The sequence below is a fragment of the Quercus robur genome, chromosome 5 (assembly GCF_932294415.1).
Source record: "Quercus robur chromosome 5, dhQueRobu3.1, whole genome shotgun sequence".
In the NCBI taxonomy this organism is placed as follows: domain Eukaryota; kingdom Viridiplantae; phylum Streptophyta; class Magnoliopsida; order Fagales; family Fagaceae; genus Quercus; species Quercus robur.
In genome coordinates, this window is record NC_065538.1 from 44039541 (window position 1) to 44183719 (window position 144179).

The 144179-nt window shown below is 34.3% G+C and overlaps 5 protein-coding genes across 13 annotated transcripts; 4 read left to right on the top strand and 1 right to left on the bottom strand.

The window, feature by feature from the left end:
• The first annotated feature begins 2023 nt into the window (after positions 1-2023).
• Positions 2024-76494, top strand: LOC126726042 (NAC domain-containing protein 73-like). Of its 2 annotated transcripts, XM_050431152.1 has the most exons (8): positions 2024-2191; positions 2312-2557; positions 2757-2946; positions 5037-5906; positions 6615-7354; positions 8878-9407; positions 9598-9708; positions 76176-76494. In XM_050431152.1, exons 2-4 carry the CDS (start codon positions 2399-2401, stop codon positions 5495-5497), a joined length of 810 nt encoding a protein of 269 aa, XP_050287109.1. In that variant the 5' UTR covers positions 2024-2191; positions 2312-2398; the 3' UTR covers positions 5498-5906; positions 6615-7354; positions 8878-9407; positions 9598-9708; positions 76176-76494. The 2 variants fall into 2 exon arrangements, with proteins under 2 accessions (XP_050287109.1, XP_050287108.1); XM_050431151.1 differs by lacking the exon at positions 76176-76494 and having other exon boundaries at positions 9598-10031.
• Positions 68662-108884, top strand: LOC126726039 (NAC domain-containing protein 73-like). 6 transcript variants are annotated; one of them, XM_050431142.1, is made up of 5 exons: positions 68662-68811; positions 104751-104777; positions 104901-105146; positions 105391-105580; positions 107844-108884. In XM_050431142.1, the coding sequence occupies exons 3-5, from the start codon at positions 104988-104990 to the stop codon at positions 108419-108421; spliced, it is 927 nt and encodes a 308-aa protein (XP_050287099.1). In that variant the 5' UTR covers positions 68662-68811; positions 104751-104777; positions 104901-104987; the 3' UTR covers positions 108422-108884. The 6 variants fall into 6 exon arrangements, with proteins under 6 accessions (XP_050287099.1, XP_050287101.1, XP_050287102.1 ...); XM_050431144.1 differs by having other exon boundaries at positions 104905-105146; XM_050431145.1 differs by lacking the exons at positions 68662-68811; positions 104751-104777 and adding an exon at positions 104558-104710.
• LOC126726041 (NAC domain-containing protein 73-like) lies at positions 68702-76407 on the top strand. 3 transcript variants are annotated; one of them, XM_050431147.1, is made up of 7 exons: positions 68702-68835; positions 68971-69216; positions 69390-69579; positions 71659-72504; positions 73226-73950; positions 74614-75874; positions 76065-76407. In XM_050431147.1, the coding sequence occupies exons 2-4, from the start codon at positions 69058-69060 to the stop codon at positions 72117-72119; spliced, it is 810 nt and encodes a 269-aa protein (XP_050287104.1). In that variant the 5' UTR covers positions 68702-68835; positions 68971-69057; the 3' UTR covers positions 72120-72504; positions 73226-73950; positions 74614-75874; positions 76065-76407. The 3 variants fall into 3 exon arrangements, with proteins under 3 accessions (XP_050287104.1, XP_050287106.1, XP_050287107.1); XM_050431149.1 differs by having other exon boundaries at positions 74721-75874; XM_050431150.1 differs by having other exon boundaries at positions 71659-71960.
• Positions 108885-113009: 4125 nt separating the features above from the next.
• Positions 113010-126451, bottom strand: LOC126726038 (uncharacterized). The gene is made up of 14 exons (XM_050431140.1): positions 126011-126451; positions 123789-123950; positions 123388-123453; positions 123045-123188; positions 122786-122899; positions 121152-121253; positions 120800-120985; positions 118608-118697; positions 118409-118543; positions 116870-116992; positions 115639-115724; positions 114917-115529; positions 114680-114757; positions 113010-114522 (listed from the first exon to the last, which is right to left on the bottom strand). Exons 1-14 carry the CDS (start codon positions 126266-126268, stop codon positions 113479-113481), a joined length of 3201 nt encoding a protein of 1066 aa, XP_050287097.1. The 5' UTR covers positions 126269-126451; the 3' UTR covers positions 113010-113478.
• A 1634-nt stretch (positions 126452-128085) lies between these two features.
• On the top strand, positions 128086-129521 carry LOC126728217 (uncharacterized). Its single transcript, XM_050434081.1, has 3 exons — positions 128086-128200; positions 128297-128370; positions 128457-129521. Exons 1-3 carry the CDS (start codon positions 128086-128088, stop codon positions 129519-129521), a joined length of 1254 nt encoding a protein of 417 aa, XP_050290038.1.
• Positions 129522-144179: the final 14658 nt, after the last annotated feature.

The window sequence follows — 144179 nt, forward strand, 5'->3', positions numbered from 1 at the left end:
ATTTTAAACACTTTATAAATGAATATTTATTTATTTATTTATTTTTATTTTTATTTTTTTGTAATCGAGTGATACATCAGTTTATAAGTTTTATGTAACAAAATTTATAATAGTATTCTAACATTATTCTAAGAATTGTTTTTACTACACACACTTTGTTTCACACAAAGTTACACATGTAAAATATTAATTGAAATTGTGACTTGAAAGTGACAAAGTTACACATGTAAAAATTTAACTGAAATCGTGACTTGAAAGTGAAAAACTTGATTTAAATTAATTGTCATGTGTAACAAAGAATGTGAAACATCTTTTTTCCCTCACTCTAGAAGTTTTTTATTCTTGTCGGGCCATGAGATAACATTTGGAAAGTGACGTCATGTGATTAGGGGCAGAGCCAGAAATTTTGGTTTAGGGGGGCCAAGTTGTGATACTAATATATTAGTTAAGACAAACCTCTACACACACATGTATATAAATTAATTTACTAAGAGAATTTATTATTTTCTAAATTTTAGTAAGTATATAAAAGTCATGTATTTCTTCTATTAGACATGTACAAAAATTTATCATTTTCTATATAGTTTAATTTGTTAAACCTCTTAAATTATATGATTTTAATATATATTTTTTTTCTTTTAAGAGCACCATTGAAATAACTCAAAATTTGGGGGGCCAACTTCAATTTTTACATGCTACATTTTTTTAAATGTAAATAATATACATACTATAAATTAATTTTTTAAAATTTTGGGGGGGCCTTGGCCCCCCACCTTTGTGTGTGGCTCCGCCACTGCATGTGATGAGGTTTCTTTACCAAGCATAAATGAAAAAAGAAATCTTGTAGTATGTTTAGGGGTGGCAATTCATGTTCACGTGTTAGGTTCGTGTCATGTCAACTCTTGAGTATTTGACTATATAGGTCAACACTAACCTAACATGTTTATTAAACGGATCAAGATTTCTCAGTCCTAACACAACCCATTTATTAAACGGATCAGTCGTGTCGACCTATTTATCATATTTTATCAAAATGAAAAAAAAAATTTATGAAAAAACAAACAAATAAATATTTTTAATATAAAATTCAAAACTAACAAGTAATTGCATTACAAATAATCGCTCAAAACTAAAATATATCTAAATATCACAAATAATCAATCACACTACGTTAAAGAAAATAAACCACAACAACTAATAGGTTTATGTACCTAGAGTTTGATGGATATATTAGTAAAATGTCATTTAATTAAATGGGTCAAACGGATTTCATATGTTGAACACTAACCCAACTCATTTAATAAACAGGCCAGTCATGTCAACCCAAATATGACACAAACTCATTAAGTCTGAACTCATAATCTGCTAATTTCGTTTTTTGTCGTGTCGGGTTGGGTTCGCGGGTCGTGTCCAATTTTGCCACCCCTAAGTATGTTGCACTGTAACAGCTGAGAAAGTTTTACTATAGACTCCCACCAGAAACACACACACAGTTAGAGAGAGAGAGAGAGAGAGAGAGGGATGTGATTCCTTGCTTGGCATGAGAAGCCTACGTGAAGAAAGGGATTAGTGAGAATATACAGGCTGGTGTAATATGCCTAGTTATTTTCATATTTGTTGGTTTGTACGTATATGTCTAAATTTACTAAAGCTTTGAGGGTACTCTAGGTTGACACTGCAGCTGATCTAAAATCGCTCTCTCTCTCTTTCCCTCTCTAAAGAGGTGAAATGTCCACAGAAGAATCACCTTGCCCCATCTCCACTCTAGCTTGTACCCTATTTTCACATTAGTTTTAACTTTCCTAATAAAGCTCTTATAAATAACCCAACCCTTCTTTTAGACACATAGGAAAAATAATAATAATAATAATAATAAAGTATAAAACAAAACTTACAAAGCGCAAGATGAATTTATTCTATTGCGTACAAGCGTATACACACAAGCATAGCCAAACTTACAGTCGAAGCAACCTTTACTATTTCTAGAACTCCCTTTCTTTCCCTTCTTTTATAGCCTTTGTTCTCTCGGTTTTCTTTCTCTCCTGTCTCTTTGTTTCTCTCTCTCACGCACTATTGGAATCAGCTCATGAGCTAAGAAGAAGAAAAAGAAAAAAAAAAAAGTGCGTAGGAGGAACTAAATTCCTTTCCTAATATCAAAAAGAAGGAGGTCAAGGAAAACGTGTTTTAAAAAGTGACAACCTAGTTCTACTACTTTTTTTCCTTTTTTTTTTTTTAATAAATTATTTTGCATTTTGTTTTTTGTTTTTTTTTTTCAAGTTTCTTTAATTTCTCTATGTCGGTGTGTTGGTAGCTAAAGTGATCTCTATACTCTGAAGAACTGGAAGAAACCAGAGGGAAAATCGAGTTTTGGGATGGGCATGAGAGCAAAAACAAAGAGATGACATGGTGCAATGATTCAGACGATGATAGGGCTCTTCAGATAATCACGGCAACTTCTAAAGAAAATACAAATGTTCTCGACCCACCCAAAACCGATTATATCAGGAATACCATAACATGCCCATCATGTGGCCAGGACATAGAGTTCCAAGATCAGGTTCATATTTTTATAATTTTTTACTTTTTTTTTTTTTTTTTGTGGTCAGCATATATATCTGTTTGTCCTCTTGTTGTTCCTTGATTTTTTTTTAAAAAAAATTTATTAGTATTTATTTTATTTAATTAGTATTATTGTTGTTTACGTTTCTTTCTTCTTCTTTTTTTTTTTTTTTGATAAATTTATGTGACTTATATAGGCCGGAATTCAAGATTTGCCGGGGCTACCAGCAGGGGTGAAGTTTGATCCGACAGACCATGAAATTCTTGAACATTTAGAGGCAAAGATTCTGTCTGATACGCGGAAGCTTCATCCTCTTATTGATGAATTCATCCCAACACTTGAGGGAGAGAATGGAATTTGCTATACTCATCCAGAAAAACTACCAGGTGATTCTTACCCTAATTAATTAGCATATATACGTTTCTTTCATCTCTTAAATTCTATGATTTTGGGACAATAAATATTTACTAGGCACGAGGTTACACTATTTATTGTTAATTCTAGTAATGACAATAAGGCTAATAGTGAAATGAGTTAAGGAGGAAAGACACCTACTTGAGAATGATTGACAACATTTTCTTTTACGAGATGGGCAAAATTTATAGGAAAAGATTTTAAATTTGGGTGCCGTGGAGCAAAATACTAGGCACACACACAATTCAAATCAATTTTCAGTACTGCCCTAAAAATTATATTTACGGATTTCTATCTCTATATCTGGAATATATGCGAATATGAAAACCTAATCTGTTGGAGGGTACGTCTCCATTCACAGATGTCATTTTTTGAAAGAAACGTAAAAACAAAATTCATGCACAAGGGTTTGCTGACCTCTCTTAACCAACTCATTTTAGTATTTTTTAAGTAAAAGCTCAAGTAAAACATCATGTTGCACTTCTACTCTATCTCTCTCTTTCTTTTTCTTTATTTCTTTATTTATTTTTATTTTGATTGGCACTTCTACTCTCTTTAAGATGCCCACTTATATCATAAAATCTCAAATAGCACCACTTATACAATGGTTTTCGAGAGGTAAGAATCTTCTCTATTTAAATGTGGAGAGTCTAGTTCAAAGTTCAAATTTTATTTCTTACATCTAACTGTGCGTATGTTATTATCTTTTTAAGAATTTCAATGACTTGAAATTAAATATGTTTTTAAAATTTATAATATTTAGTCCGAATCTTGAAAGAAATTCATTTGAAATGAAGAAATTCTAATGTAACCTAGCTCAATCATTAATTTCTTCCCAATCTACTAGTTGTCATATTTGAAAAGTAACTAATTTCATTATTGTGCATTTTTAAGAATAGCTTCATGTCTTATCGAAAAAGAAAAAACGAGAATAGCTTCATGAATGACAAAAAAATTAAAATTAAAAAAGCTACCTTGCAATGGCACCAAAGAAATCTTTCACGAAAAGGCACAATTTTAGTATCTTAGGGCACAAATTTACATTTTGACTGCAAGACAAAGAAGAAGAAGAAGCAAAAGAAGAAAGCCTAGTGCTTTATAGAGTAAGCAAGAGATAAAAGCATTTGTTCACTTGATTTCAAACAAGTTACCTCTTTGAAGTAGGAACGCGCGTGTGCACACAAGTGTGTTTTTTCATTTAACATGTATTTAAGTTATTAATACATATATTTTTATTTTTATTTTACATTTTATTAACATCCCCAAACTCTCTCTCATGGTTGTATCTCTCTTTTATTTCATTTCTATCACATTAATGTCAAAACCACTTCATTAGGAATGGAAAAATAGCTTCAACCAGCCTTGCACCTGGCCTACCCCGCTCCCACCATGCACATGCAAGTTTTACCAAACACATCAAAGTGGGGATGAGGGCTTTGACCCAACCCTGCCTTGCCCCATTGACCTCCCTAACCAAGCCTTAGTCCCAAATTGTTTTAGGTCAGCAATGAATTCTCAACATATTAGTTAAAATTCAATAAAACGTTTTTTTTTTTTTTTTGTTATGGTCGGGTACAAGTCACTATTAGAAAAAACATACTCTTCTTAGAGAAATAGAATTACAACCCTTTGATTTGTAAGTTTCTAGACTTAAATATTATCAACCTTTTTCTAGTAAAGAGACACCTTCAGAATATGCTTAATTTCATATATTTTATTTATAGTGAATTCCAAACTTAAAAAAAATAAAGAGGTTTATGGTAGGAGATACGCCTTATCCAATGGACTAGATCAAAGCTTGACCCTGTAGTAGGTTCATGGTATAGCATAAAGTTTAGTTTAAATTGATGCCTTGAGTTTTCTTTTTAATTTTAATTCTGGATTTGGTCAACTTAAATAGTAACTTGACTATCTTTACGATGTATGGCATCTTCTTTTTTGTAATTACAAGTAATTCTAAATGCTGATTGCCCAAGTACTCTCTTATGATCTTATCAATTAATCAATGTAACTTTAATCACAATTGTACAACCCGTTTTGTATGCATATTTTGGTCATGCAGGAGTAAGCAAAGACGGCCAAATCCGGCACTTCTTCCATCGACCTTCAAAGGCATACACGACTGGGACTAGGAAACGAAGGAAGGTCCACACTGATGAAGATGAGAGCGAGACGAGATGGCACAAAACTGGCAAGACAAGGCCAGTCTTTGTTGGTGGGGCAGTGAAGGGGTACAAAAAGATCTTGGTTCTCTACACCAACTATGGCAGGCAAAGAAAGCCTGAGAAAAGAAACTGGGTGATGCACCAATACCATCTTGGAAACAATGAAGAAGAGAAAGATGGAGAATTAGTGGTTTCAAAGGTTTTCTACCAGACACAACCTAGACAATGTGGTTCAAGTATTAAGGATTCATTGAATAACCAAAGCGTGCATGATAATAGTCCTAATGAGATTCCTATACCTAAAAACCCTACAGCTCTTTTGGAGCATTACAACACTTCTTTTATTAACTATGACTAGGGGTAGGGATGGCCATACTCATTGGGTAATGGATATCCAACCCTACCCGATTCAAATATTCTGAGTAATACTCGGTTCTTCATGAGTAGAGCTTAACCGGGTGAGGTATGGGTATTACCCGAATTGTTCGGGTAGGGTATGGATATTATCCAAACCCGACCCATATTAAAAAAAAAAAAAAAAAAAAAAAAAAAAAAAAAAACACCAACCAACCCTAAACCTCTCTCATCGTCACTCACACTCTCTCTGCCTCTCTGCCTTTCCTCATCGTCTCTCCTCACCACTTCGTGTTGTGGGAAAGTTCTGTCTCTCAGATATACACACATTTATTTGTTTTGGCATTGATTTTGCGCTTAATTATTGTTCCTCGTTCATCGTCTCTGGTCTTTCTACCACTTTCTTTCCTCAGGTAAATGACTTCTTTTTCCCTCTTTTGCTAGTTTGGTTTTTTGTTCTTTGCTTGTTGTTTACTTGTGTTGTCTTGTTGAATTTATCGTCTGGGTGTGTGTTAGATTTTGGTTTTAGAGTTTGAATTCAGCTGGTCATGTGTCGAATTTGGTTTTTGATTGAATTTTATCAATTGGGTATGTGTTAGATTTGGTTTTTGATTGCATTAAGGTGTTTGGTTCTATATGGGGATATGTCTATTTATAGAGAGGAGTGAATCTGTCTAAGTTTTTTCACAAATAGAGCATGTAAGACTTGGTAATTCTTCAAGCATTCTCAATTTCTTGTTTAATGGTTGAGCCTTTCTTTAAAAACTAATAGTTTGTACTCTGTACACATTTGAAATGCAGTACAACTCTGATGTTGAGTGCTGACAAATTTATTTAACAATTGTGAATAGGTTTCTGATATTGACAAATTTTTGTAAAATCTGTACTAGGCATTTCACAAGGCAGCACTAACTTAATTTGCTTAATCTCATTTGGAACATAATTGAATATTTATATGTAGAAGGTTTCAATCCATTTTGTGAATATAATGTTGATTTGTCTTCACTAAATGGAGAATATTTTATTCTAGAGCTCAATACGATTTAACAATTTAATGAAACAATTTTTTGTACTCAATCTTATTGACCTCATCTTATCTATCCTGCATTCTCTCTTTGTAGTTGCCTACATGTCTACCAAATCCTCTGCCTCAACCCCAGCCCCAAGGCCTCCAACTCGCATGACATTAGAATCACAATCGTTGTTTGGAGAGGAAGTTAAGTTCGTTCCGGTTGAGAATCCACAACAACAAGGCACTAAAAGAAGAACAATTTTAGACGTATGGAATCATTTTAAGAAAAAGAATATTGATGGGAAAGTTAAGGCCCAATGCAACTACTATGGAAGACTTATGGCTAGAGCAAGTACATCAGGGACAACTCATTTAAAATTGCACATAGCAAAAAGTTGTCCAAGTGCTCCGAGGGAAGCAAGTCCTCCAAGGGAAGGAGCAGATATTAGGAAGCAAGTTCTTGTCAAACAACACAATAGGACAAGAAGTAAAGGGATCTCAAGCCCTAGTGTTTTTAATGAAGAGGATCGGGAGGCTTCGAGGAGGGACCTTGCTTGAATGGTCTTTTGCATGAGTACCCTCTTGCAATTGTTGATCATGTTGGGTTTTGGGATTTTATTGGTGGTCTTCAGCCAAATTTAAAATAGTAGGAAGAAACACATTGAAGCGAGATATCAAAAAAATTTATAATGAAAAGAAACAGAAGACTATGGTAGAAATTGACAAGAATGCAAGTAAAGGTGCAATCACAAGGGACTTGTGGACTGCAAACAATAGTAAGAGGTTATTCATGGTAATCACAGCGCATTACATAAGTGACTCTTGGACTTTGGAAAGCCGAGTTATAAGGTATTTTTTAAGTTTGTTGGTTGTCTTCAATGGTAATCCAAGTAGTGGGCTTTTAAGTTTGAACCTAAGTATTGTACTATGTGTGTGATGGTCACTGGACCCCCACACCCAACCTGCATAAATCTAAAGAAACTGATTTTAATTGGATTGGTACTTATCTTTGTAGTGATTTTCTATTACGTGTGTTGCCAAACATGTATGTCCATAGAACTTACTTAGATAAAAACCGTTGGATTAAGCTAACTAGAATAGAAGAATGGGATTTGGATTCAAGGCATTTTAAATCAATTGTTTTCATTGCTATGCTTTCAATAAAATTGTATGATCTCAGATTATGATTTGACCACCTCAAGATTTTCTTTAATCTTCTTCTATATATGCAACCATGACCAATTTAAGAAGTGGATAATAGTGGTGCTATCAAATTTAGTCTTGTTACTATTATCGTAAAAATAAGTTTGATTATTTTTAAGTATGGTTCCAGTTTCTTTTTAGTTTGCTGATTGATCAATTTAGGTGTTGTAGCTTTTAGCTACTGGTTTTTTGTTGTTTGTATAGTTTGCTTATATCTTACAAGTTTGATTAAAGGAAATGTACCTCTACTTTTAGTTTGCAGCTTTTTGCTTTCTTTAGTTAACCATATTTATGTTTAATTTTTTTAGGTTTATTCATATGCCATCTCCACATGATAAGTATTCTCTTTCTAAAATCCTTTTGGAGTGTCTTTCTGATTGGAAGATTGATTTGAAGTTATCTGCCATAACTATAGATAATACTAGCAACAATGATGGCATGATGAAACTTATTTAAGATAAGCTTCAAACTAGTTCACTTATTTTAGGTGGAAAATTGTTGCATGTGCGTTGTGCAGCACATATTCTGAATTTGGTTGTTCAAGAGGGTTTGAATGTAATTGGTGATGGTATTGAGAAGGTTCGAAGTAGTGTCTATTTTTGGACACAATCGCCAAAAAGAACATAAATTTTTGAAAAAATATCTCGCCAATCACATATTGCAAGTACTAAGGAACTGGTACTTGATTGTAGGACTCGTTGGAACTCTACATATTTGATGCTTTCAACTACCTTGATTTATAAAGATGTCTTTCCCCGTTTACTGTGCTGTGAGCCTCAGTATCAGTTTGCTCTAACTAATAGAGATTGGGAGGTAGCACAAATTGTTTGTGAGAAGTTGGGTTACTTTCATAAAGTTATTGAGTTGCTTTTTGGTACTGCCTACCTTACAACAAATCATTATTTTCTTTCGGTCTTTTGGTTGAAGATGGAATTAAATCAGTGGCTTTCAAGTGAAGATGAGTTGGTTAAAAAAATGGCAGCAAAGATGTTAGCTAAGTTTGATAAATATTGGAGTGACGTTCATGACATCATAAGTTTGGCTATTGTTTTAGATCCAAGATATATATTGATGTTATTGACATTTTATTTTAATAAAATGTATGGTAGTAAGGCTAACGAAGAAATTGACAAGGTTAAGAACCTTTTTTTTTTTTGAGTTATTTGCAGAGTATGTCATAGAAAACATTGATAGAGGAGTCATTTATTCTCAAGCTTTATCTTCTACATCTACATCAAGTGCTACACATAAACATGATGATACAATGAGGGACTATGATTTGTTTGTTAGTAATGCGACTACTAACATAGGCCAAAGGGGTAAGGATATTATATCGGAGTTTGAACTTTATACTAGTGAGAAAGTGGCACCTAGAACTGAACAATTTGATGTTTTGGGTTGGTGGAAGCATAATGGTAGTAAGTATCCTACCTTGCAACACATTGCAAGGGATATTTTGGCTATTCCTATGACAATAGTTGCCTTAGAGTCGGCTTTTAGCACTAATGGGAGATTGTTGAGTCCACATCGTAGCCGTCTTCATCATGATACCTTAGAAGCATGATGTGTGGGCAAAATTGGTTATGGAGTGAACTTAAAGGTGTACCAAAAGATGCTACCATTCAAAATGTTCTTGATGATTATGAAGAAAATGAAGTGGAGGAAAGTCATGCCATGGAGCTTTCAGACTAATGGACAGGTATTATTATCCTTGATTGTCCTTGATTTTGGTCTATGTTTTTGGGTCAGATTTTAACTAGTAGGAATTAAAAGGGACACAAAAGCAGTTTTCCATTTCTATTTTCCCTTTACATTGGAACTCATCTCTTGCTTACAATAAATTGATTAATTTATGTGACATTGATGATTATTTATGTTTGTTTTGACAGGTCCTACGTTGTTAGTTGATGTTCCAAGGGATAAGAACATTACTGGTATGTTCTCTCTTCTTTAATTGAGACTAATTTTACCCTGCTATGTGCAGACAACTGGTATGCCGTGTTTGTTAGTTGGCTGATGTGTTTGTGTATGTGAATATAAAACAATATATGGGTATTGTGAACTTTCTGTGTATGTGTTTATTGTGTTGTATCATTGTGTGTGTGTACGTGAAGTTTACTCTCAATGAATGTTGCTTGTCTTGAGCCAAAAATAGGAAAATCTTTAGAAGTTCAAAACTGGAACGTTGTATATTGGATTTTACACTACGAATTGAGTTGGTGGCCACTTTTGAATGGTTTTGAGATGTGGTAAAGTGTGTACTGGGCCTTAAGCCAAAATTAGGTATGTATTAAAGAATTGGCATTATCTAGTTGATCCCAAATTTTTTTTTTTATTTTTTATTTTATAACATGGTTGATCCCAATTGTGAGGTATATGATTGCTGTTGTGTAACTCAACATTAAGATTAAAAAACAAAAAAGAAGAAGAAAGAAACAAAAACTAAAAGGTCAAGTGTTATTATCTTTGTAAAATATTCTACCAAAAAAGAACAACAGATTGAGACTTGTTAAAAATAAATTCTGTGTTATTGAGTTTGAGGCCTCCTAAAGCTGTGTTGAAGTCAAGTTTATCATTTATATTAAGACAAAAGGTTAACGTGATGATTAAAAAAGAACCCATTTTGAAATGAGATTCAATGTCTAAACAATTGAGACTATGATAGAAGAATAAAAGAATAATAAGTAGATAATGTTGTCATTAGCTAGAGGCTTTTTAATGATTCTTGCAGTAGCACTTCACAACTCTAAACAATATGAAACTTGTTGTTTATGATTGACGTCTCATGAATGTTGTTTTGAAATTTTAAAGAATTTGATAGTTCTGAAAATTTGATTGATTGACGAGACTGTGAGAGAGAAAGAGAAGAAGGAGCTTGAGAAAGAGAGAGAAACGAGCTTTGTGTTTAGGCAAAAAAGAAGAAGAGAGGGTATTTGAAATATTTGTTAGTTTTCTATGTGTTATTTGAGAGGGAGAATGTGTGTGCAACAAGCACATGCCTTGATTTCTTTTTCTTTTTTTCGTTTAATATTTTTATTTCCTTAGCTCCGTTCCTATTAATACCATACAGTGGCCTTATTTTAAGTGATTGTAAAAATCATGCCATAAAGGAAAATCATAATCTTCGAGTATTGCAGAGGACCTAAAAAGTTAATATTAAGGCATACTTGTTTCGCAAAACATTGCGTCCCCTCGGGAAACATTGCATCCCTTCTTAAGGTGTATTCAATTGCATGCATTCAATTACATGAATTAATTCTAATTTGAGCTAACTCAAAACAACATGTTTTCAAGGGTTAAGTACACCCTCAAGTGTTGATTGGCACGCATCGAATGTCGGCTACTTAACTTTAATTTTCAATCAACAGTTGTGTTAGAGCCTCAAATATTTGCTTCTTGGCTTCATTAATGTTGAGTCAGCTTGAGCTTTAATAAGTTAGAATATTAATCTTACCACTTTTTTTTTTTTTTTTTTAAAAATACAAAAGAGAGTTTATCATATTTCAGCACCAAACAAGCTTTGCTCCAAACCCATTAAACTAAAAAAATAAATAAATAAATAAATAAAAACCCTTCAAATTACTCATATACCTTATAAAACAAACCTAATCCCAACCGTTACCATCACCACCACTGCCATCTCCATCATCACCGCCACTACCACTGCCATCTCTACCCTCACTGCCATTGCCACTGCTACTGCCATCTTTATCATCACCGCCGTTGCCACTGCCATCTCCACCCCCGCTGCCATTAGCACTGCTAGAGCTTGGTGGTGGAAATTTGGGAGGACGAATGACAGCTTTCACCCCCCTTGGGTCGTTTTTTACCTCCATCAATTCCTTTCTGGCCTTGTCTAATTCTTCCTTTAGTCCCATCACCTTAGCATGTGTACTTTTGGTTTGAAGGTAAATTGCTTTTGCCGTTAATATTAATTTCACCGCATCCATTTCTGTCACGGAATCCCATACTTCTTTGGCAGCTTCCTCCAAAGTCTTGTCATGAATACTTATGGCTTGGCCGACTCCTTTCATCGCCATGTCGAGCACAGTTTGACCCACGGTAATGGCTAATAGGCTGCTTAGTAATGCCGCTCCTTGAGCACCTAGCAAATTTAACACACACAAAAAGCAAGTTAATGAACATTGAAACACATATAAACAGTATTGAACATTACAATTAGTTCTACTGTGCACAATATAGGCAAACACAAACACTGTTTATAAACTATTTAAAAATTCTGCATAATAGATAATGAAAAAAGAAAGAAAGAAAAATACCTTCCCGTGTCAGATTTTCTTTCTTCTTGGCACCATTTTCTTTTTGTGGTGAGCTCTAGGGTTGAGTTTCTTGCTTCTTCGCACCATCTACTTTTTGTGGTGAGCTCTGTGGCTGAGATCCCTCAACTTAAAATAATAATAATAATAATAAAATAAATAAATAAATAAGAGTATGAGAAAGAGAACTATAAAAAAAGAAAAAGAAAAAGAGATTATATAGTTTTATTTAGGGTTTAGAAAATTTATTGATCTCCTTAGTCAGCTTTTCTTCATTTAAAAACTTTTTCCCATACAAGAACAACTTAACATTCTTACCCATCCTTTCAGCTAAGCACTCTTAAACCCTCAATATATATATATATATATATATATATATATATATAAACACAAAAAGAGTTCTTAACCAAAAATAAGAAGAAGAACCTAAGGTTTAATATTCCATAGGTCTTCTACTTATCTCCATACAAAACCTTCTTAAGGTTCAATCTCCATCCATCTAAAATGAGAAAAACAAAAGAGTAGAGTAAAGATGTAGATAGAAAAGTATTGAAATGAGAGTGAGAGAGAAAGAGAGACAGAATAGGCAAGTTTATAAAGAAGAGAAAATGAATAGGTTTAGAAATAACATATGTTCAAGATGTACAGAGCAGTAGCTAATTTTGGTCCCGAGTGGGTCATCTTCTGAAATGACTGAGAGAGAAGAGAGTTTGATTGATTGACGAGATTGTGAGAAAGAAAGAGAAGAAGGAGCTTGAGAAATAGAGAGAAATGAGCTTTGTGTTTAGGCAAAAAAGAAGAAGAGAAGGTATTTGTAATGTTTGTCAGTTTTCTATTCATTATTTGAGAAGGAGAATGCGTGTGCAACAAGCACATACCTTGATTTTTTTTTTCTTTTTCTTTTTTTTTTTTCGTTTTATATTTTTTTTTCCTTAGCTTCGTTCCTATTAATACCATATAGTGGCCTTATTTTAAGTGATTGTCAAAATCATGCCATAAAGGAAAATCATAATCTTCGAGTATTGTAGAGAACCTAAAAAGTTAATAATAAGGCGTACTTGTTTGGACGTGTACATGTTAAGTTCTTATGGCCAAATTTCAATAAACATTGCGTCCCTTCATGAAACATTGCGTCACCTCGGGAAACATTGCATCCCTTCTTAAGGCATACTCAATTGCATGCATTCAATTACATGAATTAATTCTAATTTGAGCTAACACAAAACATGTTTTCAAACGCTAAAAGACCCTTTTAAGTACACCCTCAAGTGTTGATCGGCACACATCAAATGTCGACTACTTAACTTTAATTTTCTATCAACAATTGCGTCAAAGCCTCAAATATTTGTTTTTTGGCTTCATTAATGTTGAGTTAGCTTGAGCTTTAATAAGTTAGGATATTAATCTTACCACTTTTTAAAAAAAAAATACAAAAGAGAGTTTATCATATTTTAGCACCAAACAAGTTTTGCTCCAAACCCATTAAACTAAAAAAAATAAATAAATTAAAAAATTAAAAAAAAAACCAACCCTTTAAATTACTCCTATACCTTATAAAACAAACCTAATCCCAATCGTTATAATCATCACCACTACCATCTCCATCATCACCGCCACTACCACTACCATCTCCACCCTTACCGCCACTGCCACCGCCAAAGCTTGGTGGTGGAAATTTGGGAGGACGAACGATAGCTTTCACCTCCTTCAGGTCGTTTTTCACCTCCATCAATTCCTTTTTGGCTTTGTCTAATGCTTCCTTCAGTCCCATCACCTCAGCATGTGTACTTCTGGTTTGAAGGGAAATTGCATTTGTCGTTAATATTAATTTCACCACGTCCATTCTTGCCATGGAATCCCATACTTCTTTGGCAGCTTCCTCCAAATTCTTGTCATGAATACTTATGGCTTGGCCGACTCCTTTCATCGCCATGTCAAGCACAGTTTAACCCATGGCAATGGCTGATAGGCTACTTAGTAGTGTCCCTCCTTGAGCACCTAGCAAATTTAACACACACAAAAAGCAAGTTAATGACATATAAATCAGTTATACCCCAATGAAACACTTATAAACAGTATTGAACATTACAATCAGTTCTACTGTGCACAATACAGGCAAACACAAACACTCTTTACAAATTAATTAAAAATTTTGCATAATAGATAATATCTTTAATTTGTTAGTATAGTATCGAGATATAGTTTTTGAATTGCAAAACAGGTTAATGAAAAAATTATTATTTAAAAAAAAATGATTTATTTATTTTTAAAAATTTTAAAAAAATGTAATAAACAAATAACCTATTGCAACAAGATTTTAAAAGTAAATCGTTGCAATATATGGAATTTATTGCAACGAAAATCTAGTGTTGCATAATGTTAAAACATATATGATTCACTTGTTAGGAACATATGTCACTATTTTATGTAATTTGCTAATCTTTTGACAAAACGCACTTTACTTGTATTTGGGTAGATCTAGGATGTGTTTAATACTTCAAGAAACTTTGTTTCAAAATCAAGCGTTGAAGCCATGCAAGTCTGTCCAAGATTTAAACTGAAAAGTGCAAGTTTATTAAAACTTGACAGCTAGCTCAACAGCTAGCATCTATCGAGCTTGAAGAGCTGTTCCAGCCCCGTGGCTCGACAACTGCTCGAAAGATGGCTATCTGTTGAGGTTTATGAAAAACAAATTTTTAGTTCTGTTTTGACTCTAATCCGTGATTATGTGTTTGGGCTTTCTTTTCTCACAACCCTAGACATATAAAAGGATTATTTTTAGGGCCGTCAAAGGGTACATAAGTTGCACAAGTGTTGAGCAAAGTTTGTTTAAGAAAATTGTGACCGGAGACAGAATTTTCCCTAATTCATCATTCTTGTGTAGAAATTGCTGTTTTTATGTACCGTAAGGTTTTGTGACCAAGCATCTTCTGGATCTTCATCGTGGATGAACTGAAGAACTTTGCAACCAACAAATTTCTCTAGTTGGTGATTGAAGTTGCATATTGGGATCCGCGCAATTAGTTAATCACGTACTAGGAGTTGTGCATTACAAGGAGAGATTGTCACTACAGAACAAGTCCAATTGGGTATTGGGGTAATGGTCAAACTATAGATTGGTATAAGGTACTAGAATTCCTTTACTTGTAACCGCTAGTTGTGATAATAGTAGATTCTCGGGAGTAATGACCTTAAAATCATCCGGTAGGGTTTTTGTCGTATTGGTTTTCCCCATTCGTAAATAAATCACCGTGTCAATTTATTTTCTGCTGCACTTGGTTTAATTAGTGATTTGTTTGTGCTACCACACGTTTGCATGTTAATTTGATTAATTAATAAACTTGGTTAATTAATCAATTAATTCATCACAAAGGATCAATTTTTTTTTGGCCTATCAAGTGGTATCAGAGCAGGCACACTCTGATTAGGATTTAATCTTTACTGTGTGATCCATTGAGCCCTATTTGTCATGGATATAGGACAATATCTCATTATACCTCATTTATTTGATGGTACTAACTATGCATACTGGAAAGTACACATGAGAGCTTTCTTATAGTCTTTAGATGAGAAGGTGTGGCAAGTTGTAGAGATTAGCTAGACCAAGCTAAAGGAAGCATCGTCCGATTGGGATGAAGCCAAAATCAAGGCGGCAAACTTCAAAAGCAGGGCATTGAATGCTTTGTTTAGTGTAGTCACTAATGAGGAATTCAAGAAGATATCCTCCACTGAAACTGTAAAGGAAGTATGGACCATCCTCCAGACAATCTATGAAGGAACTAAGGCTGTCAAGGATTCGAAGTTTCAGAGGCTCACTACAAGCTTAAAAGAGATTAAGATGGAGGAGGATGAGTCATTCGATGAGTTCTATGCCAAGCTCAGGGACATAGTGAACTCAGCTTTCAATCTTAGGGAAACCATTCCTGAACCCAAGATTGTGAGAAAGGTGCTCAGATCTCTACCCGAGAGATTCCATGCCAAGATTATGGAAATCGAGGAATCAAAGGATATTGACAAGATTCATTTGATAGAACTGGTTGGTAATTTGCAGACCTGTGAGCTAGGGTTAACAAGAATTGGCAAGTCGGGTAAGGGCAAGAGGATGGCATTGAAGGCCAAGAGCAGTGATATTGATGAGTCTTTAAACGATGAAGATTCTAAGATGAAGTCCTACATTACCAGGAAATTCAATAAGTTTATGAAGAATGCAAATGGAAAGGGCTTCGACAAGGACCGTAAGCAATCTAGTTCTTTTCAGTTCAAGAGTCAAGACAAAGGGAAAAAGGATGCTAGGGATGGCGGTCAGTACACTGTTCCCGTGAAACCTAAGTACTTTAGGTGTCAAGACTTTGGTCACATGAAACAGGAGTGCCCTACATATCTTAAGAGCATTGGGATAAGCAAGGCACTTACTGCTACTTTGAGCAACACCGAGCTTGAGGATAATTCCGATAATGAGGATGACGGAATCCTGAATGCCTTCACTGCCATTGTCTATCCTACTGAAAGGATTGTTGAAGATGTGGATGAAGAAGAGGAATTGGTGGAGTCCAAGTTTGAGAAGATGGATGATCAAAATGATATCCATATAGCCTATGAGAAACTATACAAGCTTTCTGAGAAACATAAGAAACTTTATAGGCTGGCCACCAAAAAGCTTATAGATGTGGAACTTGATCATTAAGAGCTTTCCACAAAGTTTGATGAAGCTAATTAGACTATTGAAGCACTGAGGTTTGAAAATAATTTCTTGACTGAGAAGACCAAGAAGCTTAAAGTAGAGCTGTTCCAAGTCAAAGTTCAATTGGAGAGGACTTCAAGTGCAAAGTTTGATGAGATGCTCAGTCTTCAGAAATTTGCTTCTGATCGAACAAGTTTAGGGTATGGTTTCTCTTCTTCTAATGTTGCTTCTACTAGTACTACTGTTTTGGTTCCCCCTAGTAATAATATTGAAATTGAGAATAATGATGTTAAAACTGATTTAGCTAATGAGAACATAGACAATGGTAGATCTATCTTAGGAGCACCCCCCAAGCAAGATAAGAAGGAAGCTAAAAACCCTAGGGCTAAGAAGGCTAACTCTTAAAAGCCTAAACAAAAGAAGCAGAATCTCTATCATCATTGTGGAGCTGCCGGTTATACTCGACCAAATTGCTATAAGTGGTTAGCCAGTCAACAGAGTAACGTTATGATAGCATCTGGAAGCTAGAATCAACTTTAATTCTCTCTTGTTCCCCTTGGAGATCTTCTCAAAGCTCTCATATTCCCTTCGAACTTGAACGGTTTCAATTCTTCCCCTTCACCGTCAAATCAAGGGTTTAATCAAAGGAAAGGTTCTTCCAAGGTGTGGAAGGAAAATGGCTCCAAGTGATTCTATCACTTTCTTCTCTCTCTTTGTGTTTTTCTTTTTTCATAACTTGTGTGTTTTGCTTTTATTTTGAGTTAATCTAGTTTTTATGCTTTGCTTTGATTAACATGTTTTTGTTTGTTTTCAGTTTTGTTTATTTTGTTTTTCATATAAAAATTAAAAAAATTGAAAAATTAGAAAAATACAAAAACAGTGTGTGTTTTGTATACATTGGTACTTGTGTACTTTGGATGGCCATTAAAACAAAATTTTCTAAACTTTGTATCTTTTGTAGCTTAGATGAGCATCTCTATGCACAACTAAGTAAGTGAGCCTTGTGGCTCTTGTTTGTGATGAGTAAGATTAAGTAATTTCTTGTACTTAACACTCATATCACTCTTTTTGACGGGAATGATTAGAAAATCCTAAGAGAAATGCATAAATAACCATCTCACCACTATTGCCCACCAATCATGAAATGACATCTGTATGCTTCGGCATAGCAAAAGTGTAATGTCAATGACATTTGTGTGCTTCGGCATAGCAAAATTGGAATGTCAAATGCTTAACATCATTGGATATTTCTTTTCTCTCTCTTATATGCCCATGCATGATTTGCTTAAAATGAAAAATATGCAAATAAAAATAAAAAGCAAAAAGATCAAAATGTTTTAAATATGATTGCAAGCGTGTATTCTAAGAGATGTGAGAGTTATAGGATGTACCTTGAAGGTGATAGTCTCCATCAAACAATTATGATTATGTGTGTGTGTGTGTGTGTGTGTGTGGGATCTATGTGCTTAAAATTGTTGTTGAGAGATGATTTTGAGAACTTAAAATGTTGATTGGATCCTTAGTTGAGTTGTATGCTTGATTACATTCATATCTATATATTTCCCTTCTTGAAAAACTGTTTTTAAGCAATCTCAACAGCTTCTTGACACCTCCTCGACATCTAGCTATCTATCGAGCTTTTCAACTTCCTCTTATCGCAATCTCGATAGTTTCTCAATAGCTAGGTGGATCGATCGAGATTTCTTCTGGATGCTCGATAGCTTCTTGACAACTGGTGGATCGATTAAGCTTGTTTTTAGCCTTTTTTTGAATTGTCTCTCGACAGATCCTTAACAGATTCATCTGTCGACACCTTTTTGCTCGACACCTGGCTTGACACTTATCTCGACACCTCTATCTGTTGAGATTTACTAGGCTCCTATTTAAGCATGAATCGCGATTTCCCTCTCATTTTTCTCGATCTCTCTCTCGACAGACTTGTCTTATCACCTCTCAAAACTCTCTCACTCATTCCAAATTTCACTCTTAAGCGATTTTCAAGCTTTCTCAAGTTTTGTTCTTCACTTGGTGAGTTTCTAATCTCTCATTTACATGCATTTCATGTTTTGAAACCTAGATTTTGGGGTTTTTGAAAAATTTTGAGGTTTTTCAAAATTGATAAGTTTTTGTTGAAATTTTGGGATGGGTATTTGCTTAAATGAGTTTAATATCTCATACATTGCATCACATAAGTATTATAACAGTATTATCATGCATTTAGATATGTGTAAATTGATTGTGTGCTGGTAGGATTGGATTGGGCTGAGCCCATGATGCCTTTTATATTGCATGTCACATATTCATGCATTTCCCATGCATACATACTCTCTTTTCAATATACTTGTTATATTTGAAATATGTTGGGACTTTTCTGATTGTCTTTCTCTCTCTCTCACTCTCTTGTCGTTTACGTTAGTTGTGTCTATGGCACCTAAACGTAAGTCTGCTCCGTCTTGGAACCCTCTTTGTTTTGGGGCATCCACTTCCTCTGATCCTACTCCATCACATATTTGGTTCTGTGATGAGGATGCTCGTAAGGCCTTCTCAGAGAACTTTTCTCGATAAAGCATTCATTTGGAACGCCGAGTCATTTTGGCGGACTTCGCCAACACTGACCTACTCAATATCATTCACAATCAGGGTTGGGAGTTACTGTGTAACGTCCTGGTCACATGTCTATCTGTGCTGATCCAGGAGTTTTACTTCAACATGTATGGACCTGATTCTTCAGTACCTCTCTTTCATACTCGAGTTCGAGGTACGCGCATTGTTGTCACACTGAAGTTGGTCTCCGATGTGCTTCGTGTCCCGAGGGTAGAGTTTCCTAACTACCTTGGTTGTGAGCGTCTGAGGACTGTATCCAAAGATGAGCTCAAATATGCTTTCTGTGAACGCCCTTCTGTTTGGGGTGAGCGTCAGTTCACTTACTGTTTGGACTTTGGAAAAGGCCCTCGGTTTTTAACATGGTTATGACTTTTGTTTTTCACGCTCTTTCTCACTATAACTTTATCACAGAGCCTCGTGCTCAATTTTTGTTGTTCCTTCTTAAGCACCTTATCATAGATTTTCCTTCTCACTTTATTCTGTCTATCTTAGATGTTTATAAGGATTCGGCATCCCATGATAAACTCATCTTTCCTTCGGCTATCACGAGGATCTTACACCATTTTTCTATTTCCTTTCCGGCGTCTGACCATTTTTCTTATATGAGTGCCATAGACTACGCTACCGTTAAACATAGCGAGGTGTAGTTTAGGTCGAGGTAGTCTGGGTCAACAGCTCCTCTCTCCCATTCGACTCCATCTTGATCTACTCCATCCACATCCGTTCCCTCCTCTTCTACGGGCGATGTGACTTTAGGAGACATCATGGTGTAGCTTCAGCGTATGGATGCTCGCCTTGATACACTCTCTACAGAGCTGTATCAAGTGAACGTTCGTGTCGGTCGTATTGCACGGCAGCAGGTGGTCATGGGTGGCTTCACTCCTGAGGCTTCTCCTCCACCTCCTCCAGTGACTTCTAACTCTGAGGCCGAGGATAATGATGATGGTGATGACGATGATACTTCCGATAATGATGGAGATGCTAACTCTACTGATGAGATGTCTACTTGACACTCTTACCTTTTGTCACTTGTGACAAAAAAAGGGAAATAGTTTTGGATATGAAAGTAGTCATTCTTAGGGGGAGAGTTAGTATAGAACCATTTTTTAGGGGGAGTGTTAATATTTGAGGGATGTAGTGAGGATTATTTGTATCTTTTTCTTTTCTCTACTTTAGATACATTTATTCTTGTACATAGGTCTTGTGACCATTATTAACATACATTGTACTTATCTTCTTTATATGTTGATGTATGTTTCTTTCACCTACCCTTACATGTGTTGTTTCATTTCTCTCTTTATGCACATGTTTCTTATTACGTGTATGAAATCTATTATTTCTGTTTCACATAAAGATGCCTTGATGAGTTTTGTTTAAAATGTTTCAAAAATACAGATTGTCAAAATCTACTTGCCATAAACTCTCTTCTTGCAAAATTTTTCAAGAATTTGTGTTAGGATAGATTTTATTGTATTTTGTATGTTTTTAGACCCCTTAAAACACAATTGGATTAACCTAGTTAATTAGCCAAGTGATTACTTAGTCCAAATTTCAGATCTAGGTTAACTCACAATTATATAATCATATCAAAGTAAAGTGTGGAATATAAAGAACACAAAGATATGATGACCCAAAAACCAAATCGGTAAAAACTTGGGGAGGATTTAACCTAGCTATTCTCAAGGTAAACCTGAATCCACTATGAAAGAATCGAAGATTTACAATAAGACTTAGACCACTAACATCCTATTGCTACCCACCAGTAGAAACTTACTAACACGACCATGTGCAAGCTCCGAGACCATGGACTCCTTCTTTCTTGAATTCTCCAGCAAATACAAGCATACCCGCTTGTGTTTCTTTTAGCTCTTTAATGCAGCAACTGAAATAATTACCAAGTTCTTGACATAGTCTTGAATCTTGGAAACCCTAAGTATGTGTAAAGGCAACCACCTTTTGATCTCACAAAAGATTCACACACACAGCATAATGGACAACCAAAAACGTGGTTAGGGTTTTCCATTTTATACTTAAGAAAAAACATAAAACCCTACACGTCATATGGGCTTGGGCTAAGTTGGAAAATTCTGCAAAAAAACATTCCGCCCGTGTTTTGATCGATCGAGCCTAATTTTCAATCAATCAAGCCAGACAAAATTACACAGTAAATTCTGCAGTAACCCGATTCCAACTTTACATAAAACGTATATACTTTAAGCGAGTCTAAACAAGACTAAAACCTATTTTGATTATGGTTTGCCAACAATACAAATTAGAGTTCTAATACATTAGTTCCTAATCCTTAGAACCTAACAAACTCCCCCTTTGGCAATCTGCAACAAAATACAAAACTAAACAAAATTGCTCAAAGTTTACATAAAAATAGCCCAAAATAAAAACATAACCCAACACAACAAATTCAACCTAAGTACTATCTATCAGCTGCAAGTGTAGACAGCAGCACGACTGAATCAACCTGTATATTTCCTGAAACACTCAACAAATGCATAAACGCATGTGGAAAATACAAGTAAAACAAAAATAACTTCTTGATTTCACATAACACACAATAAAGACATATATCATGAATAACTCATAAATATAAATCAATAAGCAATGTGAAATAAGAAACATATACCAATCAATGTATCTCCCCTTATCATGAAAAACCCAAAAATACATCATGAGAAAAAAAAAAATTTAAATACATAATGAAGCATCTGGATACAATCTAATAGCTTCACAAGCTCCACAAAAACAAAAATCTCCCCCTAACTACAAAAATCCTCTACAAGTGTACTCCCCCTTTTTGTGACGGAATGCCAAAGGGCAATCACACATTATCAAAAGGAGGTGGCGAAGGCAATCGTCTCAAATGCTCCAAATCCGCTCGCAAAGCACGAAACTCATCAAGCATGTCCACCAAAATCTGTCCATGAGCCACCTAAATGGTCATGACAGTCTCCAACATACGTCGAATGTCTGAATCATCTGAGGTAGGAGGTGGAGGAACAACAACAGCAACAGCATCATTAGCATGATCAACGGGCTCCTCAGCCGTAGCATCACCTGTAGAAGAGGGAGGAGGAGGTGCGACATCGGAAGGCTCTACCCTAGGTCGTTTAAAGCTAGCTAAAACCGGCACCTATGGGAGCAACAATGTGTATAGGCTTAGACGCAAGAAACTCAACTAAACTTAGATGCAAAAGAATCCGATGAATAAAGATGGGGAAGAACAAAGCATGAGCAGTAGAACTACTCCTATGCACCTCAATCAAGGAACGAATTAAAAGATGAGGAAAGCTAATAGGAGCATCAGTAACTAGGGCATACAAAAATGCACAATGCTCTAAAGGAATGGTGTGCAGATGAGAGATAGGCCAAAAAGAATGACAAGCAATCCTAAAGAAAAGATAATGAATCAGAGTGAGCTTAGCAATGGTGATCCGAGGATTAGAACCCGACTGGATAGAAAACCCAGTGATATAAGACATGATGTCATCCAAGAGAGGAGACTCATCACAAAGATAGACAGGATCACGGACCACTGGTACCCTAAAGGCATCAGCCACTACCGAAGGGGTAATGGAGTACCCTACACCCTGTACCCAACTCCTCACGAAAGTGTTGGCATCATAGGACTGGACAGAGAGGTTCGAATAAAACTCTCTAATCAAGGTACCCAGAGGTGGATGTGAAATATCCAACAAAGGTAACCAGCCCCTACGCTCAAAGTTACGCCTAATCTTAGGATATAGCTCATCTAAAAGTATCTTTCTCTCAGCCCAAATGTTTCTCCTAAGGTTAAGCTTCTCAAATGCTTCTTGGTTTTTCTCACTGAGGAACCTCTCACTATCAAAGGTGGGGGAAGGAGAAGAAGTGGAGGTCCTATTGGCTCTAGTTTTCCTAGGCATAATGCTAAGGAAAGGACAAGACACACAGAAAAGAACCAATAAAAAACAAAGAAAAACCAAAGGCAGACTACAAGTTAGCACAAAAAAAATATAGAAATAACAATCTATATGACGCATGAATAGATAAATGTCATGATGCATGCTCAAATGCAGTGATAACAAGTTCAATTCAATTTTAGAAACACAAAATTGGCTTGAGCATAGAGTTTATAACAAAAACCCCAAAAATTTGAAAAACCACTTGTTCAACCTTACAATCTCCCCCTTTGGCTATTCCGTGACAAAACCCTAAAACAGACTCTAGACTTAACATGTGAGTTGGGAACAGTTGATCAAAACTCACTCACACCTAATTCTAGAAGCTGTGAAGCACTTGAATCATATGAACATAAACTCCTGAAACACAACAATACACCATGATCATTGTAAGCAGAAAATTATAAATGCATATGAAACAGGCAATATGTGATCAAGCAAAGATGGAGTTAATAAACAAACCATGGCTTGATCAACCAAGTGAACACCACAAGGTAGTGATCACAGTGTTCATTCACACTTGGAATGAACACAAGGACATACAAGTTAACAAGCACAAGGCAAGACACTTGTATGCACAACACTCAACCAATGCATAGCACACAAGGCATATGCATCTAGGAACAATCCTACAAGGGCACAAGAGTGACAGTACAACAATCACAATGCAGAACATTTAGATTAAAGTACTTATTTCAACATAGCATAAAGGCTGCACTTAAGCATGGTACATACCACAAGGCCTACAAACTATGCATAAAACATAAACCCTAAAAGCTTACAAAAGCATATGGGTACAAACCAACAAATACCTGAATAACATCATCAAACATATATAAAAGTTTATCCAAGAGTATATGAAGAGAGTTAGAAACAGTTATACACCAAAACACAGTGTATCAAAACCAAAATAACCATAAGTTTAGAAGATAAGACGAAAAACAAAAGTATGTGTGTGTGTGTACTCCCCCTATCACTATGCACACTTCCCTTTGAACTTTTCTCCCCCTTACTGAATGCTCTCCCCCTTTTTGTCACGAATAGCTAAAGACTCTCGTCCAACTTTCGTTGAATCTCGTCTAGCTGATTCTCCATAGTCTCGAGGCGCATTTGGACATGGTTGTTTGTGGAGTAGAGAAGTGCCACAAGCTCATCAACGCGTTTCTGAATATGCTCAAGAACACTGCCAGCTCTGTCAGTATGAGACGCAGTTTGTGCTTGCGGAATACCAGCCAGTGAAGCTTCAGGAACATCACGAGATGCAGATGTGGTATGTGCAGGTGTCTCTGAGTCAGGAGCAAATGAAGGAACCGGAGAGATGTGAGCACTTCTTGGTGATTTGGAGGAGTGACTTCTGCTCGCTTGAAGAGTGAACAAGGAAATGGGACGTTGACGAGTCAACATTTTACCATCTGCAGGAGGAGTAATGCCTGCACTAAGGATGAGCTTCATGACGAGACTGCAAAATGGAATGATTCCTCGAGCTGTAGATCGACAAGCGGTCTTCCTCAAGTTGTAGTAGATGTGAGCACATATATCAATGGGGGCTCCGGTAATGAGATCACACAGAAATATAGCTCTCCCAAGATTGATGAATGTAGTGTTGGACAGTGGGTAGAGATTGGTGAACATGATCAACTTCAGTGTGGTCAACTCAGGTGCAAACTTTGCGGTGCTGATGGAAGTTCCTGCACTAGACACCTCATGATCGTGTCCTAGGATTTGTAGAATTTCCCCAACCTCTGGATTTCGTTCATCATAGGGAGTTAAATTCACATTCTGAGGTCTGGTGATGCTGAGAAGATCTGCGATGGAGTCTGGGGTAACACTAAACTCTATTCCTCTGACCTAGAAAACGAGGACAGGTCCAAGATCAGATGCATTGGAGAAGCATTCTTTGACCAGCTCATCCATTGGATCATCAAAGTTTCCAAAAAGTTTGCCCAGTCTCGTTTCTCAAAGATTCGAGGGATGAATGTAGTCCCTAAGGTGTTGAACTCTACTACCCGCTCCACTATAGTTGTTGACTTGTCAAACACATTTGAGTAGGCGTGTGAGTTCAGGGGAACTCTGAATCTATCCTCATTGGGATCTTGAGATGCTTGAGATGATAGACGAGTCCTTTTAGCAACTGGGGATGCTGATTCATCAGCAACAATGTCTTTACCCCTGGAAGATCGACGAGACATCTGCAAGAGAACAGACCAACAGAAAAGAACCAAGCAACAATACCCCACAAAAGATTGTCAACAAGATTCAGTAAAACCAATATTACAATATATAAACCCAGACAAAAAAAATGCAGACCCAACCAATCCTTCCAACAAAACACAGAGGCACAAACTAGTACGTGCATCAAACTTGGTAAAAGTGTACCAAGACAAAGAAAGACACCACAACTGTCATTGAGTCAGGTTAACATGACCATGATATGCAATAAGAAACAGCATTGGAACATTATGAGCAAATAACATAAGTCACTCCAACAGAGACATGAACATGGAAAAAAATTTCAATCATAGAGAAATCAAACATCCACACTGGAGCACGTGGTTGAGAGACATACATTATGATATCAAGATCACTCAGTGACCAAAAACAAACACCAACATCAATAATCAGGCAAGTGTAATGAGTAAGACAGATAAACACCAAACCCATTTCAGAAAAGATTCTCAGATTCAATAAGAGGCAAAAAACAGAACAATGAAATACACATTGTGACTGCTCAGCATGAAAACAGGTGAGAACAATATCAAAACAGGACACTCCATACCCAATACACATAGAGATAAGAATAACGAACACAATACCAGTCCAAACAGTAACAAAAATATGCAGGAAAAAGAAACTGAGATTGAGAAAACAAAACCATACCTTTTCTTGAAGATTTGGAGAAGAAACGAAACACCAAAAAGGGTTTGAAAAAAAAAATGGATTCACGAAGAGTTTTTGGGAGAAAAACAACAGTTTTAAGAGAAGATGAACAGTTACAAAAGTTCGAGGGAAAACTGAAAGATGTTTAAAAACTGCTCCTGTTTCTACAAAACACGCGATTTTCGCGACTGGTTCAAGTCGCCACACAGTCGCCAGCTCAAACCGCCAAAACACTCAAGAGGAAAATTTTGAAAAAATTTTCTAAGTGTTTTTCGCGACTGGAAGGTCTACCCGCGAGTGAGTCGCGAGCTGAGCTGCGAAAATCTCAGAGTGAATCTCGCGACTGGACCTTCCACTCGCGAACAAGTCGCCAAAACTGACCAGCGAAGATGCGACTGAAGCTCGCGACTTGACATACCCGCGACTGAGCCGCCAAAACAGGGCAAAACTGTATTTTTGAAATTTTCAGATTTTTCCAGCAAAACACTTTCCAAAAACACCTAAAACACTCAAAAATCTTTTTGTGCTTGAATTAACAAAGATTGAGCATGTGAAAACACATTTTATCAAGTACAATCACACAAATGAATATGACATTTATCGAACATAAACTTGTGTGTTGTGTGTGGATATCAACTATGAGATAGTCCTTTGTCTAATGTAAAGCTTCAATGATCAATTCAACCAAGGCATACACAATTAGCACTAGATCATGTGACCAATCTCAATTATAGAAATATGAATATATGACTTCCCACACAACTTGATAACATAACTTGGAGCCTTTCATTTGACTCCACTTTCAGCCATAACATTTGATCTTTTGAGGCAATCATCTCTCATTGTGAGAGGGATAGACAACACTTTTCTTTGAAGAATAGGCCTTTGGCCTTTTTGAAAGAAATTTCACTTTTGATATAAGGTCGCTTACCCTTTTTCCTAGTCAAATACTAGAATGTGCGACAGGCTTTTGCAGCTCAATATCTCTTTTCATTTGAAGATTTACATTTAGTGAGCTCTTTTTAGCAAAACAAAAAAATAAAAAGTGGGAAGAGATATAGACACATGTCTATGCATGTTTCAAGATCAACATAATCATTCACTAATCATTCATGACAAGTTTGAAGATCTATTTACAACAATCACATAGATTTCAAGATTTTTCCCATAGTGATATGAGTGCATGAAGACAAGTAATGCTCGAAAATGCACAAAGCCATTAGCACAAAGGTACAAGGCAAAACGAGTCTTAAGACAAAACTCAACAAAGTCGATCAAGCTTTTTGATTTTCAAATTTTTATGTAATTTTTGGATTTTTGACTCAAGAAACAAAAAGATTGATAAAACACAATTAAGAAATATTCACAAACAAACAACCAAAATCAAAAACAACAAGCATACCAAACAAACATAGTCACAAAGCATAGGAAGTATTAATGCATGGACATGTTGTAATGCTTATGCATGAGTACCCATTTTCACCCACACGTCACTTGCGTTTGGGGTGATTTCCTTAAAGGATTGGGTACGGGAGTTAGGGCTTTCAAACCTTCGTGAGAAGCTTTCCAAGCAGTTGGTGAATGCACCAATCATCTTCATCACGTCCATCATTCCGGGATCTCCATTTTGCTCTCTAGGTTGATCCCCTGCCCAAGTTCTCCTATCAATTCTTGGTCCTCCTGACCTTTGAGGAGTAGCACTGTTCTTTGCTCTCAGCTTTTGGCAATTTGGTCGAGTGTGCCCTTGAAGTCCGCAGTAATGGCACACATACATTCCTCTAGGACCTCTTTGTGGTCGAGGACGTGACTTGGCACGAGACTCAGACCTGCCCACATACTGATTACGATGATTCAGCATCCGTTGGTCCACCACATTCTTCTTCTCCTCCACCTCAAGCTTCACACCAATAGGGTCAGCTGCAACTGGATCTTTGGCTTTGACAAACTTCACTTCTTTGGTGACATTTCCAGTTGAACTACTTCCTCCGCTATATCCCAGTCCGGATTTGTCTGAGAAGCTCTTTTGAGAAGATATAACATCGTCAAGCTTCTTGGTGGTGACCCTCTCTATTTTTGCATTTGCTTGAACAACCTCACTTTCAAGAAATCTCACTTTAGTGTAAGCTTCGGAGAGCTCACCATTCAAAGTTTCAATCTCGCATTTGGCCTCCCTATACCGGATTAGGAGACTTTTGTAGTCCTCCTCAGCCTTCTTCATCTTTCTCACAGCAACCTTGGCCACCCTTGTGTATTCACCAGATTTCTCCAAAAGTGAGTTGTGATTTTCTTGAAGAGTAGCTGTGCTTTCTTCTTCTTCAGCTTCCGATTCTTCAACAATTCCTAGTGAGTCATCCTCACTATGTTCTCCAAGGTCTTGAACAAGCAAATTCAATTCATCCGAAGACTCAACATGAGCAATAGTCATGAAAGCTGAATAGTTCCCTTCTCCATCACAGCTCTCTTCAGATTCTGAGTTGGATGAGTCTGAATCACTCAAGGTCGTGGCATACACCTTGCCTTTTGATTTCAAATAATTAGGACATTCCTTCTTGAAGTGTCCATGCCCGTTGCATTCAAAACAAGTAACACCTTGTGTGGATTGGGATTCTTTTCCATCTTTCCTTTTGAAATCCCTCTTCTCCCTTCCAGAATTTTGGAAATTTCTCTTATCATCAAATTTCCCATTGTTTTTGAATTTCAAAAACTTCTTGAAATTTTTAAACAAGATAGGCTACATCCTTGTCCACCATATCTTCTCCCGACGAGCCTTGATCTTCCACCTTCTCATTAGTGGTCTTTAGAGCAAGGGATTTGCCCTTCCGTTGATTTGGCAGCGACATCTCATAGGTTTGTAGAGAACCAACCAGCTCCTGAACCTTGATGTTGTCAAGATCCTTGCTCTCTTCAATGGCTGTTACTTTGGCACTGAAGCTTTCCGGCAATGATCGAAGGATCTTCCTTACAATCTTAGAGTCCTCCATCTTCTCCCCCAAGTTAAACTTGCTGACAACCACTTCATTTAACTTCCCATAGAACGAGTCGAAAGACTCATCCTCACTCATCTTGAGCTCCTCAAACTGAGTGGTCAGCATTTGTAACTTGGTATCTTTCACCTTCTTCGTGCCTTCATAAGTTGTTTCCAGAATCTCCCATGCATCTTTGGCAATAATAATGTGAGAAATCCTGTGAAATTCATCTGGAGACACACCACAGAAAATAGCATTTAGTACTTTACTGTTAGCATTAGATGCAGTAAGTGCTGCCTTATCCCATGTGGATTTGGCTGCTTCAGGTTTGGTCCAACCCATCTCAACAGCATCCCACACGGATTCATCAATAGAGCATAAAAAGGCTCTCATACGAACCTTCCAAAATGCATAATTACTTCCATCAAAATATGGAGGTGCATTAAGGGATTGAGACCTATCCATCTCAAAAAGAAAGGGAGTCAAGGATCACACAATGGTAATAAAACCAAACAGATGTGTACCCGCTCTGATACCAAGTGAAAGTTCAAAAACGTGTACAAAAACACTTTTGAACGTTTAGACCCTCAAAAAATCAATTTAATCAACACAAGCAATATGTTAAACAACTAGTGTGCGGAAACTTAACATATGCTATAACATGGAATTGATTAAACAACTATCTAAACCACAACAAAATAAACCACAGCAGATAATGTAAAGGCAGAGATAGAGAGGAAGGAAGATGCAAACACAGCGATAATACCAGATATGTTATCGAAGAGGAAACCGAAGACCTCGGCGAAAAACCTCTCCGCCGCCCTCCAAGCGGTAATCAATCCACTAGAAAATACAGTTGGGATACAAGGACAGCAATAGACCCTCCAAGCCTAATCTACCCAATGCACCTAAGCCCTCCAAGCTTCTTGCTCCAACGAGGTTGCGCCGAACCTTTTTCTTTTCTAGCTTTCCGGATTCCGCTACTACACCGTAGCATCAACCAATGAATATTGGCTCCTTCCTAACTGCTTCCCAGAACTCCAAACATCTGTCTCACAGAGATGATAATGGTGAGAACCAGGTTTGGTATAATGGCCTCTCAAGGATTTGACAATGGAGAGGAAGAGAGTGAGGGAATTTGATGAGACTCTAAGGTAGAGATTGTGGGTGAAACAATCTGGTTTTTCTTTAGGGTTTCTCTCTCAAAATTCTCTCTGGAAGCCCTCTTTCAATCGTGGGTTAAAAGGGTATTTATACTGAAGTGAAGAGGAATGCGAAACGTCAGGTTTTTCCAAAACAGGGGTGGCTCGCGGCTTGACCTCGCGACTTGACTAAGTCGCGAGTTCCAGTCGCGAGTTAACCGTATGGCCAGTTGTCCTGTTTTGTCCTGTAGTGCTCCAGCTAGCATGACTGTTCATCTTCCAGCATGCTTGGCACGTGTGCATCTTCTGGCGGGTTGAAGCCGCGAGTCCAGCCGCGACACTCTGTTTTCTTGCACACTCTTGAGCGATCTTCACACTATCTCACTCACTACCCTTACAACAATCCCACCTAAATACAGGGTTACTAAAAGCTGAATTACAAGCAAATTTGGCACGGAATAAAGCCAATTAGATGGTTGAATAAATTCAACCTTACAGCAAATCCTTTGACAAAACACAATTTACTTGTATTTGGATAGATCTAGGATGTATTTAATACTTCAAGAAATTTTGTTTCAAGATCAAGTGCTGAATCCATGCAAGGCTGTCCAAGATTCAAGCTGAAAAATGCAAGTTCATTAAAGCTCAACAACTAGCATCTATTGAGCTTGAAGAGTTGTTCCAGCCCCTTGGCTCAATAGTTGCTCAACAGTTACTCGACATATGGCTATCTATCAAGGTTTATGCAAACAGATTTTCAGTTCTGTTTTGACTCTAATCCATGATTATGTGTTTGGGCTTTCTTTTCTCACAACCCTAGACATATAAAAAGATTATTTTTAGAGCCTTCAAAGGGTACACAAGTTGCACAAGTGTTGAGCAAAGTTTGTTCAAGCAAATTGTGACCGGAGACATAATTTGTCCTAGTTCATCATTCTTGTGTAGAAGTTGCTGTGTTTGTGCACCGTAGGGTTTTGTGACCAAGCTTTTTCTGGATCTTCATCATGGATGAACTGAAGAACTTTACAGCCAACAACTTTCTCTAGTTGGTGATTGAAGTCGAGTACTGGGATCCACGCAATTGGGTAGTCACGTACTGGGAGTCGTGCATTACAAGGAGAGATTGTCATTACAGAACAAGTCCAATTAGGTATTGGGGTAAGGGTTCAACTATAAGTTGGTATAAGATATTGAGATTTCTTTACTTGTAACCGCTTGTTATGATAATAGTGGATTTTTAGGAGTGGTGTCCTTAAAATCACCCAGTAGGGTTTTTGCCGTGTTGGTTTTCCCCATTCGCAAACAAATCATCGTGTCAATTTATTTTCCACTACACTTAGTTTAATTGGTGATTTTTTTGTGCTACAACACGTTTACATGTTAATTTGATTAATTAATAAACTTGCCTAATTAATCAATTAATTCATCACAAGAGATCAAAACGTTTTTGGCCTATCACATAAACCTATTTCTTTTTTTTTTAATTAAAAAAATAATCTATTGCAACGAGATTTTCAAAGTAAATTGTTGCAATATATGGAATTTATTGAAATGAAAATCTAGTATTGCATAAACCTATTGCTTTTTTTTTTTTAATAAAAAAAAAACTTATTGCAATGAGATTTTCAAAGTAAATCATTGTAATATATGGAATTTATTGCAACGAAAATCTAGTGTTGTATAAACCTATTGCCTCAGAGTTTATTACAACGGTTTGCATTGACTTTTTTGTCGTTGCAATAACACCTTTTACAACAACATTAATTGTTATTGCAACAACTTTTTTCGTTGTATTAAGTCTTTTTTCTTGTAGTGGCCTCCTTTACAATCTTACATGGGATGTGCTTATGTTAAGCATAAATAACATGCATTGCCATGACCTTCTAACCCAACACATGTCTGATCTACTATGAGATTCGTTCCCCTACCTATAAATTGAAAATTTATTATCTCATTTGATAAGGTGGACTAAAGTAGAACAAGATATCGCAAAGTAGGATCAAGACTCACTCACCTTTCTAATATGTCGCTTGAGACATGGGCTCCAAATATCTTGGATTTACTTCTCTTGGATTTATTTAATGATATATAAGTATTAAAAGTATGAATCGAACTAGCTAGCTAAGCCATCTTGGCTTATATTGTGTATCAATCAAATTTTAACCACTAATATCATTGTTAATGTAGTTTTTTTGAATTAATTTGCAGAACTGTGTTGTCATTTTTTCTACTCAAATTAATATACCCAAAAAAATATGAAAATTTTCGGTATGTGACTTCACATGAAAAAAAGAAGTCATTGGAACATTCGTATTAAGGAAAAGCCATATAAGAAAATATATGCCACAAAATGAAGTTTTCAACATAATATCTATGCCATCATTTCATCCAGCAAAAGTAAGGTCCCAATACTAACAGTTGTGAGAAATCCTTCGCGTAAATTTTCAAACCTAACCCACCTCACACTCTCTGCTTCTAAGTCATACCATAGAAGTTTTGTTTTCAAACCAATGCTCTCTTCCAATAAGAGTTGCCTGCCATCTTCAGAAACCAATAGGGGTCTATATATTGTCAATGGTTGTGGATTAATCTTGGCAAAATTCAATCCATAAATTTTATGCCAAGAGTTGCTTTTCCCATACTCCATCAAACCCCATATATCAACACTATGCCCGGAATTCAAACTGAAGCACAACTTCCCATTTAGGACTTGCAAATAAGTCCCCCTCCTTTGTTCTTTTCTTGGCTGAACTGGGATATCAAATAGCATCAACTTTTCACTAAAAAGATTAAAATTTAGAATTGAAACCTTGTTCGGCAACCAAGTCAACCAATGAAATGCCCCATTCGTATTGATTGCCACCGAATCATAACTGAAACTTATCAATGCTCTTTCTTCCATTGGAAAATCAATTTCCTTCCAAGAATCAAATTTTAGGCTATACCTCATGACTTCCAATCGAGAATTCATTTTCAAAACTACATATTCATCTTCAAGAGGATAATACCAAAAAGCCAACCTGGTTGCCCGTTCTGATAAAATTGTTTTAAATTTTCTAATGTGAGGATTCAATATCACAACCTTATTCGGACTATCATCGAAGTGCACAATAATGCACAATAATCCATGGCAACAACCTCTAATATGCAGCAAGTAGCCCTGAAAATTCAGTACGTGGTCTTTAGAGGAAAATGGGAGAGCAATCTGCTTTGATAAGTACATGTCTTGAGTCACAGAGAATCCAACCAAATAAACTTTGCCATCGAGGTCTGGCCAACTTCAGTTGTTGTTTGATAAAAGGAGTGCTGCTTATCATCTTATAGCAATCTTTTGAAAATATACGGAAGCGAATGAGAGAGGTCACAGGTAGTCGCAAGAAAATTTGCATCAATATATCTTCTGGAATATTCTTCCAAATTGCGGAGCCAGAGAGCTTGGCCAGAATTTGGTACATCCTTGAAAGATCAGTGGGTTTCCTAGGATTTAGGCACTGAATAACCTCATAAGGAATGAGATCTAGTATAGATTTCCAGAAATCTTTGTCTACGTCTCTATTAGATTGCTCTTGATTAGCTAAGAATAACTACACCAGAACCAACAAGCAACAATTAAGAGTGGATCCTAAATTTCTCATAAAAACCAATAAAAGAAGAAAGCATTGATATATACATTTATACACTTAGACATAAATTAAGAGTGGATAGTATCAAGTATCAACTCACATAGACATGACATAGGATCAATCACCATCAGAAGTCGATGCACTTATTACCTATGAAGCACTGGTGTAGATTTGGGTTTGCGTGAGGGTGTGGATGTGGGTGTGGGACTCGGCAATTTTTGAAAAAGTAGGGTGCGAGTGTGGCAGGATATGTTTACTAATAAATTATTAAATATATTTTTATTTACAAATTATGAAATATATTTTCATATAATGGTAAATATATACCAATTTAAGATCAATAATAACTACAAATAATTCAGTAATTTCAATTTAAGTTGTTTAACGTACAAATAATTTGACAAATATATAACAAGTTAATAACTAAATAAGAAATCAACTCAAGTTTTTATTTTATTTTATTTTATTTTTTTAACATGTATTTTGGCCATAATCAGTGCAACTTGGCCTAAATCGACATTGAACTGGCGCGAATCGGCCCAAACCAGTGCGACTCAGCTTGAATTGGTGTGAATCGGCCCGAATTGGTGCAAATCAGGAAACAAAAAAAAAATGCAAATCAATGTGTCGAGTGCATATTTTAAAATCAATTAAAAAATATATAGAATATTGTGAAAATAATATATTATGAAGTCAGGCAAAAATCAAATTATTTCAATTTTATATATATATAAGATGAATGTTTGAAACTTTGAATTGTTTTTTTCTTAATGATTAATGACATGTCAATTTGTAAGGTTTACATAGTAAAATTTGTAATATCCTTAGTTTCACTCTATTGATAATATATCAAATTTTTAACTTTCGTGGTTCACACTATTTCTTTTCTAGAATGGTTGTACTTTTAATTATTCTTTTAGTCTCTCTTGCAATTATGAAGCAGACATTTCAGTCATAAATATTGTCAAAAATAGATTTTATAATAAAATAAAAGATAACTTCCTAGTAGATTCTTTGATAATTTTCACAAAATTTCACAAAATCAATCATCGATGATTTTTACGAATTAAAAAAATGTTGAGTTTCACGTGTTCACGACAAATCATTACTCTATCTTGCCTCCCTCCGTGATGAGCATTGGAGAGATGCATAAAATCTCAAGTAGGAGGACAACAACATCGGCAATATAATGAAAGTTGGTATGCCTTTGTTGGTCAAATCTGGTTATTCGCATGTTCAACGCATAAACCCGTTAAGCACCTCACTAGATCGGATCAAATCGATTAGATTCGTAGGTTGGTTTGTTGTTAAAATTAGATTTCACAACAAATAGAAGATTTTTTAAACAAATTTTTTATTTAAAATTAATGGGCTTTTCTCTCTGTCTGGGCTAATGTTGGGCCAATATGGTGTTGGTTGATGTCAAACCCTCAGGACTCAAAGCAGAAGCTAAAATCCAATGGACCGCAGCCCAATTAATTGGGTGCTTCTTGGTTTGTTTTTTCAACGTGCTCAGCCCGCAAGTACTCTTTTGGAATTGAGACAACGAGACTTGTTCAAGAAGTCCGGAAGTGCAAGAAAATTTCCAACAGCAACAGTAAAAGTAAAAGGGGGAAATTTTAACCAAATAGCTTTGTATTTTTACCTTTAATTTTGGGTTAGGTAGGAATTTGATTGACTAGAATTTTTGAAATTTTAGCGTCTTATGACCTTTTGTACCGCTCAGGTTTATTATTGCTTATCTTATCTAGTACAATTAATTTCAATTGAAAATGTATTAAGGTCACACAAAGATAGAGGCATGCTTGTTTCAAAGACAACAAATACCTACTCCCTCCGTCCCACTTTGTTTGTCCTGTTTGAAAAGTCAAACTTTTTAAGGGAATATCATTTATTGTTTTGTCTACCTTTTAAAAATGTATAAGTTTCCAAAACTATCCTTAAATAAATTTATCAAAAAATTGAATTAGTAAATTAATAGGGGTATAATAGGAATATTAGTAAATTAATAACTTTTATTTTTAGAAACATGACAATATTTTGAGACATCCCAAAATGGAATAGAGGACAAACAAAGTGGGATTGAGGGAGTATATCTTTTTAAAATGTGGCAAGCAGAATCACATTTCTCCTACAAAAGTTGTTTGCAATTTAAGTTATAATGTGACCACTATGCAACTTTGGGCAGTGGTCACTCTACAAGTATAAGTGCTTATGGGGTGTGAGAGGCAAAGGTTGGAATTCAAATCTCTAGAAAAGAGTTACACACACATATACATTTAGATTAGGATAGAGTAGAATTTCTATCTTGTATAAAAAACAAAAGTTATAATGTGGCAAGTAGATTCACATTTCTCCTTTAAAAGTTGTTTGCTATTTAAGTGATAAAGTTGTAAAATATCTAATTTATATTCAATGTGATAGTTTTTAGACCCCTTAAACAATTTATTAAACCTAGGTAATTAGTCAAGTTGTTACTTAGTCCAATTAAATAAGTCTAGGTTATCACAATATAAAAGATCAAATCATACAAAGCAGCGGAAAATAAATAAGACAATGATATGATCACCCAAGAAACCAAACTGGTAAAAACCTGGAGAGGATTTGACCTAGCTATCCTTAAGGTAAACTTGAATCCACTATCTTGAAAGAATCAAAGTTCATACAATAAGACTTACAAGCCCCTACGCTCAACTTCTTATTGCTACCAACCAGTAGAACTTACTGACACGACCACGTGCAAGCTCCGAATCCACGGACTCATTTTTTCTTGGATTCACCACCAGTTACAAGCACACCCGCTTGTGTTTTCTTTAAGCTTCAATGGCAGCAACTGAATTGATTATCAAGGCATAGATAAATCTTCTCCTTGAAAACCCTAAGTTTGTGTAAAGGAAAGCTCCTTTAAATCTCACAAGAGATTTATACAAACCGCAAATATGAGCAATACTAAAACGTAGCTAGGGTTTGCCTTTTATACTTAGGACAAATAAGAATCCCTAAAAACGTTTTAAAACAACTAGGGCTGAGTTGGACGAATTTGCAAAAAAGCATTCTACCCGAGCTTCGATCGATCGAACCTGTCTTTCGATCGATCGAGCCAGGCCAAAAGGCACAATGCTTCCTGCTTTAACTCGATTCCAACTTTACATTGACACACAACTTTGAGCTAGCTTTAAACACTTCTAAACACATTGTTTTGATCATGGTTTGCCAACAATACACATTAAAGTTCTAAATACATAAAATCCTAAACTTTAGAACCTAACACAATGCACCACACGTGCTCATTAAAGTTGCCTTGCACGATTTTTTGATTCCCTTCCATTTATTTTCACTAAATAATTGGGTAGATTTGATGTTTCAATCACTGTTGGAACCGCGTACAACACAGGTTGTTAAGATCTACATCCTTGTGAAATGAAGGGAGTATACTCTAAGAGTACATAATAATTTTTTCTCAAAACACATGCACACACCAAGAACCAAATGTTGATGAAAACAGTGTAATTAAGAAAAGAAATTAAATAATATTTGTGTGACAATATATTTTTTTATCTTGATTCTCTTCTTAATACTATAATGGATACATATGGTGAGATAGGCAATGGGATAGTGTTTTACCTTGGAGCCCATACTTGCCTTAATTTAAAAATTAAAACTGATAAATATCTTACCATTTGATCAAGATTCAAGATAGGAAAAATTCAAAAGAGGTTATCTATCTTTAGAGGCAACTCGATATATTTTGAGGTTTAAAACAATAAATTTTAAATACTTTTTTATTAATTAAATATCTTATAAAAAATATATGAATTAAATATTATTTATTTAATTTCCTATATTTTTTCTAGGTTTAAAAAACTGTCATTCTTGATTTTTGAGATGCAAAATTGCTAGTTAAGTTTTTGTATTTAGGTTTATTAACATCTCTTTTACAAGTTGTTGGGAAAAAAATTGAATGTCATTGCACTCATAACAATTGTTTTTTTATAATTTAAAAAAAAAAAAAAAAAAAAAAAAAAAAAAAAAATTTTAGGGTTTCAATTAGTTTAGATTTCTACTTACTCAATATTTTGAGGGTTGGTTTTCTTGAAGGTGAGGAAAAAAAAGCAAAACCCACTCATATATTCTTCTTAAAAAAAATCAATTATCATTCTACAATTCAACAAAATAGTTTGTTTGAGTGCACTCACATGTTAGAAAATACAAAGCTGAGAAATTAATATAACAACGTTATACCAAACCTTTAAACTTATAAAAATAATAATAAATCAATTATCATTTTACAATTCAACCAAATAGTTTGTTATTTGAGTGCACCCACATGTAAGAAAATAAAAAGTTGAGAAATTAATATAACATCGTTAAACCAAACCTTTAAACTTAAACTTTAGGGTTAAGTTGCATTCTCAACCCAAAAAAAATTACATTAAAGCCTCATTATTTGGATTCTCTCCAAAGTCCAAACTATAATCTTTCGTCAAAATATGTAATGGGATATTATGGTACGTCATTCCTACTCTTGAATGAGACACTTGTGTTGGATTTAAGCAAGTGACAAGATATCAGTATCTCATATTTAGAGAGTTAGAGGGATTGAGGCAACTGGTGAGATATTAGCATTTCACATTTATCTTTGTGACATGAGTTGTTTTGTTTAACTTATATAGGTAATGATTAGGTGAACAATTGGGTTAGACCAAGGTGATTGGTGAGATGTTAGCACTTAGTAGCTCACATTTAGATTGTTGCTTGGAGGGAATCATGCAATTAGCGAGATGTCAGCACCTCACATTTATCTCTGTTACATGACTTATTGTGTTAGGCTGATCTTAGGCAGGGATCAATGTGTCTAAAGGCTCATTTTTACAATAGGGAATGTTATTAGGCATTGGTCACATTGTGAAAGTGACTATCAACCTTATATGTGTAGATGTTTAAGCAAAAGCTACCATGTGATCTTTGGATTTTGTGACATATTTCACAAGAATTAACTATAAGATAACTCACATACTTTCAATTTTGCCTTTAAATAAGGTATTTATTCCCCTTTTGGGCTAGGTAGAACCATGTAGCAAAAGGTGTGACCTAAGAGAATCAATCATAACTTCCAATATGTCACTCACATTTCAAGTTCCAAATATTTTGGTCTATGTTATTTGCCTCATTTCTCTTAATTAATTTGGACAAATAATAGTAGAAATATCTTTAATTTATTCAAATAACTTAGTTTGGATTAGTACTAGTTACATTAGTTTGGATTAGGATGAATTATGATTAATTTTATTGATAGATGAAGTTAGAATTCATTTTAACTATATAGAAGTTTCTCTTGTATATATTCATATGTTGACAATGAATAAAAAACAATCATGAATTTATGAATTAAAAATTGTTAGCTAGTCTAACGTGGAGGTCTAATCTCCCTCGAAATAGTCCATATATCAAATTAGGTAGCCTTGGTTCTCTTGAAGCAACTAGTACAAAAATTGGGTCCATAACAATTGAAATTAAAATCGGTTATGGAGGACCTTCACATGGAAAGATTGGAAGCTATTGTTAAGGTTTAGACCCCAATTGTCTCAGATTTAATCAAGTTCTAGCCAAATAATTAATTAGATTAATTATGCAATATCTAAATCAAATAAACATCAAACAATCATAAATCACATGAACACCAAGAATGATGAGCCAGGAAAACTTTTGAAACTGTGGTTTCAAAACAAAAAACCTGAGGAGGATTTAACTTAAACGATCATCAAGGCAACATATACACTAAATAGAATTGAACTTTGTACAATAAACTTAACCCTAAATCTACTGCTACCTTATGTAGTATTTACTGGCGTGACCACAAGTAGCTTCGAATCCACGGATTTTTCTATTTTGCATTGCTGCTCACAAACTCTCATGTTTGTGACTCAAAAATCTCTACTCAAAGATTTAGATCAATAACACAAACTCTCCAATTTGTGACTCTAAGATCTCTACTCAAAGATGTACGTTTTTAAACCCCTTAAACACAAACAGATTAATCTAGTTATTTAGCCAAGTGATTAACTTAGGTAAATTATGCAGATCTAGGTTAACACAGATAAATCATATCATTGAAATAGTGCGAAAAATAAATAACACAACGATATGATAACCCAGGAAAAACAAACTGGTAAAAAACTTGGTAAAAAACCAAACTGGAAAAAAACCAAACTGATAACACAACAAATGAAAGAATAGAAGCTTACACAATAGCAACTTAAACCACTAATATCCTATTACTACCTCGAGTAAGAAACTTACTACTATGACCATGTGACAGCTCCTAGTCCATGGACTACTTCTTTCTTGGATTCACGACAACCACAAGTACTCCCACTTGTGTTTCTCTTTAAGCTCTTTGTGCAGCAACTGAAACTGTAAGGTTGAATTTATTCAACCATCTAATTGGCTTTATTCCGTGCCAAATTTGCTTGTAATTCAGCATTTAGTAACCCTGTATTTAGGTGGGTTTGTTGTAAGGGGAGTGAGTGAGATAGAGTGAACAGTCGCGGCTGGGACTCGCGGCTACAAGCCGCCAGAAGCTGCACACGTGCCAAGCATGCTGAAAGATGAACAGTCATACTAGCTGGAGCACTACAGGACAAAACAGGACAACTGGCCATACGGTTAACTCGCGACTGGATCTCGCGACTTGGTCAAGCCGCGAGCCACCCCTATTTTGTAAAACCTGACGTTTCACATTCCTCTCCCACTCCAGTATAAATACCCCTTTAACCCACGATTGAAGGAGAGCTTCCAGAAAGAATTTTGAGAGAGAAACCCTAAAGAAAAACCAGATTGCTTCACCCACAATCTATACCTTAGAGTCTCTTCAAATTCCCTTACTCTCTTCCTCTCCATTGTCAAATCCTTGAGAGGCATTATACCAAACCTGGTTCTCACCATTATCATCTCTGTGAGACAGTTGTTTGGAGTTCTGGGAAGCAGTTAGGAAGGAGTCAATCTTCATTGGTTGATGCTACGGTCTAGTAGCGGAATCCGGGAAGCTAGAAAAGAAAAAGGTTCGGCGCAACCTCGTTGGAGCAAGAAGCTTGGAGGGCTTAGGTGCACTGGGTAGATTAGGCTTGGAGGGTCTATTGCTGTCCTTGTATCCCAACTGTATTTTCTAGTGGATTGATTACCGCTTGGAGGGCGGCGGAGAGGTTTTTCGCCGAGGACTTCGGTTTCCTCTTCGATAACACATCGCGTGTTGTCTTTGTGTTTGCATCTTCCTTCCTCTCTATCTTTGCCTTTATTTTATCTGTTGTGGTTTTAATTTTGTTATGGCTTAGATAGTTGTTTAACCAATTTCATATTATAGCATGTGTTAAGTTTCCGCACACTTGTTGTTTGACATATTGCTTGATTTGGTTAAGTTGTATTTTGGGGGTCTAAACGTTCAAAGGTGTTTTGTACACGTTTTTGAACTTTCAGAAACGATCACCAAGCTCTCAACATCAATCTTGAGATTGGAAACCCTAAGTATGTATGAAGACAAACACCTCTAATCTCACAAGAGATTCATACATACAACATAAACAACAAAACTATAAAACGTGGTTAGGGTTTTTCCTTTTATACTTAAGGCAAAACATAAAACCCTACATGTCAAATGGGCTTGAGCTGAGTTGAAAAATCTACAGAAAAAATAATCTGTATGAGCTTCGATCGATTGAGCCTTGCAAAAATTTAATAGTAATTTTCTACAATTATTCGATTCCAACATTACATACAAATATTTTGAGCAAGTCTAAAACAAGACTAAACGTTTTGATCATGGTTTGCCAACATTACATAATGAAGTTTTAATATATTTAAACCTAAAGTTTTAGAACCTAACAAACTCCCCCTTTGGCAATTCATGACAAAACACAAAATAAACAAAATGCTCAAAGTTTACCAAAACAGCCCATTACAATAACATTGCCCAACAAAAACAAATTTAATCTAACTACCATCTATCAGTTGCAAGTGTAGATAGCAACACGACTAAATCAACCTGTATATTCCTATAACACTTAACAAACACATAAACGCATGTGTAGAAAATACAAGTAAAACAAAATAAATTCTTGATTTCACATAACATAAAATAAAAAATATATATCATGAATAAACTCATAATTATAAATCAATAATCAATGTAGCACAATGTGAAACAAGAAACAGAAATAAGAATATAATGTCTCCCCCTATCATATACAACTCATAAAAAATAAAGACATCAAATAATAAATACAATATGAGCCAAAAATAAGTATAAAGTGAAGCATCTCGATACAATCTAAAAGCTCCAAAGCTCCCAAAAAAAAAAAAAAAAAAAAAAAAAACTCCCCCTATCTCCATCCATATGTGAGTCTTTTTATGACGAATTGCCAAAGTGCAATCACTCATCATCAAAAGGAGGTGGTGGAGGTGACCGTCTAAAACTTGCCAACTCTGCATGCAATGTTTGTAGCTCGGTAAGCACATCCACCAAAAGCTAACCATAAGCTGCCTGAACGGTCATGACAGTGTCCAACATACGATGAATGCTCGAATCATCTAAAGTAGAAGGTGGAGGAGTAGCAGCAGTAATCGGATCAACAAACGCATCAATAGCCGGATCACCTGAAGAAGGAGGAGGAGGAGGAGGTGCACCAGAGGAAGACTCTACTTTAGGGCATTTAGAGCTAGCTCGCATCTGAACAGCCCTTTGCTTAAGAAAGGTGGCACCTATGGGAGCTATAATATGTACAGGCTCAGACCTAGAAAAATTCTCTAAACCTAAATGTAACAAAATTCAATGAATAAAAACCGGAAAGAAAAGAGCATGAGTAGAAGAACTACTTCTACGAACCTCAACCAAAGATCGAATAAAAAGATAAGGAAAACTCATATGAGCATCTGTGACAAGGACATACAAATATGCACATCTCTCTATGGGAATAGTATGCAAATGAGAGATGGGTCAAATTGAATGGCAAGAAATCCGGAAAAAGAGATAGTGAATCTCGATCAACTCGTGAGAAGTGATTCGAGGATCAAAACCCTACTGGATAGAAGTCCCAGTAAGATATGACATAATGTCATTAAGGGGAGGAGACTCATTGTAAGGATAAAAAGGATGCTGGACCTTAGGCACCCCAAGAACAGAGGCTACTACCGTACGAGTAATGGTGTACTCTTCACCTCATATCCAACTCTTCATATACTAAGTGTTAGAATCATTGGAGTGGATAGAAAGGTTCGAGTAAAACTCTCTGATCAAAGTAGTCGGAGAAGGATGGTCAATATCCATCAAAGGCAACTAGTCCCTACGCTCAAAATTTATCCTAATCTCCGGGTCATGCTCATCTAAAACTACTTTCCTCTCAACCCACACAGATCTTAGAAGGTTTAGCTTCTCATAAGTCCCTTGGTTTTTCTCACTTAGAAACTTCTCACATTCAAAGGATGGAGCAAAAGATGAAGAGGATGTCCTATAGACTCTAGTCTTCCTAACCATGATGCTAAGGTTGAAAAAAAAAAAAAACCCAAGGGTAGACTGCATCAGACACAGTTAGAGCAAAAACAATATAGGAAATAACAATCTATATGATGCATGAACAGTATTAACACATGATGCATGCTTTAATGTAGTGAGAATAGTCCGATTACACTTTAGAAACACAAAATTGGCTTGAACATAGAATTTATATCAAAACCCCCAAATTTTGAAAACCCACTTTCAAAAATCCCAAAAAATTGATCAATTGATCATTACACAAGTTAGATAACAGAATATAATGACCAAATTTATCAATCAAACAAGCCAATTTCATCAATATACGCTTAATTGAACAAATTCAAGCCCTAGAAATTTCAAGTTTTCCCAAATCAACAAATTGATCAAATTAAACCATAAAGATCATGTTTATATCATTCCACAACAAAAACCCAATGATCAATTATGAAGGAAATCAACAAAAACACCCAAAAATCCCAAAATTTCATAGGTTTGACATTCTCCCCTAAATGCATGAAAAATGAAAATAAACTAAAAAAGGAGGGGTAGAATAGTCTTACTGGTGCTAGAAGACAAAAAACCCTTGAGAAAAATTGAGGGAAAACGACAAAAAAAAAAAAAAAATGGATTGAATCTAGACTGGTCGAAGAGAGAGAGAAAGTGCCTTTTAAAAAGTTTTGAATAGTGAAGAACACGTGAAAAACTTAAGTTTTAAAAAAACTCCCTAAATGATTTTCGATTGATCGAAAAACAAGTTCGATTGATCGAAAAGTACATTTGATCGATCCAGCATCAATGGCGCATCGATTGAGCCAGGCAAATTCAAACCAAATTTTTAATCGCAATTTCGATCAGTCAAGAAACAGGTTCGATTGATCGAAAATCTGGAAAAAAACAAATTTTTGAAAAACAAAGCATTTTAATGCAAAAACTCCTCAAAGCAAAAAATTTTATGAATAAAATGCATGAGTATGAGATGAAAAGTTTTTCAAAAACCCTTGATTTTAACCCAGATCTTCCAAAAACAAAATTTTCAATCAATTTGACCTCAAATTTCAAACTTTAGACACATTTTGCATTAGAATCAAGAGACTTTTAATCTTGGATGGCCACAACAAGATCACACACAATATAATGTACCAAATTTAGCAAAGAGTAACTTGTGTAGTGTGTGCAACTAGCAAAAGCTTGAGATACATGTGAGGTGATATGTGAAAAGTAATCAATCACAATTTCTACAAAATTCATCACATAAGTTTGAAATTGACTATCACCTAAAGAGTTACATCATATAACTCTCACATCTCCTAAAATAAAAGCTTGCAATCATGTAAGTTTCTTGATTTTCCTTATAATGTACACACCAATTTTATTTGATTTGAAATTTATTCAAATAGCCAAGATAATGTACATACCAATTTTATTTTAATTTGAATTTTATCATAAGCTAAGGCTACACCTTATGTTCTTTTTATGCATGTGCTACACTTTCTCGAGCACAAAATTTTATGATATAAACTAAGGTGTTCATAATTGGCTAGTAAACAATAATGAGATAGTTATTTATGTCTTTCTCTTATGATTTTTTAGTCCTTACAATTACAATAAAAAGCATGTGACTTCAAGATCAAGATCATGTGATCAAAAACTATAAATAACTCCCACACTACAAAGCTCAAACTAGTAAAGTGCAATAAAATAGGCTCATCCAAGCTAAACAAGATACATAAACATGTTATGTAAAGATAATATGGCCAACCTTGATTTCAAATCTAAGAAAAATAATGTAAAACACATTTTTCTTCCTTTTTCCTTTTTTTTTTTTTTTATTGTTGTTTTTTTTTTAATGATTGAAAAGAACAACAAAAACAACCTAGTATGAGATGCATAAAAGTTATGCAATGCAGATCCTTAAAAAAAAAAAACAAAGAAAGCAAAACAACAAAGAGGAATGGTCACAAAAAATAGAATGATGAAGCACAAGGACCATGAAAGCCAAAGATGATCAAGGACACAAAATCACACTGATTACTTGACGAAATATCTCAAACTTACCTCTATCAAGAGGTTTGGTGAAGATGTCAGCATCCTGACGTTTAGTAGGGATATACTCAAGAGTCACAATCTTTCTTTCAACAAGATCCCTAATAAAGTGATATCTAATCTCTATGTGTTTAGTCTTAGAGTGTTGAACAGGGTTCTTAGAGATATCAATGGCACTAGAATTATCACAATAAACAACCATGGTGTCTTGTGTTATCCCATAATCACCCAAAAGCTTTTTCATCCAAAGAAGCTGTGAACAACTTCTAGCAGCAATATATTCTGCTTCTGCAATAGACAGAGAGACAAAATTTTGTTTTTTACTCATCCAAGCAACAAGATTGGCTCCTACATAAAAACACCCACCAGTGGTGCTTTTTCTATCATTGGCATTGCCTGCCTAATCTGAATTAGAAAAACCAGCAAGAGACAAGTTTGACTCTTTGCTATAGAACAATCCATAATCACAAGTTTCACTAACATATTTTATGATTATTTTAACAGCATTCAAATGTGAAACTTTAGGATTAGATTGAAATCTAGAGTATACACCAACACTAAAAGCAATATCAGGACGACTTGCAATTAAATACAATAAACAACCAATCATGCTTCTGTATAATGTAACATCAACAGACTCACCTGATGGATCATTGGTTAACTTTGCATTAGCAGCCATTGGTGTTCTAACATATGCAGTCTTGTCAAGTCCAAATCCCTTGACTAGATTTCTAGCACACTTAGCTTGGTTGATGTAGATTCTAGAATCCATTTCCTTCACCTGCAATCCCAAGAAATAAGTTAATTCACCAACCATACTCATTTCAAACATCGCCTTCATTTAATTTGTAAAAGATTGAATAAGAGAATCATTAGTAGCACCAAAAACAATATCATCAACATAAATTTGAGCTACTACAAAATAATCCTTATCCATTCGTATGAAGAGAGTAGTATCTACAAATTCTTTTTTGAATCCATGCTTAGTGAGATAAGCAATTAACCTATCATATCACGCCCTAGGAGCTTGTTTCAAACCATAGAGGGCTCTCTTCAACTTGTAGATATCATCCAATCTGTGAGGATCAATAAAACCCTTTGGTTTTTAACATATACATCTTCTTGCAACATTCCATTCAAGAAAGCACTCTTGACATCCATTTGATACAACTTGAAATTCAGATGACTTACTATGGCCAAAAGTATCCTAATGGATTCTTGCTACCAATGCAAAAGTCTCATCAAAATCAATCTCTTCCACTTGTGTGTAACCTTAAGCAACAGGTCTTGATTTATTTCTAATAACTGTACCATGTTTATCTTACTTGGTCTTAAAAATCCACTTAGTTCCAATCACATTTACTCCCTTTAGTCTAGGAACTAATTCCCACACATTATTCCGAACAAATTGATGAAGTTCTTCATGCATGGAATTAACCCAATCAGCATCTTGAAGTGCTTCATCCACCATTTTCGATTCAAATTGGGATAGATAGCATGAGTGAGTAATTATATTCAAGGATTTGGATCTTAATCTCATGTTATCATTCAGACTCCCCAATATATTTATGACAGGGTGATTAACTTTACTTTAGAAGATGGACCTTTGACTAGAGATGTGGAGGTACCTTTTTGTTTTGATGAAGGATTAGACTCTCCTTGTTCTTGTTGAGTTTCATGAACCGGTGTGGATGGTTCTGAACTTGATGGTACTGAAACAGTATCATTCAACAACAGTAGTTGTTCATCACTATGCTTCCCAACATAATCATCAGCAATAGAATCCTCAGCCTCCATAGTCTTTTCTTGAACCGGAAGAGTATTTTCTGAATGAGGTTCTGAGTATAGATCATCATTGATCACCACATTTGAAGAATCCAAGACTGTTTTAGTTCTCAGATTGTATACTCAGTATGCTCTACTAATGGATGCGTATCCCAGAAAGTATCCATTATCGCTCTTTACATCAAACTTTTCTAGGTTCTCTTTATCACGCAGAATATAACAGTCACTGCCAAATATTCGAAAGCATTTGACAACAGACTTCTTTCCTCTCCAGAGTTCACAGGGAGTTTTCTTGGAATTAAGTTTGAAATACACCCGATTGAGTGTATGGCAAGCAATGTTAACAACTTCTCCCCAGAAGGATTTGGGCAACTTTTTGTTGTGTAGCATGACACGAGCCATCTCTTGAACAACCCTATTCTTCTGTTCCACTATTCCATTTCGTTGTAGTGTCTTGGGTGAAAAGAACTCTTGATGTGTGCCTTGATCATTGCAGAAGGTAGCCAGATTTGTGTTTTTAAATTCTCTTCCATGATCACTTCTAATTCTTGCTATCATAGTACCTTTCTCAACTTGCAATTTCTTACACAAGTGTATCATCTTTTCAAGAGCCTCAGTTTTATCTCTCAAAAGCACAACCCAAGTATATCTAGTAAAATCATCCACAACAATAAGAATATACTTCTTTCCACCTAAACTCTAAACTGGTAGGACCTATGAGATCAATGTGCAACAACTCAAGAGGTCTGGAAGTTTGAACTTCAGTTACAGATGGATGCTAGGACTTCACTTGTTTATCCATCTAACATGGTCCACATATGCACTTTTCTATCTTCTCAAACTTGGGCAAACCAATAACTGCATCACACTTGGAAATCTTCTCTAATTTCTTGTGAGTTGCATGTCCCAACCGTTGATGTCATAAGTCTACTTGATTGATCTTTGCACTGAAACAATTGTTACTTATACTTGGTGTTATACCATAACAGTTGCTGTCCTCGCAACAATACACATACAATCACCTCCTCCATCAAGTATCTCACATTCGTACTTGGTGAAGAGAACATTTAGTCCAATGTTACAGATCTGACTGATGCTGAGTAAGTTAGCCTTTAACCCATCAACATACCAGACATCTTCAAAAACTAACAACCCTAAAATGTCCACAGTTCCAATGCCTCTAATCACAGATTTGCTTCCATCTTCAAACGTGACTGTCCCAATCTTTCCTTTAAAGAGTATCTTGAATAAAGCTTTATTTCCTATCATATGCTTGGAACAACCACTATCCAAATATCAAAGACAAGAATCACGTGCCTTTAAGGCGGTTAAAGCAATATAACACATATAATTATCATCACATGTAATTATACCAACATGCTCAAGGAAAGACTTAACAAAAGCAGCAAAAGACAAAAACCAAAAGTAGACAAGATGGAACATTAGCAATAAGAACTTCCAAGAATCCATGACAACAGGGGTCAAGGATCAACACTTAGATCAAAATATCTAAATGATAGAGCTAACCTACTCTGATACCACTTGTACATTTTTAGACCCCTTAAATACAAACAGATTAACCTAATTATTTAGCCAAGTGATTAACTTAGGTAAATTATGCAAATCTAGGTTAACACAGATAAATCATATCATTGAAACAGTGCAAAAAATAAATAATATAACGATATGATAACCCAGGAAAACCAAACCAGTAAAAAACCTAGGGGGGATTTAACCTAGCTGTCCTCAAGGTAAAACAGATCCACTATAAAATAATTGAAGTTTGCACAATAGCAACTTAGACCACTAACATCCTATTGCTACCTTGAGTAGGAAACTTACTACCATGAAGACGTGATAGCTCTGAGTCCATGGACTACTTCTTTCTTGGATTCACAGCAATCACAAGTACTCCCACTTGTATTTCTCTTTAAGCTCTTTATGTAGCAACTGAAACGATCACCAAGCTCTCGACATCAATCTTGAGATTGGAAACCCTAAGTATGTATGAAGGCAAACACCTCTAGATCTCACAAGAGATTCATACATACAGCATAAACAACAAAACCATGAAATGTGGCTAGGGTTTTTCCTTTTATACTTAAGGAAAAACATAAAACCCTACATGTCTAACGGGCTTGGGCTGAGTTGGAAAATCTGCAGAAAAAACAATCTGCATGAGCTTCAATCAATTGAGTCTAATTTTTGATTGATCGAGCCTTGCAGAAAGTCAATAGTAATTTTTTGCAATTACTTGATTCCAACTTTACATACAAATACTTTGAGCAAGTCTAAAACAAGACTAAACGTTTTGATCATAATTTGCCAACATTACATAATAAAGTTCTAATACATTTAAACCTGAAGTCTTAGAACCTAACAAAAGATTTAGATTAGTAATTGTGGTTAACTGATTTCTCTATGGTTTCATATAGATCTACACTATGGTAGCAATAACACCATGTTGATCTTTCTCTATGTGCTCTTAAACTCTCACGAGTTGAATAGATGGAGGCTCAGATCTACTTTGAAAGTTTCTAGTATAGTGAGATTGAGAGAAACTTGGTTATACAAATCCTAGCTGCATAAACGGTGATTTCTCTCTCTAAAAAGCCTCACTAGGGATAGCTTATGATGTCCTTTAAATAGCACAATAAACGGATCATGAATCGGGCTTGAAACGAGCAAGTTATGGGCTACATTCTCAATCGGTTAAGCCAAGTGTCAAGCTTGTAATCGAAAATCTCGATTGGTCGAGCCAGGTGTTGAGCTAGTGTCAAAGTGATAGAATCTTTGTTTTCTTGCTTTGAACTTGATTCTTTCTTGATCTAAACTTGGGTCTTTGTCTTAGAAAATAAATTACACCTTTAACACACTCAAGACTCACCAAAAACAATATAAATGGATTACATTTGATCACGATTTGCCAACCTAAAAATATGGACTCTACAACTATGGTCAGTAAATTGGCTTCAATGAATTCAAGATACCAGCCAGTGTTCAAAGAAATGCTACACATGCTCACTAATGCTTGCCCACTTTGATCAAATTGTGGGTTATCAAAATCACGATCAAGCAAATATCTCCCATAATTGAGTTAAAATGGCGAGATCCAACTAGGGACTAACAACCTCCAAGTTGTGTTAGCAAAACTCGAGTTTTCATCTCTCAAGCACAATGGAGGCTCACAAAGTATTATCACAATAGAATAAAAAAGTTTCAGCCTTTATATCTCTACGTCACTCATCGAGGAAAGCTCAATCCATGTCATTTCAATATAAAAGGCTTGAAGAATTCGAGAAAGGAAAGTATGTCAAATCCAAAAGATCGACATTTAAAAAAAAAAAAAAAAAAATCCCTAAGAGAAGTGCTTCTTGGGAGAGGAATAAGAAGAAAAAGAAAAAGAAGAAACACCATTTAGGACTACGTGTCAATCTCAAACTCTCGTCCACGATTATTTTGCACCACACCATTATTTAGCATTATTTAGTAATACTCTATTGTTGTGCGGGTTTTATGGGCTTGTCTTGTGCAAACCATACTTGTGAGAGCTCCAAGTACACACACCTCTACCTTGTGCATTCCATACTTACGAGCTTTAATATCATTTGTTAGGAGATAAACACCTAGGAAATATAACATATAGAGATATACTTAATCTGAAAGGCCTTAGTGTGTCTCAACTATGTTATGAGCTCAACTATGTTATAATAATTACTCATTTTTCTCATTATTATTCAATGTGGGACTTCATTCACACGTGTATACTCAATACAACACACAAAACTAAAATGATTTTTATGTAATTCTACCTCTTTCTTCTTGTTATCTATTGTAAGGACCAGATTTGAGTTCCCAGCCCACTATATGGATGGACTTAGGCCCAAAATGTCCAAAAACAATGAATTTGTAGAGTGTGGGTTGAAAAATTGGGCTTTAGTTAATCAAACGAACCCTAGGAGGGATTCAGATGATAAGAGAATGTAAAGAAAAAAGGGTTGTGTTGAAAATATCGTCGTCGGCAAAGTTAGAGGAAGTCTGTTCTTTTATATTACTCACAAGTCCGATTACAAGTTTTATTTTGGAATGCTATATTGTTTCTCTCTTTTTCTTCCCGTCCCTTTTTTTTTTTTTTTTGATCCCTTAATCTTGTTTCCTCCTTCTTCTTTTATACCCTCCCTCCTTTTCATCTCCACCTTCCACCTGTATGCTAGATGGTTAAGGCTGATACTTGTCCTATCAGCATTTCCCATAAGTCCTCATGTAGCAGCTGCAAGGCTGAAATATACTGTTCAGGTATTACTTCTACATTAATGCGGCCAAGGAGTTAGCTACAGTGCATTTAATGCGGAGGTAGCAGCTTTCTCCCCAGATATTTTGGGGCTCTTCCTTATCTTATATCTCTACAATGCTTGTCCGCCCTAAATGAATTTTCGAGGTTGTCATCCTTGCTATCAAACCATCTTCTAGGACCTCAGCCAAGTCTAGTCGAGGAAGTTTTCATCCTCGGCAGACTCTCTGGAGCTATTATGACCAAAACCCACCTTTTATTTATCAGTGCAATCTCCTCTGACAAAGACTTCTCCTCCTCATGTAGATCCTTGTTCTTGGCTTGGGCCACAGGCCCAATATATGGATAAATAATGAACTTCTGGGCCCAAGGGCCCTACATCTATCATTTTGGAAGTTGCAATCGAGCGCCACCCCAAGTTTGGATGGTTAATCAAGGTGTTGTTGGATGTCCTGTCGTCCTTCAATGTGACAATGACCAATCTTAAACATTACAAATAGTAAAGTAATAATCAAAATCATCATTTTATCATTTTTTTTAAAAATAATTCAATAATTATAATAAGAGATAGGAAGGATTTGAACCATAAATACCAAAAAGTGTAAATTAAAATACATGATTCTTGGCCTCTCTTTATCATATTGACTTTATTAAGGTTTGCTTTGATTTTCCTTACTTTCCATCCCCACCCAATAAAAGGGGCTTTTGTTATTATGACTTGGACCTCTAAGCGCTATTTAGAACTTTTGATTTGAATAATTAACCTCTAAAATTTAAGTTGATGAAAAATTAAACATTCTATTTTCATTTATTTTTCCAAATGTATTTAATTAGTGATATATACTTTTTTTTTTCTTTCTTCAATAATTTGATAGTTACAATAGAGGAGGAGATATTTAAACACTAAATGTCTTTGTTGGAAACACCAAGAAATGTCAAGTAGTTGAACTACAAGGCTCTTGGCATGTGATATGTACATATTAATAATAACATTTAAAAATTATCGACAATGTAATAGAAATTATATGTATATCAAATCATTTAATCCATTGGTATTTATTTTTCAGTTATGTGAGTATTACGTGATTCAGCTTGATGGCCTAAGTACACGGAGGAATTTTGTATTTTTATAATAAGAGTGAAGTACAAATTCTTGTTACAACGAATCCAACATGAATATATTATAGGCTAAACCCAAAATTAACCATAGACTAATCATGGTTGAGAAACTTGTAGAACAAGATTGCATTTGGTATAGCTTATACTAGGCAGCTTCTTTTATTATATAGCTTATTTTTCCTACTATTTATGAGTTTCATTATACTTTTTGGTACTATTCATGGGTCATATTATACTTTTTCCGTTAATTTTTAGCTTTATCTATAGTATTTTTAGTAAAAAGTTTTTAGTTTCAGTTAAATAAATTATTCATAAACGGACCTCAAGTATAAGACTTGATTTGCACACAAAGTAGAATTAATTAGAATAGAATTTATACTACATTGATTATATAGTTGTTCTCTACTCACAATTGCATTATTGTGGGGGGTTGCCGCAAGAAATTAAAGTTGGTACCAAGATAGATGAATGTAGTTCCCCGTTGCTGCCTTTGCTAATCCTTGGGTAACTATGCTCACCATTACATTTTACGCGTTAGGAGATGGCTCTGAAGACTGAATTGATCTTTTTACCACTTTTATTTTTAATAATATCTTTTTTACCTTTTTCATGTACAATGTTGGCAACATCATCAACCGACTTTTTAGGGACAATAATCACATGCATGATTGACCGACTTAGTAATTAGTATAGCTTTTGCCGTGGATCTTCAAACAAATTCTTCTTTTAATACAACAGGTGGTACAACAAAATTTCTCTGCTGGAGCAAACAAGTTCTTCATTTTAAAAGTGAAAATTTTTGTTTTAGACCCTCCAAACAATTTATACTGTGAAATTAATAAGCTTATTGCATGAGTTTATTATAAATTCCCCACAAATGTTATTAAAATAGTAAACATGCAACATAAAATTTTTTAGTGCATCAACTGGTGTAAAGAAAAAAAAAAAAACAATATATATGAACAATCCACCCTCGGACAAGCCCGAGGAAGAATTTATACTTAAATCATGTATCATTTCATCATATTAAGAGTCATCACTTCATTAATTTCACACTTGGATCCTACTTAGCATTATAGTTGACTTAGGAAGCCTATTCTCTTACAAATTATTTTAATTTGTATTTGGCCAGAATTATTGAGTACCACTATTCTATATATTATATCACACAAATGGAATTTTTTTTTTAATTAAAGAAAAAAAAAAAGGGCTTCCGAGTAGATCAACTCCTTACTCTTATCAATTTTATCTCAAAGGGTTAATTCTTCATTTTATACCAATACACTATTAGAACTATCTGAAAGAGTCTATAAAATAAAAGAAAGAGAAAAAGATTAAAAATATGAAATGCACCATTCTCTTTATCACCAAAAAAAAAAAAAAGAAAAAAAAAAAAGAAGAAGATGAAGAAGAAGATGAAGAAGAAGAAGAAAAGAAAAGGTAATCACCGTTGTTCAAACGTCCAGAAAAAAAAGGTAATCACAGCTGTTCAAACATCTAGAAAAAAGGTAATCACCGTTATTCAAACGTCCAATTTCACAAGGGATTCTTGAATATATTTTTAAGTCTAAAATAAACTCTAGATTTAAGTTTCAAGAATTTAGAAATAGCATGTTCTAGAGTTTTTTTTTTTTTTGGTTAGTGTCATAATTTTTCATTCATTTTAATTTGAGATTAATTTGCATGTTTGTCTAATAATATTATGCATTTGCGAACTACTGATATAATTAGGAGTGTCATGAGGCTAACTTCAATAAATGAACACAGAAATTTTGAAGTTGGGGTTAGTGTCATAATTTTTTATTCATTTCAATTTGCAATTAATTTACATGTTTGTCTAATAAAATTATGCATTTACAAACTATTGATACAACTAGGATCGGAGTGCCATGAGGCTAACTTCAATAAACGAACATGGAAATAACATTGAAATCATATGTTCATGTGCGGATGTGTTCATTTTTTGAAGCTAGCCTCATAACATTCCTAGATATATCAATAGTTTGTAAATGCATAATATTTTTGGACAAACATGTGAACCTCAAATTGTGATGATGGAAAAATTATGACATCAAACTAAAATAAAAAATAAAAGCCTTAATGCATGCATGTAGCACATGCAATGAGGCTAGTATATCTTTAAATTCTAGAAACTTAAATCTAAAATTTATTTCAAACTTAAAAATATAGGTAAGAATCCTTTATGAAGGTTAAATATTCTTTCACTTTTTTTTACATCCATTAGGACATGTTTAGTAGATAAATTAAATAATCATTATAATATAATAGTTATTCCTATTGTAGGGTCACAATTTGCAGCCCAAGCCTAAAATGTATGGAGTCTTGGTCCAATGAGCCCAATACAATGAATTTGTAGAGAATGGGTCAAAGAACTAGGTTCTAATGAGTTGGATAACGACTAGTATTGAATTGTATGACAATCAAACACAAATAAAGGATGCTGATATCAATAGAGTTTCAGTCCGAGGAGGTTAAACCTATATATAATTATCACTCTTGGATATCAGAATGATTTAGATTGCTATAATATTTTTTTCTCTCTATTTTCAGATCAAACACAAGACTCCATAAATTTTGGGCTTGGGCTACAAATTGTGACCCTATACCTATAATTTAGTTATTCTGTAGTTTGATTATTATTATTTTTTTTTTTTATAGCAAAAAACACTCATAAAATTAGGGGTGTTTGAATTTTACACTCTATGTTTCAGAATTTGGATTTTACCAACTGAATTTTAGGTTATTGGATTTTATACCCTAAAATTTGGGGGTGTTTTGATTTTACACCTTGAAGTTTTATAATTTAAGGGTATAAAATCTAAACACTCCCAAACTTTAGGACTAAAATTCAAATTATGAAATGTCATTATGTAAAATTCAAACACTCTAAAATTTAAGAGGTAAAATTCAAATTCTAAAACTGTAAAATGTAATATCTAAATACTCTAAATTTTAGAAGTATAATTTATAATTTAGCAATGATTTTATTGAATAGAATATCATTACGTTTACCCTTGGGTGGCAAGATTTCCTTTTATCAACCGTCCCGGACCCCACCCATTACGTTTACGCGCTTTACACACCTATGCAAACATGTGAACCAATTATTAGTCAATTATAATTGACAATTACAATCCCAAAAAGTAAATCCGCACCAAAAGTCATTTGAGTCGCATTAAACTAAAGTGTCTTTTTGAAATTGGCTACCTCTGTATTGTAAGTTTGTAACTGATTTCCCTTCTGCTTTTTTGATATTGACATTGTCATCGAATGGATACGTATGAAAAATGATAATGACCATTCACTGCAGGTGTCAATCCCTTGCAACTTTGCACCATATATCACAATCCCTTAACTTTTGCCTTCTAAGCATGGTGAACTTCCTTGTCACTGATATAATCCTCTTTTTACTCGGCTAAATGTTAAGCCAGGGAGATCTGGGCTGATGTCAACTCCAGTATTTTATTATCGATCATAGAACCCAAGTTCGGTGTCTATGGTCTCTGTGCTCTCTATATACTGTGCATCACCAGGATGTATGATTGTCTAGCTCTCTAGATCCATTTCTGTTTTACAATAAAGTTCATCTACATTAGGGTTGTATAAAAACACCGCTTGGATAACATTTAAACTGACCAAAACCAACCGCAAAATGAGGCACTGCATTGCCGACCATAGTGGAGGTGCAAGTGCGGTGCTCTTTGTAGTTCTATTTTCTGAAAACTAAAAAAATTGCACTACACTGCATTTTTTTTTTTTTAATACTCAACATTGCCCTGCACCTAATAATATATAAATTTTAATTTTTTTTAAATTAATTATATATTAATTATATATTGTTTAATATATATTTGATATATATGAAAACCAACCAAATTGCACCACCTCGCACAATGACCAATCTATTAAGCTAAGGTGTAGTGAGGGTTTTGGGAAACTCGCACTACACGGTGCAATGCTAAATATAGCCCAATACCGTACCAAACTGCACCAATCAAGTACACCCTAATCATGGACAAAGCTAGCATTGGACTAGGGGAATGCCTCCCCCCACCTCCCCCCCCCCCCCCCCCCCCCACCCCAATTTTTTTTTAAAAATATTATTATATATATGGGTACTAATTTTAGCAATTTGTTTTATAAAATTACACTCTTGCCCCTTTAACAACATCATTAATTCTTTTAATAATATTGTTATAGTCACAAAAATTTTTACAACATTTTTATAAACGGTTAAGATAGCAAATTCGTATTCGTTCACATTTGAGCCCACCACTTATATCATTATTTTACTTACCAATAATTATTCATTATCTCAGCAATTTATAAAAAAATTTGTAATTCTAACATTTTTCTCATTTTAAAGACCATAAAAAATTATAGATAAAAAATCTAAAAGAAAATATACAAGCCCAAAAAAATTAGTCTAACAACAAAAATTATCAATAGTAATACTAATTAAAATTAAGCTTAGTCAACCAATTTTATTTAAAACAAACAACTCGATCCGTTAAAAATTCTTAAACAAAATAATTTTTTCTTACCCAATAGCGCACACATCAAAGATACCAAATAAAAAATTATAAAAAAAAATTTTAAAAAAAAAAAAAAAAAAAACCTCAATAGCAGTAGCAGCGTCAAAGGCCGAAGTCACTACACACAACCAACAATAAAGCCCCCTCCTAACTCTAAGTTCTGGTTCTGTCCTTGACCCTAATCCATATATGAGGTTATTTTTAATTTATGAAAATAACGATAAAAGATAATTGTTTATTATTTTTATCAATGTTACATACATCACACAAGTTAGCTTGAATTTCTCTCTTGGGTCTGTTATATATTATTGTTATTATTTTGTAATAAGTACAATAAAGAAGAGGAGGGTATACCAGTATAGAGCATAGACTCATAAACTTAAACGTAAAGTTCATCTGAAAAGAAATATAAGCTGGCATTGTTCATACAACTACAAAAACAAGTAATCTACGCCATAAAAAATTGAAATCATTTGGATGCTAAGCGTCAATTGCTTTGTTGCTCCCAAAAAGTAGCCCTGGGAGCAAAAGTCTTTGATTTAGATGCAGAGCGTATTTGGTAATACGTAAGGAATGCACTTAAAGAGCTTTAAGGCAATTATAGAATATACTGTTTTTATAGCCGCTTTTGACTTTGTTTAGCCCACTTTGAAATGAGCTTTCGGGGTTTTGCTAAATAGCTTTTTCATGACAGTTTGGAAAGAGAAACATCGGGTATGTTTAGTACACACTGATTCATTGAATTTAGATTGCATTATGAATAATAATTTTTATTTTCGGAATAAAAGCTATTGTAATGGAATAACTATTAGTATTCATAAATTTGGTTCTTACATATGGAAAGTTTGTAAATGATGATGTATAAGGAAACTCTATATTTTTGAAAATATATTGATTTTAAAATATATTATATGCACTAAAGAATAACTATTACATCAATTTTAAAGAAGAATAGTTATTCTTCAATTTAAAGAATAGTTATTCCAATATAATAATTTTTTTTTTTTTTAAGAAGGTAAGCGAATTTTTATTAAAAAAATTAAACTAAATCATATTGGAATACATCCTCTAAATCACTAGACAGTTCTTCTACCCATATATTAGTGTCAGCAAATAAAACTGCTCTTCTAGCTAGGCCATGAGCCAACCTATTCTCCTCTCGACGAACATGTTGAAACTGACAAAACCGCAGCGTGCATCCTAGCCGTTTAGTTTCCTCAACTGCATGTCCAAATAGAGTCTTGCACGAACCAGTTTTCTTCGAAGCCTGAACAATTCGAAGACAATCTCCTTCGAAAATAACATCAAACAAACTTAACTCTCTAGCAAAAACCATAGCCCTCCTTGCTACCAACGTTTCAGCCAATTCAACTGAAGATGTGTGATCAATCCGTTGGCTTAAAGCAGCAATGACATTCCCTGAAGAGTCCCTAAACACACACCAATTCCAACATATTCCAAACCATCAAAAAGGGCAGCATCAAAATTACATTTGAAGCATGTATCAAGTGGTGGAGACCAACGAACTGGTGTCTGTTGAACCGAAGTCCTTGCTTCCTGTTTGTGAAGCTCCCAAAACTCGTGAACCAGGGCCAAAGCTTGCTCACCAATCTCATGAAGATGCCAGGAAGGTTGGCACTCCCTCAACCTGTTACGTTGTTGCCATAAACACCAGGCCACTGTAGCGAACAAAAGCAACTCTAAATCCAGAGCCATTTTTGAGCACCTCCTCCAAAAGATCTTGCACAAACCAAACCTCCCTTCAAAATAAAAAACTAAACCCTAGGTTCAATCTCCAAACAGACTTGGCCTAATCACACAGCCATAAACAGTGCATTATCGACTCCACATGATCGCCACAGCCATCGCAAAAGTCATCCATTGGAACATGTCTTGTTTTAAAATTCTGTTTGGTAGGGAGAGAGTCCTTCACAGCATGCCAAACAAAATGCCTAATTTTATTTGGGACCCGTATCTTCCAAATGGCCTTCCAAAACGCCTGGGAAGGATTTGAGGAAGAAGAACTCGGCATAGAACCATTCTCTGCTGAAGCAAGCATACATATGTACTATGAACACTGTACTTACCATCTAAAGTTAACGGCCAAATTAAGATATCCTCATCCCAATCTTCACAGAGGGGAATCTGAGCCACCATCTCTGCTTCCCAAGGAAGGAAGCATGCCGCCAATCACCTAGGATCCCAAATCTAATTACCAAAATAGAAAAGATCGCAAACTCGAGTCATTGAAGAATTGGTCCTAGGAGAGATGATTTTGCTGCAAGCCAGGTTAGGCAGCCAATGGTGGTTCCAAATATCTATTAATTGACCACTCCCCACCCTCCAAATTGCCCCTTGATTAATAACATCCCAAGCTTGCAAAATACTCCTCCAAGCATAGGAACACTTCGGATGAATAGGAGCCTCAAGGATAGTACTGGTGGGAAAATATCTAGCAATGAAAACTTTAAAAAGAAGCGTATTTTTTTGATGAAGAAGGCGCCATACTTGTTTGGCTAGCAAAGCATTGTTGAACTTTTGGAAATCACGAAAACCCATACCTCCCACAGATTTAGATGAACATAATGAACTCCATTTAACCCAATGAATTTTCCTCGAATCACCATTGCCCCACCAAAATTTCCTAATCATTGCCTCAAGATCTTTACACAAACCAACCAAGAGTTTGAAAACACTCATAGAGTAGGTAGGAATAGATTGAACCACAACCTTGATCATGACCTCTTTTCCAACCTAAGATAGGAGCTTTTCCTTCCATCCTTGCATTCTTGCCCATATTCTTTCTTTGATCTAGGTGAAGCACGCTGTCTTGTTCCGTCCCACGAATGAAGGAAGACCCAAATATTTCTCATAATGTTGAATAGCTAGCACATTTAAAGGCACTTTGATAGCCTCCTCGGATTGCTCATCCATGTTCCTAATAAAGAATAAAGTAGTTTTCTCCTTATTAATCATTTGGCCTGAAGCTACTTCATAATAGGCAAGAAGTTCTTGAATTTTCTTACACTCCTCCAAGGTAGATCTGCAAAAAATCAGACAATCATCTGCACAAAAAAGAGGTGGGTCAATTTAGGTCCACTTCGACAAATAAAGAATCCTTAAATATCTCCTCTGGAGGCGGCATTACAAAACAGCGCATTTAACCCTTCCGCACAAAACAAGAACAAATAAGGAGAAAGAGGATCTCCTTGTCTTAGACCTCTTGATGGTCGAATTACACCTTTTGGTTCCCCATTCACAAGAATAGAATAAGACACTGTGAAAATACACTCCATAATTAAAGCCACCCAAGAATCTTGAAAACCCAGTTTCAGGAAAATTTTTCAAGAAAACTCCATTCCACCCTATCATAGACCTTCCTCATATCCAATTTCATCACCATGAACCCTTTCTTTCCTGTACAACAAGTCTTCATATGGTGCAAAGATTCAAATGCTATTAAGATATTATCAGTAATCAACCTATCAGCAACAAAAGCACTTTGAGACTCTGAAATAATATAATTAAGCATAGGCTTAAGACGATTAGCTATCACCTTGCTGGCAATTTTATATATTACATTACAAAGGCTAATAGGTCTAAAATCAGAAACTCTATTTGAATTATTTACTTTAGGGATCAAAGTAATGAAAGTATTGTTGATAGATTTAAGAATGGAGCTCAAATTTAAACAAGACAACACAGCTTGAGTAATATCCATACCTACATCAGTCCAATAAGTTTGAAAGAAAAGATGAGACATACCATCAGGCCCTGGGGCTTTAAGCAGAGCCATCTCCCTCATAGCAACTCCAACCTCCTCACTAGTGTAGGGCTTAGCAAGAGCATCCCTCATCTCTTCTGATACCACGAGTTGAAACCTTTCCACAATGTGCTCCAAATCATGTGGCGATGAGGTAATAAATAGTTGAGAGTAATACTTAATTAATAGGGCCAAAACTACCTCCTCATCCTCCTACCACATCCCATTCTCATCCCGTAACCCTTTAATAAAATTTCTTCTCTTCCTTTGGGTAGTCGAGCCATGAAAAAACTTAGTATTCTGATTACCCCCCTTCAGCCTCTAAATCCAAGACCGTTGTTGCCACATCTTCTCTTCCTTGTCATACAAACAATTTAACTCTTTCTTTACTTCCTCATGATTACCAAAGCTAGTCGAAGCTTCCTCTGCCCTCCAGAGCTTCTCTTTCACTAATTTAATTTGTCTCAAAACATTCCCAAAATGATCCCAACTCTATGCCTTCAGATGTTTCTTACACCGCTTCAATTTTGTAGTAGCTGCATACATGGGCATACCTTTAGGAGTACAATCCCACGCTCTAGTAACTATCTCTTTGCATCCTGGATCCTCAACCCACATTGCTTCAAAACGAAAAGGTTTCTGTCTCCACCCTTGGTGCTCCCCGTTCTCATCCAATGACAAGAGGATTGGCCTATGATCTGATGTAAAGTAGTTAAGATGTAATAATTAATCCATGTAATAAATATACAACCCAATAACTGAATTTTTATAACACATGAATAATTATTTCATTACAGGACCTATTACAACATACCAAACATACCCTTCGTTGATATAACTTTTGTGTCACAATTTTGATATGGTTGATTGAGTAGTAGAGTTAAAGTAGTAGATCCATATGAAAACTTTAAACAACTACTTGCAATTGGTCTTATCAGAGTTGTGGAAAAAATTGTAACACAAAAGTTATTGTCATAGAATAATTCTTTTAAAAAATTTGGTTTGTGGAACTTTTATCCATATATATATATATATATATATAGTTTCTAGAAAATTATGATTTTCTAGAAAAAAATACTCAATTAAAATTACCGATAGTTTATCAATAACAATATGGAAAACTACATTATTATTATTATTGTAGATGGTGGTGATGATGTTTTTATTAAATATACATTTGTCACTGGTTGAATTATTTGGATTCAAGTGATGAGAATATGGTCAAGATTAAGTTACACTTGATATAATTCTTTGTTAATGTTATATGACTTAACAACTTTGCAGAAATGAGGTGATGAGAATATGATGTTCATGGTTCAGCAGGAATGAGGTGAGACACAGCAAGGCAAGATCACAAGCTTCTGCTATTTTGCAGAAAGAACGATTCCTCTTGGATGTGTTTCAAACGGCTAACTTCAAAATAAGTAGATCTATGCTTGATAACAATATGCGGTGGACACCACCAATGATTCCGTGGTTCAAATTTAATGTTGATGGGGCAACTTTTGCTCACTTAGACAGTGGGTTTTGGGCTATCCTACGTGACCATGCCGGCAGAGTGGAGGCCGCCTTAAGCGTACACTTCGCTGCACCTCTGGGACCATTGGAAACCAATGCTAAGGCCATGGAGGAGGGAGTGCTCTTCGCTTGGGACGTAGGAATCCGAGACTTTGTTGTGGAGAGCGATTCGATGATTGTTATTGATGCTTTGATGGGCTCTAATGACCCATTGACTGTAAATTAAATCTTATTATCAATATTTACTCTACATAAAAATCTACTATACGAAATTCCAAAAAAAATTAAATTTTTATTTCAACTAAATTCTGCTAACAAAAGTTTCAAGTAATTTAAAATACATTAATATTTATTTTAATTATTTTGATTATACATTTTAATTTATTTTTTAATATAATAAATTTACGGACTACAAATCTTACTTTTCTGAAGTGGCTTAATAGATGTATTTGTTACATGTTATAAAATTAATGTGTTTTTGTAATGTCACTCACTCATTATTAATATAATTTGGATTTATTTGCTTATAATTTTTAATTAAGTCATGCATCACATATACATAATACTAATTTAATAAAAAAAATAATGAAGTATTGTAATTAATATGGACAAAAGTTGTGGGTTCCAGTTAGCTCAACTGGTAAAGTCTCTGATGGTTGTATAAGAGATCTGGGGTTCAATTCCCGCCTATACCAAAAACTGATTGGTGACTTGGTCTGATGATAAAGAGCTATCATCAGGAGCGGACGCCACAAGTTGAAACTCTCTAAAAAAAAATATGGACAAAAGTTACACAATGTATAATTTGAGCCTAATTATCATGAAAATAAGTATTTACAAAATATAACAACACTTTTATAATATCCTATTAAAATTATTTCTTACATCTAAAAACCTAAAACAGGTGTCGTAACAACTTCAAGACATTTTACATAGTAGTTTGACAAATGCTAACAAACCCCAAATAGGCCCACAATGATTTAAATGTAATGTTGTCTTTTGAAAAATGGCGAACTTTACCACTAATTTCTCTTCAGACTTCATCTAGTCTAGTAATTAACTTGGTCAATTTCTTTGCTAAGGACTTCTCTATGCAATGGGAATTTATTGTGCCATATTTTTTTAATATTGGATAGTTGGAGGAATGATGGATTTCAACTCTTGATGTCTCCTTTATAAACACCGAAATGTGTCAAGTAATTGAGTTATAAGATAGTTGATAATTCATTGTGCTATATTTGATATGTTATTCACGTGCCTTATAATTAGACAAGCTTATAATACACTTAGGTGCCATGGTGACTTTAAATATATGTTGATCAAGGGTGTTTAGATTACCAATATATATATATATATATATATAAACTAACATGCTTTGTCTACACCATCAAAAAATTATAAAACACCCAGACTTGAAAATCCCAAGAATTTTGGTTCAACAAAAATAATTTTACATAATCCTTAATTCCTTATATAAAAAAGAATAAGAGTCCAAATAACAAAAATAAAATTAGAAAAATTCTGTGGACATAACAAAAACTCACAACATTTTCACATAACCCTTATTTTTAATGTAGTGGGTCCTAGTATAATATTTTATTATTTTATTTTAGCATATGAGAGACTAACACCTTAGTTATCGTGATAATTTCTTGTGTCCCTATCACAACTCTCAAAATTAACCTAAATATCAATAAAAATAATCCAAATAACAACAAATGAACTAAATATTCAACAAAAGGCCATTCAAAAATAGAATATAAAAACCCATAATCATTCACATTTGTAACTCGTTTAAGCAATTTCATTAAAATAATCTCTAATTTCATTTTTCATAAAAAATAATATCAAGATAAATATATACTCTCTCCGTTCTACTTTGTTTGTCCTTTATTCTATTTTGGGATGTCCCAAAATATTGTCCTGTTTCTAAAAATAAAAATCATTAATTTACTAATGTTCCTATTATATCCCTATTTTATTAATAATTCAATTTTTTTATAAATTTATTTAAGGATAGTTTTGGAAACTTATACATTTTTAAAAGGTAGACAAGATAATAAATAATGTCCCCTTAAAAAGTTTGACCTTTCAAACAGGAAAAACAAAGTGGGACGGAGGGAGTACACTATAACACCTCCAACCCCCCGCCCCCTGGCGGCCCCCCCAAAAAAGACAAAAACACATTTTTCATCCTTATATTTTGGGTTATGTTCATTTTGGTCCTAATGTTTTAGAATTTTCAATTGTGTCCACAAGTTTTTAAACTTATTGTTATTTTTTGGTTACTACTGCCATCATTTCAATGATGAAAAAAAAAAAAAAAAAAAAACTTACGTGATTGACGGATTGTATAGTTGTCACATTTAAAGATAACGCGGTTAATAAAAAAAAATTAAAAAATTCCACATCAACATCTAAATGAATAGATAAAAATCATGTCAAAATATATATATATATATATATATATATATATATATGAGACTTGTCGATGAAATTCAGAGATGTTAATTCTTAGTTCACTTAATAAAAATAAATATGTTAAACTTGGAAGATAGCTTAAACACTTATAAATACATATCATTCTTCACTCATTAGCAATGCATTAGCATTTCCCATAAACTAACATAAACCAATATCAAAATTCACACCTACTTGTATAAGCAATCTCTTTCCTGTTTTCAGGACAAGAGTTTTGTAATAGTGATAAAGTCTGTTCTAGAAGTTAATAAATTATCTCCACTCATTTGCAGTTTTCACACACATATATGCGTGTATGACAGTTCTAGATTTTATTCTTAGACGTGTTGGAAGCCTGAGAAACGTACAGTCAGATTTTTTTTATATGGGAAACCAGTTAACAATAAAGTCCCAAGACCATAGACCATGCGTTTAAGTCTCAAATCCTGAAGCTTAATGCGTAAGTTTTAATGTTGCGTGGCTTCTTTGAGAAGCTCAATAACATGTCGGCTGGTACAAGAAATATGCATGGAAATGTTCCACTTTACATTCGTGGTATTTCCTGTCTGACTCAACAGATGCCTTTAAAGTAATAGTTAATAAATCATATTATAAAAGTTTTTAACACCATCATTTTCATGAAAAATATAAAAAATTGTCTAAAAAATTAATTATTTTTTTATTTTCTTATAAAATGTTTCTAAAAATAGTTTTTAAATCAAGTATTTGATAACATTTTCCATTTTCTTTTACTTGCAGTTGCCAACCTTCTACCAATAATTGGAATATGACGTGTCATAGATTTCTATCTACCCTTGAAACTATCCAATGCCAGCTCAGAATGACAAATAAATAAATCAATAACAAAATCACACTATTTCACTAATTACATATATCTATTTCAATCTCCTTTTCTTTTTCTTTTCATGAGCAGTGTTCTGACTTCTGACCCCTTACACAGATAGGGGTTTGTGTATATATATATATATATATTTCTTGTCGTATAATTCTTTTTTCTATTGTTTTAATATTCATTTGATTCTTGTTCAATACGACTTGTTCTAAAATTTGAACTTAAAAAAATAAAAATAAAGAAAACTTATTAATATCAATTTTTTTTTCTTTGAGGATATTGCTTACTAACTTAATAATTATCTTGCATTCGAAATATATATCATTTATAAATTATGGAACATGTTAGAGTTACAAATTAGTTTACAATAATTTTTGCAAATAATTGATGTGATAAGTTGTTATTGATAAATAAAAAAGTAATGTTAGTAGTGGACCAAATAAGAACGAGTAAAAAATGACCACAACATTATTCATAAGATATTTGAGTAATTATAAGTTTATATTGTACTATATATTAACATAAATCTTACATTATAGATTAAATAAATGTGCACAGTATTATTTGTTTAGTTTAAATATAAATGTTATGAATATTGTTAATACAATGTAAACTTAAAATAAATAAATAATCAAATACAATGTAAACTAAATTTTTTTTTCAAGATATATTTTTCCAACTAGCATCTTTAATTGGTCCCATATAGGGTCCTTGTTTTTCATTGATTCGACTCAGATTCAAACTTTGTGTTTTCATTGATTTGACTCAGATTCAAACGCAAATGATGATATGGCACACTGTGAATGGCAAACTAAAATAACATTATTGGATTCTGCAAACCATTATATTTAAGAAGTAGACAACACATTTATTGTTTGGATAATCCAGAAGTAGTCGTGCTGCTCAAGCTAATGGAATGTGAAAATAGTAAAATACCATTATGTATATATATATATATATATATATATATAAACATCACGTCAACATGTTGGAAAATATTAATATTTATTATCAACGTGGACCATTCGATGGATCTTATTAAAGACATTACAAAAATTTATGGACCGATCAATTTATTAATGCATTAATTATGTTGCGTGAATTCCTTGGATTGTTGTGTGAATTCAGAGGTCTTAAAGATCAATCATAGAATCGGTCTATAAAATTTTCAAAGTGTCTCATAAATAGGAAGTAGAATATCTAACCAAAGATTTAGACACACTTCTGTATATAAAATTATATATTTAAATGTATAAAATTATAATTTACAACTAATTAGTATCATATTGTATTCACCAAAAATTATCAAAGCAATAAAAAATATGAGTAAATGTTACATATATAACATTCTCCATAAAACTTTTCACAGTTTTAAATTAATAAGTTGTTATTCTTTATCATATAATCGCATTACTTTTTGATACAATATAGAAATTTTACTATAATTTAATCTAAATATATATATGTGTGAAGTTTTCTTTTGGAAACTTGAGTCTCAGCTCTTGTCCCTTATATCCTATAAGTACTTATACTTATAGAGTGCCCATCATACCAAGAGCGTGCGGTGGTATATGATCGCATTACTGATATCATTGGTACCACTTTATTGTCTTATATTAATAATTTATCATTTGTTGCAAAAAAATTGTTTAGAAAAAAATGCTTCTAGACTTATTGGAAATAATAATGCTAAAAATACAACAAATTCTAGAACATGTTGAGATGACATATTAATTTTAATTAATGCAATATCACTTTTACATGATCGATCAACGTTAATATCACTTTTATCATATATTAATTGTAACATATCACCCTAGTGATTATAAAAAATATTGTGAAATTGATTGTAATAAAATTATTGTATTGGAAAAGGTTCAATAAAAAATTGGAAAATTCTAAAGGTACTATAATATTTACTACGTAAACCTTAAAAACTAATATGATAATGAATATGATTGATAGATTTCAATCACTTTATAAATGAATATTTATATATATATATATATATATATATTTTTTTTTTTTTTTTTTGTAATCGAGTGATACATCAGTTTGTAAGTTTTATGTAATAAAATTTATAATAGTATCATAACATTATTCTAAGAATTGTGTTTACTCCATACACTTTATTTCACAAAGTTACACGTCAAAAATTAACTGAAATGGTGACTTAAAAGTGAAAAACTTGATTTAAATTAATTTTCATGTGTAATAAAGAATGTGATACATCTTTTTTCCCTCACTCTAAAAGTTTTTTATTCTTACGGGTGCATGGGATTACATGTGGAAAGTGACGTCATGTGATGGGGGGTTTCTTTGCCAAGCATAAATGGAAAAAAAAAATTCCTGTAGTATGTTGCATTGTAGCAGTTGATAAAGTTCTACCAGAAACACACACACAGATACTGAGAGAGGGAGAGAAATGTGATTCCTTGCTTGGCATGAGAAGTATACGTGAAGAAAGGGATTAGTGAGAATTGGTGTAATATGCCTAGTTATTTTCATATTTGTTGGTTTGTACGTATATGTCTAAATTTACCAAAGCTTTGAGAGTACTCTAGGTTGACACTGCAGCTGATCTAAAATCGCTCTCTCTCTCACTTTCTCTCTCTAAAGAGGTGAAATGTCCACAGAAGAATCACCTTGCCCCATCTCCACTCTAGCTTGTACCCTTTTTTCACATTAGTTTTAACTTTCCTAATAAAGCTCTTATAAATAACCCAACCCTTCTTTTAGACACATAGGAAAAATAATAATAATAATAATAAAGATATAAAAGTATAAAACAAAACGAACAAAGCGGAAGATGAATTTATTCTATTGCGTACAAGCGTATATACTAGTTACACAAGCATAACCAAACTTGCGGTCCAAGCAACCTTTACTATTTCTAGAACTCTCTTTCTTTCCCTTCTTTTATAGCCTTTGTTCTCTCAGTTTTCTCTCTCTCCTGTCTCTTTGTTTCTCTCTCTCACGCAGTATTGGAATCAGCTCATGAGCTAAGAAGAAGAAAAACAAAAAAAGTGCGTAGAAGAACTAAATTCCTTTCCTGATATCAAGAAGGAGGTCAAGGAAAACGTGTTTTAAAAAGTGACAACCTTATTTTACTACTACTACTTTTTTTCTTTTGTTCTTTAATAAATTATTTTGTTTCTTTTTTTGGGTTTTTTTTTTTTTTTTTTTTTTTCAAGTTTCTTTAATTTCTCTATGTCGGTGTGTTGGTAGCTAGAGTGATCTCTATACTCTAAAGAAGTGGAAGAAACCAGAGGGAAAATCGAGTTTTGGGATGGGCATGAGAGCAAAAACAAAGAGATGACATGGTGCAATGATTCAGACGATGATAGGGCTCTTCAGATAGTCACGGCAACTTCTAAAGAAAATACAAATGTTCTCGACCCACCCAAAACCGATGATATCAGATATACCATAACATGCCCATCATGTGGCCAGGACATAGAATTCCAAGATCAGGTTCATATTTTTATAATTTTGTACTTTTTTTTTTTTTTTTTGTGGTCAGCATATATATCTGTTTGTCCTCTTGTTGTTCCTTAGATTTTTTTAAATTTCATTAGTATTTGTTTATTTAATTAGTATTATTGTTGTTTACGTTTCTTTTTGATAAATTTATTTGACTTATATAGGCCGGAATTCATGATTTGCCGGGGCTACCAGCAGGGGTGAAGTTTGATCCGACAGACCATGAGATTCTTGAACATTTAGAGGCAAAGATTCTGTCTGATACGCGGAAGCTTCATCCTCTTATTGATGAATTCATCCCAACACTTGAGGGAGAGAATGGAATTTGCTATACTCATCCAGAAAAACTACCAGGTGATTCTTACCCTAATTAATTAGCATATATACGTTTCTTTCATCTCTTAAATTCTATGATTTTGGGACAATAAATATTTACTAGGCACGAGGTTACACTATTTATTGTTAATTCTAGTAATGACAATAAGGCTAATAGTGAAATGAGTTAAGGAGGAAAGACACCTACTTGAGAATGATTGACAACATCTTCTTTTACGAGATGGGCAAAATTTATAGGAAAAAATTTTAAATTTGGGTGCCGTGGAGCAAAATACTAGGCACTCACACAATTCAAATCAATTTTCACTACTGCCCTAAAAATTATATTTACGGATTTCTATCTCTATATTTGGAATATATGCGAATATGAAAACCTTATCTGTTGGAGGGTACGTCTCCATTCACAGACATCATTTTTTGAAAGAAACGTAAAAACTAAATTCATGCACAAGGGTTTGCTGACCTCTCTTAACCAACTCATTTTAGTATTTTTTAAGTAAAAGCTTAAGTAAAACATCATGTTGCACTTCTACTCTATCTCTCTCTTTTCTTTTTCTTTATTTATTTATTTATTTTTATTTTGATTGGCACTTCTACTCTCTTTAAGATGCCCACTTATATAATAAAATCTCAAATAGCGCCACTTATATAATGGTTTTCGAGCAGTAAGAATCTTCTCTATTTAAATGTGAAGAGTCTAGTTCATAGTTCAAATTTTATTTCTTACACCTAACTGTGTGTATGTTATTATTTTTTTAAGAATTTAAATGACTTGAAATTAAATAAGTTTTTAAAATTTATAATATTTAGTCTCTCCACTTCAATGTAACCTCAATCATTAATTTCTTTCCAATCTACTAGTTGTCATAATTGAAAAGTAACTAATTACATTATTGTGCATTTTTAAGAATAGCTTCATGTCTTATCGAAAAAGAAAAAAACAGAATAGCTTCATGAATGACAAAAAAATTAAAATAAAAAAGAGCTACCTTGCAATGGCACCAAAGAAATCTTTCACGAAAAGGCACAATTTTAGTATCTTAGGGCACAAATTTACATTTTAACTGCAAGACAAAGAAGAAGAAGCAGCAGAAGAAAGCCTAGTGCTTTATAGAGTAAGCAAGAGATAAAAGAATTAGTTCACTTGATTTCGAACAAGTTACCTCTTTGAAGAAGGAACGCACGTGCACACACAAGTGTGTGTTTTTTCATTTAACATGTATTTAAATTATTAATACATATATTTTTATTTTTATTTTACATTTTATTAACATCCCCAACCTCTCTCTCATGATTGTATCTCTCTTTTATTTCATTTCTATCACATTAATGTCAAAGCCACTTCATTAGGAATGGAAAAATAGCTTCAACCAGCCTTGCACCTAGCCTACCTTCCTCCCACCATGCACATGCAAGTTTTACCAAACACATCGAAGTGGGGACGACGGCTTTGACCCAACCTTGCTTTGCCCCATTGTCCTCCCTAACTAAGCCTTAGTCCCAAATTGTTTTAGGCCAACAATGAATTCTCAATATATTAGTTAAAATTCAATAAAATGTTTTTCTTTTTTTTTTTTGGTCATGCTCGGGTACAAGTCACTATTAGAAAAAACATACTCTTGTTAGAGAAATAGAATTACAACTCTTTGATTTGTAAGTTTCTAGACTTAAATATTATCAACCTTTTTCTAGTAAAGAGACACCTTTAGAATATGCTTAATTTCATATATTTTATTTATAGTGAATTCCAAACTATAAAAAATAAAAATAAAAATAAAAAAAGAGGTTTATGGTACGTGATACTCCTTATCCAACGCACTAGATCAAAGCTTGACCCGTAGTATGTTGATGGTATAGCATAAAATTTTGTTGCTTTAAATTGATGCCACGAGTTTTCTTTTTAATTTTATTTCTGGATTTGGTCAATTTAAATAGTAACTTGACTATCTTTACGATGTATGGCATCTTCTTTTTTGTAATTACAAGTAATTCTAAATGCTGATTGCCCAAGTACTCTCTTATGATCTTATCAATTAATCAATGTAACTTTAATCACAATTGTACAACCCGTTTTGTATGCATATTTTGGTCATGCAGGAGTAAGCAAAGACGGCCAAATCCGGCACTTCTTCCATCGACCTTCAAAGGCATACACGACTGGGACTAGGAAACGAAGGAAGGTCCACACTGATGAAGATGGAAGCGAGACGAGATGGCACAAAACAGGCAAGACAAGGCCAGTCTTTGTTGGTGGGGCAGTGAAGGGGTACAAAAAGATCTTGGTTCTCTACACCAACTATGGCAGGCAAAGAAAGCCTGAGAAAACAAACTGGGTGATGCACCAATACCATCTTGGAAACAATGAAGAAGAGAAAGATGGAGAATTAGTGGTTTCAAAGGTTTTCTACCAGACACAACCTAGACAATGTGGTTCAAGTATTAATGATTCATTGAATAACCAAAGCGTGCATGATAATAGTCCTAATGAGATTCCTATACCTAAAAACCCTACAGCTCTTTTGGAGTATTACAACACTCCTTTTATTAACTATGACTAGGGGTACGGATGGCCATACCCATTGGGTAATGGATATCCAACCCTACCCGATTCAAATATTCCGGGTAATACCCGATTCCTCATGGGTAGAGCTTAACTGGGTAGGGTATGGGTATTACCCGGAATATTTGAATCGGGTAGGGTATGGATATTATCCAAACCCGACCCATGTTAAAAAAAAAAAAAAAACCCTAAACCTCTCTCACCATCACTCACACTCTCTTTACCTCTCTGCCTCTCCTCATCGTCTCTTCTCACCGCTTCATGTTGTGGGAAGGCTCTGTCTCTTACATATACATACATTTATTTGTTTTGGCATCGATTTTACACTTGATTCTTGTTCCTCGTTCATCGTCTCTGGTTTTTCTACCACTTTCTTTCCTCAGGTAAATGACATTCTTTTTCCCTCTTTTGCTAGTTTGGTTTTTTGTTCTTTGCTTGTTGTTTATTTGTGTTGTCTTGTTGAATTTATCGTTTGGGTGTGTGTTAGATTTTGGTTTTAGAGTTTGAATTCAGCTGGGCATGTGTCGAATTTCATTTTTGATTGAATTTTATTAACTGGGTATGTGTTAGATTTGGTTTTTGATTACATTAAGGTGTTTGGTTCTATATGGGGATATGTCTATTTATAGAGAGGAGTGAATCTGTCTAAGTTTTTTCACAAACAAAACATGTAAGACTTGGTAATTCTTCAAGCATTCTCAATTTCTTGTTTAATGGTTGAGCCTTTCTTTAAAAACTAATAGTCTGTACTCTGTACAAATTTGAAATGCAGTACAACTCTGATGTTGAGTGTTGACAAATTTATTTAACAATTGTGAATAGGTTTCTGATATTGACAAATTTATGTAAAATCTGTACTAGGCATTTCACAAGGCAACACTAACTTAATTTGCTTAATCTCATTCGGAACATAATTGAATATTTATATGTAGAAGGTTTCAATCCATTTTGTGAATATAATGTTGATTTATCTTCACTAAATGGAGAATATTTTATTCTGGAGCTCGATATGATTTAACAATTTAATGAAAAAAAAATTTGTACTCAATCTTATTGACCTCATCTTATTTGTCTTGCATTCTCTCTTTCTCTCTCTCTTTGTAGTTGCCTACATGTCTACCACATATTCTGCCTCAACCCCAGCCCCAAGGCCTCCAACTAGCATGACATCAGAATCACAATCGTTGTTTGGGGAGGAAGTTAAGTCCATTCTAGTTGAGAATCCACAACAACAAGCCATGAAAAGAAGAACAACTTCAGACATATGGAATCATTTTAAGAAAGAGAATATTGATGGGAAAGTTAAGGTCCAACGCAACTACTGTGGAAGACTTATGGCTAGAGCAAGTACATCAGGGACGGCTCATTTAAAACTACACATAGCAAAAAGTTGTCCAAGTGCTCCGAGGGAAGGAACAGATATTAGGAAGCAAGTTCTTGTCAAACAATACAATAGGATAAGAAGTAAAGGGATCTCAAGCCCTAGTGTTTTTAATGAAGAGGATCAGAAGGCTTCGAGGAGGGACCTTGCTCGAATGGTCATTTTGCATGAGTATCGTCTTGCAATTGTTGATCATGTTGGGTTTTGGGATTTTGTTGGTGGTCTTCGGCCAAATTTTAAAACAATAGGAAGAAACACATTGAAGTGAGATATCAAAAAAATTTATAATGAAAAGAAGCAGAAGACTGTGGTAGAAATTGACAAGAATGCCAAGTAAAGTTGCAATCACAACGGACTTGTGGACTGCAAACAACAATAAGAGGTCATTCATGGTAATCACATCGCACTACATAAGTGACTCTTGGACTTTGGAAAGCCGAGTTATAAGGTATTTTTTAAGTTTGTTGGTTGTCTTCAATGGTAATCCAAGTAGTGGGCTTTTAAGTTTGAACCTAAGTATTATATTATGTGTGTGATGGTCACTAGACCCCCACGCCCAACCTGCATAAATCTAAAGAAACTGATTTTAATTGGATTGGTACTTATCTTTGTAGTGATTTTCTATTACGTGTGTTGCCAATCATGTGTGTCCATGGAACTTACTTAGATAAAAACCATTGGATTAAGCTTACTAGAACAGAAGAATGGGATTTGGATTCAAGGCATTTTAAATCAATTGTTTTCATTGCTATGCTTTCAATAAAATTGTATGATCTCAAATTATGATTTGACCACCTCAAGATTCTCTTTAATCTTCTTCTATATATGCAACCATGACCAATTTAAGAAGTGGTTAATAGTGGTGCTATCAAATTTAGTCTTGTTACTGTTATCGTAAAAATAAGTTTGATTATTTTTAAGTACGGTTCCAGTTTCTTTTTAGTTTGCTAATTGATCTATTTAGGTGTTGCAGCTTTTAGCTACTGGTATTTTGTTGTTTGTATAGTTTGCTTATATCTTACATGTTTGATTAAAGGAAATGTATCTCTACTTTTAGTTTGCAGCTTTTTGCTTTCTTTAGTTAACCATATTTATGTTTATTTTTTTTTAGGTTTATTCATATGCCATCTCCACATGATAAGTATTCTTTTTCTAAAATCCTTTTGGAGTGTCTTTCTGATTGGAAGATTGATTTGAATTTATCTACCATAACTGTAGATAATGCTAGCAACAATGATGGCATGATGAAACTTATTTCGGATAAGCTTCAAACTGGTTCACTTATTTTAGGTGGAAAATTGTTGCATGTGCGTTGTGCAGCACATATTCTGAATTTGGTTGTTCTAGAGGGTTTGAATGTAATTGGTGATGGTATTGAGAAGGTTCAAAGTAATGTATATTTTTGGACACAATAGCCAAAAAGAACAGAAATTTTTGAAAAAATATCTCGCCAATCACATATTGCAAGTACTAAGGAACTGGTACTTGATTGTAGGACTCGTTGGAACTCTACATATTTGATGCTTTCAACTGCCTTGATTTATAAAGATGTCTTTCCCTGTTTACTGTGTTGTGAGCATCAGCATCAATTTGCTCTAACTGATAGGGATTAGGAGATAGCACAAATTGTTTGTGAGAAGTTCGGTTACTTTCATAAAGTTACTGTGTTGCTTTCTGGTACTGCGTACCCTACGGCTAGTCATTATTTTCCTTCGGTCTTCTGGGTGAAGATGGAATTAAATCAGTGGCTTTCAAGTGAAGATGAGTTGGTTAAGAAAATGGCAGCAAGGCTAACGAAGAAATTGACAAGGTTAAGAACCTTCTTTTTGAGTTATTTGAGTAGTATGTCATAGAAAACATTGATAGAGGAGTCATTTATTCTCAAGCTTTATCTTCTACATCTACATCAAGTGTTGCACATGAACATGATGATACAATGAGGGACTATGATTTGTTTGTTAGTAATGTGACTACTAACATAGGTCAAAGGGGTAAGGATATTATATTGGAGTTTGAACTTTATACTAGTGAGAAAGTGGCACCTAGAACTAAACAATTTGATGTTTTGGGTTGGTGGAAGCATAATGGTAGTAAGTATCCTACCTTGCAACGCATTGCAAGGGATATTTTGGCTATTCCTATGACAACAATTGCCTCAAAGTCAGCTTTTAGCACTAGCGGGAGATTGTTAAGTTCACATCGTAGCCATCTTCATCATGATACCTTAGAAGCATTGATGTGTGGGCAAAATTGGTTATAGAGCAAACTTAAAGGTGTACCAAAAGATGCTACCATTCAAAATGTTCTTGATGATTATGAAGAAAATGAAGTGGAGGAAAGTCATGCCATGGAGCTTTCAGACTAATGGACAGGTATTATTATCCTTGATTGTCCTTGATTTTGGTCTATGTTTTTGGATCAGATTTTAACAAGTTGGAATTTAAAGGGACACAAAAGCATTTTTCCATTTCTATTTTCCCTTTACATTGGAACTCATCTCCTGCTTACAATAAATTGATTAATTTATGTGACATTGATGATTATTTATGTTTGTTTTGACAGGTCCTGCACTGTTAGTTGATGTTCCAAGGGATAAGAACATTACTGGTATGTTCTCTCTTCTTTAATTGAGACTGATTTTACTCTGCTATGTGCAGGCAACTGGTATGCCAGGCTTGTTAGTTGGCTAATGTGTTTGTGTATGTGAATATGAAACAATATATGGGTATTGTGAACTTTTTGTGTATGTGTTTATTGTGTTGTATCACTGTGTGTGTACGTGAAGTTTACTCTCAATGAATGTTGCTTGTCTTGAGCCAAAAATAGGAAAATCTTTAGAAGTTCAAAACTGGAATGTTGTATATTGGATTTTACATTGGGAATTGAGCTAGTGACCACTTTTGAACGGTTTGAGTTGTGGTAAAGTGTGTACTAGGCCTTGAGCCAAAAATAGGTATGTATTAAAGAATTGTCATTGTCTGGTTGATCCCAATTTTTTCTTTTTTTATAACATGGTTGATCCCAATTGAGAGGTATATGACTGCTGTTGTGTAACTCAACATTAAGATTAAAAAACAAAAAAAGAAGAAAGAAACAAAACTAAAAGGTCAAGTGTTATTAACTTTGTAAGATATTCTACCAAAAAAGAAAAACAGATTGAGACTTGTTAAAAATAAATTATGTGTTATTGAGTTTGTGGCCTCTTAAAGCTATGTTGAAGTCAAGTTTATCATTTATATTAAGACGAAAGGTAAACGTGATGATTAAAAAAGAACCCATTTTGAAATGAGATTAAATGTCTAAACAATTGAGACTATGATAGAAGAATAAAAGAATAATAAGTAGATAATGTTGTCATTAGCTAGAGGCTTTTAAACGATTCTTGCAGTAGCACTTCACAACTCTAAACAATATGAAACTTGTTGTTTATGATTGACGTCTCATGAATGTTGTTTTGAAATTTTAAAGAATTTGATAGTTCTGAAAGTTTGATTGATTGATGAGACTGTGAGAGAGAAAGAGAAGAAGGAGCTTGAGAGAGAGAGAAACGAGCTTTGTGTTTAGGCTAAAAAGAAGAAGAGAGGATATTTGAAATGTTTGTCAATTTTCTCTGCGTTATTTGAGAGGGAGAATGTGTGTGCAACAAGCACATGCCTTGATTTCTTTTTCTTTTTTTTCTTTTAATATTTTTATTTCCTTAGCTCCGTTCCTGTTAATACCATACAATGGCCTTATTTTAAGTGATTGTAAAAATCGTGTCATAAAGGAAAATCATAATCTTCGAGTATTGCAGAGAACCTGAAAAGTTAATATTAAGGCGTACTTGTTTCGCGAAACATTGCGTCTCCTCGAGAAACATTGTGTCCCTTCTTAAGGCGTACTCAATTGCATGCATTCAATTACATGAATTAATTCTAATTTAAGCTAACTCGAAACAACATGTTTTCAAGGGCTAATGGACCCTTTTAAGTAGACCCTCAAGTGTTGATCGGCACGCATCGAATGTTGACTACTTAACTTTAATTTTCTATCAACAGTTGTGTTAGAGCCTCAAATATTTGCTTCTTGGCTTCATTAATGTTGAGTCAGCTTAAGCTTTAATAAGTTAGAATATTAATCTTACCACTTTTTTTTTTTTTTTAATTACAAAAGAAAGTTTATCATATTTTAGCACCAAACAAGTTTTGCTCTAAACCCATTAAACTAAAAAAAAAAAATAATAATAATAATAACCCTTTCAATTACTCCTATACCTTATAAAACTAACCTAATCCCAACCGTTACCATCACCGCCATTGGCATCTCCATCATCACCGCCACTGCCACTACCATCTCCACCCTCACTGCCATTGGTACTACTGGAGCTTGGTGGTGAAAATTTGGGAGGAGGAATGACAACTTTCACCGCTTCCACTTCTGTCATGGAATCCCATACTTCTTTGGCAACTTCCTCCAAAGTCTTGTCATGAATACTTATGGCTTGGCCGACTCCTTTCATTGCCATGTCGAGCATAGTTTGACCCACGGTAATGGCTGATAGGCTGCTTAGTAGTGCCCCTCCTTGAGCACCTAGCAAATTTAACACACACAAAAAGCAAGTTAATGACATATAAATCAACTAAACCACATTGAAACACATATAAACAATATTGAACATTACAATCAGTTCTACTGTGCACAATATAGGCAAACACAAACACTGTTTACAAACTATTTAATAATTTTGCATAATAGATAATGAAAAAAAAAAAAAAAAAACCTTCCCTTGTCAGCTTTTCTTGCTTCTTGGCACCATTTTCTTTTTGTGGTGAGCTCTGAGGTTAAGTTTCTTGCTTCTTCACACCATCTACTTTTTGTGGTGAGCTTTGTGGCTGAGCTCCCTTAACTTAAAAAAAAAAAAAAAAAAAAAAAAAAAAAAAAATTATGAGAAAGAGAACTATTAAAAAAAAAAGAAAAAGAGATTATATAGTTTTATTTAGGGTTTAGAAAATTTATCGATCTCCTTAGTCAGCTTTTCTTCATTTAAAAACTTTTTCCCATACAAGAACAACTTAACATTCTTACCCATCCTTTCAACTAAGCACTCTTAAACCCAAAAATAAAATAAAATAAACACAAAAAAGAGTTCTTAACCAAAAATAAGAAGAAGAAGAACTTAAGGTTTAATATACCATAGGTCTTGTACTTTTCTCAAAACCTTCTTAAGGTTCAATCTCCATCCATCTAAAATGAGAAAAACAAAAGAGTAGAGTAAAGATGTAGATAGAAAAGTATTGAAATGAGAGTGAGAGAGAAAGAGAGACGGAATAGGTAGGTTTATAAAGAAGAGAAAATGAATAGATTTAGAAATAACATATTTTCAAGATGTACAGAGCAGCAGCTAATTTTGGTCCCGAGTGAGTCATCTTTTGAAATGACTGAGAGAGGAGAGAGTTTGATTGATTGACGAGACTTTGGAGAGAAAGAGAAGAAGGAGCTTGAGAAAGAGAGAGAAACGAGCTTTGTGTTTAGGCAAAAAAGAAGAAGAGAGGGCATTTGTAATGTTTGTCAGTTTTCTATGCATTATTTGGGAGGAAGAATGCGTGTGCAACAAGCACATGCCTTGATTTCTTTTTCTTTTTCATTTTTTCTTTTTTTATTTTTATTTCCTTAGCTTCGTTCCTGTTAATACCATACAATGGCCTTGTTTTAATTGATTGTCAAAATCGTGCAATAAAGGAAAATCATAATCTTCAAGTATTGCAGAGAACCTGAAAAGTTAATATTAAGGCATACTTGTTTGGACGTGTACATGTTAAGTTCTTATGGCCAAATTCCAATAAACATTGCGTCCCTTCGCGAAACATTGCATCCCCTCAGGAAACATTGCGTCCCTTCTTAAGGCGCACTCAATTGCATGCATTCAATTACATGAATTAATTCTAATTTGAGCTAACTCAAAACAACATGTTTTCAAGGGCTAAAGGACCCTTTTAAGTACACCCTCAAGTGTTGATCGGCACACATCAAATGTTGACTACTTAACATTAATTTTCTATCAACAGTTGCGTCAGAGCCTCAAATTTATTTTTTTTTTTTTTTTTTTTTTTGGCTTCATTAATGTTGAGTCAGCTTGAGCTTTAATAAGTTAGGATATTAATCTTACCACTTAAAAAAAAAAAAATTACAAAAGAGAGTTTATCATATTTCAGCACCAAACAAGTTTTGCTCCAAACCCATTAAACTAAAAAAATAAATAAATAAACCCTTTAAATTACTCCTATACCTTATAAAACAAACTTAATCCCAATCGTTACCATCACCACCACTGCCATCTCCATCATCACTGCCATTGCCACTGCCACTGCCATCTCCACCCTCACCGCCACTGTCACTATCACTGCCACTGCTATCTTCATCATCACTGTTGCTGCCACTGCCATCTTCACCAGCACCGCCACTGCCACCTCCACCGCCACCGCCACTACCACTGCCGAAGCTTGGTGGTGGAAATTTGGGAGGACGAACAATAGCTTTCACCTCCCTCAGGTCGTTTTTCACCTCCATCAACTCCTTTCTAACTTCATCTAATGCTTCCTTCAGTCCCATCACCTCAACATGTGTACTTCTGGTTTGAAGGGAAATTGCATTTGCCGTTAATATTAATTTCACCGCGTCCATTCCTATCACGGAATCCCATACTTCTTTGGCAGCTTCCTCCAAAGTCTTCTCATGAATACTTATGGCTTGGCCAACTCCTTTCATCGCCATGTCGAGCACAGTTTAACCCACGGTAATGGTTAATAGGCTGCTTAATAGTACCCCTCCTTGAGCACCTAGCAAATTTAACACACACAAAAAGCAAGTTAATGACATATAAATCAGCTAAACCCCATTGAAACACTTATAAACAATATTGAACATTATAATCAGTTCTACTGTGCACAGTACAGGCAAACACAAACACTCTTTACAAATTAATCAAAAATTTTGCATAATAGATAATATCTTTAATTTGTAGTGTATTACCTAGATATGGTTTTTGAATTGCAAAACAAGTTAATGAAAAAATTATTATTTAAAAAAATGATTTATTTATTTTTTAAATTAAAAAAATGTAATAAAAAAATAACATGTTGCAGCAAAAATTTAATGTTGAATAAACCTATTGCTTTTTTTTAATAAAAAAAATAATCTATTGCAACGAGATTTTCAAAGTAAATCGTTGTAATATATGAAATTTATTGTAATGAAAATCTAGTGTTGCATAAACTTATTGCTTTTTTTTTAATAAAAAATAACCTATTGCAATGAGATTTTAAAAGCAAATCGTTGCAATATATAAATCATTACAATATATGGAATTTATTGCAATGAAAATCTAGTGTTGCATAAACCTATTGCCTCGGAGTTTATTACAACGGTTTGCATCAACTTTTTTGTCATTGCAATAACACCTTTTACAACAACATTAGTTGTTATTGCAACGACTTTTTTCGTTGTATTAAGTCTTTTTTCTTGTAGTGGTCTCCTTTACAACCTTACATGGGATGTGCTTATGTTAAGCATAAATAACATGTATTGCCATGACTTTCTAAACCAACACATGTCTGATCTATTATGAGATTCGTTCCCCTACCTATAAATTGAAAATTTATCATCTCATTTGATAAGGTGGACTAAAGTAGAACAAGATATTGCAAAGTAGAATCAAGACTCACTCACCTTTCTAATATGTCACTTGAGACATGGGCTCCAAATATCTTGGATTTACTTCTCTTGGATTTATTTAATGATATATAAGCATTAAAAGTATGAATCGAACTAGCTAGCTAAGCCATCTTGGCTTATATCATGTATCAATCAAATTTTAACCACTAATATCTTTGTTAATGTTGTTTTTTTTTTAAATTAATTTGCAGAAATGTGTTGTCATTTTTTCTACTCAAATTAATATACCCAAAAAAAAATGAAAATTTTCGGTATGTGACTTCACATGAAAAAAAGAAGTCATTGGAACATTCGTATTAAGGAAAAGCCATATAAGAAAATATATGCCACAAAATGAAGTTTTCTACATAATATTTATGCCATCATTTCATCCAGCAAAAGTAAGGTCCCAATACTAACAGTTGTGATAAATCCTTCAGGTAAACTTTCAAACCTAACCCACCTTGCACTCTTTGTTTCTAAGTCATACCATAGAAGTTTTGTTTTCAAACCAATGCTCTTTTCCAATAAGAGTTGCCTGCCATCTTCAGAAACCAATAGGGGTCTATATATTGCCATTGGCTATGGATTAATCTTGGCAAAATTCAATCCATAAATTTTATGCCAATAGTTGCTTTTCCCATACTCCATCAAACCCATATATCAACACTATACCCGGAATTCAAACTGAAGCACAACTTCCCATTCAAGACTTGCAAATAAGTCCCCCTCCTTTGTTCGTTGCTTGGCTGAACTAGGATATCAAATAGCATCAACTTTTCACTAAAAAGATTAAAAATTAGAATCGAAACCTTGTTCGGCAACCAAGTCAACCAATGAAATGCCCCATTCGTATTGATTGCCACTGAATCATAACTAAAACTGATCAATGCTCTTTCTTCCATTGGAAAATCAATTTCCTTCCAAGAATAAGATTTCAGGCTATACCTCATGACTTCCAATCGAGAATTCATTTTCAAAACTACATATTCATCTTCAAGAAGATAATACCAGAATGCTAACCTAGTTGCCATGGAATATGGTGCCTATTCCGATGTGAGGATTCAATATCACAACCTTATTCGAACTAGCATCAAAAAGTGCACAATAATGCACAATAATCCATGGCAACCACCTCTAACATGCGACAAGTAGCCCTGAAAATTTAGTACATGGTCTTTAGAGGAAAATGGGAGAGCAATCTGCTTTGATAAGTACATGTCTTGAGTCACATAGAATCCAACTAAATAAACTTTGCCATCAAAGTCTTTCATGAACAGCTTAATATCCGCATTACTCTTGATGGCCAACTTCAGTTGTTGTTTGATAAAACGAGTGCTGCTTATCATCTTATAGCAATCTTTTGAAAATATACGGAAGCGAATGAGAGAGGTCACAAGTAGTCGCAAGAAAATTTGCATCAATATATCTTCTGGAATATTCTTCCAAATTGCAGAGCCAGAGAGCTTAACCAGAATTTGGTACATCCTTGAAAGATCAGTGGGTTTCCTAGGAATTAGGCACTGAATAACCTCATAAGGAATGAGATCTAGTATACATTTCCAAAAATCTTTGTCTGCGTCTCTATTAGCTTGCTCTTGATTAGCTAAGAATAACTACACCAGAACCAACAAGCAACAATTAAGAGTGGATCCAAAATTTCTCATAAAAACCAATAAAAGAAGAAAGCATTGATATATACATTTATACACTTAGACATAAATTAAGAGTGTATAGTATCAAGTATCAACTCACATAGACATGACATAGGATCAATCACCATCAGAAGTCGATGCACTTATTAACTATAAAGCACGGGTGCGGATTTAGGTTTGGGTGCGGGTGTGGATGAGGGTGCGGGACTCGGCAATTTTTGAAGAAGTAGGGTGCAAGTGCGGCGGGATACGTTTACTAATAAATTATTAAATATATTTTCATATAATGGTAAATATATACCAATTTAAGAGCAATAATAACTACAAATAATTCAGTAATTTCAATTTAAGTTGTTTAACATACAAATAATTTGACAAATATATAATAAGTTAATACCTAAATAAGAAATCAACTCAAGTTTTTATTTTTTTTAACATGTATTTTGGCCGTAATCAGCGCGACTTGGCCTGAATTGGCGCAAATGAAAAAAAAAAAAAAAAAAAAAAACGAATCAATTTGTCGAGTGCATATTTTAAAATCAATTAAAAAATATATAGAATATTGTGAAAATAATATATTATGAAGTCAGCCAAAAATCAAATTATTTCAATTTTATATATATATATATATATAACATGAATGTTTGAAACTTTGAATTGTTTTTTTTTATTGATTAATGACACATCAATTTGTAAGGTTTTCATAGTAAAATTTGTAATATCATTCATAATATATCAAATTTTTAACTTTCGTGGTTCACACTATTTCTTTTCTAGAATGATTGTACTTTTAATTATTCTTTTAGTCTCTCTTGCAATTATGAAGCAGACATTTCAGTCCTAAATATTGTCAAAACTAGATTTTGTAATAAAATAAAAGATAACTTCCTAGTACATTCTTTGATAATTTTCACAAAATCAATCATGGATGATTTTTACGAATTAAAAAAATGTTGAGTTTCACGTGTTCACGACAAATCATTACTATATCTTGCCTCCCTCAGTGATGAGCATTGGAGAGATGCATAAAATCTCAAGTAGGAGGACAACAACATCGGCAATATATAATGAAAGTTGGTATGCCTTTGTTGGTCGAATCTGGTTATTTGCATGTTCAACACATAAACCCATTAAGCACCTCATTAGATCGGATCAAATCGATTAGATTCGTAGGTAGGTCTGTTGTTAAAATTAGATTTCCCAACAAATAGAAGACGATTTTTTAAACAAAATTTTTTATTTAAAATTAATGGGCAAGTTTCTCTTTTTCTTTTTCTTTTTCTTTTTCTTTTTTCTTTCTGTAAACACAATTAAACATCACATGACTAGCTGGAATAAAAGAAATTAAAATGAAACTTACCCAAAATTCTAAGATTTAAATAAAATCATCTTAAACTATAAAATGAAACGTTTATTTTATTTTATTTTTTAAAACTTTGAGGTTTAAGTAAATCATTTTTAACAAAGTAAGCTTTAAAAGAAATATACAGAACTCTCTAAAGTTTAAAATATATATACATATATTTAAAAAAAAAAATTGAACGAATGAGAAATTTTACTAGTGGAGTATCTACATTTATGGCCCTAGTCCTACTTTCTTTTTTCCTTTTTTATTATTTATTTTTTGAACGAATTAGGAGACCCTCCATTTTCTCTCTGTCTGGGCTAATGTTGGGTCAATATGGTGTTGGTTGATGTCAAACCCCCAGGACTCAAAGCAGAAGCTAAAATCCAATGGACCGCAGCCCAATTAATTGGGTGCTTATTGGTTTGTTTTTTCAACGTGCTCAGCCCGCAAGTACTCTTTTTGGAATTGAGACAACGAGACTTGTTCAAGAAGTTGTTTCTCAAAAAATAAAAAATAAAGACTTGTTCAAGAAGTTCGGAAGTGCAAGAAAATTTCCAACAGCAACAGTAAAAGTAAAAGGGGGAAATTTTAACCAGTAAAAGTAAAAGGGGGAAATTTTAACCAAATATTGCTTTGTATTTTTACCTTTAATTTTGGGGTAGGTAGGAATTTGATTGACTAGAATTTTTGAAATTTTAGCGTCTTATGACCTTTTGTATCGCTCAGGTTTTTTATTGCTTATCTTATCTAGTACAATTAATTTCAATTGAAAATGTATTAAAGTCACACAGAGACAGAGGCATGCTTGTTTCAAAGACAACAAATACCTATATCTTTCTAAAATGTGGCAAGCAGAATCACATTTCTCCTACAAAAGTTGTTTGCCATTTAAGTTATAATGTGACTACTATGCAATTTTGGTGTAATGGTCACTCCACAAGTATAAGTGCTTATAAAGTGTGGGGGGCAAGGATTGCCAACATTACACGACCACATGATAGCATCGAGTCCACAGACTACTTCTTTCTTGGATTCACAGCAACCACAAGTACTCCCACTTGTGTTTCTCTTTAAGCTCTTTGTGCAGCAACTGAAACGATCACCAAGCTCTCGAGATTCATACATACAGCATAAATAACAAAACCATAAAATATGGCTAGGGTTTTTCCTTTTATACTTAAGGCAAAATATAAAACCCTACATGTCAAACGGGCTTGGGCTAAGTAGGAAAATCTGCAGAAAAAAAAAAAAAAAAAAAAAATCTGCACAAGATTCGATCGATCAAGTCTAATTTTCGATCGATCGAGCCTTGCAGAAAGTCAATAATAATTTTCTGCAATTGCTCGATTCCAATTTTACGTACAAATACTTTGAGCAAGTCTAAAACAAGACTAAATGTTTTGATCATGGTTTGCCAACATTACATAATGAAGTTCTAATCCATTTAAATCTGAAGTCTTAGAACCTAACAAAAGATTTAGATTAGTAACTATGGCTAACTGATTTCTCTATGGTTTCATATAGATCTACACTATGGAAGCAATAACACCATGATGATCTTTCTCTATGTGCTCCTGAACTCTCATAGGTTGAATAGATGGAGGCTCAAATCTACTTTGAAAGTTTCCAGTATAGTGAGACTGAGAGAAACTTGGTTATACAAACCTAGCTGCATAAACGGTGATTTCTCTTTCTAAAAAGCCTCACTAGGGATAGCTTATGATGTCCTTTAAATAACACAATAAGCAGATCATAAATCGGGCTTGAAACGAGCAAGTTATGGGCTACATTCTCAATCAGTCGGTCAAGCTAGGTGTCAAGCTTGTAATCGAAAATCTCGATCGGTCGAGCTAGGCGTCAAGCTAGTGTCAAAGTGACAGAATCTTTGTTTTCTTGCTTTGAACTTGATTCTTTCTTGATCTGAACTTGGGTCTTTGTCTTGGAAAATAAATTACACCTTTAACACACTCAAGACTCACCAAAAACAATACAAATGGATTACATTTGATCACAATTTGCCAACCTAAAAATATGGACTCTACAACTATGGTCAGTAAATTGGCTTTAATGAATTCAAGATACCAACTAGTTTTCAAAGAAATGCTACACATGCTCGCTAATGCTTGCCCGCTTTGATCAAATTGTGGGTTATCAAAATCACGATCAAGCAAATATCTCCCACAATTGAGTTGAAATGGGGAGATCCAACTAGGGACTAACAACCTCCAAGTTGTGTTAGCAAAACTCGAGTTTTCATCTCTCAAGCGCAATGGAGGCTCACAAAATATGGAAAACTATTGAAAATCTGTAAAAATCAGTAAAGATGTCTCAAAGGGTGGACAAGTATTATCACAATAGAATAAAAAAGTTTCAGCCTTTATATCTCTACGTCACTCATCGAGGAAAGCTCAATCCATGTCATTTCAATATAAAAGGCTTGAAGAATTTGAGAAAGGAAAGTATGTCAAATCCAAAAGATCGACATTTAAAAAAAAAAAAAATCCTTAAGAGAAGTGCTTCTAGGGAGAGGAATAAGAAGAAAAAGAAAAAGAAGAAACACCATTGAGGACTACGTGTCAATCTCGAACTCTCGTCCACGATTATCTTGCACCACACTGTTATTTTAGCATTATTTAGTAATACTTTATTGTTGTGCAGGTTTTATGGGCTTGTCTTGTGCAATCCATACTTGTGAGAGCTCCAAGTACACACACCTCTACCTTGTGCATTCCATACTTACGAGCTTTAATATCATTTGTTAGGAGATAAACACCTAGGAAATATAACATATAGAGATATACTTAATCTAAAAGGCCTTAGTGTGTCTCAACTATGTTACGAGCTCAACTATGTTATATTAATTACTCATTTTTCTCATTATTATTCAATGTGGAACTTCATTCATACATGTATACCCAATACAACACACAAAACTAAAATAATATTTATGTAATTCCACCTCTTTCTTCTTGTTATCTATCATTGTGGAAGTTGCAATCGAGCGCCACCCCAAGTTTGGATGGTTAATCAAGGTGTTGTTGGATGTCCTGTTGTCCTTCAATGTGACAATGACCAATCTTAACCATTACTAATAGTAAAGTAATAATCAAAATCATCATTTTATAATTTTTTTTTTAAATAATTCGATAATTATAATAAGAGATAGAAAGGATTTGAACCATAAATACCAAAAAATGTAAATTAAAATACATGATTCTTGGGCTCTCTTTATCATATTGACTTTATTAAGGTTTGCTTCGATTTTCCTTACTTTCCATCCCCACCCAATAAAAGGGGCTTTTGTTATTATGACTTGGACCTCTAAGCGCTATTTAGAACTTTTGATTTGAATAATTAACCTCTAAAATTTAAGTTGATGAAAAATTAAACATTCTATTTTCATTTATTTTTCCAAATGTATTTAATTAGTGATATATACTTTTTTTTTTCTTTCTTCAATAATTCAATAGTTACAATAGGGGAGGAGAGATTTAAACACTAAATGTCTTTATTGGAAATACCAGGAAATGCCAAGTAGTTGAACTACAAGGCTCTTGACACGTGATATGTACATATTAATAATAACATTTAAAAATTATCGACAATGTAATAGAAATTATATGTATATCAAATGATTTAATCCACCGGTATTTATTTTTCAATGATGTGAGTGTTACGTGATTCAGCTTGATGGCCTAAGTACATGGAGGAATCCCTTAAGAGTTGTATTTTTATAATAAGAGTGAAGTAAAATTCTTGTTACAACAAATCCAACATGAATATATTATAGGCCAAACCCAAAATTAACCATAGACTAATCATGGTTGAGAAACTTGTAAAACAAGGTTGCATTTGGGATAGCTTATATTGGGCAACTTCTTTTACTATATAGCTTATTTTTCCTACTATTTATGAGTTTCATTATACTTTTTGATATTGTGCGAACCAAAGAAGAGACTATTGGGCTTTAACTCTCTTGAGCTCACAATTTATTTGTAGTGGGCTTCAAGATTTCCTACTTTGGGTCGTTCTCGGCAGAGAGACTCAAAGCAATACTCAATCTCTCTTTTTCCTTGACTGTTTTCTCTCTATTTTTCTGAACCCCCTCCTCTTCCTAAGCTTCTGCTATTTATAGCTAAGGTTAGTGGGGAGATTATGATTACAGCCACCGCTAATGCTATTGAAGGTCCAATATTATCTGCTTTAAGTGGGTGTTTAGGTGAGAGTAGGATGCAACAATTATGGCCTTGGAACTTGGTTCCAGCATAGTCGATTGTGCTCGGTAATGCAGTTTCCCGAGCATTTCATGATTTTTCCAAATACGGTTCATATGCTTGTTCGGGAAAGCTTATGCCGAACACTTCTCAGGATTCAAGGCCCAAAACTTGTTTTTACATGAAGGCAGTTTCAAGAAGGGCTTAGGGCAATGGGGCTGTTCCATTGGGCCTGGGCCCAGGGCCCATATGGGTCTTGGGATCTCGGTGCCGTACAGATACTATTCATGGATTCCACGATACTATTTCCGCTAATTTTTAGCTATATCTACAGTATTTTTAGTAAAAAGTTTTCAGTTTCAGTTAAATAAATTGTTTCTAAACGGACGTCAAGTATAAGACTTAATTTGCACACAAAGTAGAATTAATTAAGCTTAAACTTATACTACATTGATTATATAGTTGTTCTCTACTCACAATTGCATTATTGGGAGGGGTTGCCGCAAGAAATTAAAGTTGGTACCAAGATAGATGAATGTAGTTTCCCGTTGCTGCCTTTGCTAATCCTTGAGTGACTATGCTCACCATTACATTTTACGCGTTAGGAGATGGCTCTGAAGACTGAATTGATCTTTTTACCATTTTTTTGTTTGTTTGTTTATTTATTTATTTATTTTTTTAATAATATCTTTTTTACCTTTTTCATGTACAATGTTAGCAACATCATCAACCGACTTTTTAGGGACAATAATCACATGCATGATTGACCGACTTATAAAAAAGAATAGACTCCTTGACCGAAGTCTGTCCTTTAATATTCCTTAGTTACTTAGTAATTAGTATAGCTTTTGCTGTGGATCTTCAAACAAGTTCTTCTTTTAATACAACAGGTGGTACAACAAAATTTCTCTGCTGGAGCAAACAAGTTCTTCATTTTAAAAGTGAAAATTTTTGTTTTAGACCCTCCAAACAATTTATACTGTGAAATAAATAAGCTTATTGCATGAGTTTATTATAAATTCCCCACAAATGTTAGTAAAATAGTAAACATGCAACATAAAATTTTTGAGTGCATCAACTTGTGTAAACAAAGAAAAAAACAATATATATGAACAATCCACCCTTGGACAAGCCCGAGGAAGAATTTATACTTAACTCGTGTATAATTTCATCATATTAAAAGTCATCACTTCATTAATTTCATGCTTGGATCCTACTTAACATTATAGTTGACTTAGGAAGCCTATTCTCTTACAAATTATTTGTATTTGGCCAGAAATAGTGCCACTATTCTAAATGAGTTTAGGCCAATTTTTTGACCTCTTACAAATATCTATATATTATATCACACAAATGGAATTTAAAAAAAAAAAAAAAGGCTTCTGAGCAGATCAACTCCTTACTCTTATCAATTTTATCTCAAAGGGTTAATTCTTCATTTTATACCAATACACTATTAGAACTCTCTTAAAGAGTCTATAAAATAAAACAAAGAGAAAAAGATTAAAAATATGAAATGCACCATTCTCTTTATCACCAAAGAAAAAAAAAAGGGTAATCACTGTTGTTCAAACGTCTAGAAACAAAAGGTAATCACCGTTGTTCAAACGTCTAGAAGAAAGGTAATCACCGTTATTCAAACGTCCAATTTCACAAAGGATTCTTGAATATATTTTTAAGTCTAAAATAAACTCTAGATTTAAGTTTCAAGAATTTAGAAATAGCGTGTTCTAGAGTTTTTTTTTTTTTTGTTAGTGTCATAATTTTTCATTCATTTTAATTTGAGATTAGCTTGCAAGTTTGTCCAATAATATTATGCATTTGTAAACTACTGATACAGCTAGGAGTAGTGTCATGAGGCTAACTTCAATAAATGAACACAGAAATTTTGGAGTTGGGGTTAGTGTTATAATTTTTTATTCATTTCAAGTTGCAATTAATTTACAGGTTTGTCTAATAAAATTATGCATTTACGAACTATTGATACAACTAGGAGTGTCATGAGGCTAACTTCAATAAATGAACATGGAAATAACATTGAAATCATATGTTCATGTGCGGATGTGTTCATTTTTTGAAGCTAGCCTCATAACATTCCTAGATATATCAATAGTTTGTAAATGCATAATATTTTTGGACAAACATGTGAACCTCAAATTGTGATGATGGAAAAATTATGACATCAAACCAAAATAAAAAATAAAAGCCTTAGAGCATGCATGTAGCACATGCAATGAGGCTAGTATATCTTTAAATTCTAGAAACTTAAATCTAAAATTTATTTCAAACTTAAAAATATATGTAAGAATCCTTTATGAAGGTTAAATATTCTTTCACTTTTTTTTTACATCCATTAGGACATGTTTAGTAGATAAATTAAACAATCATTATAATATAATAGTTATTCCTATAATTTAGTTATTCTATAGTTTGATTATTTTTTTTTTTTTTTTTTTTTTTTTATAAATAGCAAAAAACACTCATAAAATTTGGAGTGTTTGAATTTTACACCCTATAGTTTCAAAATTTGGATTTTATCACCTGAATTTTAGATTATTGGATTTTATACCCTAAAGTCTGGAAGTGTTTGGATTTTACACCCTAAAGTTTTATAATTTGAGGGTATAAAATCCAAACACTCCCAAACTTTAGGGCTAAAATTCAAATTAAGAAATGTCATGATTTAAAATTCAAACACCCTAAAATTTAAGAGGTAAAATTTAAATTCTAAAACTGTAAAATATAATATCTAAATACTCTAAATTTTAGAGGTGTAATTTAGCAATGATTTTATTGAATAGAATATCATTACGTTTACCCTTGGGTGGCAAGATTTCCTTCTTTTCAACCGTCCCTGACCCCACCCATTACGTTTACGCGCTTTGCACACCTGTGCAAACATGTGAACCAATTATTAGTCAATTGTAATTGACAATTACAATCCCAAAAAGTAAATCCGCACAAAAAGTCATTTGAGTCGCATTAAACTAAAGTGTCTTTTTGAAATTGGCTACCTCTGTATTGTAAGTTTGTAACTGATTTCCCTTCTGCTTTTTGATATTGACATTGTCATCGAATAGATACGTATTAAAAATGATAATGACCATTCAGTGCAGGTGTCAATCCCTTGCAACTTTGCACCATATATCTCAATCCCTTAACGTTTGCCTTCTAAGCATGGTAATCTTCCTTGTCACTGATATAATCCTCTTTTTACTCGGCTAAATGTTAAGCCAGGGTGATCTGGGCTGATGTCAACTCCAGTATTTTATTATCGATCATAGAACCCAAGTTCGGTGTCTATGGTCTCTGTGCTCTCTATATCCTGCGCATCACCAGGATGTATGATTGTCTAGCTCTCTAGATCCATTTCTGTTTTACAATAAAGTTCATCTACATTAGGGTTGTATAAAAACACCGCTTGGATAGCATTTAAACTGACCAAAACCAACCGCAAAATGAGGCACTGCATTGCCGACCATAGTGGAGGTGCAAGTGCGTTGCTCTTTGTAGTTCTATTTTCTGAAAACTAAAAAAATTGCACTACACTGCATTTTTTTTTTTAATACTCAACATTGCCCTGCACCTAATAATATATAAATTTTAATTTTTTTTTAAATTAATTATATATAAATTATATATTGTTTAATATATATTTGATATATATGAAAACCAATCAAACTACACCACCTTGCACAATGACCAATCTATTAAGCTAAGGTGTAGTGAGGGTTTTGGAAAACTCGCACTACACAGTGCAATGCTAAATATAGCCCAAAACCGTACCAAACTGCACCAATCAAGTACACCCTAATCATGGATAGAGCTATCATTGGACTAGGGGAATGCCCCCCCCCCCCCCCCACCCCCCCTAATTTTTTTTTTTTAAATATTATTATATATATGGGTACTAATTTTAGCAATTTGTTTTATAAAATTACACTCTTGCCCCTTTAACAACATCATTAATTCTTTTAATAATATTGTTATAGTCACAAAAATTTTTACAATATTTTTATAAACGGTTAAGATAGCAAATTCTTATTGGTTCATATTTGGACTCACCACTTACATCATTATTTTACTTACCAATAACCTTTCATCACCTTACCAATTTATAAAAAAATTTGTAACTCTAACATTTTTCTCATTTTAAAGACCATAAAAAATTATAGATAAAAAATCTAAAAGAAAATATACAAGCCCAAAAAAATTAGTCTAACAACAAAAATTATCAATAGTAATAATAATTAAAATTAAGCTTAGTCAACCAATTTTATCTAAAACAAACAACTTGATCCTTTAAAAAATTTTAAACAAAATAATTTTTTCTTACCCAACAGGGCACACACACAAAAAAAAAAAAAAAAAAAAAAAAAAAAAAAAAAAACCTCAGTAGCAAAGTCGAAGGTCGAAGTCACTGCACACAACCAACAGCAAAGCCGCCTCCTAACTCTAAGTTCTGGCTCTGTCCTTGACCCTAATCCATATATGAGGGTTTTTTTTTAATTTATGAAAATAATGATAAAAGATAATTTTGTTTATTATTTTTATCAATGTTACATACATCACACAAGTTAGCTTAAATTTCTCTCTTGGGTCTGTTATATATTATTGTTATTATTTTGTAATAAGTACAATAAAGAAGAGGAGGGTATACCGGTATAGAGCATATACTCATAAACTTAAACGTAAAGTTCATCTGAAAAGAAATATAAGCTGGCATTGTTCATACAACTACAAAAACAAGTAATCTATGCCGTAAAAAATTGAAATCATTTGGATGCTAAGCGTCAATTTCTTTGTTGCTCCCAAAAAGTAACCCTGGGAGCAAAAGTCTTTGATTTAGATGCAGAGCGTATTTGGTAATAGGTAAGGAATGCACTTAAAGAACTTTATAGAATATACTGTTTTAATTTAGCCGCTTTTGACTTTGTTTAGCCGACTTTGAAATGAGCTTTCGGGGGTTTGCTAAATAGCTTTTTCATGACAGTTTGGAAAGAGAAACTTCGGGTACGTTTAGTACACTGATTCATTGAATGTAGGTTACATTAGGAATAATAATCTTTATTTTCGATCGGAATAAAAAATATTATAATGAAATAACTATTACTATTCATAAGTTTGGTTCTTACATATGAAAAGTTTGTAAACGATGATGTATAAGGAAACTTTATATTTTTGAAAATATATTAATTTTAAAACATATTATATGCACTAAGGAATAACTATTACATCAATTTCAAAGAAAAATAGTTATTCTTCAATTTAAAGAATAGTTAATCCAATGTAATAATTTTTTTTTTTTTTTTAAGAAGAAGGCAAGCAAATTTTTATTAAAAAATTTAAACTAAATCAGATTGGAATACATCCTCCAAATCACTAGGCAGTTCTTCTACCCATATATTAGTGTCAGCAGATAAAATTGTTCTTCTAGCTAGGCCATGAGCCAACCTATTCCCCCCTCAACGAACATGTTGAAACTGACAAAACCGCAGCGCGCATCCCAGTCGTTTAGTTTCCTCAACTACATGTCCAAACAGAGTCTTGCACGAACCAGTTTTCTTCAGAGCCTGAACAATCCGAAGGCAATCTCCTTCGAAAATAACATCAAACAAACTTGACTCTCTAGCAAAAACCATAGCCCTCCTTACTACCAACGCTTCAGCCAATTCAACCGAAGATGTGTGATCAATCCGTTGGCTTAAAGCAGCAATGACATTCCCTAAAGAGTCCCTAAACACAACACCAATTCTAGCATATTCCGAACCATCAAAAAGGGCAGCATCAAAATTACATTTGAAGCATGTATCAGGTGGTGGAGACCAGCGAACTGGTGTCCGTTGAACTGAAGTCCTTGCTTCCTGTTTGTGAACCTCCCACAACTCGTGAACCAGCGCCAAAGCTTGCTCACCAATCTCATGAAGATGCCAGGAAGGTTGGCACTCCCTCACCCTATTGCGTCGCTGCCATAAACACCAGGCCACTGTAGTGAACAAAGCAACTCTAAAGCCAAAGCCATTTTTGAGCACCTCCTCCAAAAGATCTTGCACAGACCGAACCTCCCTTCAAAATAAAAAACTAAACCCTAGGTTCGATCTCCAAACAGACTTGGCCTGATCACACAACCATAAACAGTGCATTATCGACTCCACATCATCACCACAACCATCGCAAAAGTCATCCATCGGAACATGTCTGGTTTTCAGATTCTGTTTGGTAGGGAGAGAGTCCTTCACAACATGCCAAACAAAATGCCTAATTTTATTTGGGACTCGTATCTTCCAAATGGCCTTCCAAAACGCCTGGGAAGGATTTGAGGGAGAAGAACTCGGCATAGAACTATTCTCTACTGAAGCAAGCATACATATGCACTACGAACACTGTACTTACCATCTAAAGTTAACGGCCAAATTAAGATATCCTCATCCCAATCTTCATAGAGGGGAATCTGAGCCACCATCTCTGCTTCCCAAGGAAGGAAGCATGCCGCCAATCGCCTAGGATCCCAAATCTGATTACCAAAATAGAAAAGATCACAAATCGAGTCATTGAAGAATTGGTCATAGGAGAGATGATTTTGCTGCAAGCCGGGTTAGGCAGCCAATGGTGGTTCTAAATATCTATTAATTGACCACTCCCCACCCTCCAAATTGCCCCTTGATTAATAACATCCCGAGCTTGCAAAATACTCCTCCAGGCATAGGAACACTTCGGATGAACAAGAACCTCAAGGATAGTACCAGTGGGAAAATATTTAGCAATGAAGACTTTAAAAAGAAGCGTATTTATTTGATGAAGAAGGCGCCATACTCGTTTGGCTAGCAAAGCATTGTTGAACTTTTGGAAATCACGAAAACCCATACCTCCCACAGATTTAGATGAACATAATGAACTCCATTTAACCCAATGAATTTTTCTCGAATCACCATTGCCCCACCAAAATTTCCTGATCATTGCCTCAAGATCTTTACACAAACCAACCGGGAGTTTGAAAACACTCATAGAGTAGGTAGGTATATATTGAACCACAACCTTGATCATGACCTCTTTTCTAGCCTAAGATAGGAGTTTTTCCTTCCATCCTTGCATTCTTGCCCATATTCTTTCTTTGATCTAGGTGAAGCACACCGTCTTGTTTCGTCCCACGAATGAAGGAAGACCCAAATATTTCTCATAATGCTGAATAGCTGGCACATTTAAAGCCACTTTGATAGCCTCCTGGGATTGCTCATCCATGTTCCTACTAAAGAATAAAGTAGTTTTCTCCTTATTAATCATTTGGCCTAAAGCTACTTCATAATAGGCAAGAAGTTCTTGAATTTTGTTACACTCCTCCAAGGTAGATCTGCAAAAAATCAAACAATCATCTGCACAAAAAAGAGGTGGGTCAATTTAGGTCCACTTCGACAAATAAAGAATCCTTGAATATCTCCTCTGGATGCGGCACTACAAAACAGCGCATTTAACCCTTCCGCACAAAACAAGAACAAATAAGGAAAAAGAGGATCTCCTTGTCTTAGACCTCTTGATGGTTGGATTATATCTTTTGGTTCCCCATTCACAAGAATAGAATAAGACACTGTGGAAATACACTCCATAATTAAAGCCACCTAAGAATCTTGAAAACCTAGTTTGAGGAGGATTTTTCCAAGAAAACTCCATTCCACCCTATCGTAGACCTTCCTTATATCCAATTTCATCGCCATGAACCCTTTCTTTCCTGTACAGCAAGTCTTCATATGGTGCAAACATTCAAATGCTATTAAGATATTATCAGTAATAAATCTATCAACAACAAAAGCACTTTAAGTCTCTGAAATAATATAATTAAGCATAGGCTTAAGACGATTAGCTATCACCTTACTGACAATTTTATATATTACATTACAAAGGCTAATAGGTCTAAAATCAAAAACTCTCTCTGGATTATTTACTTTAGGGATCAAAGTAACGAAAGTATTGTTGATAGATTTAAGAATGGATCGAGCTCGAATTTAAACAAGACAACATAGCCTGAGCAATACCCATACCTACATCAGTCCAATAAGTTTGAAAGAAAAGAGGAGGCATACCATCAAGACCTGGGGCTTTAAGCAAAGCCATCTCCCTCATAGCAACTCCAACCTCCTCACTAGTGTAGGGCTTAGCAAGAGCATCCCTTATCTCTTCTAATACCACGGGTTAAACCCTTTCCACAATGTGCTCCAAATCATGTGGCGTTGAGGAAGTAAATAGTTGAGAGTAATACTTAATTAATAGGGCCAAAACTACCTCCTCATCCTCCTGCCACATCCCATTCCCATCCTATAACCCTTTAATAAAATTTCTTCTCTTCCTCTAGGTAGCCGAGCCATGAAAAAACTTAGTATTCTGATCACCCCCCCTTCAGCCACTAAATCCAAGACTGCTGTTGCCACATCTTCTCTTCCTTGTCATACAAACAATTTAACTCTTTCTTCAAACAGACTACTTCCTCATGATTACCAAAACTAGTCGAAGCTTCCTTTGCCCTCCAGAGCTTCTCTTTCACTAATTGAATTTGTCTCAAAACATTCCCAAAATGATCCCGACTCCATGCCTTCAGATGTTTCTTACACCGCTTCAATTTTGTAGTAGCTGCATACATGGGCGTACCTTTAGAAGTACAATCCCACGCTCTAGTAATTATCTCTTTGCATCCTGGATCCTCAACCCACATAGCTTCAAAACGAAAAGGTTTCTGTCTCCACCCTTGGTGCTCCCCGTTCTCATCCAATGACAAGAGGATTGGCCTATGATCTGATGTAAAGTAGTTAAGATGTAATAATTAATCCATGTAATAAATATACAACCCAATAATCGAATTGTTATAACACATGAATAATTATTTTATTACAGGAGTTATTACAACATACCAAACATACCCTTTGTTGATATAATTTTTGTGTCACAATTTTGATATGGTTGATTGAGTAGTAGAGTTAAAGTAGTAGGTTCATTTGAAAACTTTAAACAACTACTTACAATTGGTCATATCAGAGTTGTAAAAAAAATTGTAACACAAAAGTTATTGTCTTAGAATAATTCTTTTAAAAAATTTGGTTTGTGGAACTTTTATCCATATATATAAATATATATATATATATATATACTTTTTTTTTTTTTGTTTCTAGAAAACTATGATTTTTCTAGAAAAAGATACTCAATTAAAATTACCGATAGTTTATCAATAACAATATGGAAAACTATGTTATTATTATTATTGTAGATGGTGGTGATGATGTTTTTATTAAATATACATTTGTCACTGGTTGAATTATTTGGATTCAAGTGATGAGAATATGATCAAGATTAAGTTACACTTGATATAATTCTTTGTTAATGTTATATATAATTCTTTGTTAATGTTATATGACTTAATAACTTTGCAGAAATGAGGTGATGAGAATATGATGTTCATGGTTCAGCAGGAATGGGGTGAGTGGTGAGACACAGCATGGCAAGATCACAAGCTTCTGCTATTTTGCAGAAAGAACGATTCCTCTTGGATGAGTTTCAAACGGCTAACTTCAAAATAAGTAGATCTGTGCATGATAACAATATGCGGTGGACACCACCAATGATTCCGTGGTTCAAACTTAATGTTGATGGGGCAACTTTTGCTCACTTAGACAGTGGGTTTTGGGCTATCATACGTGACCATGCCGGCAGAGTGGAGGCCGCCTTAAGCGTACACTTCGCTGCACCTCTGGGACCATTGGAAACCAATGCTAAGGCCATGGAGGAGGGAGTGCTCTTGGCTTGGGACTTAGGAATCCGAGACTTTGTTGTGGAGAGCGATTCGATGATTGTTATTGATGCTTTGATGGGCTCTAATAACCCATTGACTGTAAATTAAATCTTATTATCAATATTTACTCTACATAAAATCTACTATACGAAATTCCAAAAAATTTAAATTTTTATTTCAACTAAATTCTACTAACAAAAGTTTCAAGTAATTTAAAATACATTAATACTTATTTTAATTATTTTGATTATACATTTTAATTTATGTTTTAATATAATAAATTTACGGACTACAAATCTTACTTTTTTGAAGTGGCTTAATAGATGTATTTGTTCCATGTTATTAAATTAATGTGTTTTTGTAATGTCACTCACTCATTATTAATATAATTTCGATTTATTTGCTTATAATTTTTAATTAAGTCATGCATCACATATACATAATACTAATTTAATAAAAAAAATAAAGAAGTATTGTAATTAATATGGACAAAAGTTACACAATGTATAATTTTTTTTTTTTTTTGGAGAAACTACACAATGTATAATTTGAGCCTAATTATCATGAAAATAAGTATTTACAAAATATAACAACACTTTTATAATATCCTATTAAAATTATTTCTTACATCTAAAAACCTAAAACAGGTGTCGTAACAACTTCAAGACATTTTACATGGTAGTTTGACAAATGCTAACAAACCCCAAATATTAGGCCCACAATGATTTAAATGTAATGTTGTCTTTTGAAAAATGGCAAACTTTACCACTAATTTCTCTTCAGACTTCATCTAGTCTAGTAATTAACTTGGTCAATTTCTTTGCTAAGGACTTTTCTATGCAATGGGAATTTATTGTGCCATATTTTTTTAATATTGGATAGTTGGAGGAATGATGGATTTCAACCCTTGATGTCTCCTTTATAAACACCAAAATGTGTCAAGTAATTGAGTTATAAGATTGTTGATAATTCATTGTGCTATTTTTGATATGTTCTTCAAGTGCCTTATAATTAGACAAGCTTATAATACACTTAGGTGCAATGGTGACTTTAAATATATGTTGATCAGGGGTGTTTAGATTACCTCTATATATATATATATATATATATATACATATTTATATATATACTAACATGCTTTGTCTACACCATAAAAAATTATAAAACACCCTGACTTGAAAATCCCAAGAATTTTAGTTCAACAAAAATAATTTTACATAATCCTTAATTCCTTATATAGAAAAGAATACAAGTCCAAATAACAAGAATAAAATTAGAAAAATTCTATGGACATAACAAAAGCTCACAACATTTTCACAACACCCTTATTTTTAATGTAATGGGTCCAAGTATAATATTTTTTTATTTTATTTTAGCATATGAGAGACTGACAACTTAGTTGTTGTAATAATTTCTTGTGTCCCTAGCACAACTCTCAAAATTAGCCTCAATATCAATAAAAATAATCCAAATAACAACAAATGAACTAAATATTCAACAAAAGGCCATTCAAAAACAGAATATAAAAACCCATAATCATTCACATTTGTAACTCATTTAAGCAATTTCATAAAAAAAAAAATAATCTCTAATTTCATTTTTCATTTTTCATAAAAAAGAGTATCAAGATAAATATATACACTATAACACCTCCAACCACCCCCCCCTCCCCCCCCGCCTTCGCGGCCCCCCCCAAAAATGACAAAAACACATTTTTCATCCCTATATTTTGGGTTACGTTCATTTTGGTCCTAATGTTTTAGAACTTTCAATTTTGTCCACCGGTTTTTAAACTTATTGTTATTTTTTGGTTACTGCTGCCATAATTTCAATGATGAGAAAAAATAAACTTTTTACTCCAAAAAAAAAAAAAAAAAAAACTTACGTGATTGACGGATTGTATAGTTGTCACATTTAAAGATAACGCGGTTAATAAAAAATTTTTAAAAAAATCCACATCAACATCTAAATGAATAGATAAAAATCATGTCAAAAAAAAAAAATATATATATATATATATATATATGAGATTTGTCGATGAAATTCAGAGATGTTAATTCTTAGTTCACTTAATAAAAATAAATGTGTTAAACTTGGAAGATAGCTTAAACACTTATAAATACATATCATTCTTCACTCATTAGCAATGCATTAGCATTTCCCATAAACCAGTATCAAAATTCACACCTACTTGTGTAAACAATCTCTTTCCTGTTTTCAGGACAAGAGTTTTGTAATAGTGATAAAGTCTGTTCTAGAAGTTAATAAATTATCTCCACTCATTTGCAGTTTTCACACACATACATGCGTGTATGACAGTTCTAGATTTCATTCTTAGACGTGTTGGAAGCCTGAGAAACGTACAGTCAGATTTTTTATATGGGAAACCAGTTAACAATAAAGTCCCAAGACCATAGACCATGCGTTTAAGTCTCAAATCCTGAAGCTTAATGCGTAAGTTTTAATGTTGCGTGGCTTCTTTGAGAAGCTCAATAACATGTCGGCTGGTACAAGAAATATGCATGGCAATGTTCCACTTTACATTTGTCATCTTTCTCTCTGAGTCAGATTAATGGTTGTCTTTAAAGTAATTATTAATAAATCATATTATAAAAGTTTTTTAACACCATCATTTTCATGAAAAAATCATTTTCATGAAAAATATAAAAAATTGTCAAAAAGTTAATTATTTTATTATTTTCTCATGAAATATTTTTAAAAATAGTTTCTAAATCAATAACTTTAAGGTATTTAATAACATTTTCCATTTTCTTTTACTTGCAATTGCCAACCTTCTACCAATCATTGGAATATGACGTGTCATAGATTTCTATCTACCCTTGAAACTATCTAATGCCAGCTCAGAATGACAAATAAATAAATCAATAACAAAATCACACTATTTCACTAATTGCATATATCTATTTCAATCTCCTTTTCTTTTTATTTTCAAGAGCAGTGTTCTGACTTCTGACCCCTTACACAGATAGGGGTTTGTGTGTGTATATATATATATATATATATATTTCTTGTCATATAATTCTTTTTTCTATTGTTTTAATATTCATATGATTCTTGATCAATACGACTTGTTCTAAAATTTGAACTTAAAAAAATAAAAATAAAGAAAACTTATTAATATCACTTTTTTTTTCTTTGAGGATTGCTTACTAATTTAATAAATATCTTGCATTCGAAATATATATCATTTATAAATTATGGAACATGTTAGAGCTACAAATTAGTTTACAATATTTTTTACAAATAATTGATGTGATAAGTTGATAAGTAAAAAAGTAATGTTAGTGGTGCACCAAATAAAAACGAATAAGAAATGGCCACAACATTACTCATAAGATATTTGAGTAATTATAGGTTTATATTGTACTATATATTAATGTAAATCTTACATTATAGATTAAATAAATGTGCACAATATTATTTGTTTAGTTTAAATATAAATGCTACGAATATTCTTAATACAATATGAACTAAAAAAAAAAAAAAAATCAAATACAATGTAAACTAAAATTTTTTTTCAAGATATATTTTTCCAACTTGCATCTTTAATTGGTCCCATATAGGGTCCTTGTGTTTTCAATGATTTGACTCAGATTCAAACGCAAGTGATGATGTGGCGCACTGTGAATGGAAAACTAAAATAAGTAATAACATTATTGGATTCTGCAAACCATTATATTTAAGAACGCTTGTAGACTACATATATTGTTTGGATAATCCAGAAGTAGTCGTGCTGCTCAAGCTAATGGAATGTGAAAATACTATTACCCGGTATAGATTATATATATAATATTAAACACCACGTCAACATGTGGAAAAATATTAGTAATATTTATTATCAACATGGACATCTTATTAAAGACATTACAAAATGGTATGGAGCGATCAATATATTAATGCATTAATTATGTAATGATTTATTCCCTCCAACGCTCCATGGGCTTATTAGCGTGAATTTTATTTTTATTTTAAAGTTTTAATCTAGCGTTCATTCATGATGATAACTCTTTGTCATTAGATCAAAACACTAATTAAGTTTTGTTGTAGGCGGGGATTAATCTTAGATTTCTTATTTAACCATTTTTTAGACTTTACTAGTTAAAAACTAACTAGAACTAAAGTAATCAATACGGTACCGGTACTGGTCGTACCGGCCGGTATGTACCGTACTGGTACGTATATCAATATCGAAACGTCAGCGTTTCGTATTGGTTTAAATACCGGCCATGTACTAGCCATACTGGCTAATTTCGAGCAATGCTAGTCAGTACCGAGCATACCGACCGGTACAGAATTTTTTTTTTTTTTTTAAGTTTTGTAATTTTTGTTAAGGCAAAATGGTAACTTATTTGCATTAACTTATTATTATTATTTGTTTTCTTAGTATATATGCAATGAAATAAGCTTTCTATTTTTTATATTGTGTTTTTTTTTCTTTCAATTAATACTAAAGTCTAAAATCATGAATAATTTGTTCTGAATTAAGAAAATGTTTTATGGTAAACTTTTATATTTATTATAATATATATATACACAAACACACACACATACATACATACATACATACATACATACATATAAATATATATATATATATATATATATATATATTTATTTATTTATTTATTTATTTATAAATATAAAAAATAACAGTAAACCTGAAATGGTATACCGATATTGATTGGTATTAAAATATATCGTTCCACTGGTCAAACCGGTACAGCCTCCAGTACAAGATTGACTCCTTTGACTGGAACCCACTTAGCATGAATTCAGAGATGTTAAGTTCAATCCACCATAACATCGATGTATAGAATTTTCAAAGTGTCTCATAAATAGGAAGACCAAGACACACTTCCTTATATAAAATTATATTTTTAAATGTATAATAATTCTAATTTACAACTAATTATTATCATATTGTATTCACCAAAAATTTTATCAAAGCAATGAAAAATATGAATAAATTTACATATATAACATTTTCCACAAAACTTTTTACACTTTTAAATTAATAAGTTGTTATTCTTTTTCATATGTCCGCATTACTGATATCATTGGTATCACTTTATTGTTATATCATTAATAATTTATCATTTGATGCAAAAAAATTTTTTTTTTTTTAAAAATGTTTCCAGACTTACTGGAAATAATAATGCTAAAGATACAACAAGCTTTACAACATGTTGAGATGACAAATTAATTCTAATTAATGCAATATCACTTTTACATGCGCGATCAACATTAATATCACTTTTCTTATATATTAATCACATCATATTATCACAGTGATTATGAAAATATTGTGAAATTGATTGTAATAAAATTATTGTATCGGAAAATGTTCAATAAAAATTTGGAAAATCCTAAAAGTACTATAACATTTACTATGTAAACCATAATAAAAACTAATATGGTTATGAATGTAATTGGTAGACTTTTACCTTATAAATGAATGTTTAAACTGTTTTTTGGTAATAATGTGACACTTTGGTTTGTAGGCTCTATGTAATAAAGTTTATAATAGTATCCTAACATTACTTTAAGAAATGTGTTTAATACATACACCGTTTCACACAAAGTTACACATAAAAAATCAACTAAAATTATAACTTGAAATCACAATTTTAAAATGACAATCTTGATTTAAATTGACAATTTCAATTTTTTTAACGTGTAAGATTCTGGTAACATCTTTGTTTTCCCTCACCCTAAAAGTTTTTTATTCTTGCGGGTGCATGAGATAACATGTGGAAGTGACGTCATGTGATGAGGTTTCTTTGCCAAGCATAAATGAAAAAAAAAATTCCTGTAGTATGTTGCACTGTAACAGCTGAGAAAGTTTTACTGTAGACTCCCACCAGAAACACACACACAGATACAGAGAGCGAGAGAGAGAGAGAGAGATGTGATTCCTTGCTTGGCATGAGAAGTATACGTGAAGAAAGGGATTAGTAAGAATATACAGGTTGGTGTACTATGCCTTGTTATTTTCATTTTTGTTGGTTTGTACGTATATGTCTAAATTTACTAAAGCTTTGAGAGTACTCTAGGTTGACACTGCAGCTGATCTAATCGCTCTCTCATTCTCTCTTTCTCTCTCTAAAGAGGTGAAATGTCCACAGAAGAATCACCTTGCCCCATCTCCACTCTAGCTTGTACCCTTTTTTCACATTAGTTTTAACTTTCCTAATAAAGCTCTTACAAATAACCCAACCCTTCTTTTAGACACATAGAAAAAAATAATAATAATAAAGATATAAAAGTATAAAACAAAACGAACAAAGCGCAAGATGAATTTATTCTATTGTGTACATGCGTATATACTATATACACCAGCATAACCAAACTTGCGGTCCAAGCAACCTTTCTATTTCTAGAACTCTCTTTCTTTCCCTTCTTTTATAGCCTTTGTTCTCTCAGTTTTCTCTCTCTCCTGTCTCTTTGTTTCTCTCTCTCACGCAGTATTGGAATCAGCTCATGAGCTAAGAAGAAGAAAAACAAAAAAAGTGCGTAGAAGAACTAAATTCCTTTCCTGATATCAAGAAGGAGGTCAAGGAAAACGTGTTTTAAAAAGTGACAACCTTGTTTTACTACTTTTTTTTCCTTTTTTTTTTTTAATAAATTATTTTGTTTCTTTTTTGGGTTTTTTTTTTTTTTCCAAGTTTCTTTAATTTCTCTATGTCGGTGTGTTGGTAGCTAGAGTGATCTCTACACTCTGAAGAAGTGGAAGAAACCAGAGGGAAAATCGAGTTTTGGGATGGGAATGAGAGCAAAAACAAAGAGATGACATGGTGCAATGATTCAGACGATGATAGGGCTTTTCAGATAATCACGGCAACTTCTAAAGAAAATACAAATGTTCTCGACCCACCCAAAACCGATGATATCAGAAATACCATAACATGCCCATCATGTGGCCAGGAGATAGAGTTCCAAGATCAGGTTCATATTTTTATAATTTTGTTTTGTTTTGTTTTCTTTTTTTCTTTTTCTTTTTTTTTTTTTTCTTTGTGGTCAGCTTATATATCTGTTTGTTCTCTTGTTGTTCCTTAGATTTTTTTAAAAAATTTTATAAGTATTTTTTTTTTATTTAATTAGTATTATTGTTGTTTACGTTTCTTTTTCTTTTCTTTTCTTCTTTTTTTTTTTTTTTTTTTTTTTTTATAAATTTATGTGACTTATATAGGCCGGAATTCATGATTTGCCGGGGCTACCAGCAGGGGTGAAGTTTGATCCGACAGACCATGAGATTCTTGAACATTTAGAGGCAAAGATTCTGTCTGATACGCGGAAGCTTCATCCTCTTATTGATGAATTCATCCCAACACTTGAGGGAGAGAATGGAATTTGCTATACTCATCCAGAAAAACTACCAGGTGATTCTTACCCTAATTAATTAGCATATATACGTTTCTTTCATCTCTTAAATTCTATGATTTTGGGACAATAAATATTTACAAGGCACGAGGTTACACTATTTATTGTTAATTCTAGTAATGACAATAAGGCTAATAGTGAAATGAGTTAAGGAGGAAAGACACCTACTTGAGAATGATTGACAACATTTTCTTTTACGAGATGGGCAAAATTTATAGGAAAAGATTTTAAATTTGGGTGCCGTGGAGCAAAATACTAGGCACACACACAATTCAAATCAATTTTCAGTACTGCCTTACAAATTATATTTACGGATTTCTATCTCTATATTTGGAATATATACGAATATGAAAACCTTAGCTGTTGGAGGAGGGTACGTCTCTATTCATAGATGTCATTTTGAAAGAAACGTAAAAACTAAAATCATGCACAAGGGTTTGGCTGACCTCTCTTAACCAACTCATTTTAGTATGTTTTAAGTAAAAGCTTAAGAAAAACATCATGTTGCACTTCTACTCCATCTCTCTCTTTTCTTTTTCTTTATTTATTTATTTATTTTTATTTTGATTGGCACTTCTACTCTCTTTAAGACGCCCACTTATATCATAAAATCTCAAATAGCACCACTTATATAATGGTTTTCGAGAGGTAAGAATCTTCTCTATTTAAATGTGGAGAGTCTAGTTCTTAGTTCAAATTTTATTTCTTACATCTAACTGTGCGTATGTTATTATCTTTTTAAGAATTTAAATGACTTGAAATTAATTATGTTTTTAAAATTTATAATATTTAGTCCGAATCTTGAAAGAAATTCATTTGAAATGAAGAAATTCTAATTCTTTTTAACGATGTCTCTCCACTCAAATGTAACCTCAATCATTAATTTCTTTCCAATCTACTAGTTGTCATAATGGAAAAGTAACTAATTACATTATTGTGCACTTTTAAGAATAGCTCCATGTCTTATCGAACAAGAAAAAAACAGAATAGCTTCATGAATGACATAAAAATTAAAATTAAAAAGAGCTACCTTGCAATGGTACCAAAGAAATCTTTCACGAAAAGGCATAATTTTAATTAGTATCTTAGGGCACAAATTTGCATTTTAACTGCAAGACAAAGAAGAAGAAGCAAAAGAAGAAGAAGAAAGCCTAGTGCTTTATAGAGTAAGCAGGAGATAAAAGCATTCGTTCGCTTGATTTTGAACTAGTTACCTCTTTGAAGTAGGAACACGCGTTCACGCACAAGTGTGTTTTTTCATTTAACATGTATTTAAATTATTAATACATATATTTTTATTTTACATTTTATTAACATCCCAACCTCTCTCTCATGGTTGTATCTCTCTTTTATTTCATTTCTATCACATTAATGTCAAAGCCACTTCATTAGGAATGGAAAAATAGCTTCAACCAGCCTTGCACCTAGCCTACCCCACTCCCACCATGCACATGCGAGTTTTACCAAACACATTGAAGTGGGGATGAGGGCTTTGACCCAACCTTGCTTTGCCCCATTGCCCTCCCTAACCAAGCCTTAGTCTTATATTGTTTTAGGCAGACAATGAATTCTCAACATATTAGTTAAAATTCAATAAAATGTTTTTTTTTTTTTTTTGTCATGTTCAGGTACAAGTCACTATTAGAAAAAACATACTCTTGTTAGAGAAATAGAATTACAACCCTTTGATTTGTAAGTTTCTAGACTTAAATATTATCAACCTTTTTCTAGTAAAGAGACACTTTTAGAATATTTTTAATTTCATATATTTTATTTATAGTGAATTTCAAACTTAAAAAAAAAATAAAATAAAAAATAATAATAAAAGAGAGAGAGAGAGAGAGAGAGAGATTTATGGTAGGAGATACGCCTTATCCAATGCACTAGATCAAAGTTTGACCCATAATAGGTTGATGGTATAGCATAAAATTTAGTTGCTTTAAATTGATGCCACGAGTTTTCTTTTTAATTTTATTTCTGGATTTGGTCAATTTAAATAGTAACTTGACTATCTTTACGATGTATGGCATCTTCTTTTTTGTAATTACAAGTAAGTAATTCTAAATGTTGATTTTGTAACCGTGTTTGTAACTCTGCAGCCCCTGTGGCTGGTTTCTAGCTTTTGGATATATTCCATGTTTACCAAAAAAAAAATTCTAAATGCTGATTGCCCAAGTACTCTCTTATGATCTTATCAATTAATCAATGTAACTTTAATCACAATTGTACAACCCGTTTTTTATGCATATGTTGGTCATGCAGGAGTAAGCAAAGACGGCCAAATCCGGCACTTCTTCCATCGACCTTCAAAGGCATACACGACTGGGACTAGGAAACGAAGGAAGGTCCACACTGATGAAGATGGGAGCGAGACGAGATGGCACAAAACAGGCAAGACAAGGCCAGTCTTTGTTGGTGGGGCAGTGAAGGGGTACAAAAAGATCTTGGTTCTCTACACCAACTATGGCAGGCAGAGAAAGCCTGAGAAAACAAACTGGGTGATGCACCAATACCATCTTGGGAACAATGAAGAAGAGAAAGATGGAGAATTAGTGGCTTCAAAGGTTTTCTACCAGACACAACCTAGACAATGTGGTTCAAGTATTAAGGATTCATTGACTAACCAAAGCGTGCATGATAGTCCTAATGAGATTCCTATACCTAAAAACCCTACAGCTCTTTTGGAGTATTACAACACTCCTTTTATTAACTATGACCAGGGGGGCCATAATAGGGAAAGCCCACCACAACTAATTCCAAATTTGGTTGTCCAAGGTGATGCGTCTTCGTTTGTTCGATTAGCTGCAGATGCAAGCAAAGGAAAGTATGAGAGAAAATAGCGATGGAAGAACTTTTGGTAGGGCTACAAGATGACAACTACCCCTTTTTGGTTTGGTTGTCATGTTCTTGCTGTTGTGTAATAGTCAAGTAATTTAAGTTATTAGATTGAGATTTTAATGAGAGAAGAAAGAGCAAAGGGGAATAAGATATATGGTTTCCGAATCAGGTACAGAAGATTTGGCCATACTTAACACTTTATCTTGAAGTTTTTGTGCAGACAAAGAATATGTTGGGAGTGACGTCATCTTTTAGCACTGTACAGAGATGATTCCAACAGACATCCATATATGTTAGTGTGATAGGTTTTAGTTTCATCATTATATTCATCTATACTTTCCTCCTTTCAGAAACTTTTGACTGAATCTATGCCCCCTCTTATTCTACCCAGGGGAATGGGATTATACAAGTGTTTCATTTTTTATTTTTAAATGATTGACATTTTCCTTGCTGATTTTCTATGAATATTCCTAGAAATTGTCTTAAATTATTAATTTAAATTTGTGTTTCAGTGAAAGAAAGTGATTTTCCTTAGTACTATAGGAAAATATTCTCCTTAACAAAAAAAAAAAAAAAAACAAAAACAAAAACAAAAATGGTTATTCCTCATCCATTAAGGACTATATTGGATATTAATATAAAAAAAATAAAAGAATTGATATTTATTAATATACATGGTTGCAAAGGGTTTCATGACTTTCGTCTCAGGTGAGGCCTTTGTCCGAATTAGTATTCTTTTGCGAGTAGTAGTGTCGTAGTGTGTTTTTTTAGCTTGAAAGATACCTGTCCTTGTGAGTTAGGGAGTTTTTCGTGTGTGGGGAGGGGGGGTGAGTTATTGAGTGCATTGAGAATTTGAGATTGTGAGTTTATATGCATGTGAGGTTTATGACAAGTTTAATTTATGCTTGGCTTAACAAAATTTATGCACTATATTGTTTGTGAGAATCTATAAGTTTAATTCATGGTGTTTTGTTGATAGTATTTATAATCCATATCGCTGATATTAGATTTTGGTTGGCGTTACCCCTTATGTAGGTATGAAGTTGGCTGAGTTAATCTTTTTTTTTCACTTTTTTTTTTTGGGTTCCGTGGTATGAAAAAATAAATAAATAAAAAATTTTCCTAGTTAAAGAAGTAATTTGGTAGTCATTGTCCATCAAGGAAGATAATTGGAGCATTATAAATAGATATTATTGCAAAGGGCTTGCAAGTTTTAGTCCTTGATTGGGGGCTCTACCTAATGTAGTCCTCATGAGGATTGGTGTAGTAGTGTTTTTTGAGGATTGTGACTTTGTGTGTATAAGATTTATGGTTAGTTTGCGTTTGTGAGATATTTTGTTCATGTTTATGTGTGTGAATTAGTAAGTGTTGTTTATGAGAGTGAGATTTTGATTTGCGAGGTTTGATTGAGAGTAGTTGTAGTTTATAAGACATCTATCATTTATATATGATTTGATTTCTCATACAATACCCCTTCTTTCTAATGGGTATTGAATCTAAAATCATTTATTGGTACATAACCTGACTAAGGTAAATCCATAAATTCAACTCGGTTATTTTTCTGAATAATAAACCACCTAAACCTTGAATTGTCTTGTCTTATGACTCATCAATCAAATAGATTAATTTTCTAAAAGAAATGTTCAAGAAACGAGTAATTGGTGTTGCTAAGGAATGTATATATGGAGTTGACCAAGCCACATTTAATAATGTTGTTTTGTGTATATGTTTCTATTTCTTGTTTATGTGAGTGTGCTTCAATTAGCCTCAAATTACAACAATAATGATTTTTACAATTTTTTTTTTTTTTATTGAGTGATATTAGGGATATTAGAAATTTTTCTACATAAATCATTCAAACTTATGTATGAATTTTTTAACAAAAAAAATAATTAATAAATTTATTTATTGTATTATTTATGTGGTACGTCACATTAGTTTTAAGTATTTTATAGTTAAATTGCTATAATTTTATTGACCATTTTTATTTGTGTGTGTTAGGAATTCATAGGTAAAACTCACCCTTAAAAACCGGCCTGAAAGGGGAGGTGCTTGAGTGCTTATAACTGCATTGTTAAACTTACATTTAATTCATGTGAGACACTAGGATTATAACATACTACCACACTCCGTAGTCAGCCAACTCCCACGATGGCTAGCTCACTCTAGTGACACTAACCCAATGATAGCTTTTTCTCTTTTTTGGCTGCTCCACTCATCTATTAGTCATTTTAATCTAGCTTCTAGGTCACTCCTTCTAAGATCTGACCACAAAGCTGCAACTCATTAGATCTCATAGTCAATAAGCTACATCTGATTACTCAACATGGTAGTTGACTTTGATACCAAATGTTAGGAACCCATGAGTAGAACTCACCTTTAAAAACCAACTTGCAAGAGGAGGATACCCAAGAGCTTATAAACACATTATTAAACTTACACTTAATATATATGGAACACTAGGATCATAACAGTATGAAAGCTTTTGATTTCATCATTATGTACAATGATTCACTTTAGTCTAGAATCTCTTAGGACACAACCTAGAATGGTGTGAATTAAGAAAATATTGTAAATAATATAAATAAATAAAAAATAACTTAACTGAAAAATCCCAAACTAAAAATAAAAAAATAAAGAATCTTAAGTGGAAAGCCACTTTACCATAATATTAATTATGACATTTTCTCAAGTTTGTTTCTAAACTTGAGTTCACAACAAATAAACGAATCTTATTTATCTATGAATAAATAACTCTAACTACAAAAGCTAGAACCTAATGAAACTAACAACAAATACAAGAATATCATTTATCTATGAATATATAAATAAAAATCATGAATAAATAAATATCACTACAAAAATTTAGACCTTGTATCATCTTAGGAGGGTCGAAGTATAAACATAAAAATAATAATAAAATATGAAAATCTAAAATAAGCATTCATTTAGTTATAGCACTATGAATCAACAATGTGGGTAGGAGTGACAATTTTATTATGTTAAATTGGTGAAACATTTTTATTTTATTATGCAATTGTAATTGTCTCTATATTTGTTTCTTAACTCTTTATCTTTGTCTTAATAAAAATATTATAAACTAAAAGAGAAAACTCAACCAACTATATCAATTATTCAACCACACACCACAATCATCTAGGACCAAGCAATGCAGCATTGCCCTTCACCCACTGCTGTAGATCACTTTTAGCACTTTAAATAACTCACTGCTCATACTATCCATTAACAATCAAACGATGGCATTAACTTTACCATTATTATTTTTTCTTAAATAGCCAACTAGTTTAATGTTAGTTTTTTTAATATGAAAATGATAGAAGAATCATGCCTTACCCTAAGCCCTAATTTGCATCACCGTTTATGAGAGAGAGAGAGAGAGAGAGAGAGAGAGAAGGAAGATTTTATGTTATGGATCTAGTTGCGAATAGAACAAGCGAAGAATCTATCAGCTCAACTCGGTGAACGCCTAAACGTTGATGCAAATTAGGGCTTAGGGTGAGGTGGGGGTAGGCAATGATGGCATTGTGTACTCAGGGCAAGCTGCCGTTGCTTAATGGATTTTTTTTTTTTTTTTTTTTTTTTTTTCAGACTCGCCCTCTCTCCCTCTTCTGATCATTGATTGAGGTTTTTTTTTTTTTTCTAATTTTTTTTTTTTTGAAAATTAAAAAATAAGATCAAGACAAAAATAATTTTATGTTTTTTTTTTTTTTTTCAAGGCTAAAAACTGGGCTTTTGATTTTGTTAAATTTTTTATTGTGTTTGGTCAAATTTGTCATTGTTTGACATATCTTGTGCGGTTGTATGGGCTATATAGTGTTGTTCTTTAGGCCCATTTTTTTTGTTTAAGGATCTGCCAAGATTGAAAGAATACTCATGCAGAAATACTTTACCGTTTAAACCCCCTAGGAGTAATTGAAAGTGAACACTCATGACTCAACCCACTTCAAAAGAAGTATATTTTATTAGTGAACTTTTTTGAGAAGTATTTTTTATTAGTAAACTAAGCACGTATTTATAAGTCTAAAATCCACAACCGTATCCTCTACTTTGCTTGTACGATAGGCAAGAGAAATAAGTATTTTAACTACTAAGGAATACTTCACCTGCCTAGATATTTCTACAAAATATCAGACCGTAACCAATCATCTAACTTCTATTATTTTCGAGAAAGGTAACCCAATCATGTAACTTAATGATAAAAACAATGTACATAGTAATTTGATTACTACGTCTTGACCAATAATTTAGTAGGTTAACCCGTCTATTCTTGGCCACCTTTAACTGTTTAAAGTGGAATAAAAAGAATAGGTTATTTCTTACGCTTATTGCACACAAATGTTTGCGTGCAATAAAGTGTACTAATATTTACCCAAAAGAATAATCTAGTCATTCCATCTGGGCATCTTTACAGTTACGGATTGAGAGATTTAGGGCGAAAAGACCAACTACCACTAGACTGGAGAAAAAATGTTTGTGCAAGCCAATGGAAAGGGATGGTAGTTGAAGATTCAAGACCAACACAAATCAGAGAAAACAGTAAATCTAGTAAATTTGGCAAATAGACGCATAAGAGCATTAAGAAACAAAAAGTAATGGAAATCAGAGCAAGAGTCACACCCAACATTACATTATCCTATTTCCTCATTAATGGAAATTTAGTAAAATGATGTTGGCCCTACACTAGACCAACGAATGATACAAGAAGTACGCAAATCTTCTGTTTCGCACACCAACCACAAATATCAGACTGGGAAAAAAAAAATTAATGGCAAGGTCACCACAAGCAAACTCTATAAAACATGCCCACACAAGAAAAGGCACTACTAAGAAATAAAGAAAATAAATTACGACGAAAAAGACTAAACATATCTAGCCTAAATCTGCACATGTCGGTGACCGATAGTGTAAAAAAAAGCAACCTTTATAGTCACCCTTTGATAACTTAACTCCTCTAGGCTCTATACTAATCTATCAAATCAACTCCCTCTAGATTACACGCACCGTATCTTTTTCTTTACAATGACTTCTCGATAGTTTTTCATGACTTCTGGAGAATACATTTCTCATAAAGCGCAAGAATGTCTCTCTTGTTAGGATTCTTCAATTGCAGCAGTTCAGCACCAAAGTTATGCTTTGTTAATTCCTGCTTAAGTTTCTGGACAGTGAACTTTGTATAATCCTCCTGATTGGTTTGCTGGCTATGGTTATCCTCATCACCCTTGAACACCGAACCACCATCTTCAGAGTGCATGTACTTGAGGGGACTATTTGTGCTCCTAGACCTCTTGTTTCCTCTCATAATTTTGTCACTTGTATCCATGTCTTGAACGGATTCCAACCCCATTTCAAAGTCATCTACCCTTGGACGTTTCCCATGGGAAACAGTCTTAAGCTTACTATCCAGTGCTGTTTCATTAATACGAACTTTGGTCAGCTCTTGCTGGAGCTTGTCGATTTTTGCTTGGGCAGATTGTAGGTGAAGAGAGAGGGCTTCTGCCCTGTTGTTAGCCTCTGCATGTGCTGCACGTTCAGAGTCCAGAAGACTCTGAAGGGCTTGTACTGTAGTAGACCTTTCGTCATTGTTCGATGTCAATAATGAATCTATTTCTTTCTCCCTTTCCTCTACTCTTGCCTCCAATAGTGCAACTTTTGAAACAGCATCCATCTCTGATACACGTATTCTCTCAACCTCATCTGCCAAATCATTCTTATGCCTCTCCAAATTTTCAATTTGCCTCTCAGCCCTCTCAATCTGCGCCAATCGTTCCATTGCCAACCTCTGCATCTCATTCTTTTCCTTTTGAGCAGTACCTGCTTCAGCCCGAGCTTTATCAGCTACTTCAGTTGCTCTCTTAGCTTCTCTTTCAGCGATTTTACACCTTTCCTGTACTTCATCAAACCGTTTGAACTCAGATACATACTTCTGCTCCAAATGGATCTTCTCCTGCTCCAGTATCTTTGCTTCTCTCTCAAAAGATTTGGCCCTATCATTTACATCATCTAACTTCTCATTCAACTCTTTGATTTGAAGCTTGAGCGATGATAATTCTGCATCATAACTCTCCACTTTCGACTCTGCAACCTGCAAAGGAATTGTCAGTCAAGTACCACCTTCAATATCACACATACACCACAAATATAATCATCTATTGCAACAAATGAATGTGCATGTGTGTGTAGAGCAAGAAAGGGATTATACAAAAGTTCCCTTCCCTAATGTAAAGATCCAAGATGCTCACCTTCAACTCTGACTTTAGAGTTGTCAAACGCTGCTCAGCATATGCCAGCCTTGCTTCCTTGTCCTTTATTTCCTCTTCCTAAGTAATAATTGAAAGGGAAAAAAATCTTTTTTATTCTCTAGCACAAAATTAATGGATCCATGTACAAACTTATATACCACGTGTGCTTCTCTGTGCACACATGCATGTATGGGTGGGGGATGTGCGCGTGTGTGTGAGAGAGAGAGAGAACCTTACCTTTTCAGCCAAATTACCAGAGAATTCTTCCCTCAGAGCATCTTCCCTCTGTTGTGTTTGCTTATTTGACCGTTCTTGCACAATTGCTGCCTTTTCTAGAGCAGATTTTGCTTCTCTCACAGCAATATCATACTTCCTTTTCCACTCCCCAGCTTCCTCTTGAGCAGACTGCGCTTGTTCCCGAGCAGCTGCAAGCAGTGCTTCAGCAGCACTGCTTCGGGACTTGAGAACTGCAATTTCTGAACTAGCTTGATCTTCCTCAGCTTTCTGCTTTGTCAAGAACTGTTCATATTTTCTTTTCCAGTCTAAAGATTCTTGCTTGGCAGAATCCAAGGCTTTCAATAAGCTTGAACTCCTCTCCTCCAGTGAACTGCAATTTCCCTGCAGATTAGTTATGCGACTCATATATTCATCTGCAAGCTTCTTCTTATCATTGATAGCATCTTCATAACGCTTCAGATATTCAGACTTATACTTCTCACTAGCTTCCAGCTGCTTGTTAAGCAATGCCATCCTATCTTCAATGGAACGGCACTTAAGCATGAGGGAGTTCTTCTCTGATCTGACTTGATCTATTAACCTCTTGGTGAGGTCAAGTACTTGACCTTCCAAACTGGAGAGTTCAATAGGATCAGGTATATACAAAATCATGCAAACACCCCAAAATGAAAACAAAACCCAAACAACCGTAAAAGAATAGGAGGCAGAGTGCTGAGACAAACCTCTCATGCAAAAACACAGCCAATTTCTGCCATTTTCCTGGACCATGAGATGATGCTTCATATTCAGATAGAAGAGCATCAAGAACCTGCATTACATTTTACAACTAAATTCAATGGGGAAAGTATTTCCAGTAAGAACTTTAATGCGATAAACCATGTATTTTGGTAATAAAGATAGCATGTTTTGTATATCATGTAGAATGTAGAAGATAAATGTTATTAGCTCTTGAGACCCAAGTAATTGTATTATAGCAAAAATAAATAAATATCAAATAGTAAAGATCAAAGTTCAAACATGTAACAGATAGATGCTTTATACAGGGACAACTAGAGATGGTAACAGCCCTTACCCCAAATTGGAAGATTTGTGTAGTTTGTCTTTATATATAAGGAACCAATAATGCTAATATAAGCCTGACATATAAATATGGCAATATAGAAATTATGAAGCACAAATTCCTCCAAGACAAACCAAGCAACTCATGACAATTCATAATCAGGCTGGCCATAGTTCATCCAGCATAGCCAGCCCACTAGATCCATCCTCCCATATCATGAAAAAGGTTTCGATGTTCTTTCTGAGACAATCACGCTATAGAAACCAAGAATTCCACTTGAATATGCTCATAAACAAGAGAAGGGACTGATTAAAGCAAAACTTTGGTTGGTCAGACTGTTAAACTAGTCATCCATGAAAAAATAAAAATTTGAAGACAGTTCTATAAAATCATCTAATTTGTAGGATTTGTATTTCAAAGTACGATTCTAGCTCCAATAAATCCAATAATCAGCTCACATAGACACTTTGTCATATACTCTTTCAATGCTGTCACACATTCGATAGACAGGACAAGTCAAATATATTTTTCAACAGTCACAGTAGCACAATTCTTCAGACTTCAAAGTCAAATATTTCCAATTTATTGTGTAATGACCAGATAAACCGGGAAACCTCATTTAAGGACAACATGGATTGATGCTTGTCAAACTAATTAAGCTGAGTATTCCTCATGAAATAAAACCTTCAACATGATAAAACCTAATGACATCAAAAAATCCAAATAACTATTTAATACTAAGGCAAAAAAGAAAACCTTGACATAATCTAATTTTCACATGATTCAAAACAAAACGACATCTAAATGACCTTGTTAGTTATAAAACATGACGCCAAAATAGTTTTTTCTTCAAGACACTTTACATGTTTAAGAACTAGAAGATGGATGCTTACCTTCACAACATTATCTATATTTGCATCAGAAGCATGGCAAGCTGCTCTCAGCCTCTTTTCCATACTTTGTATAGCAGTTGAACATCGCAAGTCTGCCTCCATATATGCATTCCTCTTATAATCCTGCATCAATAGACCAATTTACAGTAATAAAAACAGATGCAAACATTGTTTGTAGCTTCACATGCATATTAACACCAATTTATACTTCCAAACAAACAAAAAAAAAAACAGGTTGGTGTTGGTTGCTCTTTTATTTTAACCATAAAATGATCTATCTAAGCCTACGAAAGAAAATTTTAAGAATGAAAATGCAATATATTAAGAAAAAACTTAAAATTTTGGTTTGTTTATGATAAATTACCACTTATCCCAAAAGCTTAAACTATAAATCATTAGCCATTATTCTAACACTCCTTATGTATGGGCCTTCAGGGTAAGCTAGATTAGTTGCAATAGCCCTTATTAGCATACTAGAACCCCGTTTTAAATTGACTTCTCACTTCAATTAAAGCTCCCCCCCCCCCCCCCCCTCCCCCCCTCCCCTCTCTTCCTCCTTTTCCCCCAATAAGTGGAGCCCAACATGTAAGATTTTTAACCTTTTTAAATATGTGAAGTGGAGACAAGATTCAAACTCAAGACCACTTACTCTGATACCATGATAGATCTCAAAAGCATAAGTTTTTAGGATATGGTGAATTTAACCATTTAACCAACATTCTAAATATTTTAATCACACTACTATACCCATCTTGTTCTCTCTTTTTTCTCCCCTCTTCTCTCTAATCCCAACTATCTTATCCATTAGTTGAAAGAACAAGAGAGCAAGCCATAAGATCCGCAATAAATGGCATAGAATGCATTATAATGGTTTGAAATACAAAAGAAGTCTATGTCATAAACTAGCTAGATTAAGCAGAGTAAATAACTATACTTCCAACCAATGGCAGCCCCCCCGCCCTCATTACCAATGACAAAGTCAATGATTCAACACTTATAATAGCGCATTTGAGCAATTCATTGCTCTGCATGTACCTGACCTTTTTGGAAGTGATAGGCAAAAGCTCAATAAGTAAACTTAACTTCCCAATAATTATACAGGTTAGAAGATACAGTCCGTGTGCCAGTTAACCTACAAAATACTTGTTAGATACTGCAACAATTCTTTCCGACAAAGTTTTCCTCTAAACTGGGTTAGAGGAATATCCTCGCACCCATTACATGGTGATTAAAATGATCATGCACGTGTATTTTGTTTAGCTAACTCATTAAGCCATTTAAAAAGGAACATGAAATCTTAATAGATCATGTGACCAAAAAACCACATGTACTACAGCTTACAAGCTCCCAAAAAATTAATCAAATGAAAGACAATAAAAATATACATGAGATAAAAATGCATGCATGAGCACAACCACAGGCATAGTTTGTGCATTTAGATGCGCTTTAAATTCCAGAAACTTGCAAACTACTCTACTGAGATCCATTAACACTGGTAAAATGAAGTGTTCTCTAATTGTATTTTTAAGATACAGTTACCTCAAATTCTTTTCTAAAAAATTTCTGGAGTAAATCCTCATATTTCTTCCTTGTAGAACCAACTCCGACAGCACCAGCATTAAATGTTGCCAAGGATTTTTGAACTGCTTCTTCATGCGTTTCCCTTAATGTAACCTAAGGAACTAGAATTAGAATATGATAGAAATAATAATAAATTAGGACATAAACCATCACTTACTTCCTCTGGTGGCTTTGAACGGTCAAAAGAAGACTTATAAACATCAGTAGCAGAATCAAACGCTCTCCTACACTCAGTTTCTTCAACACTCTGCAAAACAGTAAAATGGAAACTAATAAATTACCAATTGTCCCGAAAAGCTTAAGTTTTTAGGAAATGAGGAATTAAACCATTTTATTTAAGATTCTAACAGTCCCTCTTACGTGTAGACGCAGACTCTGCCTTAATAAGTGGAGCCCAACACGTGGTATTTTTAACAATTTAAGGGCCCGTTTGGTAAGAGATTTCTAGTAATGTTGTTTAAGTTTTGTGGAAATACGTGTGAATGAAAAAGTGTATGGAAATACGTGTTGTGTTTAAACAACAGTTTTTGTTGTTTAAACACCATTACCAAACGGAGCCTAAATCGGAAGTAAAGAGAAGTTAGGGTTCAAACTCAAGACCACTTTCTTTAATACCATGATAAGTTACCAATTGTCCCAAAATCTTAAGCTGTTAAGAAATGGTGAATTTAATAATTTAATTAATACTCTAATGTAAACTATATAAAAGCAAGACAATTATAGCATTGAAACAACTGATATTTCAGATCCTTTTCTTTCAAGAGTTCTTCCAGGGTTGAGATTCCTATTAAACCCTAAGATTTTGTATACACTATGCACAATGGTAATTATTTTTTCCTTCTTTAGTTAACATTGCAATTTAAACTTAAAATAAAAAAGAAGAAAGAAAAGAATGTGGCATATAGCTTTGTGAAAACGTGCAAAATGTGTATCTTATATCAGTGTTAAATGAGGGAAACTAAGTGCAACAGCATTTTGATAAGAAACGAAAAGAATGTATAGTGTTACATCTGTGTAAAGGCCACGGAAGGGAAGAGCACATAGAATTTGGTTTGATTTAATGTAAATGCATGGCTTTGGGTTAAAAACCCTAGTGCAAGCAAAATTGGAGTATTTCTTCAAATAATGAACCCAAAAGTACATGACCAAACATTCTACCTCAGCAGCCATTTTGTTTTCATTGTTAAATATTAGATAATATCTGGCTTCGTTTACACTAAACACCAAAGTTCAAGAGACCTTATGTGGCCTCCAGTTCGCATCACTTATTGATGGAAATCAAATTGGTTACGTGCCCATTAGTTGGGCTTTCTAAAATGGCACCAACTTTTTACGTGCCCAATTTTTTCTAGGTACAGCTTTGTCAAACAGCTCATTTTCAAAAAGCTACAAAAATAAGTTGTACCAAATGGACATTACAATCCGTTTGCCTCCAACTCTTTCATTTAGCTTTTATATACAACCTTTTAAAACCTCAATTTTTCAAAGTACAAGCATATTTTAGCACACTTTCAGAAAAAAGCTAAATAAGATGATGCCAATGAGCTCACCTCCACCATATTCTAGGTCATGGATTCCATTAGATGCATGTGTAATTGGAAATGAGCAATTCCTAAATACAGACTTACAGTCACAGATAGCCTAATTGATTTCTAGTAAGGATAAATTGTTGGGGCTGGATGTAATTACCTAACAAGGAAGAGAATGCATAATTTAAATTGGAAGCAAACATAATTTTGAGTTGACTTTCATGCAATAGTTACACGTCCCCCCCCCCCCCCCCGGGGCGGTGTAACATTGGAGTCCAGCCATGCCCAAAAAAAAAAAAAAAAAAAATTCTTAATGACCATTTGAAATCACCAATGTAAGCAACATGTTCTACTATTACGTATCTACTCCTATATGCCTGTATCCATTTTTTTTATTGGTACATCATGCAAGCACTCAGTGGGTTTAAACCTAGGTCCGCACTTTCCATTCATTCTTATAGGGGAGGAGCTGTCATATGAGCCAAAGCTCGTTGGCTGTTCCAATATGCAAAATTATTCACTTCCACATGAGAAAATAAAGAAACCAGCAAAAGGCTCCACATAAGGTTTTTTAATGCTTTTCTGATTCTTTATATATAGGTCAATCAAATTTAATATATCTCTAACATAACAATTGTTACTACTTAATATTCATTGAAAATTCCCTCTATATTGTGAGAGTTTCATCAATTTAACTGCTATGATGAATGTAGATTTCCTTACCGTACATGCAAATAAACGATTTGGAATACATACCTAACACTTTCCTTCGAAATAAACCATCATAAATTTACATGAAATTTTAAGAAACAGTACTAACCTGCCATGAGGAGGAAATTGTAGGAACTGCACCATTATTAAGAGCCGCAATATAAGATTCTGTAATACCAACCAATATGGGACCTGTCATTACAGTTGCCCCAACTTGCTTTGGCCTTGTTCTTTCAAAAACAAACTTTGTCAATGCATCCAGTCCAGATCTAAATTCAGGCCTTAGTCTGTCCAACTGCATTTAAAACCAAATAGTTAAGAAATAAATAATATTTTAGAAAGCAAAAATAAAAAAGTTGGTATATGACTATACCCAAAAACAAAAAAATAAATAAATAAAAAGGAAAAAATAAAAGATATGGAAAAATAATAGGATACACAAAGAACCGTAAGGTACTAACCGAAATTTGATCAAGTCTCTGGAGGTCATTTTCATTGTTCAAAGGCCGCACAAGGGGGAAGCATTCTCTATCGGGAAAAAGAGCTCGGATAGAATCCCGAATCTATTGATCAATATTGTTAAAAAAATCAGCACCACAAAAGAAAGAAAAAAAAAGTTTCAAAATCCAGTTCTTAACCCCCACCATATAATTGAAGAGACCATGATAGGTGTACTAAAACCATAAATGGGAACCCAAAAAAAAAAAAAAAAAAAAGAACCCAGAAACAAGCTTCAGGAAAAAATGGACAATCTCAATACAATAATCTAGAAAGAAAGAGCGGCAAGGATAAGCACTCTAGTTCAAACCATTGTCATTGCTCACTTCCTCTCTTTTTTCTGCCCCTTAAACAGCTTATGTCCTCTTTTTTATAAGTTTTTCCCTCAAGGGATGCAAGAGGGGATATTTGAACTAGTAACAACTTCAAGAGGCATGTTTCCCAGCTGACTATGTTACCCGTTAGGGTCATTACAAACTTACAACTATGTGCTTTACAAGTACTTTATTTCCAAAGTAAAACAAATTTTACATCTCAATGCATCTATTTGTGTTCATTGCATGTTGGACAATCCAAAACAAGGGCAGAGCCAGTGAATTAAGGGGGAACACCCCCCCACCCCCCCATCCTTATATTATCCCATATAACTAATCGACTATTAGTTCTTTGATCTTTCCTATATCATCTAAATAGTTTAGGGTTCAAAATGTATCAAAGGCAAAACAAGGAAACAATACTTTAAATCAAAGAGAAAAAAATATTACATAAAACAATATTACAATTACCTTTCAAAAATGATAAAATTCTCTTCATGCAACAATTTGTTCTTCTTCTTGAAAGATTGTTTATAATCAATTAAATTTAATTTACTTGTTTAAATGTTTATTGATTTAGTTCTTTTTTGTTTTTGTATAAATTAATAATTGTTTGCACATACATACAAGTGTTTGTCTGTGTGCATGTATTTGTATATTATAAACTTTGCCAATTTAAAGTCAAATCTTGGCTTTGCCTGTTTGCCATTGATACAAAAATAAAAAATAAAAAATAAAAAAAGCCTCACTCCCAAAACTTTTGGGTCAGCTATGTGTCTCAACAAAGTAATTAAGATGGACCACATATATTCCTCCCTGTCATTTTATCATATCCAAAATCATACTTGTTGTCACCTCCTTAATTGAATAATGACTTAAAGTGGTTTAAAAGATTGATTTAAATAATTGTCACATCAATACACTTTTCTGAAACAAATAGAGTATTGGTTTTTTAACACATTTCCAACATACACCTAGCCTCTTTGCAAGAGTGTCCAGGTTATGTAGAAGAGCATGAGCATCCCTCAAGACAGCTAACCTTACCAAGAATTAGCAAAAACCAAAGCATAATTGTTCTCATATATTCCCTCAGCAATCTTTGTTTGATAGGTAAAGAAAAACCACATTAAAAGGAAAGTAAGTTCTGCTCCCCGGTACACTGGCAGTGTACTAAGGAAAGTCAGAAAATAGAAAGACTTCTCATAGCAGTCAATCCAGTCAAACAAAGAAAATATTCCCACAGCAATCTTATAAGAATAACTACAAGAAGACCCAGAAAGTACCTCATTTTTGGCAGCCATATCTTTTCCACTACCTTGAACTGGCCTCAAAGCAAGTTCCAGGTAGTCACGGGGTGTTATTCTTCTATCATCCTCTACTAAGTCCAGATAGAAGTCCTGCATGGAAGACGTTATGCATTGCCACACAAAATATATATATATATATTAAAAATAAACAAAAATATAACACGGATATGTCATTTTGCACGTACATACAACACAAATATGAAAGATGAAAATAATACAATTCATAACAAATTACCCTTAGAAGCCAAACAAAGATTGGGGAGAATTGCCCAATTTCAGAAGCTGTAGTCCTTCCTCCAGAGGCTCTAACACGGACATGTTTTGTCATTTGAGTAACAAGAGAGAGACGATCAAGTGCAGCCTCATCTATGCCGCCCATCTGATTAATAAGAAGGAACATAAATAGGCAGATGCAGCAATAAATCCAGATAGAAAAAGTACTCTATGAACAGTATACTCTAACCTTATGTCAAAAAGTGTACCAAATCATAAATTAATTAATTAGAAAAAATAATTTATTTTCAATTATATCTACAGAAAATGTTGGCAATCAAGGTATTAGCATAAGTTGCCCCAACCTGGTTGTAAATAAACATGCTAGATAGGAGGACTGCCAAGGAGAATATCTGGGTGCTGTATGTTCCCTGTTAAACAAAAGAGATGATGCCGTAAGATGAAATAATCTAACAGAAGGATACTAGATAAATATTAAGTATTACAGAGTTGAAAGTAACTTCAGAAGTAATTTCATAAGCAGTGATTAGGGAGTAACATAGAACTGCAGAGTTTTTTTTTTTTTTTTAAATGCAGAGTATAAATTGAAATTCATCACAATATTCAAATAAATTTAAATTTGTTGAAATATCCAAAAATATGTCAAAAGCATTAACATCAAATAAAATAATTCTTATTAGTCTCTGAAACAGAAAAAGATGAACAATAAGCAAAATCATCATCAGTGTAAAGAATGAAAGCTGACCGTTTGATCATAAGCATCTATTCCTTCACTATCCAGTAATAAAAGATTATACTCAGTTCCATCAAGAGCAGTTCTCTTCAAAGGTGCACTCCACAACCAAAGCCCCTTTGTGCAGGGCCGATGAGTTGAAGCTACTTGAAATCCACTACTCCTCCCAAGAAGCTATAAAACAAAAGGTTGAAACAAAAGACTTGGTCAATAGTGATTCGTAACATTTGAACGTTGGTAATAGTTATACACAAACATAAACAGTAATAACAATCAACAAATACAAGAACCGGATCATAATACATCACATTCAAATAATGATCTGAGTTCCATATAGGGCTACTGAAAAGATTTTTTTTTAATACCTTTTATAACATATAGGTGGGATAAAATCTCTTCACAAAATGTTCAAAATATGGATTGTTTCATTACTAAGAATAATTTGCGAGTTCATGCTTCAAAATGGAAAGAAAGATTGGGAAAAGAGGCAGAAGCAGATAAGTAACCAATAATAATTATTCTAAACATTTTACGCATGCAGATCAAATGAATTGAGACAGCAAAATCATGGTTTAGCCACTGGTATCTGTTATGTTTTCTATTACTGGCCTATGAAATACTTGGTGCTCTGATTATAGTATTCAGTTTTCCACGGGATTTAAGAATCAAAACAATGCAAAACCAGAGTCAGAAACATATGGAATTTTGTTTCTTTTCTGAAATGTTGCACATATAGAAGGAGAGAAGCAGATAAATCATTTAAGGGGTGGATCAGCTTTAAAAAGGAGAAGAAAAAGCTGACAGGAAGAAGAGTTCAGCAGTACTACTTTTTCTTTTTCTATTCTTCGTGTCGTATTTAAACTCTCCACAATAAATGTAGCAAGAAGAACCTACTGCAAAGAGTTCAATATTAAGCCTGACTGAAACAATTCACATGAGGTAATTAAAAATTAGAATACTTTTTATTTGTGAGTTATGCATGCATTTAGGGGCCTTTGATCCACCCTATTCTTACAAGGGGACGAGGAAACATTTAAGCTAAGGCTCATAGGCCTTAAAAATTAGAGGACTAGGTTAAAATCCTCCATAAGATCATACCACTAATATGGAAATTGTCTTATTTAATTCTTATTAAGGAAACAAAAGCAAATTCTAATAAAATAAAAGCTCAAACCACTCCAAGGGAAAAGGGGTGACACCAGCTATTGAAAATGACACAAGGATGAAAGGGCATCCAGAAAAAGATGGGAGACAATGGCATCTGATTCTTATGGCTCTAAATAAACACAGCTAATGGTCAAACATGTGACCCAAGGGCCAACCTGAAATGAGTGGATGGATTCAAGACCATATACATTGAGGGCATAAAAACCCATCAATCCATGGCCCTGTTTTCCATCTTAACTATAACTGATGGACTGACTTTTTTTTCTCTACACATTGTTTATCTTGCAACAGCCTTTTAATAGTTTGGGTCATTCCTTGTGTTGTCACCCTCAGCAGAAGACCTAAAACATATTCTCTCAGCATTCACAAATGTAGACACCAAGAAAATTTGAAAAACAACCTCATCCAACAGTCACCCACTGCATATGCTGCCTACCATTCCCTTTCCATGTTTTAGATCATTAAGCTCAAACACAACGCACTACTACTCTTCGCCTGTTTACTTTCTTCTGATTCAAGTCCTGTAGCAAGGTCTTACATGTGGTGTAAGTTTGGGCAGAAGGGTACAACCGTACAACAAATTCCAAAGTCTTGGCACCTCAATACGAAAGCATGCAACTAGATTTTTCACTTCTCCAAGGCAGTGAGACTCAAAATTGCCATCAAAACTTACTGTACATTAACAACCATGACTATGTAGTTTTACTAACAACTCCAGAATTGCTGGAAATCACAAATGCACTATCAAATTAGCACGCTGTAATCCCTTACTTTGAAACCCAAAGCTTCACATCCCTAGAGAAGCAATACTCTCTAAAATGCTAATGAACTTTATTTTTCAAGCAATTATACCTAACACAAACACTAAAGCTCTCCAGAAATCGCTCAAACTCGCAAACCCTAGAAAAAAAAAAACCACCTCAATTCTCACTTCACAAAAGCAGTGGAAACAAAAGCACAATTCATTTGCTAAAACCTAATTCCACAAACCCTAAATTCCACAAAATTTTCAACAACAAAAAAACCAATTTCACGTAGCAAAACGAAACCAGAAAAAGAAAACGCACCTGGTTGAGAATATAGCTCTTGCCCTGGCGAGCGCGACCGCAGACGGAGACGACGCCGACGGGACCCTTGACGAGTTGGAGCGCGGCGACGGCCTCCGGATCCATCCTGAACTTTCCTTTCTCATCTGAGTAAACGAGACGGATCGGCCTCGCCGGACCGGTGACCGGCGACGCAGAAGGAGAGCGAGAAGGAGATGAGGAAGATTGAGGAGAAGTATCGGAAGAGGAATTGTCTCTTCCTCTGAAATACTTCAACATCGTTGCGTTTGATTTGGTTTGTTATAGTCTCTCTGATTTGTTTCTTTGCTTTGCTTTGATTTCTTTCTGTTCTATATGTCTCACTGTTTCTTCGCTTTCTTTTTCTTTTTCTTTTCGGGGTACTGAGACTGAGAGGAAAGGGAGGGTTCAAAATTTGGGGAGGGAAAGGAGTAGGTGATTTTGGCCTTTTGGGCTTTATACTTTAAACTTTAAAGTGAACCTGAAAGCTGCAAATGGACAGTGAAGTTACGCTTAGTACCTGATTTGTTAGGGCAGTTGTTTGTCAAACGGAAGGGCTTTTTCGGCATTTGGATGCTTAGTTCTCTTAAGTTTTTAGTCAGAACGACAGCGTGGATATAAAGCTAGACTAATAGCATGAAGTGATTTCTGTTGGAACTTTGAATATTGTTTTCACTTTTTTTTTTTTTTTTGGCATTTTTCAGAAATTGTTCTAAAAAAAAAAAAATTGTTTTATAGTGGTTTTTCAATCTCAAAACTTCTTCGGCACTTGTTTTTAATTGCAATTTATTTTAGTTCTCAATCTTTAATGCCATTTTTTAAAAATTGGGTAAAATATCAATTTTTGTCCTTCAACTTTTACAAAGGGTTTGTTTTTTATCTATAAACTTTCAAAAGTTTATGTTTTGTTCATAAACTTTGCAAAATGTTCTACTTATTATCCTACAATCTATGTATGTTAGTTTATGTTCAATGCAGCATAACGAAGTGTTGACATGGTATCTAACTTGGAATAAGAACACTAGTATCTAAGGATGCAAAAAAGTGTCTATTTTGCATCCTCAAACACCACTTTATCTATTTTACCAACTTATTTTACAACTCTTCCTACATCCTTGTTTTTATTTTTACATGCAACTTAATAAAATAATATAAACTACATAATAAAATAAATAAATAAAAAGTAATCCTCTCTCTCTTTCCTCTAGTCTCTTTCTCTTCACCCACCACTACAAACACCACACCCCAACCACAAATATAGCCAACCACCATACCCACCCTCCACCACAACCAAAACCAACCTCCACTGCCACCACAATCACAATCTCAATCAGTCCAAAAATCATTATCATAGAAAAAAAAAAAAAAAAAAAAAAAAAACTATGCTACCACAGCACAGTAGCCACCTATGAAGCACGGAGGCGACACCAATGGTGCCGCACCCGCGTTGGACACAGCGACGTGCAAGGGACACCGCTGCCTGCGCGTCTAGCCACGTCATGCCATGTGGCTTTTTTTTTTTTAACTGACTCGCGCCGATAAGACTCCGACTTGGGCCAATTCGTGCTGAATCGGGCCAACTCGAGCCGTATCGGTCAATTCAGGCCGGAATTCAAAAAAAAAAAAAAAAGGTGCAAAACACACCATTTGAACTTAATATTAAACCCTACTTGAGCTCACTTCACACAAACACACCAAACTTCAGCTCTCTGCCTCTCTCTCACTTCATCACTCGTCTCTCAATCTCTCTGTGCTCTCTGCCTCTGTTCTGCTCATTGTGAGACACTCAGCCAGTGCCGAGTCAATCACTTGACTCACTTCAACTCATTCTTTCTTCAACTCTTTCTCACGCATTCTTAACTTAGGTATTGATATAAAGCTTTCAATCTTAGTTTGATCTTTGATTTGTGATTTGTGATTTGTGAATCTTAGTTTTCAGTCTTAGTTTTATTTAGTTAATAGTTATTACTTATTACTCATTGTGAATCTGTGAACTTGGGTTTGATTTATTATTAATTTATTTAGTTAATACTTAATAGTTATTATTTGTAGGTTAAATTGAATCTGTTGAATTCGCAATGGATGAAGTTACTAGCACAGAAACTTCATCTCAAGAAGTGCCAAATGCTGAATGTCCTCTTTGGCAGTATGTGACTAAAGTAGAAAAACCACCTAGTGCTACTGTTAAAAAAGGTAGAAACACATTCTTTAAGTGCAACTATTGTGGTGTAGTTTATTTGGGATCCTATTCTAGGGTTAAGGCTCATTTATTAAAAATTCTTAATAAAGGTATTAAAGCATGCCCTAATGTGACACCGAGCCATAGGTTGGAAATGCAGCGAATGCATGATCAAGTTAAGAATGTAAGTTAGAGAAAGAACAAAGAAGTCGAATTCCCTTACCCCCACCTCTCCCAGGCCGTGGGCCTATACCTATTTCCCCATTTCAGAGACAGGAAGGGAGTGATAGTACAAATCCGGTTGATGATAAGAGGAGGAAGGTAATTGGGATTTCTCCTATTGAGAAAGCATTCCAGAATAATGCTAAACATGAATTGGATAGTAAAATTGCTAGGATGTTTTACATCGGTGGGCTTCCATTTAACTTTGCAAGGAACCCATATTATCGTAATTCCTATGCATATGCTGCTACCCATAGCATCCCAAGTTATGTTCCTCCTGGATACAATACCTTAAGAACAACACTTTTGCAAAAAGAAAGAGTTCGTGTTGAAAGACTCTTGAAACCAATTAAGGACTTTTGGCTTGAAAATGGTGTAAGTATAGTTTTTGATGGATGGTCAAATCCACAAAGGAGGCCTCTTATTAATATTATGGCTGTATCAGATGGGGGTCCAGTGTTTATAAAGACAATTGATGAGTCAGGTGAGTTCAAAGACAAACATTATATTGTTGGTGTGTTAAAGGATGTTATAAAAGAGATTGGACATGAAAAAGTTGTCCAAGTCATCACTGATAATGCTAATGTGATGAAGTCTGCTGGAGCTCTTGTTGAAGGTGAGTATCCTAAAATATTTTGGACACCCTGTGTTGTCCACACTTTCAATCTAGCTTTGAAGAATATTTGTGCAGCAAAAAACACTAAAAAGAATGAAGTTACATATGAGGAATGTAGTTGGATTACACGTATTGTTGATGATGCATCCTTCGTACGTGTTTTTATTATGAACCATTCAATGAAGTTGGCAATGTTTAATGAATTTTGTCCATTAAAACTACTCCAAGTTACTGATACTAGATTTGCTTCGATTGTTGTAATGCTGCAAAGGTTGAAATTGATAAAGAGATGCCTTCAAGCCATGGCTATTAGTGAGCAATGGGCTTCTTATAGGGAGGATGATGTTGGAAAACCTCAAAAGGTGAAAGATATGATTCTAAGTGATCTTTGGTGGGATAAAGTTGATTATATCCTTAAATTCACAGCACCTATTTATGATATGCTACGAGTAGCCGACACAAATAAGCCTTGTCTTCATCTTGTGTATGAGATATGAGATTCAATGATAGAGAAGGTGAAGGTAGCAATATATCGGCACGAAGGCTTAGAAGATGTTGAGTATTGCTCATTTTGGAGTGTGGTGTATGATATACTTATTGATCGATGGACTAAAAATGGTACACTACTACATTGCTTGGCTCATTCCTTAAATCCTAAGTAAGTACATTTATTTTCTATTTTCCTTAGTTCCCCCTTCTAGTAAAACACACGTTTCATCTATATTTGTTTTTTAATCTTTAACTAGGTATTACTCCATTGAATGGCTTTCAGAGAATCCAAAACGCATCTCTCCACATCGAGATCATGAAATTTCTATGAAAAGGAGCAAGTGTTTGGATTGATACTTTGAAGATGAGAATGAATTAAAGGTGGTGAAGTTTGAGTTTGCTGCATTTTCAGGAGGAAGGTTTCCTTCACCAGATGCCTTGACAGATAGGTGGGCCTTACTCCCTTTGGTTTGGTGGCAATACCATGGCTCCGCATTTCCAACTCTTCAATCCCTTGCCTTTAAACTTCTTGAACAACCTTGTTCATCCTCATGTGCTGAGAGGAATTGGAGCACATACAAATTCATTCATTCCTTAAAAAGAAACAAAATGGCTCCTGCACGCGCTGAAGATTTGGTATATGTGCATTCTAATCTTCGACTCTTGTCAAGGCGCAATGAGGAGTACATAAATACAGCAACAAAGATGTGGGATATTGCAGGAGACTCTTGGAATAAGAGCGACATACATGGAGGAGTCAGAATTCTTGAAAATGCAGCCCTTGCACTTAATGAGCCAGAGTTGGAGGCCATGGTTATTGGGAATGCAAGCACTAGTGTTACTACTAGTGAAAGTGAAGTTCGAAGTGAAGCTATTGATCTTGATGATGATGATGTTGGTGTTTGATCGTCTTCTTGATTGTCTTGTTGATTATCTTTTATTTTGTTTTAGTTTCAAACTTGTGAGTTGTATTCTAATTTCCGAACATCATGAAATGTTTTAGTTTCAATCTTGTGGGTTGTATTTAATTTATGAACATCATGTTTTAGTTATTATCTACTATTGCTCTTAAATTTGGTATATGTTTGTATAATGTGAAAAAGTATGTTTAGCAATATATTAAAAATAAAAATAAAAATATTTTTAATAATTTTTTAATCTCCGAGTCTCGCCGCACCCGCACCCGCACCCACATTTTTCAAAAATTGCCAAGTCCCGTACCTGCACCCGCACCCGAGTCCTGAAACGCACCTGTGCTTCATAGGTAGCCACCACCCTCACCCACAGCAAAACAACCACCACCACCACCACCACCACTGCCAATTCCATACCCACAAACCCAAATAAAAAAAGGAGCAAAAACCAAATCATCCATAACCCACAACCACCAACCATAAAAAACACAGCAACCACCACCACTGCAATCTACCACCAAACAGACTGGACTCCACCACCTAATGACCCACCAAAACCCAAACCCACTCAACCCACATCCCATAGCCCCACGCCCACCAAGACTCACCATAATCCCACGACTCCACAAACCCACGGCCACCAGCAACCCCCATCTAAAGCTCACCCACCCCCCTAAACCAATCTAAACCAACCAAAATCTTGAGTGAGAGAGGCAGTCACCGTGAGAGAAAGAAGCAAAAAAGAATAGAAATCTTGAGTGAGAGAGGCAATTACTGTGAAAGGAAGAAGGAAAAAAGAAAAGAAAAAGAGGAAGAGAGTCTAAAAGTCATGAGAGGAAGAGAGGGAGTGTGAGTGATGAGAGGCAATTATAAAGAAAGGGAAGTAGTAGATATTTAGAAATAAATAATAATAATATTTTTTTTTTTACATCCTGTGTGAACAGTTGGTTCTATTTATGAGAACCAATTGTTCATAGGATGTAAAAAAATTTACATCCCCACCCCCGGATGTGGGCCTTTTTTTTGTTATTAGTTGCTAAAATAGCAACTGGGGGTCTTTACACCCCCAAATGCTAATGCTCTAAACCATTTTACTTTTAAAAAAATAAACACGTGACTCACAATGATTCACACACTTGAACACCATCTTTTAAAAGGAAAAAAAAATCCCTCACTCCCCTTTTTTTTTTTTTTTGAGAGAGAGAGAGATTTAGTTAACATTGTAGACACCCTGTTTTGCAACTCTCCTTTAACCTCATTTGCAATGCACCATACATCCCATTACATATCATATCACAAGGAAAATCAATAATTTCGACTGTTTGATTTCTATTTCGATTGCATAATAAAAATCTTGAAATTATAACAATCAAAACAACAGTTCATGAGCCTTAATCGTAAAATTGGATTGAAAGATATCAAAGAAACAAATTTTAACAGTAAAGTGCACTTACATGAATTAGGTCCCAACCATATGTGGCTATGAACACTTAATTATTATTGGTCTATTTTTAGTCCAATTTAAATTAAATGAGGTGTCATAATGTTATTGGTTGAGGATGTAGTTTATGATAAGATTGCATATATCTAATTCAATATGAAGACAAAGTATTAATTAATTCCAAGCAAAATTGGTTAGTTAAATAAATAATTAATTAATTAATCATATTTGGAATTGATTTGTTGAACTTGAGAACCAAGGAATTCTGAAAAAGAACGTGAACTGAAAACAAAAGAATGTGAACTGAAAAGAAAAATATTTGGGAAGGATTTAAACCAAGTGGAACACTTGGATTAGAAACTCTCAAATTCTTCCATTTTTTAGTCTATCTTGCTCCCCACTCAATTTGATCTTGCACTTCACATTTTGCTTATGAAAGACTAAATTTCTCTCAATCCCACATTACCCAAAAACTCATCCTTAACCCCCCAACATCCTATATAAATACCCATCTCCAATATTAGTTCAAAACACATCAGATTTCAAATCCAAAACCAAAATTTAAAAAAAAAAAAAAAAAAAAACCTGAAATTTCTCTCTCTCCCACTGTCCCTATTTTATAGTTAGTAGTGGGAAGGTATTTTTGGTGTTTTGGTCCTTGTGGTCTCAACTCACTAGAAGGGGTAGCTTGGTTCTCTTGGTTTCAAGCTGTCAACTTCCTATTAACGAATCCCCTTCTAGAGAAGTTTTCTTGCTTAGAGTTCTTAGAAGTACTGGTGCATGCAAATTAGGTTTCTAAACCTTTTCTTTTTATTATGCCAAATTATTTTAGATTTAAGCATGTTTTATTTTTCAAGTTCTTCGCATGTTCTTGATTGTTAGCATGTTAGATCTAGGGTGTTTCTAGCCTTTGAATGTTTTAGGGTTTTTCAAATCAAATAGATATGCTCTTAGATTAGGATTTATCACGCATCACACACATTCACCATATCTTTTAATTTCAATTCTTCTTATCTATCTTTTCCTGCTTAGAATATGGTTTCATCATGCTTTTAAATGCTTATTTCAATCTTTGCAATCATATGTTTCTAGGTGATATAAACTAATTGAATGATGTGATATAATCATTGGCTACCAAAGTCTAGAATACCAGTTTCACCAGGCAAGATGGGTTTCACATGCTAGGGTTTTTTTTGTATTTGGCTCTCTTGCTTTAGGATGATAAGGATGTTGTTTGGGATAAAGATGTCATGTTGTATACTTAGATGTATGCTAGTGTGCGTGTGTGAGTATAAATGAAAGTGTTGAACATGATTTTAATAAGGTTAAGACGTAAGACACAATGATGGGAGACAAACCTTAGGGTTAGGCGATCTTGGGTGCCTAATACCTTCCCAAGAGCGTACCTAAACTCTGAACCCATACTCTGGTAGTAAGATCAAAGGCCTTCCTTGAAAGGACGCTATATTCATGGTCCTAGACCATATAACTTGGTGGCGACTCCCCCCCCCCCTACGGTGCCCATAAAGAGGTTCAGTATTATCAACCAAATGAGTTCATGAAGAGCTCTCTTATCCCAATGGTATACCACCCAAAAAAAAAAAAAAAGGCTTTCGTTGATAAAGAGATCAATCCTATCATACTGGCAGAGGCTAATGACCAAACTTGCCCATCACAATGAGTCTATTAGTTTAGAGCTGTCATAGGCTTGGGAACCCACATATAGAGAGAGAGAGAGCTTGGAGATTACATCCATGCAAAAGATCCCTCTGTCACGTTTTTAGCCGAGAAATGACAGATGATGCATGGCTAGATCAAGTGTTATGTAATTTTGATATTAAAATTAAATGGTCTGTTCCTAATGGCAATCGGGGAGGCGATTTGGTTTTGTTGTGGATGGAAAGTATTTGAATCGTGGTTGAAGACTCATCAAAGTATTGCATTGATGTACTTGTTAAGAAGAATGCTCCGTAGGAATGGCGCTTCACAAGTTTCTTTGGTGAACCAGTCACTACCAAAAGACATGAGGCGTGGACCAAGCTCTAAACCCTTATTGATAAACCACTCATTCCTTTCGGAGGAGCCACTTGTGTGCATAAACAAGTGCAATCTTTTCGGGATGTTCTTGATGAATGTGGATTTATGGACTTGGGTTTCACTGGTCCTAAATTCACATGGAGTAAGCATTATGTTAAAGGCCACTCAATTTAGGAGAGGCTAACCGTGGGTTAACTACCAACTCTTAATTCTTGAGAAACCCAGGCATTCAGGTTTACCATCTACCTTGTCTTTCCTTAGATCATTGCCTTTTTCTTATTAATCCAACGGGCATTGAAGCACCAACCTGCATGAAATCTTTCCAATTTGAGGAGATGTGGCTATCAGATAGTAGGTGTGGAGAGGTGGATGAAGCAACTTGGAGGTCATGTGTCTCATTGGATTCAGACAAGGAAATTCTTGGAAACATAGATAAGTGCAGCAAGGACTTATCATGGTGGAATCACAATGATTTTGGAAATGTCAATAGAGAATTAAAAAAGAAAAAAGAAAAAAAGAGGGAGATGCAAATTGAGAAGGAAGTCGTGGCCTTGAGGAGTGGCAGCAACATCCACATCAAAGAATTGAAACTTGAGATCAATGTATTATTAGATCGACAAAATAGAATGTGGAATCAACGATCTCACCTTCTCTAGCTGAAAAATGGAGATGGCAACACTTTTCCATAGTCGAGCTTCTTACAGGTTTTGGAAAAATGTGATTATGGGGATAATTGACCACCATGGACATTGGAGAGAAGATCTGAATGATGAGTTCTCCTCAATTTTTATCTAGTGCTTTTCACCACGTCAAACTTGATTCTACACCAAGGAGTTCTAGACCAGATTCCTCAAGTGATTTCAGATGATATGAACCAAGAGTTGATTTGCAAATTTGAGGAGTGGGAAGTAGTACAAGCTTTGAAACAAATGTCACCAATGAAGGCTCCTAGACTTGATGAAATGCCTCCTTTGTTCTTCCAACATTTTTGGCCTATGATTGAGGGTGATGTTACTCAATCGGTACTATCTTGGTTGAACTCAAGTACTCTCCCACACCTAGTGAATCATACCTTTATCACCCTCGTCCAAAAAAAGTAAAATCCTAAGTTTGTGTCAGAATATCGCCCTATTAGTTTATGCAACGTTCTCTACAAAATTTTCTCAAAAGTACTAGCTAATAGGCTCAAACAATTCCTCAATTTTGTTAAAACTATGTGTCAATCTACTTTTTCCAAAGGTCACCTCATAACTGATAATATCTTGATAGCTTTTGAAATACTACATTGCATGAAAATCTATAATTCTGGCTCAAATGGCTTTATGCCTTTGAAACTCGACATGAGTAAAGCCTATGACAAGGTTGAATGGGTTTTCTTGGAAAATTTGATGGGGAAAATGGGTTTTTGTGAACGATGGATTTGGCTTATTATGGTGTGTGTGAGAACTGTCACCTGCTCAATACTAGTTGACGAGGAGTTGAAAGACTTAATCCATCCCTCAAGGGCCTTAGGCAAGGAGACCCACTTTCTCCTTTTCTCTTCCTCCTATGCATTGAGGGTTTACATGGCCTCATTAAAAAGGCAACAAGCAATGGAGACATTATTGGGTTCAGGTTGTATAAAAGAGGACCTAAACTTTTGTTTTTTTGCAAAAGATAGCCTTTGTTTTTGTAAGGCCACCTCCACAGAATGTAGCAAGGTAATGGACCTTTTATCCTTGTATGAAGAAGTATTTGGCCAAAAAGTTAATAGGGAGAAGACGGCTATATTTTTTAGCAAATCTATAACAAAAGCAAGTAAACAGATTATTAAAGGAATTTTGGGAGTTTGTGAAATCCATCACTACGAAAAATATTTGGAATTTCCATCTTTGACTGGAAAAGGAAAAAAAAGCAAGTTTTAATTATATCAAGGAGAGAGTACGGAGGAAACTGCAAGGTTGGGGGGGGGGGGGGCAAGCTCCTTTCTCAAGCTGGAAGAGAGGTGCTCATCAAGGTAGTTATCCAACCTATCCCAACTTATGCGATGGGATGCTTCAAATTACCTTTGGGGTTGTGCAATGAAATTGAAGTGCTAATAAAGAAGTTTTGGTAGGGACAACATGTGGATAAGCGGAAGATTCATTGGCTAAAATGGGATGAGATAACCAAGTCCAAAAGTGAGGGTGGTATGGGTTTTTGTAACTTAGCTTTGCACAATGAATCTCTCTTAGCCAAGCAAGCTTGGCATTTATTACAGGATAGAAGCTCCCTATATTTACAAAGTATTTAAATCTCGATTCTTCCCAGATTGTATTACCATGGAGGCTTTTGAATCAAGGCACGGCTCATATGCTTGAAAAAGCATACTCAATGTTCGTGATGTCATTAACTGTGGAGCTTGTTGGAGAATAGGTAATGGGCAAAAAGTTTAGATTTGGCAACACACATGGTTGCCTATCAAGCACCCAACCCGTGTGTCCTTGCCTGTTTTGGAGGGATGGGAGGAAGCTACAGTGGACATATTGATTGATGCTCACTTACAGACATGGAATTGTGAAATGATCGGTGGCTTGTTTGTTCCCTATGAAGCCGAGCTTGTCAAGAAGATCCCATTATCAAGACACCACACTGAAGATGCTCTGTTCTAGCCGTGGACTCAAAATGGAAAATACTCCTGCAAATTCGGATATAGGTCCTTGAAGCATGAGGCTGATGGGGAAGGAGTGGAGGAAACGCAAGTTGAAGAGAAAAAATTCTGGCATAGTATCTGGGATTCATGAATCCCCAACAAATAAAAATTTTCTTATGGTGAACTTGTCACGATTCAATTCCCATAAAAACAAATTTGATGAGATGACATATTACGGACAATCCATTGTGTGAACGATGCTTGTGAGAAGAGGAGAGTCCTATCCATGCATTGTGATCATGCAACGGTCTCGATTCGGTATGGTCGTCTCCGGAGTGAAGTTTTCGTCCAAACATCGGGAATACCAACTTCAAAGAGCTGCTATCACGGATTCTCAAATATCAATCCAATCCAGAGCTTTTTGTGATGATAACATGGGGAATATGGCATCGGAGAATCCAGGTTCACCTCCATAAAGCTTGCTACAACTCGGACCAGATCGCACTACAGGCAAAAGAAAGGCTGGATGAATTCTTTGCTGCACTCCCACCAAAGCCATTAGTGACACCGAGAACAAGGGTGAAATGGAAGCTACTAAATGCCAGTTTATTCAAAATAAACTTTGAAGGATAAATTTTCAAGAATGAAAATAGAAGCAGCATAGGAGTAGTTATCCAAGACCATAATGGTTTCATAATTGCATCCCTCACTCAATAGATCTCCCAAGCACTCCAGCCACTTGAGCTTGAAGCAATTGCAATAGCTCGGGCATTGGAGTTCAGACATGAGACAGGTATAACCAAAGTAGTACTCAAAGGCGATTCCACGTCAATCATTGAGCCCTTGAAGGCAGGTGGCAAAACTATTGCTTCAGTGGAGCCACTCAATCAGGATGCCATTGCATTGGAGGAAGTTCGCAATCCATTGCTTTATGTTGTTCAGCATGATTTAGCCAATTTGGCCACCCAAATTTAATAACAAAATCAAGTTCATTCTAAACAAAAAAACAAAAAATCCAAATCCGTGTTTAATCATTTTAATTCAATCCCAAAATGTGTTGTCTCTCCATTAGCATACCCTTAGAAAACATAGGGATGGCAATTTTTGCCCGACCTGTGAGTACCCGGCCCGGCCCGACCCTAATAGGCCAGGTTTTACCCGATCTGATTAGGAATAGGGTCGGGTATGGGTTTTTTAAAAAAAAAACCCGAAGCGGGTCCAGGTCAGGTCCGAGTTTTATAAAAAAATCCGAGACCCGACCCGAAACCCAGCCCGAATAAAAACCCAGTACCCTGAAATTACAAAAATACCCTCTCTCTCTCTCTCTCTCTCTCTCTCTCTCTCTCTCTCTCTATATATATATATATATATATATATATATACCTATAATCTAACCCTAATCCCTCATTTCTTCAGCAGCAACTCAAAACTCACGTCGCCTCACACTCACAATCTCTTCAGCTTAGTCTCGCCACTCTCACTCACTCACTCACTCACCTCGCCGTCGCCATAGCTCACTATTGGTCCCTCTCTCCGCCGTCCCAAGCTCACTCACTCACTCTCAATCTCACTGCCGACCCAACTGTCCAACCTCTCACAGTCGCCGTAGCTCTCACCGTCGATCCCTCTCGTTGCTGTCCCAAGCTCTCGTCGTTGGTCTCTATCTGTTCTGTTCTCTACTTTTCTTCAAATTTTTTTTTTTGATATTGATGTACTAGGTCTGTTCTATTTTGTACCTAAATCAAACATTTTTGTGTATATATATAAATGATAAAAGAAGAGTTGAATGTGGTTGTAGTGGATTTGTGTTTTTGTGGTTGTTTTGAATGGTGGGTGTGATTTGTGTTTTTGTTCAACTTTGTTCCTTTTTGGATTAGCTGGTTTAGCTTAGAAGCTGGAGAGCTCAGTGAAAGAAGCTCAAGGTTTTCCCATTTTGTTTATTTCAGAGTTTTAGTAAATGAATCTACTTTGTATGTGAGGTTCACAATTTTGAAATTTGGATTTCATTGTTCTTGTTACAGTCTCAAGCCAAAGTATCTGAGAGGGGTTTTGTGAGTCTCTTTGCATTTTTTTTTTTTCGATTGGGCCATGATTTGGGCCCAAATTTGGTTGGGCTAAACGGGGCCTGTGGGGCCCAACGGGGCGGGTCTGGGCCCTAGGAAAAAAACCCGTTTAATAAACGAGCCGGGTTCGGGCCGTGAGTCGGGTCCGGGTATGAAAAAACCCAATTCGAACCCGACCCATTGCCATTCCTAAGAAAACAGTTTCAAGAAACACCAAAGCTTAAGCTTCAGACAGTGGAATAAGTTAGTTTGTTTCCATAACAATAATTCCCAATGATAACAACCTTAAAAGTTTTTAATATAATTGAAATCTATTGAAGAGTATATAGGAGAATAAAATTGTAACTGTAGCTCCATATGGAAAGTGTAGAAAATGGTGGGTAGCTACTTACAATATTAATATTTGTAAGTTTTTTTCATTGAGGAGAATTTCTTCCATGGTACCACGAGGTTTATGGTTGTAGTTCTTGTCATTGAAGTGAAAAACAAAAAACAAAAAACAAAAAAACAAAAAACAAAAAAAAAAAACAAAGAAGCTTCCAATATAGCAATAAATGGAATGAATTGGTCATTTGTAAGTGACTTGGAAGCAAACCTTTTAGTGTTGAATTAATTTGCATCTTCTCCCCATAATTCTTTGCTATGATGAAATAGAAGCACTAGAATCTATACTCATAGAATTAGAACCGCTAGACACTAATAATAAGTGCGTTTTGTTTATAAGATATGCTAATTACATAAAATATGACACATACAGTTGTAGAGTTTTTCATCATACACAATAAGAAGAAATGTCTTGATTATGGTGGTATTAAACTGTAGCTAAAAATTTATAAGTTTTTTACCACAAACGTTTCCTATTTGGCTCACTTTGTTGGATTTAACAAGAATCATTTATATTTCAAATCCACAAGAAATTATCCACAATTTCAAAATAACCAATATAGCCAATAATGTTTTTCTTAATATCCCTTTTTGCCCTTGGTGATTTTTTTAGCACAAAATTTATTTCACTAAATCTTATCCACTAGTCCAAAATACTTGTTGGATAAAAATTTGCACACTCCTAATTATTTTTCTACAATTTCTCAACTCATATAAATATGGCAAGAGATGTAAATTTATTAGCATCTACATAGGGCTAGTAGTCTTTATCTACTATAAACATCTCATAGGAACAAAAACTTTTCCATAGATTCACCATAATAAAGGACTCATATTTTGTAAAATTTGGCACCATTATACCACAATTGTATAATAAGAATGCTTACTCATTCTTATTTTCTTCTCAGCAAATGTACAAGTGTTTACTTTTTACAAGGGCACCATTATATATTTATTTATACAATATAGATGTTGTATTTTATTTGCCCTCGATTTGCATGCCAAACCTCAAAAATCTCAAAAATATTAACTTTCTTCCAGTGGGCCTTGGAAACATCTAAATTGACATGGCGCAACCTGTTTGGGTATCAAAGCACTCAAAGTGCCTTTTTAGGTTAAATTGACCAAAATGCTCCTAGTCAACACAAGGTTAACCAAAGGTCAAAATTGGTCAGAACCACTCCAAAACAACATTTCTCATGCTTTTACATCAAACCCAAGCTATTCGAAAATTTTCGTCAACTTTGACCAAGTTTGATTCGAAATTGACTCCCAATGGCCCTAGAAAATTTTGATATGATCGTCAAAACGGGTTGAGACTGGCGTCATTGCAAAGATTATTGAATTCATTTTCCTACGACTATTCATTGGTCAAAATTGGAGTTAAAACAATTGAGATATCTTGAAAACCGTGCAAAGCACATCAGCTTGCTTCTTGAGAACATAACTTTCGATCCAACCTTTGGATTTCCAAGTTTTTCAGTTTTCCAAAAACTAAACATCCAAAACCTTTCTAGGGACACCAAGATCAACCTAATTCAAACCAAGGAAGGCCTTTATCAGGTCAATCCAAGTCGATGGACACTGAAAGGTCACTTTTTTCATTATAAATACCCCCAAACCCCCCTCAGGTAAAAAAAAAAAAAAAGGAATTGGGCAAATTTTGGAGCATTTCTTGGGTAGATTCTCTCTCTTTTCCTCTCTAAATTCTCTCACAAACACATTAAAAAAAACCTTTGATTCCTCTCTTCTCTCAATAATCAAAAGGCAGTGTTCTTGCGCTCTTTTTCCTCTCCTTGGTCTTAGGACCTTGGATTTAAGGTTTAAAGGGTGTAGATGTAGCCTTTTAGCTACGATCTACACCCTTTGCTTGATCTTGCTTTATAATATGTTTTATTGCATTTCCTAGCATATTCACTGCTTTAGTTTGCCTCCTAGCATGTTCTATGGCTTTCCTAGCATGTCTCTTTGCTTTTTGCCATGTTTTAATGCTTTGATGATGTTGGCCTAGCCTTCTTGGGCTAAGATATGCCTAAATGCTATGTTTATGCTTAAATCCATATGCCTAGGTGCTTTTTGTCAAGTTTATGCTTAAATCTACATGCCTATGTGCTCCTTGCCATGTTTATACTTAGATTTATTTGTTTATGTGCTCTTTGCCATGCTTGTGCTTAGATCTATATCTTTATGCGCTCCATGCCATGTTCATATGTCTAGATCTACTTGTCTGGTTGCTATGCAATGTGCTCCTATACCTTTTTTTGTCTCTTGATGTACCTTTTTCCTATGTTTTGGCCCTTTAGGTAAGGTGTAGACCTAGATCTAGATCTTGTGGTCTAGGCCTACATCCATACACCTAAGCCTATATCAAAGGGTTTAGATCATTTCCTTTATGCATGTCATGTTTGCTTGTTGGCTTCTATGCTTTATCTCCATGTTGCCTATGTAGATCTAGGCTTAAACATACTTTTTGTCCTTCGCAGGTTTGTGCATGTCAGTCTTTGTGCGTGTCAGTCTTTGTTGTCATTGCATGTACACACATGGAGCATAAACACTTGGAGCAAGGGTATCACCTCCTAGGCGCAAACAAAAATGGCAAATATGCAAGCAAGAAGACACAAACCCACAAAGGGCTTTTTGTTTTGGGCTTATGTAGCAATTAGGCTATGGTTTTATGAACCTTTCAAGTTAAGATATACCTTTAGATTTTAGGGACAAGTCTCTTACATGTGAGAACTTCTTTTCTTTTATCCCACACATCTTAGGGTATACCATAACTCTTGGGTCATCCCCCAATTTATATCTTTTATTTGTCCTTTAGAATTAGGTAAACACAGGTATATGGTTGAACAAACAAGAGATATATAAAGGGTATCCTCTTTTGATAGGATCTAGGATCTCTCTAAGTGTGGGAAGCTCCTTAAGGCTAAAGGAATCGATAAGTAGGTCACCCACAATTAGGTGGGCCATGATTCCAACTGAGGGCCTAAGTGGACCTTTGTGGATTGGTGGCAAACCTTTAACGTACTTAAAACCCATCATAGGCAATGGCATTAATTATGAGTTGGTAGGATGAACTTCGAAAGACTTGGGCGTGAATCGAGCCTTCCATCTTCCCACTCATCACCAACCGAGGTAAAGGGACAATAAAACCAAGTGAATGTGTATGCAAACAATTTTTGTATAAGCCTTTATTAAAGTTAAGACAGGACACATAGGAATTAAACTGATCATCCCCAACGGAGCCACCACTATAGACATAATGGATGTGGGAGTTGCCACCTAGTTTTTGCAATGGTCTAGGAACCATATATATAGCGTCCTCTCAAGAAATGACCTTTTTGATCTAACTACCAGAGATATGAGTTCAGAGTTAAGGTACAGTCTTGGGAAGGTGTTAGGCACTTAGGCACCCAAAATTGCCCAATCCTAAGGTTGTATTCTTTTCATTGTGTCTTATGTCTTAATCCCATTAAAGACACACTCAATATTGCATCTATACTCTCTCACACACACACTAGCATACATCTAACAATCAATATGGCATCAATCATCCCAAAAAAATACCTAATCATTCATCTATCATGACATCTCCTAACATTCATCTAGCATACATGTCAAACCAACCTAGCATTCATCTAGCATGGCATAACATAACCCCAGTATGTTACCATCATATATGTCATCACATCACATCCAAGGCAGGAGCATGTAACATTAAATCAAGGCAAGCATATGGGCAGCACACAAACAATGTCATCATTTAAAGCATTGCATATAGACTTGCATAAACATATTCATCAAAGAAGGGTAAAGCCTTTAGAAGAAATAGATGCATGTACATATAAGTACATGACTTACCTCACTTACCTTACAATAACTCAACACCTATGGCATTCATACATGAACATGTGAAAAATATAACTTTTAATGAGTAAATAAAACTATTTTTGGAAAAGTAAGGCCAAGGAAACTCTCGCTATGCGCACACAAGAATTGGCCTATGCACACAACTTTTTGCATGCGCATACAGGCACGATCCTACAGATGCATGTACATATAAGTACATGACTTATCTCACTTACCTTACAATAACTCAACACCTATGGCATTCATACATGAACATGTGAAAAATATAACTTTTAATGAGTAAATAAAACTATTTTTGGAAAAGTAAAACCAAGGAAACTCTCGCTATGCGCACACAAGAATTGGCCTATGCACACAACTTTTTGCATGCGCATACAGGCACGATCCTACTCACGCATAGCAAGTTCCAAGAACTAAACAAGGCAAGTTGTTTGCATTAAGTTTTCTACATTAATGTTGAGGTTTAAAACGAATCCCACATCATTTGGGAGTTGTTCTAAACCCCTATTTTCACACTATAAGTAGCCTCACATGGCATATTTTCAAAACACACTAAAATCCCAAGGGAAAACACTAAGATTCACTAAAAATAGTGAATCAAAGAGAAAGTTTTTCACAAAACATTCTTAAGTCAATTTTCTTTTGATTAAGGCTTTTTCTAGCCTTGATCTTTGAGTTTAATATTACTAATCACTCTATTTGTTGATTGTAAATGTTTTTTACTGAGGGAAACGGTCAAAAATCAAGCTTGAAGAGATTTTGTTTGGGATATCTAGTCTAAACTTTTCTTTTACATTTTTTTAATGCTTTAATCCTTCTATTTGCTTCATTTTCTTGTTATAATATGTTGTAATATGTTTATGTAGTCTAGGTTTACATTTTTTGTATGTCTAGATAGTATGTTAGGATGTTAGATTTAGTATTTTAAATCTTTGTTATGTTTCTAGGGTTTCTGGGCAAAAACCCACGTACGCGTAATCCTGCCTACACATGTAGGCTTGATTATGCGCACGCAGGGTTGTTCATGCCTTTGCATGAACTAGCCTAGAAATCCTAATTTTGTTTTATCTATTTTTGCTTCTGCTTTCACATGTATACTTTTGTTTTAGATCCCTTTTCCTATATTCTTGGTTTTAAGTATCTATTTCACGTGTTTGTTTGCTTGTTTGCTTTTCACATGTTAGAATTAGGGTTTATCTTGTGTTTTCTTTATTTTTATGCCATGATCACGCATTCATATGCTCATGCATAATGCCATAGGTGCTGAGTTGTTGTAAGGTAAGCAAGGTGAGTCATGCATTCATATGTACATGCATGCATTTGTTTATAAGCTTTACCCTTCTTTG

Coding starts and splice junctions, on each gene's coding strand:
- LOC126726039 (XM_050431142.1), top strand. CDS start 104,988: ATGACATGGTGCAATGATTCAGACGATGATAGGGCTTTTCAGATAATC. Junction 105,147..105,390: donor AGATAGAGTTCCAAGATCAG/GTTCATATTTTT, acceptor TGACTTATATAG/GCCGGAATTCATGATTTGCC. Junction 105,581..107,843: donor TCATCCAGAAAAACTACCAG/GTGATTCTTACC, acceptor TTGGTCATGCAG/GAGTAAGCAAAGACGGCCAA.
- LOC126726038 (XM_050431140.1), bottom strand. CDS start 126,268: ATGTTGAAGTATTTCAGAGGAAGAGACAATTCCTCTTCCGATACTTCT. Junction 122,900..123,044: donor TCTTTGTTTGGCTTCTAAGG/GTAATTTGTTAT, acceptor TCTTCCATGCAG/GACTTCTATCTGGACTTAGT. Junction 118,544..118,607: donor GTTCAAAGCCACCAGAGGAA/GTAAGTGATGGT, acceptor CTAGTTCCTTAG/GTTACATTAAGGGAAACGCA.
- LOC126726041 (XM_050431147.1), top strand. CDS start 69,058: ATGACATGGTGCAATGATTCAGACGATGATAGGGCTCTTCAGATAGTC. Junction 69,217..69,389: donor ACATAGAATTCCAAGATCAG/GTTCATATTTTT, acceptor TGACTTATATAG/GCCGGAATTCATGATTTGCC. Junction 69,580..71,658: donor TCATCCAGAAAAACTACCAG/GTGATTCTTACC, acceptor TTGGTCATGCAG/GAGTAAGCAAAGACGGCCAA.
- LOC126728217 (XM_050434081.1), top strand. CDS start 128,086: ATGGATGAAGTTACTAGCACAGAAACTTCATCTCAAGAAGTGCCAAAT. Junction 128,201..128,296: donor TAGTGCTACTGTTAAAAAAG/GTAGAAACACAT, acceptor TTCTTAATAAAG/GTATTAAAGCATGCCCTAAT. Junction 128,371..128,456: donor TGCATGATCAAGTTAAGAAT/GTAAGTTAGAGA, acceptor TCCCCATTTCAG/AGACAGGAAGGGAGTGATAG.
- LOC126726042 (XM_050431152.1), top strand. CDS start 2,399: ATGACATGGTGCAATGATTCAGACGATGATAGGGCTCTTCAGATAATC. Junction 2,558..2,756: donor ACATAGAGTTCCAAGATCAG/GTTCATATTTTT, acceptor TGACTTATATAG/GCCGGAATTCAAGATTTGCC. Junction 2,947..5,036: donor TCATCCAGAAAAACTACCAG/GTGATTCTTACC, acceptor TTGGTCATGCAG/GAGTAAGCAAAGACGGCCAA.